This window comes from Nycticebus coucang, chromosome 15, assembly GCF_027406575.1.
Source record: "Nycticebus coucang isolate mNycCou1 chromosome 15, mNycCou1.pri, whole genome shotgun sequence".
NCBI classification, from domain to species: Eukaryota; Metazoa; Chordata; class Mammalia; order Primates; family Lorisidae; genus Nycticebus; species Nycticebus coucang.
The window spans coordinates 80,353,096-80,497,274 of NC_069794.1; the positions used below are offsets into that span (position 1 = coordinate 80,353,096).

The window sequence follows — 144,179 nt, forward strand, 5'->3', positions numbered from 1 at the left end:
GCTCTGTGTATAAGAAAGCATGTGGCTGGGGACAGGCCAGGCAGGTTATCACAGCCAGTCACCTGCTACTCATATTTACCACGAGCTTTGGCCACAGAAACTGTGCCTAGACACAGGCTAGCAGTCTGTAGTCTTGTTTCAACTATAATTATAGGTTCTCTAAAGCCCTTCTCCCACCCCCACTCTATTTGCTAAGACGTGACTGTACTACAAAGAAAGAATGGAAAAAAATTGGAATGCCTGCACCAGTTACCAATAAAGATGGCAGGAAAGCATACTAAAGTTTAATCAATCACTTCTCTTTGATTTTGGTAAAATATACTTGCAGAATAAAGGCTGGCACAATGTTGAATCTTACTAAAGAATATAATGAAATAAGTGAAAAAGAGAAAAATAGTAGAGAGATAAAGAATAAGACATCAAATGTATGAAAGGAAGTTATTTAAAAGAAGAAAAATATAACAGATGAAGAAAGTTTTAATTTCTTTTCACATTAAACATTGTTTACCACAATCAGCTAACAGAAATTATTGTAACATTGCTCAAGATGACTTCATAAAACTAAAAGGATAAATGTTATGAGAAAACCTCATTTAACATGAATGATGTTAGATTCTGTATTTTTCATGGCACGATACAACTTATCTTGAAGAGAAAGCAAATAGTTCAGATGAGGGAGAGACATGCTGCGGCTTTAATAAAGAAGAAAAGCTTTGCCTTGTCCAGAACACACAACAAAGTCTAGGACTTCAGGTGAAAGAGATGAGTTAGACACCAAGTGCTGGGCCAGGTACAGGCTCATAATTCAGGCTTTGTTTACATCACTGGATCTATGGAGCTCTCACCTTCAGGTAAGTGAGCTGGTATTTTTGGCAGAGGAATCTTCAAAAGTAGCCTTGGACGCGATGAATTATATTTTAAGCATCAGGCAGTCCAAGGGATTATTTTTAAAGGGATAGTTGAGTATTTTCATGAATACACTATTAAGGCATCTAAATTTTTGGTGTTTTCAGTATATAATTTTACTTCTATTTTTATTCTTTTTTTACTTTGTACAATTATGACGTTAAGTATGAAGTACTTCTTTCTCTACTAACAAACCAGTCAATCCCACTAAGCAAACTCTAAATTGAGTTTGCCTGATTTACATTTCTTGTGAAAGGGAAATATATGTGAGAATACACAGAAAAATAAATTGAAAACCAATATAAAATTATTTTTAACCATCATAAAAACTCAATCTGAATTAACTGATAGTCTTTAACTTTGGAAAATCAGAAGAGTAATTAGAATTAAAATAGATATTAAATGATTACCAGCAGTTTCTTTTACAAAAGAATAGTCACAAATTGTTTAATTGACCAGTTAGGTAACTACCAGATTCTTCTTTAGTCAACACTAACAGAGCTCAGGTTTTAGCTAGTCAACGAAGCATATAAATACTTAACATCTCTCAAATATAACATTTTAGTGATAGCAAAGACTACATAATTTTATTCATTGTTGAGACTGTGAACAAATTAACCAGGTTAAATATCAAAGATACATTGGGAATACTCCAAACCAACAATAGAATATTAATTTAATGAATTTTAAAAGCTTCAGAAATAAAAGTAGACAATAATTTTAAAATGGATGGGACAGTGCTCAAACAATTATTAACCTAATCAAGACCTTTAACATTATTAACACACAATTTTTTTAATTTAGTTTACAGAAAGAATCTATAAGTACAGATTGCAGAAAGAAAATGTTTAGTGCTATTTACATTCATTTTAAAACTCTGCTCTATACAAATTTGTGATCAGTATGAACAATATTTTTGTAGATCTACTGCATATAAAGCCTTTTCATCAAAGCATTAACAACGAATAAAATAACTTGATTACATTTAAACAATGCTGACTTTTGAAACCATTTACACTTAATGTTTGAAGGGGCGGTGGACATTTAGTAAGTAGAGAACATAATGTCAGCCTGCAACTTCATTTTTATAAAGGCTAAAGTTATTTATATGGAATATTGTTCTATACACTACGCGCCAATCTATATTTAAGATCTATAGTTAGGTATTTTATAAGTCTTTTATTAAATATATTCTACATGTATTTGTAATTTCATCCAGGAAGAATTTCTTCCCAGTGAAAAAAATATAGAATCTTTCATATTTTTACAGATTTAGATGAAACTAGCTCATGCTATAGTGCTGTGCAAATTGTTTTTAGCATATCAATCTTTAAATTGGTATGAAATAAAAGAATGGCATCCTTAATCATGTATGTTGTGAAAAATCAGCTTTTGATTTTAATATAATTGCAAGCACTAATACCAAAAGCAAGCTACATAAAAAAACAAAATCAGTACTATGAAGATTTTTTTTTAACTTTAAGAATTCAGCCTAACTCTCGTAGGAGTAAGCATGACACTGGACGTGGCTACAGATGAGCAATAATTATGAAAAACTTCACTTTGCTGATATTCAAGTACACAAAATTTATTTATCAGTCAATGAGGTTTTCTAATATTTCTGCACAATAATGAAAGCCTATGCGCAACTGGCATTCCCCTCCCACATTAAGGCTAGGAGACGCACTCTCACCCCTTGTTGTGCTGTGTGACCAAGCACTCAGTTACTGTAGGACTCAAGAGTGCATGTCTTACAGGAAAAATAGTTTCATCAGCCCTCTACTGAGTGCTTTAAACAACAGGCACATTTTGTTATGTTTTTTCATGTGTTGCAGTGAAAATAGTCACACTCAGTTTAGTATTCTGTGCCAGTGCAGCCACCATGGCTGACTTTGGTAGAATTCACCCAACATTTTAGTCACTTTTCCATTTTTCTTTCCTCTCAAGTTGGCCCAGTAATTAACTTTATTAAATGCTGAGTGTTTTCTAGTATGGAATTATGTATGTATTTCTAGGTACCATAAACTGTTATAAATTCTGCTGATGAGGAAAATAATGCCAATCTTTTTTAGTGCAAATTGTATTTGGAACACTTGATTTGTTAGTTCTGGTGATGAAGATTTTTGTGGCAGCAAAATGATTTCTGTTATGAAAGATAGCTTGCTAACTTTTCCCCTGGAAATTGACTGCATTGAAAACCCAGTATGTTTTAAAACTGCTCAACATAGGAGAGAATACAAGAAATAAAAAATAATAGTGAAAATGTTCTTGGTTCTTTTTACTTTCATGAGAAAAATGACAGTGTTCGTGTGATAGTTCAGTTCCATGGATTTACAGGCAGACTGTTCTTAAAGGTTTCTGAGCAATGTTGGGTCTCTTCTGTCCCAGCAGCATGAAAGACAAAGACTATATATCACGTCACTCTTAGCAGACAGCAATTACAGGATTACACAACAATTACTCTCTCCAGTCTTTTCACGATTCCTCTGACCTAGGGAAAATGAAGAAAAGCCTTATTTACAAAATGCCAAAATGCAAGGGAAGGGCTATGGTAAGAAACAGTTTTGGGTGTTGTTAATGTTTACATCTGTTAAAATTAGAAGTCTATAATAAATGTTCTTTTAATTTTAGCATGAATCAAAAATGTCTGCTTAATTGCTTGACAACATCTATCCATAAACTATGTAAACTTCCACTCCCTCTGAATGTCCAAGAAAACCCAACCATTTCTGAATGTCTGTCTTTGTGCCTCAGTTGAGATACCTCTCCAGGCACAGCTTACCTTGAGAGTTTGGCTCTGGCAATGTCTCTCTGGCCACCAAATGCATCACTGTTGTTTTGCCAAAAGGAAGTTTTAATGCTATGTGAAAAGTAGAAAACAATCTGTTATATACACATCAACCTACTGAAATCACTAACAACATTTAAAACCTTTTTAAAAATTGATTTGCTGGGGTAGCGCCTGTGGCTTAATGGAGTAGGGCACTGGCACCATATACCGGAGGTGGCAGGTTCAAACCCAGACCTGGCCAAAAAAAAAAAAATGGATTTGCTTTTTTTATAATTTCCTCAATAGATTAACTTCTTACCAAATACACACCTCCTTCACAAAATGAAATTAGATTAATATTATCAGAAATAACTTCACAATTTAAAAATTATTCTTTCTAGCTATGGCCATTAACTTAATGCACATATCCATATTATTTAAGAAAGGAGTATGAAAGAATATAATAATTGGTTATTATCAGAGATCACTTTTAGAGGAGGAAAGAAAAAGATTTTTAAAATATTCTGTTTACTTATTTATTTATTGAGGCAGAGTCTCACTTTGTTGTCCATGATATGTGCTGTGGCATGATAGCTCACAGCAACCTCAAACTCTTGGGTGATTCTCTTGCCTCAGGCTCCCAAGTAGCTAGGACTACAGGCGCCACCACAATGTCTGGCTATTTTTAGAGATGGTGTGTGTCTCTGGCTCAGGCTGGTCTCGAACCTGTGGGCTCAGGCAATTCACCCGCTTTGGCCTTCCAGAGTGCTGGGATTACAGGCATGAGCCACCGCATGTGACCCTTATTTTAAAAAGAATACTTTTTCTAGAGTAGGAAAAAGTTTAGATTAAGAGACATTTGTTTTTATGTCTAATTATTTGTCAGTTACTGAATAAAATTATCATATTGAACAGGCTACTATTAGTATTAACAGAAATAGAAAAAATGGCTCAGCGCCTGTAGCTCAAGTGGCTAAGGCGCCGGCCACATACAGAGCTGGTGGGTTTGAATCTAGCCTGGGCCTGCCAAACAACAATGACAACTATAACCAAAAAAACAAAAAATAGTCGGGCGTGGTGGTGGGCACCTATAGCCCCAGCTACTTGGGAGGCTGAGGCAAGAGAACTGCTTAAGCCCAGGAGTTGGAGGTTGCTGTGAGCTGTGATGCTAAGGCACTCTACCCAGGGCGACAACTTGAGGCTCTGTCTCAAAAAAAAAAAAAAAAAAAATGATGAACTTAATTTTAAACATTTCTAATTATTGTTTTCTAATCAAGTCTGTATAACTTATTTCTCGTTCATAAGCAATAAAACTTATGAAATATTTGGGATATAGAGTATTAACACACACTCATGTATCAAACCGCTATAGCAAATACAAACATCAAGTTTCATGATAAATCTTCATTATTCTGTGTATAAAATTAGAAGCAGCGGGTACAGTTAACTTCTAGAGTTGTTTCCGTAATTGTGAGGTTTTAGTACTGACATCATAAATTACTTTTTCTTCACTCACTACCTGCAAATTTAAGTAAGGCTCAAAATCATTACTTAGCAAGTATGATCCTTGGGTACTTGCTTTTTGAATTTTGCTCTATACTCAGCATGTAGATTAAATAAAGAGTCCTAATTATTTAGTACTATTCCATATAATCAGAGTGGGTTTCCATTATACTTAAAGTTGGCCAGCCATTATTTGGTCTATACTTGTAATCTCTGATGTTCAAACCAAGCACGGCCCATAAATTTACAAGCATGATTAAAAAAAAAAAAGAGTCTTTCTTGGATCCTAGTCTGATTTAACATTAAAATGTGAACAAGCCTTTGTAATATTAAAAAATTTCACTAAGTCGGGGCGGTGCCTGTGGCTCAGTGGGTAGGGCGCCGGCCTCATATACAGAGGGTGGCAGGTTCGAACCTGGCCCTGGCCTAACTGCAACAAAAAAATAGCCAGGCGTTGTGGCAGGCGCCTTTAGTCCCAGCTACTTGGGAAGCTGAGGCCAAGAGAATCGCCCAAACCCAGGAGTTGGGAAGTTGCTGTGAGCTGTGATGCCACAGAATTCTACCGAGGGCAATAAAGTGAGACTCTGTCTCTAAATCTTTTGGGAAAGCCTGATCAACATTTCAAACACGAGTTGGGCGTGGTGGTGGCTCACGCCTGTAATCCTAGCACTCTGGGAGGCTGAGGACGGTGGACTGCTTGAGCTCAGGAGTTCCAGACTAGCCTGAGCAAGAGTGAGACCCCATGTCTACTAAAAATAGAAAAAAAGTTAGCCAGGCATGTGCCAGGCTCCTGGAGTCCCAGCTACTTTGGAGGCTGACACAAGAGGACTGCTTGATTGTGAGCTATGATGACACCTCAGCACTCAACCCTGGGCAAGGGTGAGGCTCTGCCTCAGGAAAAAAAAAAATTCAATCCTTGAACTTAAAACACATACATACTAAGCTACATATCACTTTCATATCCATCCTCTTGACTCTGGTAAGCCACACTTGGGTTAAAAGTTTTCATCTCTGCTACTTACTGTGTAACTCTGAGCAAGTTATTTACCTTCTTTTTAAGCCTCAATTTCCTCAACCTAAACTGGAGATATTAATTCTAATACCTGCCCCTTACAGTTGTGTCCAATAAATCAAACATTCCAAGGGAAGTGCTTTGTCCAGGGATTGGCACAAAGAAAGCATTCAGTGAATATTACCATGATCATCCCCACTGCTTTGTAGTCACCTACTACCACTTGGACATCACCTACAGCAAGGATCTCACTCTTGCCCATGGCAGTCCATTCATTTCTTAGGTAGCACAAGGTGTTCAGATACACTTTCTTATACTGAACAGAAAACCATCTTTGATTTCCAGCTATTGTTTCTAAGTCTAATTCACAGGGCTACACAGAGTAGTTAAGTCTAGGGCCATACAAAACAGGCTTAAGTGTTTTTCCACACCTGCCACTCAAATATTTGAAGATATGAATGATTACCCTGTGTGCTATATCCTTTGTTACTAACATTCAAGAATACAGGGAGAGGGCTGGGTGCGGTGGCTCACGCCTGTAATCCTAGCTCTGGGATGCTGAGGCGGGTGGCTCGCCTGAGCTCACAGGTTCGAGACCAGCCTGAGCAAGAGTGACACTTCGTCTCTAAAAAAAGTAGTGGGCGCTGTGGTGGGTGTCTGTAGTTCCAGCTACTTGGAAGGCTGAGGCAAGAGAATCACTTGAGCAGAAGAGTTTGAGGTTGCTGTGAGCTAAGATGCCATAGCACTCTATCAAGGGCCACATAGTGAGACTCTTGCCTCAAAAAAAAAAAAAAAAGGTAGTCAATCTGTTAATTATTCTAAAACAAATTCCCCTCAGATTCCGGTAAAAATTCATATTTTAATGGGAATGAATCTATAATTTTGATTAACATAAATTTTATAATCTTCAATTTGAAGTTGGAACTTTGAGGTCATGAAAGATAATTAAGGAATGAAGTTGGTGGGAAACTGCTCACATGGATCAACATTCAAAGGAAAATGGATAATTTCAAAATTTACTCATTTAGTCAACAGATTAAATTCAAGCAATATTTACAATTTTTAATCCCAAGATCTTGGGTGAGCCATAAAGAATCAAAAAAAGACCCAAACATGGTCCCATCCTTAATGAATATACAACACTGCCAGAGAGCTAACAGTAAATTCTTACATTAAGGATGGGCTGGTCCTTCTAACTGTACAAAAGGCATTACAAAAAACAAAACAAAAAACAAAAAAAAAACAAACCCTACAAACAAAAAACCTATTTTAAAATAGAAAATACCTTTTAATAGACGCATTTTTTAGACCAGTTGTAACACTGTTACTAAAACTTGGTTATGTGTGAGGTTAAACCTGAAATGTTCTGACTTTGGTATTTTTTTTTTAATTAAATCATAGCTGTGTACATTAATGCGATCACGGGGCACCATACTGGTATTGTTATAAAATCTTTTGCTTTCATCTACTCTAGCCCTTATCACACAGTAGATTTTATCTTTTTGTCCTAAGTAATATTAGAGCATCCTGAAGATAGAGATTTTTTTTCAGGCAACCGTACATCTCCAAGTGTTCAGCACAGTGCTGATACATAAGAAAAATTCAGTAAATGTATGCTAAATGAGTGAATAAAAATATTCTACCTTTAAGAAAAAACAGGTTTAAATGTTTCATTGTTAAGTTTAGAGGGAAAAGGTCAGGCTATTCTGAAATATATTTAAACAGATCACTTTGTTTGCCTATAAATTTCCAATTATTTGGATATATCTGAAATACATGTTCTAAAAAGAAAATAAACCCTGTTGATGGTAGAAAATGTGCCCCATAAGGGGGCACTATTGAGCTACATTTCTCCAATCACATATAAAGAAAATAACAACAAAGTGTTTACTATGTGCCAAGCACTGTTTATATATGCAAGTGCTTGAATATACTAGGGCTGTCTGGAAAATATCCAGCGACGCAGCATGAAAAACAGACATACATGGATGGGTACTTTCTGGACAGTCCCCATCATATAAACAAACTTACTCCTCCCCAAACTCGGAAGTAGGCACTATTGTTATTACATTTTAGTAATGAGGGAACTGAAACACAGTACTTGCCCAAGGTTATACAGCCAGTAAACAATGAAGCTTGTACACAACTTAGCTGGTCTGGTCCTCAAATCTGCTCTTCCAATCCCTGCTGCTCTAGTGTCAGTCATTTACTTTTATTCTCATATGATTGACAATTGTATCAGGTGGAGTCATATTCAAAACATCTTTTCATATAATATTTGAAAACCAATTATAAACTTCTCATTTTTTGTGTTGTTTTAAGTTAGAAATATTACATCTAAATTATATCACCCAGACGTACAATACTGTTACATTTGTAAAATAGTACGTATGGACTTCTGTCTGTATTTGAATAGTTTATTTCACAAGGTAATAAACTCTTATTACAGTGCTAAATTTAACAGAATGCAGAATGTCAAGTAGACATACCAAAAATAGGCAAAAATCTGAGTTAGAATTTCCCTTCTTAGTAAATTTGAAGACATTAGCATTTAAAACAAATAATGCTACATTGACAGAGATACTAAATCACATCATAAAGGTGACTATTACCTCCTAATGTGACATTTCCATGTAGAAATCGTCCTTGATAAATAAGTCGTAGAATATTTGGACTGCTGACCTGCTCTTCTTCCCAATCTGAAAAGAATTCAGTGAATGAGTTAGGTGCATTTCAACAAATAATTAAAGTAATACTGCATTATTTTAAAAATTCAGATCCAAATTAGTGAGTGCTCATCAAAGAAGACCCTTGCAGCTTCCTGCTAATCGAGACAGTCACTACTCACGCATTTACTGCAGCCTTGGTTCTTGCTTATTTTTGATAAACAGCCAGAGCTTTCAAAAGACTAGTTTCTGCTTCTTAAAGAATACTAAAACTTGCCAAATAGTTGTCCTGAAGTTTATACAATTAGAACAAATGAGTTGGGAAAAATCTTTTAGTAAAGAGAAATATTTGAAAATTAATTTCAAATACAATTAATAACATCCGTACCTGTTAATTGTATATCAAGGCTAGAAACAGGCTTAACAGATTTTAAAAGAAAATTAATGTTTATACTGAGAATTAAAAAATTTTACTTTTGTATAATGCTATTTTTTATACTGTCTTTTTGAAGCCAATTGGTAAATATTATAGAAAGCACAACTTTAGTTCACTTTACCCAAAATGAATATTCAGAAGAAATTAAATAATATACATTAGAAGATACTATCCAGATGTGGAGTACTGGAAAGTGCACAAAGAAAACCAAAAGACAAACCTGAAGGCAGAATGAGTAACAGAACATTTGATTTTAATGTGTAACTTACATTATAGTAAAATACGGAACACTATTAAAATAATGGTTTAAGGACAAAGCAGTTTTCACTAGCTTGTACATACAGATATAGCAATTTAGGCTGCAGTTTTGATAAGGATCTGGGGATTCCTTTATTATTTTTGTTAATAATTCTCATGTGATGCGTTTATTTCCTATAGATGTTCCTATTGTCGGGCGGTAATTTGTCAACAGAAAAAATGGTTTAAAATGTTCTGAAAAGAGTGAGAGAAGAGAAAGGAGATAAGAAGAGACTTGGTCTTTTGCCCTTTTTTTGAGTGTTCAAAATGAGAAATGAGTTTGACAAAACCACTGCCTCTCAGTGACTCAGGCACAGCAGAAAGCAGTAGAGAACGGAGCGCAGTCGTCTCCTGCCCCTACCCAGCACCTTCTTCCCTCCTGCCCTCATCTCTGCCTAGCAAGCCTTGCCTTTCTGACTTCCCTGCTCCCAGGTCCCTCTTCTAAGAAAGATCAAATAAGCCTGTTACATTTCTGTATGAATTATTTTGAGCTCATTGCCTCCAAAATTATTGTTTAAAACAGAGTATTTCTGTTGTAGCAACTTAGTATCAGGGAAGTACTTGAACTCTTTTCTTCTGACTCTAGTTCAGGTATGTTTTTGCTACTCTTAGCCTCTGCTGTAATCTCTCAAGAATACTTCAAATTTCTGGGCAACAGAGGAGTCATAACAGGGAATAAAAGATGTTTTGGATTTAAAAAAAAAAATAAAATAAAATAAAATAGAGTATTTCTGGTCAAGATGCAAGTGTTCCACAGATAACAAAGGTAAATGGCAGTAATTGTTTAATTAATAGGAAACAAAGGCTAATATTAGAAAAATTTCTGAAGTATTTTTCTTGAGATGCAGAAACATGAAGCCATATATTTCAGTATTTCTCTATTATCTTGTACAGAGTCTCATGATTTCAATGTACTTCATTGGTTTAATATGCTTCCCCTCTCTGAGGATCTGAAATTTAAAGATCTTAGTATATAGCTTAAAGGAAGAATTTCGGTTATTATTAACATATACTAGATTTCTTTTGACCTCTGACCCAATAACAGCTATGTGTCTGATTATTGCACATATCAGCAGTATTTCTGCTAAACTGTATGAAAGTATCCTAAGGAAAACTAATTCCTTACAAAAGCACAATGCGCAAAGTATTTTCCTCTATTGATTTAATATTTACTATGCCTTTGTTATTAGCACTAACAAACATTTACATTTACTGACCTTTAGAACATTATGTAAGAGAGACCTATGCCTTAATTTGAATATTTTATATAAAATAAAAATTAAATTTCTTTTTATTGTCTGCAGTATTTAGAATTGGCTGAGTATATCTGGCAACTGAGGAAAGACTGGAAATTAAAACCTTTTTTCGTGAACATAATAGTAATAGCTGATTGGCACAATCAATTTTCTATCCTGACAGATGATTTGTTCATTTGGGGTGATATTTATAGCAAAGCCCTGCACTTGATTCTTCTCACTATTTAGCATTAATAAGAAATCAAAACTAATTTTGGCTATCTGGGCCAAATAATAAAAAAGTAAAAGTAGAAGAGTTGACCATAGTTGACCACCTCCCTGAATTGACCACCGTAATTGACCTAATGTGCACAGACTGGACATGCATCACATGTATTCAATCACAGTTCCTTATGCTGACCACCTCCGTATGCTGACCAGTTTGTTACAGCTCTTTGGGTGGTCAACTTACAGAGGTTCTACTGTATTTCTTCTATCTCAAGTTATAATACTGCACAAGTAAGTTTTTGAGATTACCCTTTTTTTTTGTCTTGTTATATTTTCTATAATATCCATGCTCCAAAAGCTCAAACTTCCTTCTCCTAGCTCCAAAAACCTCACAAAATTAATCTTTTGTATCACAGTGTAACATCACTCTTTATTGATAGTGATCTGTTTTGGCTGGCTGCAAAGAACAGTTAATATTCGTAGAGCTCAAATCTAGTTTACTTTAGCTTTCCTGAGATATCTTCTTAGCAATTACCTTTAGCTTCAGTTTCTTCTTGAGAAACTAGCCCTTAGAGAAAGGGCTTCATAGGGCGGCACCTGTGGCTCAGCGGGTAGGGCGCCGGTCCCATATGCCGGAGGTGGCGGGTTCAAACCCAGCCCAGGCCAAAAAAAGAAAGGGCTTCATAGAAAACTAGCCCTTTTGCTTACCAATAAGATGTAGTAGTAGTAGTTCTGTTTTGCCATGTACAAGGCACATTTTTTTGTCCAAATGTTTGAGGGAAAAATAAGGATGTATATTATACACGGGTAGTATTGATTCCACGTATAAATGTTAATTCTTTTATTTATGCTTATGCATTAAAAGTGTAACTCTAGAAAACAATAACAATATCTATATGCAAAATAGTATCTTGGAATAGTAATGTGCCCCTTTGTGCTATACCCCCGACCCTCTGGCTGCCCCTGCTGCTGCCGTCTTGGAAACAGGCACACCACTGACAGCAACTCAATGGCTCGCACTGGCACCTTGGTGAAAGGAGGGTGGAAATGGTCACACAGTGGTGCCTCCTCTTCTCATAAGACGAGTGGAGCTGGCTGCTCTGCTGTGAGGAAGCTGGGAGCTAGCCTAGATGGCAAGTGAGCATGGTCTGGGTAACCTGAGCACCTGACCTCCCATAGCTGGCCCCTCCCAGCCCACTCACTTCCTACATCTTCTCATTTCCTATTCTCTCTCACCCACGTCCATGGGTAGGAACTTGGTCACGGTCACTCTACTAAGAACCCTGGTGGGCTCATATCCTGGGAAGCTTGTGTGAGAAGTGCTGGGGTTGGCCCTGCCGGATGGCAGATCCCTTCCCTTTCCAGGCTGCCTCATCCTTTTGCATAAGTGGTCCATTCTTCCTTCCTGAGGAGGAAGAGCTCTTGGCTGGTGTCTGAGAAACCTGGGTTTTAAGACCGTGTTCTCCTAGTAGCCCGCTATTGTGACCTTGGGCTTCAGTCCCCATGAAGTTTCTGTCTGTGAAGGTAACTAATAGCAAAGCACAAAAGCTTGTACCTGAGTACATACATAGCTTATTTTGAGCCTATGACTTATCTGAATCCCTAAAGTGTTGAGTTGATGCAATTCCCCAAACTTGCCAGTAAGAAGCACCTAGGATACTTTTTAATGGAATGGATACCCAGGTCTTTCTCCTGGAAAGCAGATTCACTGTATCTGGGTATGGTTCAGGAGTCTCATTTTAACCAATATCGTGGGTGACTGACAGGATTTACAAGCTTGGGAAAGGCTGCTATTGTTCATTCTGATGTTACTGAGCGCCCAAGAACGAGATGGCTCAAGGATATCATAGTCTAGTCACTAAACATAAATGTAAAAGCAAAGCACTTCACTGGGGTATCATCAGGGAAGGCGTCCTCTTCACTGCAGTTTCCTAGAGTCCTAAGAATGGGGCCAGTTGCATGAGAGACAGATAGCCCAGAAAAGGCAGGAAGGAACCTACTGGCCAGAAGCCCAGGGCAGACAGGTCAGCCTTGGCACCTCACACCAGTTTCCCAGGAAATAAGCCCACTAGGGTTGTCAACGGAGTAGCCATGGTCATGTTCTCACTGGCGGACACGGGTAGGAATAAGAAATGAAAGGATATGGAGATGAGGGTGGGCAGAGAGGGAACAGTTGTGGGAGGTCAGGTGCTCAGGTCACCCAGATCACTCTTATTGGCTGCCTGGGCTCACTCCCAGCTTCTATGCAGCAGCTGACTCTGCACCTTATGCCTCTTGCAAGAGAAGGAGGCACCGCTGCATGTTCACTTCTACCTTCCTTTAAAAAATAAAACCAAAGATTTTATTTGTCCTGAAAGTCTGGGTCCAAAACATGGGTGCATACTGTACACAGGTACACATTATACATGGCAAAATACAAGTATTGATCTAAATTAGTGTTTCTTGAATTCAGGCCTATATACCCACAAAGACATTCTCAGGGTCTAAAAGAACTCATAAAATTATTTAAATTATATTATTGTTTTAATGATAATCTGTAAGAGATTATCTACATGATTTCCATTAGGCATCGTTAGCTTATAACCAAATGGAGCCTTCCATTTGAAATGGATTTTCACACCCAAGTACATGCCTTAGGTTTATGATTGCTCTAGCACCAAGCAGTCAGTACTTGAACATTTTAACTGCCATATGAGTTGTACTTAACTCAAGCTAGCATTGAGCCTGAGGCTTCGTGAAGCTGTGAAACCGCCTCTGCTCAGTGTCAACTGGTCCATCACCTCCACCTTCTGTCAACCTACTCCCAGCGTGCCACAAGTACTAGACAGTGTTCTCTGATTACCATAATGTCCAATTGCACATTTTGCCTTGAATGTTTGCCTGTTGGCTCTTTTAACAAAAATGTGCTTTTTGCATGAAATTGGATAGGACAATAGGCGGGTATGTGCCGTTGTTGCACATACTTGGGGGTATGATTCAGAGGTCGTCATCCAGGACCACTGAAGGTCCACTCCAGATGCAATTAAGTACTTTTAGAATTACAAAAGACTCAAGTCTCAGAAACAAATTCAGTAAGCATGTTATGAGTCATGTACAACTCACATGGCATGCAGTGTCAAAACTGATTCTAACTCTGTGTGGAGTTGCATATAATTCACACATGGACAATAAAAAAAATAACAAACTTTTCATTGAATTGAAAAGGATCCTTTGGTTTTAAAGTTTTTATTCTACCTTTGTAATAAAACACCGTGGGCCCAAGGAAAAATTTTTTTTCCCAATGTGGCAATCAATGTCTTAATTGTCAAGAGGCTAATGAGATAAGAACAGAGGCTGACCTAAAAGGTAAGTGATGCATTCTTTCTAAGAGAAGACTGAATGACAATCTGTTACACCATACGAATAAAGGTTTTGTGGGGAATCTGCAGATAACTTGGTCATCGGACACCACATAGTAATATAGTCATGCCAAACTCAACAGGATGCATGATGCAAGCAGTGAGTTAGCTTTGGCAAAAATACATCATCTAAGCACATTAATGTTGTTAATTTGTGAACATTACTGGTTTCAGAGTTATTTGCGTTTTTGTCATAGACCTTTTTAGTTTTATGGTTGTATATGAATTAATAAGAATAACGAGGTTTTTTTTTTTTTTGAGAGACTAAGTCTCACTATGTCGCCCTTGGTGGAGTGCTGTCACAGCTCACACAAACCACCAGCTCTTGGGCTTAGGCAATTCTCTTGCCTCAGCCTCCCAAGTAGCTGGAACTATAGGTGCCAGCCACAATGCCTGGCTATTTTTTATTTTTGTTACTGTGTCATTGTTGATTAGCAGGCCCAGTTGTGTTTGAACCCGGCGCCTTAACCACTGAGCTACAGGCACCAAGCCACAATAAAGAGTTTCAATTAGGTTTTATGTTTCTACACATTATAATAAAAATAATTTAAGTCAGCTCTAAGGATCTACAAGAATTTTTTTCCTATAAAAAGTTTCCATATATTATTTAAGTTTGAGAAGCACTAGTTTAATTGATTTATTTTGTATACACTGTGTTCTTTGTTGAAACAAACCTCAACCTTGAAAGTTGCTTCTACTAGTAAAAATTAAGTAAAATCAGCTAAAACAGTCACATCACTATGGTACATCACATAAAAAGAGCCAAGATGATACTTGGGGAAGTTCAAGGAAGAACATAAAGATCCACCTAAGGGAAACAAAACAGAGTCTAATTACGCAGAAAAGAAGGGAAGGAAAGAATACCACAAACGCACTCCCAAACTGTCAGGGATGCTGGCTTGAAAATGCAATGTAGACATGAACTTCACATTCTCTTGACCATATTATAAGTAGTTCAGGGAACACATGGAATAACATGAATTAGAAATTAACTTTTGTTTCAAGCTTAATTTAAAATAGTCTATGTATAAAGTAGACAAGCAGAATATGTCATAATCTGTTAAAGATAGCATTTTTTCTACTTTGTGTTTTTGTTAAATAATTATTAACTGTCCTGTTTTTGTTTTTAAAAACTATTTCTCACTTATATTAAAACGGTTCTAAGGCAAAAGTAGGGATTTTGCAGACTATTCCTTTACCATTTTCAAATTAGACAGCTAAAGAGCAAAATGTTAAACAAAATCTTCAGAAAATTTTTAAAAATTAAAAGGAAATACAGTTTTCCCCTTTAAGTCTGAGCCTTCTACCCTCAGTTTTTGGTTGTCCTTTTAAATTGTGTATATTTATAACTTTTTCAAAATATTTGGGAAACAAGGCAGGGTACAAAGAATCAACATTATTCATCCTCAAGAGAAAACACCACTCACCCATTGGCCAATTGTCATACACATGTTTTGCAATGTCAGAAGCAGAATCGTTAGGAGAAAACAGGAACTCTTTTGTTTTTCCACTTACCAAGATGAGGCGCAAATTTATCTGAAAGAAGACAAAGATTCTTTTAACATGAATCTCAAAATTTTTAAAGAAAAATATAAAAAGATTCAATAGCATTCTAAATTATTAATTCTATGTTGTGTTTTTTATTTATGTAAATTCTATAAAGCATTTTTAAAAACAAGAATGGGAATTTGGTATATAATTTTATTTTTTATTATTTTACATATGTATGTGTAAGATATATTTGCCATAGTAAGTAAACAAAGAAAAAACAAAATTCATTATGCTTTTAAATTTAATTACTCCAACAACGTTCAGAAGTGGACTTGCTGCAAGTTACCACTATTACTACCCAACACACATTTTCTATTCAAAAACTAATAAAAACATTGAATCTGAAGACATTTCCCTAAAGCCTTTGCAGGGATCACAACCCTGCCAACACCTTCATTTGGGACTACCAACCTCCAGAACTGTGTTAGAATAAATTTCTATTGCTGTAAGTCACCTGTTTATTGCAGCCTTAGCAAGCTGACACGTACTTCTAAGTTTTTGCACAAGAAAAACAAAACCATATGCTCACACAAAGCTGTGATCACGAATGTACATAGCAGCTTTATTTGTAATAACCAAAAACTAGAAAGAAGACAAATGTCTACCAAAAGATTAATGAATGAACTAATTTTGGAATTCCATTATACAATGGAATATTAGTCAGAAACATATGAAATGAATGCACTATTGCGATCTGAAACCACATCAGTGAATCTAAAAAAACATGAAGATGTCAGTACTAAATAGAAAAAAATTGTTTATATTCTCTTAAAACAACATAACTAAAACAATAAATTATATACAATTTTTTACCCTATAAAAATTATTCAAACCTAGGCCGGACACGGTGGCTCCTGCCTGTAATCCTAGCACTCTGGGAGGCTAAGGCGAGAGAATCCCTTGAACTCAGGAGCTTAAGACCAGAGTGAGTAAGAGCGAGACCTCATCTCTAACAAAAATAAAACTAGCTAGAAAAACTAGCTGGGCGTGGGCATTGTGTCAGGTGCCTGTAGCCCCAGCTACCCAGGAAGCTGAGGCAAGAGGATCTCTTGAGCCCAAGAGTTTAAGATTGCTCTGAGCTATGATGCCACAGCACTCTACTCAGGGCACAGAGTGAGACTCTGTCTCAAAAAAAAAAAAAAAAAAAACACCAAACAACAAAAAACAAAACATATATATATACACATACACGTGTGTATATATATAATTCAAACCTAAATAAATTAAATACAAATTGTAATTTTAAAGTACTCTATAATGGAGGAATCTGTACTAGTGGCTACCTTTGTTTCAATTGCAAAAGCACATATTTTTGGGGGGATGAAGGTGGGGCATGTGGGACAAAAGATGTAAATTTACTCCCAGTGAAAACCTTAAGGGAGATAATAGAATTAAAGCATTTGAGAGCCACTGGATTCACATTTCCAAGTCTATATATATATACTTGCTTATACCACTGTTTATATCAAAAATCTTTATTTTGGGGCTGGGCGTGGTGGCTCACACCTGTAATCTTAGCACTCCGGGAGGCAGAGGCAGGTAGATAGTGTGAGCTCATGGGTTCAAGACCAGCCTAAGCCAGAATGAGACCCCATCTCTAAAAATAGCCAGGCCTTGGGGTAGGCGCCTGTCTGTACTCATAGCTACTTGGGAGGCTGAGGCAAGAGAATCGCTGGAGCCCAAGAGATGGCAGCTGCTAGGAGCTGTGATACCACCCAGGGCTGAAAAGTAAGACTCTGTCTCAAAAAAAAAAAAATAAATAAATAAAAGGTTATTTTTAAATTTTCATCTATCATTATTGATATTTTTTAAAACCACCGTATCTATTCATTTCCATGTAAGTCACAGAAATAGAAATGCTGTTTCCTATAGTTCCTGGCCTCTGTTAAAATATTTGATTAGATCTTACCAAAAGTTGAGTCCAGTCCAAAGCTGGGCCCTGGATCTCTTGGCAATCTAGCCTAGCTTCTTCATATATTAAAAACAGAGAACATCATTGTACCAGTTTGAATGGTGCTAGGTCCCAGGTTACCCAAGCTCTCCTCTTTAGTTACCACTATGTTTTTTCTTATTAAAAATACCAAAAACTCTTTAGATGCCAGGCTCTATAATGAGTAAACTTATACCCCCTGAGCCATCAATGAATTCATTATCTTAACTGCCACCATGGCCAATGCCACTCCCAGAAACTTATCACTGTTCAGTTATAAAATTTCTCCCCTAGAAAAATACATACATACAAACAATTCTGTATTTAATGGAATCCAAATGAGCTCTATATTCTCCCAACCACCTCGTCTGAGTCACTTCTCAAAATTGTGAGAAATAAATTTCTGTTGTTTAAGCCACCAGTTTGTGGTATTTTGTTACAGCAGCCCAAGGTGACTGATATACTATTCTACCTACGAAAAACATATTAATAAGATTAAGAATGTAATGCTCCCTGTAGGAAGGAAATCAGCTTTTGTAAAATACAACTGGTGAGTAGGTTGACCAAATAACTTCAAAGAAGGAGGGGAAGGGCAGGAGGGGAGTGGAAGGGAAAAAACTATGAACTAAATTACTTGGATTTAAAAACACTTTTTTTTTTAAGTTATTGTGTTATACTCCTCAATCATTTCAGAATATTCCTAATAAACTAGTAATATTAAAAAAATTATTAAAGCTATCAAGTACTATTTAAGGTGGGGCTTTCAAAGCAGCTTAAACGATATTCTTAAGTAGACATTCCCCTTGAGATTATAAAAAATAAAAAGCTAAGCATACTATCAATTGTAACAAATGTACCGTTCTGGTGGGGGATGTTGAGGGGGGGGCAGACTGTGCACATGTGGGGCACAAGGGGCATATGGAAAATCTGTGTACCTTCCTCTCAGTTTTGCTGTGAAACTAAAACTGCTCTAAAAAGTAACCTACATTAAAAAGAAAAGTTAGGCATAGGAATACATAAACACAATACTTTAGAAAATGAAGTTATAAGACATTCATGGATCCTCTGACCACCTGTAAATTTTACTAAATGTCCATCTACGGACATTCTGTTTCTTTTTTTTCTCTCACAAAGAGAAAACTTCAAAACAAAACAAAACAAAACAAAACACACACTCCACTCCATGCATGTAACTGTGTGGATTTATGCTACAAACTCTTCATTCAGCATTTCCTGTTTTAAAACAATTACTGTCATAAATAAACTGGTTCTATACGTTCATATTTCAAAAAGCAATGGTTTAAAAACTGTTTATCTAGACATTCAGACTTTTGGAACCTCTGGCCTCTAGATGTGTCTGATACAGGTTACAATTTTTTTTTTTACAATACAAGAGAAAAACAATTATATTCAAGAAGTGGGGTGAAAGGGGGCACTCAGTAAGCTCCCACCTAATGGGTACAATGTAGGGGTATATGGTCCTGTGTGAAGCTCTCAAATACAACCTGGACTTTACCTAACAAGCACAAATAATAATTTTATGTTTCCTTACATTAATCTGGAATTGAAGAATTATTTTTTAATGTTTCTGGGTGGGCATGAATTTTTAGTTTGGTTCAGACACTACCACTTGCTCTTTACTCGCTCTGGCCTGCTTCAAATACTTAGGAAACCTGCTTAGCTCCAGACAACATCTGAGTTTACAGCTTATGGTAGAATCTGAACAGGGTTAAAGTAAGTACACAAAACAGGGTAAGATTTCAAAATTTACTAAGAGGGAAACTACCTCTCTGGGAAGAATATGACAACTGTAAAAGTAAGTCGTAAATACATACATCTAAGAATCTATCAAGTTTTACAGTTAAACTATCTAAAACTAACAATGACTGCTTCAAAAAGAAGTTACATCCAAAATTTAAAATAGCAGCAATCACCACACAACATTGAGTTTTTGAATAACCACTTGCCTGATACACTTTCAGGGCCTGGAATAGTGCCTGGCACATAGTAGGTGCTCAGCTAATTATGTGTTGACTCATATTTCAGTTTCTTCAGTTTCAGGATGCAAGTGGAAGTGTAGATTGGAAAAGGCTAGAGCTAAGATTCTAATCTAGGCTTCAGCATTCTGGGCATGGTATCAAATGGTTAGTACATGTAGAATGGAAATGGATAACAATTCCTTGATAATGCTGTGGACATGTGGATAGCTCAAAGGAGTAAATACCTCAATATTTAACACGTTAGGCTTTAGATCTTTATAGTCAGTAACCTGCCACAGTTAAAATAGTAAGGTATTTTCAAGAGTAAAATTCATTCTGTGCTACCGTATTAAGATATGTATTAGGCCTAGTTTTCAAATGAAGATAAAGACTGGGTTACTGACGTAGAAGATTAACAGACTGGTCTTAACTTGGTCCCATGTTATATATATGAGATAACTTTGCTTGTAGCCTAGAGGCATGTAGTCAAGGATATCTGAGGACTGTAACACCAATGGAGGGAAACAATGAATTCCCATAATTTCCTTTAGAAGAAATCTTGAAGGCAATCACCTAGATAAACACCTGGATGTATAGGTTAGTCAGCAGCAAACTACTCCTCTATTATATAGTAAGAACTTTCTTGGGCTTATTCAGATAAATGATGTCAACTATAGCTACTCTTAGTAAATGTATGACAATTTCATCAAAATTATATACTTATTTCCTTATTTATTTATTAACAAAAATAACTTTTTACTTATTTGAAACCAAGGTAGTCAATCTATAAAATATCTTTATCTGTTAGAGGGGAGTGGGATCATCAACACATCAACATGGGTTAAAAATAAGACTCTTAGTTACAGCTTAAAATACGATATACTTTGTGTATACGTCTAAAAGAAAACTTTAAAAAAAAGACAATGACTTGTTATGAGATGGAGCTCCTTTTATGTAATAAAATTTTCAGGGAGTGGTATTTATGTTACCCAAATGAGGTATATATACCTTATAATTACTTTTGAGGCAAAATAAATCAAAACAAGACTATTAGTAAGGCAGAACTACCATGATCATTTCCTGTAAGGCCAATGAAAACAAGAACGATTCAATGCATGTAATTTCAAGTTTAACGTAGTTTTCAGTTATACTGCCATTTCTATTTGTTAAATTACATTGATTTGGAGAAATCTTTCTAGAACTTAATTTACACAATAATTTGTTTTGAATTGTTCACGATGGAAAAACTGAAGGGAAGGAAAGATTCCAGAGTAAAGTATGGAAGAATGAACTAAATTTGCCCTTTACTAAATAGTGGTGGAAGGTACTAAGTTACTCCACCTAGCCCATCTCTGAAAAAGGTATCACCACCCCCACTTAAAGTTGTAGAGAAGACTTTAGAGATTTTAGTTAGTAAGTAAGTTGACATTTGAATCCAGTGGATTAGCAACACAGTACCGACCTACTATACCACTGGACCCGCTGCACCACCCAACCTGCTGTGCCAGTAGGCTAAAGGCAGACCCAACCCATTCCTCAGTTATAGTCTCTGTTGCCTTGTTTCTTTTCCACATCATCCCCACCATTCTTACCCTCACTGAGCTACAACCATAGGGATCTTTTAGTTCCTCAAAACTGGCAAGTTCTTTAGTTCTTCAAGGCCTTTATGCAGCTTGTTTCTTCTGTTTGGAATGCTCTGCACCCTACACCCTTCACAACTCAGCTTACATACTCTAGCTTATAAATGGGAGGGAATGGCATAAATGAATCCCTCCAAATCTAATCATCATGGATGAAATAATAAGACTAATTCTTTTAAAAGAGTAGGAAAAGAATTTCAAATTAGAATTAGAGAAGCCAAGAGGGCACCCCTGTTTCTTGCTGGAATGAGGAAGCAATTATATTTGTGAAGAAGTTGCACACTATTTTTAAATTGCACATGAACTTTATGGCCACCTACTGTATGAGGCATCCATGCACATAGATTTTTAACCTATAAGAAGGAGCCTTTACCTCTTTTATGTTTACACGGAGGGACCTGGAACATTCTCCTGAGTAAAGTATCTCAAGAATGGAGGAAAAAGTATCCAATGTACTCGGTAATTCTATGAAACCTACTTATATCTACTCACACTTTCTTATGAAAGATAGAACACAACTATAGCCCAGGATGAAGGAGAGAAATGGAGAAGGAAGAGAGGTTTGATAGAGGGAGGGTAAAAGGCGGGATCACACCTATGGAGCATACTGCAAGGGTACAAGTCAAATCTGTCAAGTGTAGAACATAAATGTCTTAAAACAATAATCAAGTAAATGAGGTGAAAGCTATCTTGATTGGTTTGATGTAACCACGTCAGTTTGTATTTAAAAAATCAACACACTGTACCCCACATACATATAAATGTATTCACGATCTATGTGTATTTGACTTAATAAAAAGAAAATACATCTGAATTCCTGTCTAAGAATTTATTCATATTCAAGGGACACAGGCATGGAGTTGTAAACTGGAGATTTGCTAAATGGATTGAAGCTAAAGATTTTTTTCTACATTCTTTTTAGCGCTTAGCATGATATAGATTCCAATATATATTAAATATGAATAGGTGGAAAACTCAGTGAGATTATTATTTTTTTCATTGAGACAGTCTCACTTTGTCACCCTTGGTAGAATACCATTGCGTCATAGCTCACAACCTCACGCTCTTGGGCTCAAGTGATTCTCTTGCCTCCTCTCTAGTAGCTGGTGCTACTAATCCACTGGATTCATTGTGGGTGCAACCTCACGCTCTTGGGCTCAAGTGATTCTCTTGCCTCCTCTCTAGTAGCTGGTGCTACTAATCCACTGGATTCATTGTGGGTGCCCACCACAATGCCCAGCTATTTTTTTGTTTGTTTAGCAGACCTGGGCTGGGTTCGAACACACCAGTCCTGAAGCATGTGGCCGGTGCTCTAATCACTGAGCTACAAGGCGCCCAACAGAGATTCCTTATTTTTAATTGTGGAAACATTTACCTACTCTATGAGGAAGATAAAAAAGAGAAATCAAAGAGTATTCTAGCTTAAGTTTCCAAGTAAAACTTTTATAACATTGTCTCATTTACTTGGAATGTGAATGTCCCATTTAGTTGGAATGTGAATTTCCAGAACATTTTAACTCACTTTAAAATGTAGGTGGAGAACTACATTCCAAAACATTTAATATTCTGAAATTATATAAATCTTTCAATTATTTATTAAGTAACATACGTATTTTTAAACACTGAACATGAACAAGAAGCTGTTGGGCTATAAAGATGAATGAACGATAATATATTCTTGGGAATTCTTTTTTTTTTTTTTAATTTGAGACAGTCTTACTTTGTCACCCTTGGTAGAGTGCCGTGGCATCACAGCCCACAGCAACCTCAAACTCTTGGGCTTAAGCGATTCCCTTGCCTCAGCCTCCCAAGTAGCTGGGACTACAGGCACCCCTGTAGTCAAATAGCTACACCTACCTATTTTTAGAGACAAGGGTCTCACTCTGGCTCAGGCTGGTCTTGAACCGGTGAGCTCAGGCTATCTACCCACCTTTGCCTCCCAGAGTGCTAGGTTTACCGGCGTCAGGCACTGTGCCCAGCCATATTTCTATTTTAAGGCATTTATTATAAGGCATTCAATCACCTTAAGAGACAGTGAAGTTAACATGAATAGGTCACTGAAATTCAAGTTTGTTTAGTGCTGGGCATGATGTATGAATGCATAAACAAATTTTACTCGTAATGGAAAGTCAGCCCTTAGTCCTATGGCATAATATTGTATCTTTAAAAATGTTGAAAGATAACCTATTTATGTCTATTGCTAAGAGAATGTCAAAGTGACTTGTCCCCTTTTATAGTGTATGAAATAAGTATGAAATAAATGTTTTTATCATTGTTGTGGCTAAAAAAGAAAATAATTTTAATGTGTGAGATTACCTTGTAAGAAAGAAACTAATGGTTCTTGGAGGGATTGTTCTATGTGACTGTTAAAGGTCCCTTGCAGCACTAATATCATATCAAACAAAAAGGGCATATTATTTAGATATACAACATTAAAATGATTTTAATATGTGTAATAAAATATTCATAGGACACATAAACATTCAGTAATAACCAAGTCATTCCTATCGGTCCCACAGTATACCTGAATGAGAAGAGATAGGATTATGCCTTCATTCTCTCATCACTAATTCTTTAACTCTCTATAAACACCTGTGTCAACTGAAGTCTTGCTACTGAGCTATGCACTTAAGTCACTTATGACCATCTATTAATAATAAAAACATCAAAAAGCTTCTTCTCACTTCTCATCTTATTAGTCTCTCTGCAATATTCCACACAGTTTTTAACTCCTTCCTTCTTGAACGTCTTTCCTCAATAGGTTTCTATAATTCCTACTGTGTGTTTTCTGGAATACTAGTCCCCATGAGGTATTCTGAGGGAGAAAAGGTTCTGTGATAAGATAAATCTATGAAACACTACTTCATATATTCCTCTCTTGGAGATTTGCAATTGATTGTTAACATACTAAAAACCCTACATACTTGTCAGAAACAAGTATTTAACATAGAACCAATTTTCTTTCCCACATTACCTGCTACCACACTACAGATTTCGTGTTTGGTAAAATAGTCTTTGAGGAAGATTATTCTTGTTCATTTGATCCTCTGAACCTCTCTTTTAGTTGGTTTTTCTACCTTTTATAATCCAACGGGCTTTACCAAAGTTCTCTCACCAATCCTCTAACCCACCATCCCACAGACTTCATCTAGAGAAATCTCATTCATTCCCAGGCTTCAACTACCAACATTTGGAATTTTCCCAAACTAATTCTCCATGGAGCACCACTTTTATTTCTCCAACTGTCAGCTGACCATTTTTAATAGGATAGCCTCTAGTCCATTCAAACTTGATATGCTGGGCGGCGCCTGTGGCTCAGTCGGTGGGGCGCTGGCTCCATGTACCCAGGGTGGCAGGTTCGAACCCAGCCCCAGCCAAACTGCAACAACAACAACAAATTGATATGCTTATAACTGAGCTTATTTATTCCTAAATAACAGGTATCTTTTCTGACTTATTTATTTCCGTTGAATTCTCCTGGTTTTCCAGTAATTTAGGCTTCAAAGTTCGGTCACCATTTATTCCCATCTTTTTTCTCATCTCTCCTTATCCAATTATCAGTTCTTTCAAATTCTCTCTGCTGCCAATCTCTCAGCCCAATCCATTCTGGACATGGCCAACTATTCTCAGCAGTTTAAAATTCTGACAGCTGACATTTAATGATTACTTGTAAGTGTTGCCCAGTACTTAGCACAAGGTGCACACAACCCTATGAAACAGGTACTATAATCTCCATCTTACAGACAGTAAATGGGGATTCTGAGGTTAAGTAACTCTTAAGATCATGTAGTTTATAACATAAACTACTATTCAGTCCACTAAAATTTCCCTACCCAATTTTTTTTTCAGCCAAATTGACACAATCATTATAAATCTCATCCTGGCTAAAATCACCAGAATAACTTCCTAATTGTTCTTGTTCAATTCTAAGGCCACCTTTGAAGCCTATGTGACCATTCAAACCTATATTACTTTTTCCTTCCTCTGAGTTCTCATCCAATAATTAGTGTATACAATCGTGGGTAACCTGAGGTCCATGCCAGCCTAGGATAATTTTGATTATGTTTATTTTCTCACTATTATTTTGATTTATGTTTATTTTCTCACTTTTATATACAGTACCCCCCTTTACTCCCAAAATTATTTCTTTAGATAATAAATAAAAGGTCTTCCTATACATATTACTTCCGTAATTTTAACTAGACATAGTTTATGTACATGTCCAGCTTTCCAATTAAATCATGGTCCTTGAAGGTGGAAAAGCAATCTTAAAACTTATTTCTCTCAATATCAGGTACAATTTATTGTATATGTGGCTGCAGAACAATTTTGGAGATGAGGTGCTGTGTTTTATTTGTGTGACTGTGTTTTGTTTCTCAGTTAAAAACTGCTTTAGGGTGCCAGCTCGGGTGGCTCAACCCTAGCACTCTGGGAGGTCAAGCACGGAAAGAGGATCCCTGAGTTCAGGAATTTGAGAGCAGTCTGAACAAGAGAAAGACCCTGTCTTTATTAAAAATAGAAAACCATGATGGAAGCCTTAAGTCCCAGCTACTTGGGAGGCTGAAGCAGGATGACTGCTTGAGTCCAGGACTCTTGAGGTTGCTGTGAGCTAGGCTGACACTAGAGCGCTCTACTGGGCAACAGAGTGAGACTGTCTCTAAAAAAAACCCCAACAAAACAAAACAAATAAAACAAACCAACAACAACAGCCCCAAAAGGCTTTTGGATTAAAAAAAAAAAAGAATGCATTTTAAATTAATTCATAGTTAACCCCAATAATAGTGCCTGAAAAAGTAGATATTTGATATATTAAAGGGATGAATAAATAATGTACCAGAGTATGCCTAACTACAGCCAACATTCCTAAAATCTTTCAATAATATACTCATAACCAGACACATTATAGCTATAACAAGAAAGTGGTTGTAACAATAATTGCCAACGAAAAATGTTTTCTAATTTTTTTTTACTGTTATACGTATAGTTAGGTGATAGTAGATGTGCTCTTTTTCACACAGAGCTATCTTAAAATACAAGCTCTGAAATCTAGGTCACAGTGATAATAAAAAAGTTGTTCTGAAGAGGGAAAAAAAAAACCAGTTTAAAAAAGCATCCTATTCTTTATGCAGCAGTTCTCAACCTGTGGGTTGCAACCCACAGGAACTGTATTAAAGGGCCGTGGCATTAGGAAGGTTGAGAACCACTGTTCTAAGGTTTCTACCAAATCAAAACTTCTAATTTTATAAAGACTTTTTGTATAATATTAATATCTAGGGCCATTTAAAAAAATGTTTTAGTGACAAAAGTAGTAGGAGGTATTTTGTTTTGTTTTGAGATAGATCTCACTGCCCTTTGAGCACTGCCTAGAGTAACTGTATGAAGTGGTGTCATCAGACCTTATTAGCTGACACTACTGAGGCACACCAAAAAATCCAGGTAACTTCTATTTTTTATAGAGACAGGGTCTTGCTATGTTGCTTAGGCTGGCCTCGAACTCCTGGCCTCAAAGCAGTCATGCCACCTTGGCCTCCCAAAGTGCTAGGATAACAGCCATGAGCCAGCATATCCGGCCTTAATGGCATTTAAAAAAAATTTCAGTTCTATTGTTCAGTTCTTATGATAGGAAGCTAGAACAGAAGATGAAGCTTAAAAAATCCATTGCAAAGACAAGGCATGTTAGAACAAGCCTAATAAAAATAATTAGATCATAAAAATTAAGTCATTTGCTAAAATGCTGAAGATGTGATCTCTGCTTTTGGAGCCCCTGGAAATAGCTTCTGTGCAAGGCATAGTTTTTGTGCACAGAAAATACTATTTAGAAGTTTGCTTTGATTTTGGTTAATATCTGATTTATGAAAGTTACAAATTCAAAAACAGTCCTAATTTTTAAAGTTAGCTTTAAGTTTTTATGCAATGTAAAAATTTGTCAAAATGTGCCACATCAGTAGCCTTCAATTAATTATCTAGTTTTAAATAGCAATTATAACTGGATAGATTTTCTTTTTTAGAAATTTCAATTTATATATTTTAGTTGGCAAACTTCTCAACTGCCTAATAATTCTCATAACTCTCAAAAACTAAACTTAACAAAAAAGGAGAAACTTAAATTCTAATAAAATGTTATAGCACTATATATAAACTTATAAGCTTTTATCCTAAAAATCTCAAGCAAAATCAATACCCAATTATGTATTTTTTTTTTCGTAGAGACAGAGTCTCACTTTACCACCCTTGGTAGAGTGCCATGATGTCACAGGACTCACAGCTATCTCCAGCTCTTGGGCTTTTGCGATACTCCTGCCTCAGCCTCCCAAGCAGCTGGGACTGCAGGTGCCTGCCACAACGCCCGGCTATCCAATTATGTATTTTCAGCTGGAAGAACTTTGCCAGTAAGCACATAAAGAGATGCTTATCATCATTTAGTCATTAGGAAAATAAAAATCAAAACCGCAGTGAAACACCACCTCAAACCCACTAGGATGACTATAATCAATAATACTGACAATAATAAGTGTTGGCAAAGATAGGGTTAAAGTGAAATCCTCACACATTGCTGACAGACATGTAGGTGGTGGTGGTTACTCTGGAAAAAAATTTATAGGTTCCCAAAATGTTAAACATAGAATTACCAGCAATTTCAATCCTATCTTCTTACTGTGATAAAGTAGTGATTATATATCCTTCTCTGTTAGTGATTCGTACCTAAAGAAAGTGAAATGACAAGAAAGCTAGGATTTATCTTAAAATACTCCTATAAAAACAATTAATGGGGGAGGGTAGTGGTGAACACATATAACAAGAATGGGATACAGTATGTTGTTAACTACTGCGGCACAGTGACAGGTACACAAGGGTTCATGAAAATATCTTTTCTACTTTTATGAATGTTTAAAACCTTCTATGATGATAAGTTTTTTAAAAATTGGATTAGAAGGCAGTCTAAAAGTCAGAGTAAAAGATATTTACCTAATAATTATATCATCACAAGTTGGGAACAACTTTCTCATTAAAGTTTTAGGGTTACTTTTAGTTTCTAAGGTTTTTTCAGGATCAGAAAAACCTTGATGGGACAAGGATGGATTCTTGCCTATAATCACAACTGTTTATAAAACTGCTGAGCCTGTTTTATAGCATTATATCAATGACTCCATTAACTTTAAGGAGACAGGTCCCTTAGCAACATACCATGAACCTAAATGATGTTTTACTAACCCCAGACAAGACACTTGTCATTCATCAAAAAGTTGTTAAAAAAAAAAAATTACAAAATCATCCATCTTTGTGGTTAATAATTAAAATAAAAATACAAAACTACTTTTGAAATAAGATCCCTTTGATATGAATGCTGTCCCCACCTTGGGACACTTAGGCACTACTTGAACAAAGGTAGAAACTGACCCTTAGATTGAAGTTATTTATTATTAATGGATATATTACCTAACTTTTATACTAACTCAAGGTAATCTGTAACCCTTACTCTGGTACCTACAACACTGATTAGATCTGGTATTTATCTGAATCTCAAATAAAGGAAATAGGCTTAGTTTCTGAATAAAATGTGATTTTAAGAGTACAGACAGAAGCTTAGAATTAAAGGAATTTAATGTCTGCAGAATATTCTCATCAAGTTGTGGTTACCTGGTAAATCCCTCTAATCCTCTTTAAGGTCTCCTGACACATTTATTTCTGCTGGCCAAGATAAGTGTTGAAGACGGAACATTTCTAATTCCACACTGACATTACCTAATATATTTCCGCAATCTCAACATTTTCAAATCCATAATTTAATTCACATTACATACATTATCTATATACATTTAGGAGCCACATTAACATTACTTTTAATTTACCCTCTATGACTATCACAAACATGAAATATAATAAATACAATCATTTAGTGTAAGTTTTTAAAACTGTTGTGTTATATTTATATAGAAGAGGTACTTTAGATTCCATCAAAGAAAAATGGCTTTCCTTAATTTGTCTTTTTCCTAAACTTACTCAATTACTTAAATATGTAAGTTATATCCCCTCAACTAGACTGTAAACTTCTCAAGGGCAGGAATCACGATGGCTTCTATTCCTTCTCTTCTTTGCTTCCTTCTACTTTTCTTCTCTGTCATTAGCCAGTTTTATACAAAGTGAATATTTGTGGTAGCATATTAAATATCCTTAATGAAGCCATGGTACAAGTACTAAACTAGTTGATCATCCTCCCTAAAGTGCGTCAATAAAATCATCAGGGGGCCATTACAGAGAAAGAGAAAAACACCATAACCACAGACAAGATCTCCAACAAGCCACAGCAACTACTGAAAATGTAGCAGACTACAATCCATCTGCTTACTGATGGTCCTCACTCCCAAGACTCAAGGTCCTCTAAATTATTCTGCAATCATTCTACACATTTTTCACATTATTTAAACCATTATTATTTTTTGAGACTTAATAACTGTGAGTAGGATAGTCTAAAGCACATATAATTAGAAACCGTATGGAAAACAAAGTCCAAGTGGTTGTATTTGCAACAGCACAACTTTTATACAAAGGACATATGAAATCTTTCTTGAATGACAAAAATTAGCAAAGAAACCTCAAAACTTTAAGATGCTTATAAACACTCATCAAACTTTATCATTCTAGTCATTTTTGATGCTTGATATTATTGGTGGTAGTAACAATAACAAAATTTATGGACTGTTTACCATGTGTCAGAAACTGTGCTAAATACAGTCATACAAGGATTACAGATATTACTATCTTTATTTTCAGCTGAGGAAACAGTGGCTGACTGAGGTTAAATATGTTCAAGGTAAGTAGAAAGCCTTGTGCAGTGGCTCACACCCATAAGCCTGGCACTCTGTGAGACCTAGCACTCTAAGCTCAAGAATTGCTTGAGCTCAGGAGTTGAAGGGTGCAATGAGCTATGATGGCACCACTGCACTCTAGCTAGGCCAACAGTCTCTCAAAGGTAAAGCCTAGAATATTATGCAGTTTATAAACTATTTTTAGACTTTGTTTTGAATAATTTTGCTTGTTTTCAAAATAAGCGTGAATCTCATAGAGCAAAGACTGCCACAATTGTGGCAAACTTTAAGGAGACACAATTAAAGTTTGTCTCCTTAAACTTTAGGAGCAACCTACCATGAACCTAAATGATGTCTTACTAACCTCAGACAAGACACTTGTTATTCATCACAAAGTTGTCAAAAAAACAAAACATACAAATCACCCATCTTTTCAGTCAATAATTGAAATAAAAATACAAAACTATTTCAAAATAATCAAAAATCCCATTGATATGAATAGTGTTTCCACTTTGGATGGTACTTTTTGGACTTTCTCCCAAAGTGCAGAAAGTAAAAGTATTTAACGTCAAGGCAGAATCAATAGATTGAGGATAAAATTTCCTACGATGACTAGGGTACAGTGGGAATGAATGAATATACAAATGGTTCCAGGAATTTGGAACCATCCAATGGTTCCAGGAATTTCTTTCAAAATCCAACTGCTAAAAGACAGTCCTTTTCATATTTATGATTATATTTATATTATATTTGTGATTCATATTTGTGATTATTTATTACTTCTACAAACACCCTACAGTAAATTTCAATCAACACACATCACTGAATTTCATATTTACTTTCTAAGTCTCTTTTGAAATGTTAGTGTTGCTCCTCCACTGAATGTGACCTGGGACATCAGTAAAGTAATCAGACTGATAGGGTTTAAATGTCTAATTTCTCCTTCTAACCATGATTGAATGAATGAATGAATGAGTTCTGATGGCCGATGAGGGGACAGACAGAGGGGAACTCACACAGTATAAACCCTTTTGGAAAGTCACCTGGCAATTATTATCATTAGCTATAAAAATGTTCCATTTCTTTACCTGGTAGGTCCCATGCCTAAAAATTGATTTGATGTAAATAACTCAAAAAAAGGTAGAAGATAAAAAGCTATAACACGGCTTGGTGCCTGTAGCACAGTGGTTATGGTGCCAGCCACATGCACCAAGGCAGGCGAGTTCAAACCCATGAAGAAAATGGCAGTGTACAAATGAATTAGTTTTTCTGAAGAGAAAGTGTCACTGATGAAGAGATGTCAGGGTGGCCAACAAACGAGCAGAACTGATGGAAACACTGCAAAAACTTATTGAATTGTGCATTGAAATCATCAGTTGACTCTGAGAAGCATAGCAGACAAGTAAACATAGAGAAACAGTAAAATCTGAACTGAAAATCTTGGCCAACAACTCATGGCTTTTGCATCATAACAATGCACCAGCTCACGTGGAACTGTGAGGGAGTATTTAGCCAATAAACAAATAACTGTATTGGAACACCCTCTCTACTCACCTGATCTGGCCCCCAATTACATTCTTCTTTACCTAAACATAAAGGAAATTTTGAAAGGAAGATACTTTGATGACATTAAGGACCTCAGGGTACTATGACAATAGCTCTGATGGCCATTCCAGAAAAGGAGTTCCAAAATTGCTTTGAAGAGGGGGACCAGGTGTGCTGGTGTAGGTACACAGCTTCTTCCCAAGGAAAAGTACTTTGAAAGTGACTGTAAATAAATTCAGAGATGAGATAGGCAGCACTTTTTCTAAGATGAGTTTGCAAATTGAACTGTCAGACCCTCACATAACAAATAAAAGTTAAGGGGGGAATGCTCAAAGAAAAAACACGGGAAAGCAGACACGGGAACTACCTTCTAGAGCTAAAAAGCTGTCACACTGAACAACGTGTATATCCTGGTCGTTCTTAAGGCATGTGTGAAACCAACAGGAAGCAACTGCAGAAAAGCAAATCATTAAAGTTGGAAAAAGAAACAGGCTAGTTTATGAAGAAATGAATTTCTTATCTCTAATAAGTAGGTTTAAAAAGCCAAATAACTAATTTAATTTATTGGGTGGAAGACAGAACCAGACTCAGGATAGCCTGCAAGATCTTTGACTCTGAGGGAATTTTAATTTGTTGAAAGCTTATTAATGTGTCAGGCACTCTGCTAGACATTTTATAAATATTTTTTATGATAAGTCTAAATAATTGCATTTTTAAAGAATATCCTGAGAAAATTATCATTCCACACTACTAGTTTTAAAAAGCAAAATATAAAACTACTTATAGCATGTCAGAAAAATAAAGAAACATGTGAAATATTAATAGCTGTTCATTTTAGGTGATAGCATAAGTGATTTCCAATTTCTACTTTATCATTTTATTTTCCCAAATTTCTACAATAAGCATGATTTACTTTCATATCTATAAACAGGTATTATAAAAACACAGAACTTATAATGGTTTCCATTACCCCACATAATAATGATCTCATCATACAAAACACATGTACACATATTACAACTCGGTAGCACACAATCCTGTATTTCAGGTATAAGAACAAACTTTAAGCTACCTCACTCAGAAACATGGGACCACTTAATTAAGCTAAGCCAATGATCTATATAAAAAACAATTCTGTAAAGAGGCTCAATGATTAAAATGTGGGTTTTTTTTGTTTTTTTTTACTTTTTTTTTTTTTTTTTATTGTTGGGGATTCATTGAGGGTACAATAAGCCATGTTACACTGATTGCAATTGTTAGGTAAAGTCCCTCTTGCAATCATGTCTTGCCCCCATAAAGTGTGACAATCTTTGAAATATGAATATTTATGTAAACATATAGCTATATCAAACTACATACGGCTGCCATTTTAAAACAATGGATGAGTTAAATGATCTAGTGGCTTTCCACAGTAATTCTCTCTTTATACTTCTTCCTGGAAAGCAAAATCAATCTTAATTTTCCACCTAAATTCTTTTATCTATTTATTTTTTTTTTTTGAGGCAGAGTCTCACTTTGTCACCTTCAGTACAGTGCTGTAGCATCACAGCTCACAGCAACCTCAAACTCTTGGGCTCAAGCTATTCAGTGCCCAGCTATTTTTAGAGATGAGGTCTCACTCTGGCTCAGGCTGGTCTTGAACTCATGAGCTCAGGCAATCCACCCTCCTCAGCCTCCCAGAGTGCTAGGATTACAGGCGTGAGCCACCAAGCCCGGCTACTCCACCTAAATTCTTAAAAGTTCCCAGATCTCAGTAGTCCTTGGGATTCAAAATCACAGGGGGAGTGTTTTCAAATTATTTATAGGCCTAGGCCCTCTCTTCCAGGACACTCCCAGGGCTGTCGTCTGGGATGAAACCACAGGCATCTTAGAAAAAGGCTCTTATGTCAACAATACCACTTTATCTTTGAGAAATATGGCTACATATTTTCACATCTTTTCTACAATAGTCTCCTCTAACTTGAGGGGGGCGGAAATCACTTTCTAATACAACAGGAATAACTATTACGAACTTCATTGCTCTTATATTTTCAGATAATTTGTCCTCTCATATTTTTTATTGAACGGTTGAAATATCACAATATTTAAGAAGTTGAGATGATACAGCACAATTTCTAATACTCATTCTGTGTAATTTCCATGCAATTACCCAACATTAAATTATATACCGACTAGATTTAAAAGTAAATTATTTACAAGCAATTCTACCATTTTCTAAAACTATTAAGGATATCTAAAAAAGCTGGGGCATTACAAATGTCATTCAAGAGTAAACTGGGGGGCATCCAAAGTAGCATCTTGTAGTCTGTATCAACAAAATTACACACAAGTCATCCAATTAGATACAATTGTGTTACAGAGAAAAAAACTTTTTATTCAGCAAGTAGATATTTATATCTCCTCAGATGGTTACTGACTGGCTTATTAACCTTTACCTTAGTCTACTTTAGAAAGGAAAATAACCAGAAAACATCTAATGCCAAGCTGGAAAACAGGGTTTATCATTTTTGCCAGTTCCCATTGGTTTGTAGGAATTGGCTGACAAAAATATGTTCCATTAAGTATTCTTAAGCCACGTCTGGGCTCAGTGTAAAATAAGTTGTTTATCCAGTCTGTCACAATAAAACAGGAGGGCTGGGAGGCTGGGTGTGAGTGTGGCTGCCATTTACTTACTGACCCTGGTCTACTGTCTTTTTTATAATAGTTGGACCTTGGCTGGGCACCTGTAGCTCAGTGAGTAGGGCACTGGCCACATACACCAAAGCTAGTGGTTTCGAGCCTGGCCCGGGCCTGCTAAACAATAACAACTGCAACCAAAAAATAACCGGGTGCTGTGGCAGGTGCCTGTAGTCCCAGCTACTTGGGAAGCTGAGGCAAGAAAATTGCTTAAGCCCAAGAGTTTGAGGTTGCTGTGAGCTGTGATACCATAGCACTCTACCGAAGGTGACATAGTGAGACTCTATCTCAAAAAGAAAAAAATAGTAATAATAATTGGACCAAGACCTTTACCTCATTATAAATACTAAATGAGGAGTTCTTTGTTTTAAATATAGACTGTATTAAAAAGCACTTTCTTTACTCCAGAATGTGCTCTACATGGCCATTGCCTGAAGGGATATACTGGCCCTGCCTTTGTCATCTCTCCTGACCTAGTGATACATGTGCATACTTCTAAGTCACTTTACTGTCTTTTTAAATCTGTAATGCTTTATTCAGTAGCTTTTTTGTGAATGGTGCAGTTTTTAGGCCTTGTAATAATAATCTCTATCTTGTTTTGTCCTATGGTGGAGTTGTATTTCCAAACTAATATTCAATATATACCATATTATTTTAATTATATTTATCAATGATTCTAGTATGTAGTGTTTACAAAGAAAGAACAACAATACCAAAAAGGAAATGGGCAGGATTTGGATTTGAATATGAAAGTTTATGGTATTTTCGTTCGTTTTTCATAAGAGATCAAACTATTGTCAGAGAATATGGGTACCACAAAGTTCATATAATGTTAGCATTTGTAGAATTCATTTTCTATAAAGTCAGGCCCACTTTTGCCACATCCTGTATAAAAGACAGAAGATTAAACTGTTAAGTCTGGAGCCTCGGATTCTTAGTCCTGCCTTTTATACTAGCTGGCTATAATCTTGGATGAGCCAATTCCCTAGCAAATAAAATGCGGAGCTACCCAAGAATCTAGATTGCCCATCAGCCCCCTTATTGCTCCTGAGTGCTGTGATTTTAATATCTCAAACTCTTTCAATTCGCATTGCCTTTATCACTTTATTTCCTAATTTCCACCACATTCCTGACTTCAACCACAATTCTATATCCAATTTGTCCTATTAATTCTATGAATTTTTAAAGCTCTTTTTTATCCCGTAGTTGTATTTAATCTAGTAACTATATTACTGTTCAATGAAGTATGAATTAGTCTAATAATTGTAAACACGGTACATAGTGTAGAGTCTTAAAGCATCATTGCTTCCTTGAGGGTAGTTTTTGATCCAACAATTATCAGCTATGTTTGCTGTTCTGGAAAAAAAGAGAAAGTCTAAAGAAGAAGAGGGAAAGATTGTTTCAGGACTTTAACAGTTATTTGTAAGATTGGCAAGAAATAAATCAAAATATTTACATTGGTTATCTTTGGGTGGTTAACAATATAGGCGATTTTTCTGCCACTTTTTAATATTTTCTACCTTTTCCAAATTTTAAAAGGATTATCTATTGCTATTTAATAGTTAAATAAATTATTATGCAACAATTGATTTTATAAATTTTCTATAGTGGGTAAAAATGATCTTTAACAAACATACATTAAACACCTGTTTAATACTTCTAGGAGGGATCAGGTGTATATAATGAAATTTTCAAAGCCTCTGTTTACTAAGGGAAAAATGACAGGAAAAGTCACTATTTAAGTAGCTTTCTTTTTTTGGCAGTTTTTGGCCGGGGCTGGGTTTGAACCCACCACCTCCGGTATATGGAGTTGGCACCCTACTCCTTTGAGCTACAGGCACCACCCACTTTCTTTTTTTTTGGGGGGGGGGGTCGAGTGCTGGAGCGTCACAGTTCACAGCAACCTCAAACTCTTGGGCTTAAGCAATTCTCTTGCCTCAGCCTCCCAAGTAGCTGGGACTACAGGCGCCCGCCACAATGCCCGTCTATTTTTTTGTTGTGGTTATTATTGCTGTTTTAGCTGGCCCAGGCCAGGTTCAAACCCGCCAGCCTTGGTGTATGTGGCCAGCACCCTACTGACTGAGCACGGGCGCTGCCTAAGTAGCTTTCATTATAATCTATTCTAGACCATGACAATCATCTTCCAAAAGCCCTTAAGACTTTTTTTTTTTTTTTTGTAGAGACAGAGTCTCACTATACTGCCCTCGGGTAGAGTGCCGTGGCGTCACATGGCTCACAGCAACCTCTAATTCTTGGGCTTACGCGATTCTCTTGCCTCAGCCTCCCAAGCAGCTGGGACTACAGGCGCCCGCCACAACGCCCGGCTATTTTTTGTTGCAGTTTGGCCGGGGCTGGGTTTGAACCCACCACCCTCGGCATATGGGGCTGGCGCCCTACTCACTGAGCCACAGACGCCGCCCAGCCCTTAAGACTTTTAAGACGCAAAACAATATTTAATGTATAGTCAGTGAGTGAATTTTGTATCAAATATATGAAAAGGTGCCAGTGTTCCTATTTGTTCTATGCATACTCAATGCATATAATACGTATTATGTCAATATAATAAACTTAAAGCATGACTTTATTATTTTAAATACAGAATTTGAATTACAATACATCTACTTTAGGACACACTGTTGGCCATATTTTTATTTACTCAATGCTAAGTCCTTCTTGGGAGTGTAACTCTAAATGACATCACTATCACAGAAAAAATAACTTCTGATTTTTTGAATGCTGTCTAGAAAAGTACATGGTAAAAAAAATAGAGAATACCTATCCAAACACACACACAATTTATAAAGATATCCTAATATGTTAGTACTCAGAACTCTTGATTTTCCACTTTACTATACAGCCTTAGTTTTCTTATCAACCACAGCCCTTAACAGCTGTTGACATCCTGGACATGCCACCAAAACGTTCTGACGGCTAGGCATCTCAGTCGTAATACCACTACTATGGACATCTGTTTTGTATTGTACAGTTTACAAAATATTTTCATATATTTTAATTCAATGGATGACCCACCCCACCCTCATTGACTCATATTATAGATGGCTTAACAAAGGTCACTTACCTAAGACGAGGCCAGGGCTATTACATCCTATGTGCAGTTAAGAAGAATATTTGGAAGCTCAAACGAGATACCATGTATATTAAAGTATTTTGTAAACTTAAAACTTTTTGTAAAAATGTTAAGTAGCATATTATTATCTACATTTCCTTACTAGAGAAGTACTGCCTGCATTCAATGATCTCTCAAGTTTTTCAGTTTTCTTTTTCTGGCGGTGCCCGTAGCTCAGTGGGTAGGGCGCCAGCCACATATAACAAGGCTAGCAGGTTCAAACCAGGCCTGGACCAGCTAAACAGCAATGACAACTACAACAATAAAAAAAATAGCCAGGTGTTGTGGTGGGCGCCTATAGTCCTAGCCACTTGGGAAGCTGAGGCAAGAGAATCGCTTAAGCCCATGAGTTTGAAGTTGCTGTGAGGTATGATGCCACAGCACTCTACTGAGGGTGACATAGTGAGACTGTCTCAAAAAAAAAAAAAAAAGTTTTCTTTTTCTATTAGAAAAGTTAATTGAAAAAAATTCAAATTCCTATTACCTAAAGACTGTTAACATTGTAATACAGGATGATCATGCTCAATTAGAATATAAAATTTTCCTTCTTTTCTTCAAAATAATATAATCATCTCTCCAAGGTATCAGCCATGCATTCAAGAAAAAAAAAATATTTTTGAGCACCTACTATGGATACACTGGGTACATAACATAAAAAACACAGATAAGTCTGTAACAACATGAAGCTATCAGTACAGAAACACAATCAGGTAAGCAAGCAAATAAACAAAAAGATACCCTGTGGGAAAATCCTATGAAGAAAAACAGGGCTCGAGATTAGGCAACTGGGACACAGGGAACTTGATGAAGGCCTTTACTGAAGGCCTCTCTAAACAGGTGATACCTGCATTGAGACCCGAAGTAGGTGCCAAAAATGAAAAAAGTAGGTGGTAGAATGTTCTAGGCAGTGGATGCTGCATGTATAAAGACTGCGAGGTAGAAAGGAAAACACCTTGGTACATTTGAGGAAAGAAAAGACAGATAATAAGGTCAGAACAGTACCTGAAAAAAGAACAGTACCAATGAGGTTAGAGAGCAAACAGGGGTCATCTCACACAGCCTGGGAAGGACTCCAGATAATACTCAAAGTGCACTATAAAACCACTGAAGATTTTTAGCAGAAGAACACGATCCAATTTACATTTAAGACCACCTTGACTGTTGTATGCATAAAGTATTCTTTCTTTATAGAGAAGAGAAGCAGAGAGACCAGTTGGGAGACTTTGCATTAGTTCAGTTGAAATGATAAAAGTGTGGACGACGGGGGTGGAGGCAGTGAAGAAGATACACTTAGATGAAACATACAGTCATCAGCATGTATCAGTGGGAGATTGGTTCCAGGAACCCGGATACCAAAATCTGAGGATGCTCAGGTCCCTGACATGAAATGGCATAGTGTTTACACATAACCCATGCCCATCACTGGCTGTGCACTTTAAATCATCTCTAGATTACTTTTAGTACTTAATACAATGCCTACACATTATTTCATTGGTGCGGAGTCAGCATAGCACAGCAAATTCATGCTTTGCTTTTTAGAGCCTTATGGAGTTTTTTCAATCCAAATACTTTTCATTTGCAGTTGTTTGAATCTACAGATGCAGAATCCACAGACACAGAGGGCCAACTGTCATACTTTGGAGCAGTGATTTTCAATTGGTATGCCATGAGAGGATCTTAGGTGTGCCATGAAAAATTTTAAAGATTAATTATTTTTGAAAGAAGTTTGAAGCATAGTAAGTATATTCTTTTTTATACTTTTTAAAATCAATATAGGGTGGCATGGAAGTTTAACTATAGGTTCAAGTGTGCCATAAGTTAAAAATGGTTGAAAAACACTTTTAGAGGTAAAAAACACAACTTATTAGGGTACTGACGGGAATGATTGAGAAACTGAGGAATTAAGGTTACTCCACCTGAGTAAGCTGGGGTAATGATGGCATCAATCTCCAGGTTTAATCCTAAATTCCAGATGTTTATGGGTTTTAAAAAGTGGAAATTTAAAATGAATTAATTAGCTATATGATTAAGGAATGTCAAGGAGAAAGTTTGGGCACCATCAGCATTTAAGTGATATTAAAAGCCTGGGAATTGATCCTATTCTAGAAAAGAGAACAGAGAAAGAGAAGAGATGAGAGCTCATACTGAACCCTGAACAAAGCTGATACTTAAAATGCAAAAAAGTTGGCTAAGGAAACTGAGAGACAGTAGCTAATGAAACAGCAAGAAAACCACATATCTGGGATCATGAAAACCGAGAGAAGAAAGTTTAAAGGAAAGCCAGATGCTCTACAAGGGCGTACAACGACCTCTAGGCCCACCAGCCATGTGCTTATTTTGGGAAGGTTTCTTTTGCTTATCTGTGGTGTTGAATATCGTGAAAAGTATGCACAGACCTTGTTTATTTGCTGTCACTAGTGTTTGTGTATTTAATGTGTGACCTAAGACAACTCTTACTCTTCAATATCAACCAGAGGGGGAAAAGGTTGGACACGCCTGCCCACTATTTTAAGTGGTAGTAAGAGAGGCCAAGTACGAAGAAGCATCTTTTGGATTTATAACTGAAGATCCCTAGGTTATCTAAAATAGTTCTAATAGTATACAGTACAAGGTATCCATAAAGTTCGTGCACAATTTGAAATAGAAAGTGAATGCACAAAAAAGACAGCTAAGTATTTAATGACTACTTCATATTCTACTCAGTAAAAAAAAAAAAAATACACATTTTTTGTATAATAGTTGAGTTTTCTATACATAAACTGGGTATTTTAAATCAAGGAACATAATTTGTCTTATCGGAACCAATACTGCTTCTGCTTGTTTTTATAGTCAATGAAACTTCATTCACAAAAATCAGGCAGTTGGGCTGGATTTAACCCTCAGGTCATAGTTTCATAATCTAAACTCCCCTCCTTAAAAGCTTCCCCCTCCCCCAATAACCTGTTCTTTATTTTTTATTTATTTTTTACTGTTTCAGGTTAACTTGAAGGTACAAAGAGAATGAGGTTAGAATGTTTGTTTGCATTTGTTAGGTAGTCCCTCTTACATGTTTGTTTGTTTTAGATAGTCTCACTGTGCTGCCCAGGCTGGAGTATAGTGGGGGGTCATAATTCAATGCAGCCTTGAATTCCTGAGATCAAACAATTCTCTTGCCTCAGCCTCCCAAGTAAATGGGACTACCGATGCATGCTAGCATGCCCATCTATTTTTTCTTATTTTGTATAGAGATGAAGTCTCACTATGCTGTCCAAGTTGGTCTCAAACTCCTAGGGTCAAGCGATGCTCTTGCCTCAGTCTCCAAAGTACTAGCATTATAGGCATGACTCACCAGGCTGGCTGAACCAATATTGCTTATAATGCAAGCTATGACTGGAAATCAGCAGTCTGCTTAGGAAAAAGTAGCTGCATATAGAACAGAGGGACATAAAACGACTCCCTGCGTTTGAAGGGTTGGCTATTATGTGCTATGTTCTTTCATTCACTGGTAACAGTTAGGAATCTGGAACTTCCTATAAACCTCCAAGTCAATGGGTAGTGTGTGTGGGTGGAACGAAGGGTCCATTCTCAAATAAATAAAGGGAAAAGACTTTTGCCCTTCCACTATTTCACTACCTGGAACACAATCTTTGGTATTACAATCACCTTTGGACCATGGGGAGGAAATTAATAAACTAAGGAGAGGAAGGAAGAAACAGGAGGATCATGGTCCCTTGAGGGAATTCCCAGGCCACTGCACTAGCCAAGGACTGCTACCTCCACATTTCTTGTTGCAGGAAGCACGTAAACCCTTTACTTGTTTTAAGCTACCAAAGTACGACTTTGCAGTTGCTAACAGCTAAACATAACATTAACTGACACAGGTCATGTTTGTTTCATTCCCCCCCTAAGTAAGAGTATTTTGAAATGAAGCAATGTTTAGCACAAGAAAGAGGGCATTACAGCTATAGCAAAGTCCACTGCAATTAGCAGTGGCCATATGACCTTGTCTGGACAAAGAGGTATACAGAAGACTGATGGGGCTTCTAGGAAATTTAATCCTTTGGTGATACAAGGAGAGAGCTGAAGGAATTTGGTAGTTGGGACTGTCCTTGCCATGCCTTCTACCCCATCCATGGCCTGTTGTCCTTCCTATCTTTGAATTGATTGTGATTCCCAGAGCTACACATCCATCTTAAAACCATAAACACAACAAGCACAAACACCAAAAGCCCACCTCCAATAATGAAAAAAACCTAGCTTCCTGGTAACATCATCAAGCTGCTATACTAGCTGGAGTGCCTTTCCCCAGATTTCTTATTATGGAAGATAATAAAACGTCTTTAGTGATAAAGTCACTATTAGTTAGGATTGGGTTTTTTTTCTTTTGGTTTTTAGTTTTGTAGCAAAAAGCATGCCTAACTGATAAAATTCCTACCTTTTCTCAAATATCAAAGTGTCTTCATGCTGCCCTCTTAATAAATAAAATTTCCTCCCCTACTGTGGCTTTCCATCTAACTTCAAAATTTCTTCTCTAATATAAACTGAAACTGTACTAATGTTCCCATGTGTGGCACGCTCTCCCATCTAAACCTTATCAATTTTTAAAAGGCCTAGCTTAAATCCTGTATCCCACAAGAAGTCACTCCTAAGGGGCATAGAGATTTTCTTGGAAGTCCACAATTCTATTCATTAATTAGCAATCCCACCATTATTTATTCCCCATGTAAATCTTGCCTTTCAAATCAGCACAGTATATAGCCAATTCAAAATTCAATTCTAAGAATTTTCAAGCTGGGAATGTTGAATTTTGGGCTCCTGTTGCTGAACTCTTACCAAAATCTTAGTTATGAGAGCCACTACTCTTGTTTTTAAATATACGCAGTTCATTTTCTCTTCTGAAGCAATGATTCTTAGCCAAGAATATAAATGAGCATATATTTGGGAAACTTTCCCAGAATACATATGCCAAGGTACTACCCCAGATGTACTGAATCATTTTCAAGATCATACATGTCAAAGATATAATGTGATTCTGATGTGTACTCCTAGATAAGGTTTTTCTAACTCTAGATATTCCAGAACTACACTCTTCAACATAGTAGCTATAGCTACTCTCCATATGTGGTTATTAAACACTTGAAATTAAATTTAAAAGGTGATACATGAGATTCAGTTACTAGAAAATTTATATATATTTGAAACTTAGGCATATACATTTACTTTCTCAACTGTAAATTTTATTTAATATAAATACAGCTGGGCATGATGGCACCTGTAATTCTAGCATCTAAGGAGGCAGAGGCAGAAGGATCACTTAAGGCCCAGAGTTTGACACCAGCCTGGGCAACACAGGGAGACCCCGTCTCCACAAACAAAAGAAACATAAATAAGATTACAGACTACTTCTGACGAAAAGTTAATATCTGAACTGAGATGTGCTATAGGTATAAAATAATACACACTAGATTTTAAAGACTTAGTATGAAGAAAGGTAAAATGCCATTAATAATTATATTAATTACATATTGCGATAATATTTTGGATATACTGGTTGTAGATATATTATCCAATTTCGCCTATTTTAACTTTTTCTAATAGATAGAAAAATTTTAATTACATATGTTCTTTGTATTGGACAGTGGTGTTCTCTAAACAATCACTTTCACACAATTGTGACTAAGAATTAATGTCATTCAAAATCCCTAATTACTTGGAAAGAACAAGTCAAGTTCTTTCAATGCTTTTTTTACAAAAGCCCATGTAAGAAATAGCTCTCCAATTTCAATTGAGCAGGAAAAAACAAATTTTCCTAAGCAGCTAGCATAGTTTTATTTTATCAATACTGTTAATCTATTATCAGTCATCAGGTATTTCCTCTTGCCTTGCTAGAAGTCAAATTATAACCCAATTTTAGTAATTATATAGTTTCAAAGAACAGGTGCTACAGCAAGTCTAATCATACTTTCTATCTTATTTTCTTTTTGTTCAGATTTTTTTTTCTTTTTCAAAGTCATTAATCTTTTTTTGCAACAAGGAAGAAAATCATCTTCAATAAAAAACAAAGCCTGGCTAAACACTAAAACAATGGATAGCAAAGGCTAACTTACTTAAATAGAAAAAGTTGTACTGTGGGTGCTCAGTATCTGTGACTTCTACCTCCATAGATTCAACCAACCATGGGTTGAAAATATTCACACAAAAACCCCAACAATACAATAAAAAATAATACAAATAAAAATAACAGTATAACTATATAGCATTTACATTGTATTAGGTATTGTAAGTAATCTAGACATGAATTAGAGTATACAAAAGGATATGCATAGATTTATGCAAATGTTGCATCATTTTTTATCAGGGATTTCCGCATCCATGAATTGTAATGTGGAGGGGTGTCCTGGAACCAATTCCACCCCCATACCAAGGAACAAATGCATTCAATTCCTCAAATTGCCATTTGCTGATTCACTTTGCATAATTCATCCTTTTCAACAAAAATAAAACAACCTCTAAACACTACCATAATACTCTGCAATGCTCTGGGGGAGAAGTGCTAGAGCCATTTGTGAAATAAGATAAAAATCCTCAGAAGAAAAAGATGTTATCAGTGAATATTATTGACAGTGTTGTTCTAATTTATACAAAAGAAGGAATGCAAATCAGGCTTCTTGAATTTATTTAAGAAGAGTTAATTTCTATTCTTAGTTATTAAGTCTAACCTAAGAAGAAACAATTACTTTAAGTTCAATTTAGAATCTTTTTTTAAAGAGTAATGTTATTTTGCTGTAGGTTTAGTGAAATTATCTCTTCGCCAATATGAGTAAATAAGATGTTTTAATTATCTTAAATACCAAAAGCAACAAAATCTTATAGAAGTTACATTTTCTACTTATCAGTCCTTAACTAAAACAGAACGTGCTTGTTGGTTTACAGATGTTATTAAGGAAAACAAATTTATATTCTACTCAACAGGAAATTTAATCTAGAAATCTAGAAAAGGTAACAACCTGAAAGCCTGCTAGAACTTTTATTGTAACACAAATAACCATTTAATACAAAGAGAGATACACCAACTATGTAATAAAAAACAGTGATAAAATTTTTATTTCTGAGATGCCAAGGCAGATTTGCACTTGGGTAAAGAGGAGAAAAACTATAATACTCTTTCAACAATTCATCAAATATATATGAACACTCGCTTTTTTTTTTTTTTTTTTGTAGAGACACAGTTTCACTTTATGGCCCTCGGTAGAGTGCCATGGCATCACACAGCTCACAGCAACCTCCAACTCCTGGGCTTAAGCGATTCTCTTGCCTCAGCCTCCCGAGTAGCTGGGACTACAGGTGCCCGCCACAACGCCCGGCTATTTTTTTTTTTTTTGCAGTTCGGCCAGGGCAGGGTTTGAACCCGCCACCCTCGGGTATATGGGGCCGGCGCCCTACCGACTGAGCCACAGGTGCCGCCCAACTCAAGCACTATAATGGGGCTAAAAGGCTGACTAAGATGCAACGTTCCAGGCTCTCCTAGCATATGGGCTAGTGGGATAGACAACAGTTTGACTGGAGTATGACCAAGGTAGGCTGCTGTCTAGAAAAACACATTTATAAAGGTCCAACAAAGCACACTGGAATGTGTTGGCCGTGTGTGGTGACAGTCAGCTCAAGCACCAAAACTGAACAGTTTATTTTCATCAGAATTAGTAAATTTTATTATCTAATTTTAAACACTCTAGAAAACTGGTTCAGAAAAATCATGATATAAAACAGGAATTAGAATTACTAAAACTTATGAAATGTTTTATCTAATTAGTTTTAGAAAATTGACCCTGTAATAGATAAAAAAATGAAATAGCAAGACACTTGTTTCTATATAGAAATGTTATGAAAAGAAAATCAGTTTATTCCTCTTCCATACAATACATCTTGAGCAAATATTTAAAGAATATTATTACTGTATTAGTTCCCAACCCACATGAATTGGCCTAACACTGGGCAAAACGCAACTGAAATGTCAATCCACTGTGACCAAGTATAACAGAAATCCTGTGTCACTGGAGCACACAAGGTCTGGGAAAGTATCCCAGAGAAAGAAGACTCCCAAGCTGAAATTTCAAATAGAAGATAGTCAAGCGCAAAGTGAATGGGGGGAAATAGCTAATAATAAATCTGCTTCAAACTTTTGAGATCCTCTAGTCTAGATCCTATAAATAAAAATACATACTTTGGAAAATAACCGTAAATTACCAACCCAGTATGATCAAAGATATTAACATTAAAATTACTTTATCCAAGTTAGAAATCTGTTGATTAACTTCGTGAAAAAATAAATTTGTGAGAGCTAGACACTAAGAAATAGTTTACCCACAGCTAAACTAAAAAACCCAACCAAACAAAAATCTTCTCATTGTATTCCTTCTGTTCTGAATGCACTTTATTCCCACATGTGTATTATCTTCCCAGCCTAGAAATACAAAATCCAACTTCCGGCAATGTCACTGACATTTTATGGAAATTCTCAGTGTGCTTCCCAAATTGTCTAGAAATCTATGTTACGAGATGAGTTTCCATATCTAGGGAAACAACTGGCTATGTCATTCACAGGAATTAAACAGATTCCAATCAAAACAGAAAACTCTCTTTTTAGGGGCTAAGATAATCAGTTTTAAACTGTTTAAATTAAGAGCAAATGTATCTAAAGCAAAAGTAAATACACCCTCAACATTGAACTCTGGCAATCTTCCTGGAGTAAAATTTATAAATTTGGTTACAGGAATTGCACATGGGCAAAAGGGAGAAAAACTGTAATATTCTTTTCAACAATACATCAAACATAAATGGAACACTCCCTTTTTTCAAGCACTATAATAATAAGATGTAAAGTTAAATAAGACACAATATTCCATGCTCCTGTAGCTGTTTAGAGACCTTTGTTATTTCCTTGGCCTTAGACAAACTCTCGAAAGCAGAAACCACTGCACTGATAACTGCTGGGTAAATTTATAGGTTACCTACCACATCTTGATTCAAGATGTGGAGCACAAGTTAAATTGGCTGCATGCAACAATCCCTAAAGCAGTGGTTCTCAACCTTCCTAATGCCGCGGCCCTTTAATACAGTTCCTGTGGGTCGCAACCCACAGGTTGAGAACGGCTCCTCTAAAGACAAAAACCATGAGAGTGCTACTACACCCTTTCTTCTTTATCATTAGACATTTTGTATGGAGAACCGTTCAACTCCAAGTTCCAGAGCTAAATACGAAGCCATCTCAATATTTAAATTCATGTGCAGGCCGGGTGCATGGCTTATGTAATCCTGGTATTCTGGGAGGCTGAGGCAGGAGGACCACTTGAGCTCAAGAGTTTGAGACCAGACTAGTGAGCATCTTTTTCTACTGAAAATACAAAAAATTAGCCAGGCATGGTGGTGCACTCTTGTAGTACCAGTTACTCAGGAGGCTGAGGGAGGAGCATCGATTGCTTGAGCCCAGGAGTTTGAGGATGGAGTTAACACAGCAAGACTCTGTCTCAAAATAAATAAGTCACGTTTAGTGGGTAAATACTGTATATTAATTTCTTGTCTGCTACATTTTATTCTGGAATGAATAAACAAAAACATGTTCTAGTTTAGAATGTGAATGTTGTTGCAAGGAAAGGCTACTGGTTAACATAGCTCCATATGCTACAGGTTTAACATGACCTCTTACTTGACAGATAAATAGGCAGCAGAAACCGTAAATTTTTAAAAAGATGATTTAAACATCTTGTTTTGATCACGGCATAGTCCCCTTTAAATTTGGCAAGGGAAGGGGTTCAGGGTTAGGACGACAAAGCTGGTTGAGGCAGTGGGAATGAGAAAATGGGTCGGGGAGGAATAGGAAAAAGACCGTAAACAAAATAACTTAAATGTATAAGAAAGGATAAGCTTTCTAAAGGTTTTTTAATTTTTTTGAATGCAATCTGTAATCCAGCTCCTAAAACCAGAAAGTAATTCTAGATAATAAAAAAATTTTCAAAAAAAAAATTCCAATTAGCATAAGATCAGTGCCAAAATCAAGTTTGTTAATTGAAATACCTAAGTATAAATTCGCATGCATGTAAAAACTTGTGGATGTGGCCAATCCCAAATTGGGTCAGGATTGTGATATTTAGGAGAGCAGGGAGCTGGATAAATGGAAATCGGACATAAATGCTTCCTCTGTACAGAAAGCAAAGATTCTTTACTCAGTACAATGGAAAGAGGAAAAAATAAAAAACGAAGCAAAGAAAGCAAGTATTCAAAATTTGATCCAGAGAATGTGTTAAACTCTTCCTTTATTTAGCTGAGTTATAGAATATAACTTGTTCTATCTGAAACTGACAGCAAAAGTTTACTTTTGAAATTTGAAGCAGCTGCTAGTTTAGCAAACTGATGTGGTTCATTCAGAAATTTTATTTTAGTCCTCATGTCAAGTGCCTCGTATAGAACATATTATGTGCAAATACTCTGGTTTATATCAGCATTTGGCTCTGCGCTTACCCTTAACTCCAGCAAAAGCAGCTAAAAATAAGAACACAGTCATACTTATTCTACCTCTTGTTCACTTACTCTCTCAGGCTTTCTAATTCATGATCAAGAAGTCTAAATTTAGACTAAGAAAAAAAGTACTATCACACACATCCTTTTTAGTGAGGAAGAGAAAGTTAATATCTACAAAGTCTGCAAAGCACAGGAACTCAGAGATACTTAACATCAATTATTTAAATAACTACTAATCTCTTTTACAGCGCAAAGGAAAAAGAAAACTGTTTAGGTCACTTGACCAGAGGTTTACAAAGAACTTATTTTCTTCCTTTTCCTTCCAATAAAAAAGGAAGACAGAAACAGAAACCTGATGATTTCTCAAATTAAAGTCAATCAATCACCTGAAGGATATTTCTCTGTTTAAGAACTATTTTTAAAGGCTGAGGCAGTGTTTCTTTCAAAAAAGGTTATTAAAATAGCCTTGTTAACCTTATTTCAAGTTCTTACTTCACTTATGCCATTTCACAAGTGTGCTTGTGCTCATCATGAATGCCAATGTCTAATAGTTCATATATTCTGAAAGCAAAGTGAGACTTTTTTTACTTCTTTTAGCATAAGAGTGAAAAACCAAGAAATTTAAGAATTTTGTCTCAAACAAGATTAAAAAAGAATTTTCCTATGCCTTCTCCCCTGGTCAATGTTTATAAGACAAAAACCACTTTAATGCTAACCACATTTTGATGAAGTGTTAATTTTTTCAATGCTCTCATTTAAAATTGCTAAAAGATAGCATAATATAATGTCTTTATATCTATGTATATGTTTAATAATATTAGAGAACTGCTAACTTTTTAAGGTGAGATAAGAGTAATTATGGTTATCTATGTATATACACATACACACATCTGGAAATATTTAATGAATGACATATGTGAGATTTATTTTAAAATAATCCAGGAAGGGCTCGGCGCCTATGGCTCAAGCGGCTAAGGCGCCAGCATACACCTGAGCTGGTGGGTTCAAATCCAGCCCGGGCCCGCCTAACAACAATGATGGCTACAACCAAAAAATAGCTGGGCGTTGTGGCAGGCGCCTGTAGTCCCAGCTACTTGGGAGGCGGAGGCAGGAGAATCGCCTGAGCCCAGGAGTTTGAGGTTGCTGTGAGCTGTGATGTCATGACACTCTACCCAGAGTGACAGACAGATTGAGGCTCTGTCTCATAAAACAAAAATCCTCCTCCTCCTCCAGGAAGAACAAGCACAGCAGGGAGGAATACAGATGAAACATTATTGGCCATAAATTGATAACTGTCGAAAATAAGAGACATAGCCAGGCGTTGTGGCAGGGGCCTGTAGTCCCAGCTACTCAGGAGGCTTGCTTAAGAGAATTGCCTAAGCCCAAGAGCTGGTGGTTGCAGTGACCTGTGACGCCACAGCACTCTACTGAGGGCGACAAAGGGAGACTCTATCTCTAAAAAAAATAAAAAAATAAAAAATAGAAGAAAATGAGATACAAATACATGGGTGTTTTATTATAATATTCCCTCTACTTCTGCATATGTTTGAAATTTTTCACAAAAGATGAAAGTATTTACAAAATCCCACTTAAATGTTATAATATGAAAAAGTTGAGTTAAATACCATGTAAAAACTGTCATTTAGCTTTGGGATAGAAAATGAGAAGCATATAGTGTAAGGTGAAAGGGAAACACCAAGAAGGTTGTTTTGTTGCATCAGGTATCAATACCAGGAGTCCTAGAATAAAGAAACATGGTCAGAGTTCGCAAGAATACAAGGTTTGGCCAAGCCCATACAGTAAAGATGTTATACTTCTACAAACTGTGGAAGAAATTAACGTACCAATTTATGGGATTAGAAGACTTGATATAATAAAGCAGAATGTTTTCTATAATCCAGGATAATTACTGCTTCCTTATAAAAGTAAATTAAAATACTAAGACACTGCAAATTTTGTAGATTTACCTTTGATAAGCATTTTTCAAACATTAAATGTGTTCTTTTTTCTACCAGAAAGGACACCATTTTTTTAAAAAAGGAAAAATTAGAAGAGAACCATATTAGCAAGTTGGAGAGAAACAAGAACCATCCTCACCAAGAGTTAATGAGCAACAGTCATTAATGTCAAGGGCTAATTAAAAGACCTGAGACCTCCATCACAGGGGATAACTCAAGAACAATAATCTTTTCTACATCCTTTTCCATAGACATCAGCGAGGATAAAATGCAAACAACTTTAGAAATGTAAAAGCTTTACAGGATGATTTATGATGTTTGGATAAACCTGACAATCTTAACTTACAGTACTTCTGACGCATGGTATTTTATTTCATTTCTGGGAAAAAGCTCATTTAATGAAGTTCCTAGTGATAAGGGCATGCTAAAGACTTTGAAACAAGGAGATGCAGAATCTCACTGAAAAGTCCTATTTTATAATAACATATAGAATGATCTCTGGGTTTAGGGTACTCCCCAGATTCCTGTGATTCTGGAGTTTATTTTTCACTTATAGTTCCTATATTTGAAAAGATATTAAATATTTAAAAATACTATATCAAGCTTTCTTCCCTCAGGAGTTATCTTCTACTATACTTTTGTTCTTTCATTCAGAACAACTATGGACATTGCTCAAATCAGCGTATTAGGTTAAGACCATGATACTTGTTACTTGACCCTTCAGCTTATTTGCTATCATTTGTTAAATGAATGCTGACTTTTGCTGTATAATCTTAACAAATGCATATATAAAATGAATTCTTTAATTTCTAATGTATGTAGTATCTAAATAGCGCAATCAACCTTCCCAGAATTCTAGAGAATTCTGTCACATGATAGGCTCTGGAAACAGGATGCCTATATCTGAATACTAGCTCTGCCGGTTACCAGCAAATAGCTTAAAAATCTCCAGGTTTCAGCTTCTTTATCTGTAATACCTAGCTCAAAGCATTGAAGGAAAATTGTGAGTATGTGTAAGGCACTTATGGATAGTACCTACCTTGGCACTCTGTACATGTAGCTAAATTCACATCTAATTATTGAAAACAACACAAGATAAGAAAGCTTACTAAGAAAAGAACTTGCTTAGAAATAATTATGAAATGTGATCAATGTTTCAATATATTTACAATTTTTTTTTTTTTGTAGAGACAGAGTCTCACTTTATGGCCCTTGGTAGAGTGCCGTGGCCTCACACAGCTCACAGCAACTTCCAACTCCTGGGCTTAAGCGATTCTCCTGCCTCAGCCTCCCGAGCAGCTGGGACTACAGGCGCCCGCGACAACACCCGGCTATTTTTTGGTTGCAGTTTGGCCGGGGCCGGGTTTGAACCCGCCACCCTCAGTATATGGGGCCGGCGCCCTACCGACTGAGCCACAGGCGCCGCCCTATTTACAATTTTTTATCCTATTTGTAGATTATATATCTATTTATTACACTAAATTCACAACAGAGAAAAATAAAATACCTTCCTTGTAACATAGCAAAGCTATACACATACGAGGACTAAACTTGTGTTTATTGTTTATAGCTATACTATATCATTTCATAGTAATCTTGGGTTTTGAGTAACTAATCAAATTGCTGAGGAATACAGATGTTTGCAGCCATTTTGCCAAAGTTTATGGGTAGATTTAACTTTAAAGCCTTTAAAGTAAAAGATTAAGCTACTATTGCTATGCAGTTATTAAATTTCACCTGGAACATGAAGACCCTGTTCTTCCAAAAGAAAGGTTTCTTCCAAAACCTCTTCAGTTGAGTTTTCTAACTTTCTCTATCTGTATCATTATTCATTGAATATGTATTCCACAGGGAGCAAAACTTAGTATGCTAACAAGAACATTTAACTTGCTTTATCATTTCTCTCGGACAACGCCATATAAAAATTTTTACTATCTTCCTTTAAACGTACTTTTGGTTTACAGTGTTCTGATTTTGTAAAGAAATACATAATCTAGAGCCAGATGCAGTGCCTCACACCTGTAATCCTAGCACTGGGAGGCTGAGGTGGGAAGCTTGCTTGAGGTCAGGAGTTCAAGACCAGCCTGAGCAAGAGCAACACCCCATCTCCATTAAAAAATAGAAAAATGAGTTGGGCATGGCAGCATGAGCCTGTACTCCCAGCTATCCTGAAGACTAAAGCACGAGAAATGCTTGAGCCCAGGAATTTGAGGTTGCAGTAAGTTATGATGATTGAGGCCACTGCACTCTAGCCTGGTCAACAAAGTGAGACTCTGACTGGAAAAAAAAAAAAAAAGAAAGAAAGAAAAGAAAAAACAATCCGAATTATTTGAGCATAAATCCCCCAAATAGAAATATCAATAAACAGGGGCTTTCAATAAACTTAAATGAACTTAAGAACATACAAGTAGTTGCCAGGTGACTGCAACTGGTTTTTTTACGGCTTCTGTTAAATTACTTAAATTAGAAGATGTAGAAACCCTGTTCTCATTCAGAACTTTTTGAAAAGGTGTGGTATGTTCTTAATTCTGATATAATTAACAATACTATCACTGTAATATGCTGCTTTGGCTGGCAGGCTATCTGGCAAAGTACCTTACAAACAGATACTGAACAACTCAGTTGATGGAACTTTATACAAATCTGATTTCTCTCTCTTTTTTTTTTTTTTTTTTTCAGACAGAGTCTTACACTGTTGCCCTAAGTAGAGTGCAGTAGTGTCATAGCTCACAGCAACCTCAAACTCTGGGGCTCAATGGATTCTCTTGCCTTAGCCTCTTGAGTAGCTGGGACTGCAGGCACCCACCACAATGTGTGGCTAGTTTTTCTATTTTTAGTAGAAATAGGGTCTTGCTTTTTGCTCAGGCTGGTCTGTAATTCCTGAGCTCAGGCAATCCACCTGACTCAGCCTCTCAGAATGCAAGGATTACAGATGTGAGCCACTCTGCCCACTCACACATCTGATTTCAAGTACACTGTATATAGTGAATTTTATAAATCATACATTTAAAGATTTGCTTTTACTTTATCTACTTTTGACAGGTGAAAGGGGAAGTAGATGGTATTTAAATTATAAGATTCTTTTAAAAAATCTTCTGTCCTAGAGACATGTATATACATACCATATGTGTCTTTTCAAACCTAGAAATAGGATAATGCAAAGTAGTGACTAGAGGAGAGAAAGGTTAAAAACAAGAGTCCCTTGGTGAAATCAAAAAGATTTTATAATAAGCACCTCCACAAATCTCAAATATGAATAAACTCAAACCCCTCCTCCTTTTGTTTCTACTGAAACTGGTTCAGGTGAGTTTTTATTTTACTTTGATTTTTGGTGGAATTATTGAATTAAAAATTTTTTTAAATGTTTCTGATCACTGGCAAAACGATATTAGACTCTATAGAATCCCCAGAAGGACTACATTTAAAAAAGAAAAAATGTACAGATATGTATGATATGTTACAAAGAAGCCTATTTTATCCTTCAGGAAATATCAAAGGCCTAAAATTTTTCTTGGGAGTGAATGTAAACTACCTACAAAAGAACACATAATTAAATTTGACCTTTAAGAAAGACCTCCCCAAATTAGAACATTTTAAAATGAAGCAACTGTATATACACACACACTCTTACATATATCACACACAGAAAAAGTCTAAAGCAGGGATTTTCAACCAATGTGCCACAGCACAAGAATCAACATGCCATGTGAAGATCTTTAATTAATTTTCAAAAGAAGTTCATAGGGCGGCGCCTGTTGCTCAAAGGGGTAGGGCGCCGGCCCCATATGCCAGAGCTGGCGGGTTCAAACCCAGCCCGGGCCAGAAACTGCAAATAAATAAATAAATAAAATAGACGTTCAAAGCACAGTAGGTATATTCTTTTTTTGTTTTTTACTCTTTTTTTTTTTTTTATAAACGTAAGTATGCCACAAAAATTTAACTACTGGTTCTAGTGTGCTATGAGATAAAAAAGGTTGAAAAATACTGCTCTAGAGGGTAGAAAGCAAAAATATTAAGAGTATTTATATCTAAGAAATGGAATTTAATAAATGGTATTATTTTCCTTAAAATGTTTTCTATTGTTATATGTTTTGCAATAATCCTTATTGCTTTTCTAATTAGTTACAAAATTAAAAAAAAAAATAAACCAAACAGTAAGTTCAGATTTTTTTTATTAAGTCATTTGTACAGAGATCATAAATACATTTATGCCATTATGGGATTCGATGTGTTGATTATTTGCACAAATTGGAGTGCTCACATTCTAGATTTTTAAAATGCAACAAATAAAATAACTAGAGTATATACAGCCAAGAAAGAGCAAGATAGGACAACCCACACAAACACCTCTTTTTAGGAACCACTGGTCAAGTACACAGAGAGCACAGAAAGGATAAATGCCATTCATTTTACTAAGGAGGGCAAGTTCATCTCTGAGTTCATCTATGGCTGAGTGGCAATCACATTAACCTACCTGATACTGCATAAATATGATTACCTTTCTTTCTACAAAGTTGATTTTAAAAAATATTGTTATTTTAAATATAGTTTATTATTTTACATTTATATAAATTATTGCATGTAAGAAGTTACTTATTTTTAAATTATTTACAAAATATTAAGGATTAAGACAAGGATGGTTAAATTACCTAGCTAACATGAGTAATATATGAACACATATATACTATATTTTCAAACAGAATGGAAGCGGGTACAACCGTTCCTGTCTTTATAATACCTAATATCTGAGATATCTCACACCTGGGAAACAAGAAAAAGAGTTTACAATTACAGGATAGACTGCTATCCCATTTGTCCACCCTGGGATAGACACTTGAACTATTCCACGAAGATTTTAGCTGTCTATCTAGTGGTTCTAGTTGATAAATGAGACACGTAAGTATTTCTTCCAAAAATGACTTATGTTGGCATAATCTAAAAAACAAAAATATGATAAGCTATGTCTGCACTCTGCAGAACTCAAGAATGAACTCAGAATAAAGATACACTTGTTTAGGAAAAATGACTTCCCAATTTTTGATTTTTCTTGGCTGCCTGTCCTAAGTCCCAAAGGGATAAAGCAGACAGTTCTTTGGGGAATGAAAGAGCCATTTGCTTCTTTCCCATGGCAGCTGGGAATCTGAGACCATCTCTGAAAGGCAAGATATCCCAATTTTTTAACTATCTTTCTCTGGCTATGGAGAACAAGAATCAACATTTTCGTAAACCCTGCATCAAAACATGAACTGAAGGGTTGCTACCGAACCACCAGTACTGAACTAATATTAGCTAACAGAGAAATTCACCTGTATTCAAAAAGGATCAATTTCAGAGCAAAAAGCAAGTACTATTAATGCTTTTCGAGATTGTATACAGTAGCAAAGCAAAATATTTTGACAGAAAGGATTGGGAAAAGGGAGATGTAGGCACAACAATGGAAAAATTATGACTTCAAAAAAAGTGAACATACTGAGTCCTTTTTGCCTGACACGTCAATATGGAAGAAAATTACAAGAATTACATTAAAACACTGTGCAGACCACATCAAAACATTTAACGTGTTAAGAACCATACAGTCTTTACCAAATTATACAAAATAGATTTTAGTCTTCCCTACAATGTCCACTGCTGCTGACTACTCTTCCTCCCTACACAGCTTCCATGACAACCCAGCTTTTTTTCTTTTTAATTTTTCTACAATGTTGTTTCTTTTCTCACCTTTTTATTCCCTTGGTCCCAAATAGAAGCACTGTACCTTTAGGTTATCCTCTGCCTTTGGTGAACTCATCTAAACCCATGTTGATATTTTTCCTTCAACTGAAATGCCCAAACTAATTTTCACTTTTTAGCCCTCTCTTCTTTTTAGAAGGCTAATTTCCTATTCTTACAGAAGTTAAGGAGAAGTGAAAGATGACTTCCAGGTTCCTATACTACTTGCTCTTTTTAAAAAGATAATTTTACAATTTTGATTGTATCTTTCTATACCATAGTAGACTAAAGTAAGAAAGTTAAAAAAGAATGGCTGATGATAGTTTACACATGATAGAAGAAAAAAAATGGATGCTGACATTAAGAGAAAAAAACAGAAAAAAAAAATCACAAAAGGTAAAACAAAAAGCTTAGCAATCTGAGATCACTTGGAATACATGTATAAGCCTACAAATATAAACAAAAGAAAAGTCAGAGATTTACCCTATTGAAAGAATTATGTAAACCACATATTACACTATCCATGACACTTGCCACTAGTCACATGTAGCTATTTTCATTTAAATTGATTAAAATTAAATAAAATTATTCCTCAGGCATGCTAGGGCCACACTGCAAGTGCTCAACAGCCACATGCAGCTAGTGGCTACCTTAGTGGATAACATGATTAATCTCCATCATGCACAAAGTTTTACGGGACAGAGGTACAGTAATAACTCACCATTCAGTGAGTATTTATTCTTTATGTGTTAGGCACTATGCTAGCACAAAGGTTCAGAACAATAAGACCTCTCTTTGCTCTCAAAGAGTATACAGTCTGTCTAGTGGGGGGAACAGAAACAAATATTTACAAGTGCTAACGTAGAGGTAATTAATATTTATGAGAGCAACAGATCCTGTAGCCCACCTCTGAACTCCAGACCAGTTAAGCAAGGATTCCAAACCTTTTATCTCACTACTAATAATTTGCGCTCTCGGCAGATTTGGCCTTGTTTCATCAGACACTATGATGATGCAGCAAGTAATGGGGAGACTGACCACAACCTAGAAATCCTTGGCTCGTCAGAAACGCTCTACCCTTCCACAGTTGATGCTTTATACTGCTGGCAACTCCTAATGGAAAAAGCTATCCTGCTGCTCTGGATCCCCTCCCTAATACATTCCTTGATCCCTTCCAGGAGACAGGAGCAACCGTCACTTTTGGTTTAGAGCTCCCAACGTGTGTTATACTTACAGGGACTGGCAAAGTTACAGGACAAAACAAGGAATTAACACTGAAGGTGAAGACGAGTCTAAGTGCAAATACATGGAGCAAGAAAAAGAGAAGAGGTGTATTTTAAGCAGAAAGGGAAGTTGTGCAAGGATGAAAGATGCATAAGCTAACAGAAAGATCTGTAGACAAGTAAGGACTCATTACAACTCAGTCACAGGGAACATACAAGGAAGCAACAGCAGATGAGGGGGACTGCAGCCCAACTAGCCAGAACCCAAATGCTGCCATAGCAAGGAGGTTAGCCTCAATTAAGCCAACAGACTAACGGCTGGTGACACCCAGCCATTATTAAGTATAAAAGGCTCAAAAATGTTTTCATCAAATATGTATTTATATGTATACATATATATATGATAGTCTTTCTACTTTATAGTCAAAAAGTAATAAGACTTTAGAGCTTGAAAAAAAATCACTCACAATACCTGATAACCACAAGCAAATCCACCAATTCAAGCATTTAAATCCTATGAAAGACACCAAACCTCAGTTAACACTTTTTCAACTCCCATTACAAATTTTAAATTGCTTTTCTGACATTTTGGCTTAATGTTAAGCAAATGTTAAAATTAACATTGAAAATATTAAATTACATTAAATCTTAAAATGAAAATGTTAAAAATTAAATGTTAAGCAAAGGCAAGAAACACAAGTTGAAATATCTGAATATTAGTATATCCATAACCACTGGCTTCAAGATAAAGAGGACATGACATAAAGAAGGTGAAAACTGGTCAAAAGGTTGGAAAAGTAAAAAAAAATCCAAGAACTAACCCAGCTAGCTGGCTTTAGGAAAATTATCAAACATTGCTAAGCTTCACTTTCCTCATCAGTAAAATGCAGTTAGCATTAGCCTCTACCTACCTGATAGGTTTGATCTGAGAATTTTTGATGAATTAAATCTCTTCAAGTAATGAGCTTGGCACAGTGCCTACAATAGTTATTTACTCCTGTAATCCATAAACATCATGAAAAATCTGGCTGGGCACAGTGGCTATTGCCTATAATCCTAGCACTCTGGGAGGCTGAGGTGGGTGGATTGCTTGAGCTCATGGGTTGCAGACCCCACCAGCCTGAGCCAGAGTAAGACCACATCTCTCCTAAAAATACAAAAAACTGAGGCAAGAGGACTGCTTGAGCCCAGAGTTGGAGGTTGCTGTGAGCTATGATGTCGCCATGGCACTCTACCCAGGACGACAGCTTGAGTCTCTGTCTCAAATAAATAAATAATGAAAAATCTACTATACAGCAGGCACCAGACTAAGCATTGGTGATAGTGTCAATTAAACATATACTGTAGCTGGCGCAGTGGCTCAAACCTGAGCTCACAGGTTCAAGACCAATCTGAGCAAGAGTGAGACCCCACTCTAAAAAATAATAGCTGGGTGTTGTGGCTGGCAGCTGTAGTCCTACCTACTTGGAAGGAATCACTTAAGCCAAGCCAAGCCAAGCCAAGCCCAGGTTGCTGTGAGTGTGACACCACAGCACTCTACTGAAGGTGACAAAGTGAAACTCTGTCTCCAAAAACATGAAATAAAATAAAATAAAAATAAACATGTACTGTATATATCTACCCTCTTAGAATCTCTGCCTACAGCAGAATGAATTACAAAGTGTGATTAAGGCTCCAGAGGTCAACGGGATCCTAAGACTGAAACAAAGGGAGTGAGTAGTATTAATTTTCCATGTGGTCAGGAAAGGTACCTTTGAGGAATGAGTAAAGCTAAGAGGCACAACCCATGCATAGAGGATACATAAGTACACTGAGAAGCACCCTAAACAGAGAGATTGGTGTGTGCAAAGGCTCAAGCCAAGTGGGAGTAAGAGCTTGCAGCAGGTGTGAGGAACTGAGAGGAAGTCTGTATAACTGAGACACAGTCAATCAAATGAGATGAGACCATCGAGTTAGGTAGGAGCCAGATCCTGTAGGACTCTGAAGAGCCATGGAAATAAGGATTAGAGATTTTATTCTATGGAAATTTACTCTTCAATGGAAACACTCAAACTGTTTTTAGAAAAAGTATTACAGAGTCATGTGACTGAAATGTGGAAGGATTGGTTCCTAGATTAATGCAAGAATCCAGGAAAGAGATGGTCCTTGAACTAGGGTGGTAGTATGGAGATGAAAAATGGATGGATTTTAGATATATTGTGAAACAGATTGGATATGGAAGATGAGGAAAAAAAGGAATTAGGGATGGCTCCTAGGAATTAAGCCACTGCTTGGCTGATCATGGTATGCTAAGTAACACAGTTAAATATTTAATTAATTTTAGCGATTCTTAGCTATTAGAAAGTTAGGAGGCCAAAGGGGAGAGAGAAAACTGGTGATTTTAAAGCACAAACAGCAAAAAAATGAAACCAAGACATAAAAAGAAAAGGCCAGGTCCAGATATGAAGGAACAGCAATATCAAACCAAAGTTCTCAATGAAAACAACTAACTATAAAAGTGATATAAAATACCTCAAGTCCCCAGCTACTTGAAGGCACAGGAAGAACAACCAAGAGCAAAGACATGAGGGACTAAGATCCCTTACAGAAAGGAAACAGAGAAGCTCGCCTTACTAGTGCCCCTTGAGGTATTTGCCAATTACCAGCACACGGCAAAAGGCCAAGCAGAAAGCAGCATCCTAGAGCTTCTCTCAGTCTCACTGGGCTGGGAAGACAAAAATTGGAATTCAGTACTACAAAAGCAACCAGGAACTAAGAACTCCCCCCAAAAAATTAAACTCAAAGAAAGGACCCCAACATTCTGTACAACTTTTCCCAGAAACATGCTCAATCATCAGCACGGACTGAAATTCAGGCAACCTCAGCAAAAAGATGCTGCGAAGAGGCTAAAAAGCTGAGCAGAGTTTTCATCAGCCTCAGAATACTTGAAATTCAGGACTTTCCACAGACAAGGCATCCTGGTAAACATTCTGAACTTTTGACGCCAATCTTAGAGTAGGGCTTTTCACCAGGAGTGAAGCTGCTAGAATTTCCTGACTGCCCTCTATTCAGCCTCCTGCCATATCAATTCACTGATGAATCAAAGTGACCAATGTGTTTTCTAACTGCTTGCCAGAGAATATTAAATCCTATATGAAAAAATATAACTATCATTTAGATCCCCTGGCACAGTGGCTCTTGCTTATTATAATCCTAGCACTTTGGAAGGCCAAGGTGGGGTTAATCGCTTGAGCCCAGGAGTTTGAACCAGTCTGAGCAAGAGTGAGACCCGTCTCTGCTAAAAATAGAAAATGTAGCCAGGTGTGGTAGCACACACCTGCAGTCTCAGCTACTTGGAAGGCTGAGGCAAGAGGATCACTTGAGCTCAAGAGTTTGAGGTTGTTGTGAGCTATGATGATGCCTCGGCACTCTACCTAGGGCAACAGTCTCAAAAAATAAATAAATAAAAATAATTTTAAAATTAATAAAAAATGATGTTAATAAAACATTACCAGACATCCAAGTAAAAAAAAGATCAAATGACCCAAAACCAGACAACAAAAATAGGACATATAGATATGTGTCAAAATTAGACAGTAATTTTGTAATAATAATTAACACACTTAAGAAAACAGATGAAAACACCATAAGAACTTGAATCTACATAAATTTTAGTACTAAAAATAAAAAAAAAACAGAATTAAAAACTTAATAATTGGGTATAATTAAATACTACTGAACAGAGAAGATACAAGTGAACTTGAAGATGGTTTAGTAGAAAATCTCCAAATTGACAGAAAACGAAAAAAGAATGCAAAAGTAAAATGACCTAACGTACACATAACTGTAGTCCCATAAGGAAAGGAGAAACTGAACAGAAACAACATTAGCTGAGAAAATGCCCAAAGTGACCAAGAGAGCAAGCCAAACATAGACTGAAGACACTATGAACTCTAAGCAGGATAATTACCTCCTCCCCCTCAAAAAAAGCCATACACAAGCACATCATAGTAAAATTGCTAAAAACCAAATACAAGTTAAAATCTTGAAAACATCCAAAGGAAAACACATGAACATCAAAGCTTTGAGCAATAATGAGACCAAAAGCTGACTTAACATAAACAATGGAAGCTAGAAGATGATAAAATAACACGTTGAAATCAGAGACCCTTTTAAAATGAAGGTAAAATAAATAAATTTTCAGGCAAACAGAAACAAAGAATTCATTACCTGAATTCTTTGCACCAAAAGTAATACTAAAAGGAGTTCCTTGGATAAAAGGAAAATTACTCGGATGCAAATACAATCAAACAGAAAGAGGTATGCAAATAAAGACCTCAAATAGAAAGAAACAAAAACTCTAGAAGGGTAAATGTGAGGGCAAATTGAAACAATTCTTACCCACTATTACTTCAACAACAATGCTCTCTTTGGAGTTTAAAATAAAACAAATGCTGGAAGAGGGGTTAAATGGTATCAAAGTGTTGTATGGCCCTTCTGTTTCTCTGGAAATGATAAAGACAGATTCAAAAAAGTCAGAGATGTATATTGTAATCTCTAGGTTAACCAGGAAAGATAATAATTTATAACAACAAACAAGCTAAGGGGCAGGGTTATGGCATAAACGTTTGATTAATCTGAGAAAGCAAGAAAAGGAAGGGAACGTGATGAAGCACTGATTAGAAGTAGAAAACAAACAGCAAATTAGTAAATTTAAACCCAGATTATGTAGTACAGTGATTACATTAAATGTAAAACAACAAAGATTACCATATTTAATAAGAAACAAAACTCAAGTGTATGATTCTCAAAGAGATTCATCTGAAGTATAAGAACAAAAAGCTAAAGGAGAAGAAAGGAAAGAGAAGCCAAAAGAAAGCTACACTAACATGCAAAACATGCTTTAAAGCAGTGGTTCTCAACCTGTGAGTCACAATCCCTTTGTAACAATGAAAATACATCCTGCATATCAGATGTTTACATTCATTCATAACAGTAGCAAAATTAGTTATGAAGTAACAATGAAAATAATTTTATGGTTGGGGGGTCATCACAACGTGAGGAACTGTATTAAAGGGTCGCAGCATTAGGAGGCATTAGGAAGGTTGAGAACCACTGCTTTAAAGCAAAGAATATTACTGGAGACTAAAGATGATAAAAGGATCAATCTAATAGGAAGATACAATAATCAAATTTATTTGCAGCTAATAATTTAGCCTCAGAATATTAATACTGTATGAGAAGGGACACTAAGAAAGAGGCTTGCAGGAGAATGGGAAGGAAACCTGGCCTGCTGACTAGGAAAATTAGAGGTCCCTAAGAATATGAGGACAAGGTCACCTAGGTAACCAATGACCAATAGAAAGAGACAATCAATGGCCAACAGAAAAGGGCAATAGTGCCTGTAGGTGCAGATAAGACAATGAAAGACTTGCAATTAATTTCAAACACAGAGGGTACTTAATAAAGACCCCTATGGGCCTTTCCATCTCCCTCTTTCACCTTCTCTCCACCATGAGAGGGACCCACTTCCAGCTATCTTTGGAAGTGCTCTAAACTTTCTCTGTTTTTCCTAAATAAAATTTCTCTTTATTATGCTGAACCTTGTGCAAGTTACTCTGCGCTCTATTCACCCTGCCTGTGCTGCTCCAGCATTCTTTCCAGTTTCCATTCATCATTACTTTCAATTACTGTTGTGCCTTTCTAGCTGAGCTGAGTAATCGAACCAGGTTAAACGGGTTTGAAGAACTGGGACCCCTGACCTCCAACAATGTATATAAGGTAAAATTTGAGAGAGCTAAAAACATAGACAAATTCTTACACACTTAGAGATTTTAACACACTTTTTCTCAACTCAATGATTTAAAAAAAGACAAAAAGTCCATAGTGTTATGGTAGATTGAATATGATTAATAAACTTGACTTAATTGCCATACATAGCACTGTGTTCAACTTTCTAAAAATGACCAATAAAGCAAGTATCAATAAATTACCTACAACTGAAATCATAGAAAGAATGGTCCCAGACCACAATAGTATTAAACTAGATATCAATACTAAACACATAACTAGATAATGTCCAAATACTCAGATATTAAGCAATATACTACTTCTAAATAACCCATGGGTCAATGAAGACATCACAATGGAAATTTTTAAAGGCTGACAATTAATGACTAAAGTATCCATCCCAAGAAATTTTAGAACAGCAAATCAGGCCAGGCATGGTGGCTCACACCTTTAACCCTAGCACTTTTGGAGGATCTCCAGCTTGAGCAAGAACGAGACCCTGTCTCCATGGAAAATTAGCCAGGTGTGGTGGTGCCTGCCTGTAGCCTCAGCTATGTGGGAGGCTGAGGCAGGAAGAATCTGGAAGTTCAGGAGTCTGAGGCTGCAGTTAACTATGATGATGCCACTACACTCTAAGACTGACAGATAAGAACCTGTTTCAAAAAACAAAACAAAAACTAGTAAATTAAAAATTGTTTAAACAGAAGGAAAGAAATAAAGCTGAAAGCAGAAATCAATAGACAGTACAGAACTATTTAAATTGAAAAATTGTATCTCTGAAAAGACTAAGAGGCACAAATTACCAACACGTAGATTTATAAAGCAGATATAATTATAGATATTATAAATAACATACATGAATAGAAGAATATGCAAAAATCTTTAAGCCAAACTGGAAAAGTTAGATGAAATGGACAAATCCCTTAAAAAGCAAAACCTGTAAAAATTGATAAAAAATGTTTATAGTTTTACATGTATTAAAGCAACAAATCAACCTCCACAAGGAAACTCCAAATGGCTTGACCAGTGAATTCTTCAAGATGTTTATGAATAAAATAAAATCAATCTTCACAAACTCTTCCAAAGAATAAAAAAAAAACCATCATAATCCCTAATACCTAAATCTGTCAAAGACTTTACAAGAAATTAAAATTGAAAGCCTCTTTCATGAACAAAAATACAAACATTCTAAATAAAGTGTTATCTATCACATTAAAAGAATAATGTACAATTACCCAAAATACAAGAAAGCTTTAAAATGAGGAAATATTTATCCTTCTCCTCCCGACCTCCCAAAATAAACATATTATCTTTTGACACAGCAACTGTATTCCTAAGAGTTTTATCCTAAGGAAATAATGAGACACAGAGTCAGGTTTAAGAATACCTATTACATTCAAAATTACAATATGGTTTTGTACTTATTTTTATAGACAAATGTTCATAACATATGATTAAATGAAAAAAAGGAAGACAGAAGAGCAGGAATATTTCTATGAAATATTTATATGAAAGTAAAGAAAAACATATATCAAGAGAACACTTTGTCCAGGCCTGCAAGGTGGCTCATGCCTGTAATCCTAGCACTCTGGGAGGCTGAGGCAGGTGGATTGCCTGAGCTCAGGAATTTGAGACCAGCCTGAGCAAGAGCAAGAATCTATCTCTACTAAAACTAGAAAAACTACTTGGGCGTTGTGGCAGGCGCCTGTAGTCCCAGCTACTTGGGAGGCTGAGGCAAGAGGAATGCTCAAGCCCAAGAGTTTGAGGTTGCTGAGAGCTATGACATCTCAGCACTCCACCCAGGGCAACAGGGTGAGACTCAGTCTCAAACAAAAAAAAAAAGAACATTTTGTCTAGACAGTGAATTGCTGTCTTAATTTAACTACATAAACAAAAAATACAATGCCAAACTTTGACAATTTTCTTCAGTAGAAAGAACATTTTCTTCTCAAAATCCAATAAGAAAATTGCTCACATACATATTTTACACAGATTTGAAACAATCAATAGAGAATCTGTATCATACACAAACAGTTAAAGTATGAAGACAAAAACAAAATGCTCTGAAAACACGGATTTGTAAATCCTCTACAAATCAATCTATTTATTACACATAAGAAGCATTTAAAGTGGTATTTTTATAGGAAAATTCTATCTTATAACAAACATCACACAAGAGGACTCAAAATCCTAACTAGTTTGAAGAACATTCTCTTTAATTTTACTGATTACTAAAACAAGCTTCATTAACATCAGTCAAATCCCCAAGTTACACAGTATATCACAAAGATGTTTCAGATAAGCTTCATCTCTACCTACCATGCTAGCTCAGGCCAAATCAGCAGTGACTGCCTGGAGCACAATGTTGGGAAGGAATCTGAGGTGCACATTTAGGAAAATGTGCCTGAGGGTTCTGGCAGTGTTTGTTCAGGTATGGTAGGGGGAAGGGTGAGGGATGTGTACCACTAGTATCACCTGACTCAGATTCCTATGCTGGCTCAACTTTTCCCCAGCTACATGTCCTCAAACAAGTTGGTTATCCTCTCTAACCCTGGGTTGTGAGAAAGTAAAAATGAGCTCTGTTGCTAATTAGGCAGTGACGTCTGAAAGACTCTGGGAGGCTGAGGTGGGTGGACTGCTTGAGCTCATGAGTTTCAGACCAGCCTGAGCAAGAGTGAGACCCCCCCATCTCTACTAAAAATGAAAAACTGAGGCAACAGAATCTCTTGAGCCCAAGAATTTGCGGTTGCTGTGAGCTGTGGTGCCACAGCACTCGACCCAGGGCGATAAAGTGAAGACTGTCTCAAAAAAAAGGAAAAAAAAGTTAAAATATTCAGAAATCTTAAGTTATTTACTGCAGTGGCTTCTAAATTTTTTTGATGGAACATCCCAACTATAAAATACTTAAGCAGAAACCTCTAATGTATGTGTATTCATTTATAAATTATGCATATTAATATAAATTAATTATATATAAATTAATATAAAATATATACTAAAAACAGAAATTAAAAGATAAAATTATTTTCATTTATTTTAAATATTAACTATTTAAAATACTAATTTGTTTTAATCTTGCAATCACTAAAGATACTATTAACATATTAAGTGAGAACAATGTTATTGAATATGCCTCTACGTTTTAAAGTCTTTTTTTCGAGACTCACTATGTCACCCTTGGTAGAGGGCTGTGGTGTCACAGCTCACAGCAACCTCAATTCTCTTGCCTTAGTCTCCCAAGTAGCTGGGACTACAGGCACCGGCCACAAGGCCTGGCTATTTTTTGTTGCAGTTGTCATTGTTTTAGCTGGCCTGGGCTGGGTTCGAACCTGCCACCCTCAGTGCATGTGGCTGGGGCAGTAACCACTGTGCTATGGGGGTGCTGAGCCTATGTTTTAAAATCTTGTTTTCCCAGTTTGTGAAGTACAATATAATTTTGGCACTTGGTTTTAAGAGCTGTCATAGGTCAAAACTGAAAAATCTAGCTCACAAAGATGCACAGATCTATAAAGAAGAATATATCACTAACTTCCTAAATATTATTTCTCCATTCTATCACCACATATGCAAAAGTTTTGTCAAAAGTTAGCCACCTGATGTCAATGTTATTAAAATTATATTTTTCCTGACATCAAATACTTTTGCAAACTAAATAAAATGTTTGGATTTCTGTTTCCACTGAATGGGTCCAAAGTTCATAGAAACTCTTTATAAGGAAGATAGTTCAACAGACTGGAATGACCTAAACATGCTTGCAAAATGTTCTCTCCTTAAGTTTCTTCTGAAAAACAGGTACTTTCTCACTTACTGTTTAAAGTCAATTTTGCTTCGCAGTGACAACTTAATAGGGGATTTCTTTTCTCAAAAATATCTGCTAGGTAGCATACTATTAAGATTAATAGCCACTTTTCATCATGGAAAAGATAAGCATATAGAATTCTCATCTTTTGTAAAAAAATTTGTAATTCATCTTTGAGTTCTACAACGCTTGTAAAGATGTTGATAGCAAAAGTTTATTTCCCATCTCAATATAAAGTATCACAGACTTCTTTTAAAAAGTATTTTTACAAGTAACTACACTACAACAGAAAAACTTGAAAAACTGGGAAATTCATCTGCTGTTGCTGATATGTATTACACATTACACAATTTCAACAACTCCCCTCAGCAAATTGCACTCATTGTAAACCACTGAATGTGAACCTAGGAAAACCTCAAAGCCAATCCATAATATTAATACAAAAAGCTCAATTCCACCCCCTTTGGAAGCACAAAATAAACATTCTCCTATCTTAATTCTCACATCTCAAAACTGACTCACCTCGCCTCACTTTGAAAATTACAGATCTAGTGAAGGGGCACAAAGCCTCATGATCTATATTAGGTACTAATAAGGGTGTTACAGTTGTGGCTAATAAAATAATAATACTATATTAGACAGGTACCGAATAAACATTGACTAGAATCAATATTAAAATTGTGACTCTAAGTCACCAAAAATAAGTTAAATTATACATAGTATATGCCAATTATGGAAAAGAACAGTAATCCAAAATTGTACTCAGAAAATTGACTAGTTTAGAATGACTTATTACCAAAAAGTTCCAAGTTACCAAGAATTCTATAGTCACATTCAATTTTTTTCCCCAGAATGAGGGTACTTTGAAAATAAAAGGGCAAATGTAGAAATATACGCTTCAGACTCCTAAAACACATTTACTGTTCCATATGATGAAAACTAGTAAAGCCATTAGTATTTTGTTCAATAATTTAAAATAAATTGAAGCTTTAATATTACAAATACATTCCTCATATTCAAAGTGACAACCTAATGAGACATCATAGTCTTCATATTTAATTCCACTATTAGTGGTATGGAATAATGTTTACTTTTGCCATAAGTAACAAAGACAGCAAAGCTTTTTGAGTCAAGTCAGTCACTCAGCAGTGTTTAAATGTGTATTCTGCTTTAAGAACTATGGGAAATAGAATAAATATAAGATTCATATATCCATATAAATTTGGTATCTAAGAAGAATGGCAAAAGCACTAAGAAAAATAGTTCACAGGAAGGAGAGATCACTGTGGGCTACAACGATAAAAGACCGCTTCAGACATAAGCAGCAGCGGGATTCAGAGCTAGAAAAGAGAAAGCATTCAAAACTAAGGAACCATTTGTCATCTGTTTTCTTTACAAAAATGTCTAATTCAAAACATCAAATATAAGGCACATTCAAATAAAGCAATATAGAGAAACATTCAATTAGATGTGTGTGTGTGTGTGTGTATATATATATATATATTTTTTTTTTTTTTTTGAGACAGAGTCTCAAGCTGCAGCTCTATGTAGAGTGCTATGGCATCATAGTTCACAGCAACCTCCAACTCTTGGACTCAAGCGATCCTCTTGCCTCAGGTTTTCTATTTTTAGTAGAGACGGAGTCTCGCTTTTTTTTTTTTTTTTTTGCAGTTTCTGGCCACGGCTGGATTTGAACCCGCTTTTTGCTCAGGCTGGTCTCAAACCCATTGAGCTCAAGCTATCCACCCGCCTCAGCCTCCCTGAGTGCTAGGATTTCAGGCATGAGCCACTGCACCCAGCCCTAGAGATATATTATTTATTAAATTATTCATAAAGTCACGAACACACATATGTAAACAGTAGTTACCTATCTACCCTTTAACTTCACAAAACTTTCCAACTCAGACTTGAAATCTAACTCTAGCAAGAGTAAGAAACCTGAGTCCAGAAACAGAAAGAACATCAAAAAGAAGTTGCAAGAGAGAAAATTCTTTGGCATTAAATCTCAGTATACTTTGCTCAATGCTAAAAATTGTCTGTTCTCTGGACCTTCTTCTAGCACAGTATTTTCCCCCGGTAAATTCTACATCTGTCATTTTACTTTAAGTTGGAAAAGTGATAAAAGTTCAATTTGAAACGAAATTCGTTTTTGTAATTTCCTGTCCACAAGAGGGCTCCAATAATTCTTCCATGAATGGAAGTGATAACAAAAGTTATCATAAGAATACCAAGCACATAAAACGTACTGAAAAAATTTGAATTGTTATTACCTCGTTTAAGTCTGACTAAATATTGTTAAATCTATTATAATGTCTACATTAATAGTTTTTAAAGATACAGGGCTTTTCTTTAACAGTTTTCTCAACTAAAATGTTTCAAATACCAAAATTGCTTTGCCATTATTCTCACATTATCAATTTTTCTCTGAGGTATAATTTTCAATTTAATAGATTTCATAAAGTATAATTTCAGTCCAGAGCTCTTAAATAGTAGCACAAATGCTGCATATAACACTTTTAGTATATACAAGAATGTGTAACTTTCCCAATCCAGAAAGCAAAATTACTATTACTATGTAGTCTTTATTACTAACAGACAGTAAATGTTCTCTTGCAGAAAACCTACAGTCTTTAATATAAGTCATGCTGCGATTATACACAATAAATATTGCCTCATCATGAACTATTATGATCTTGGCTGAAAATAAAGAAAATGAAATCATTTAAACACAAAGTCTTATAATGATATTCTATTAATTCCATTCTATTCTATTCTATTAATTCTGTTCACTATTTTTAACAAATAAGTGACCATACCGAGATGTGAGTAAATCTAGTTCACTCTTGGCAAAAGAAAAATATTTCATGTAAACACATTTATATTTATAGGACATATATATTACAAAATGTAATAAAAGGACCAACTGCAAATTATTTTAAAGCAAACAGCAAATCCATTCACTAGGGGTGCCTCTCCCCCTCTCCAAAAAACTGACTAAGTTTGGATTATAAAGAGATCCTTTAAAGGTAAACACAAATATTCATTGAATATTTAAAAATAAATTTTACATGTGAGTTCTATTTACAAAACAAAAAAAAATGCTAAAAAATTGATTTTAAAAGTGAGTCATATTCATAGCCATAAGACTTTACCAAAACATGGATTGATTCAGCAATTACCATAGCTGAAGAATAAATTATCTCTAATGAAAACATGACAGGGGTTATAACTTCACTGCCCCACCCCATTTCCCAAATAGGATTTTCTTACACAACTGACAAGCACTTCAAAAATGTAAGAGCATAGTATTTTTTTCTAAATAGCACATACTGTCAACACTTAGAAAGCTTAACATTTTGCTGAGCCTAGCAAAAACATATGTATTCATACTTCCGAGTTTAGAAGATTGAACAGTAGAAATCCCGGTCAATTTAGAGTTATACTGCAAGGGAAATGTTAGTTTGTGGAAAGATGTGGGAGTGGTGAGATGGGCTTTGCAAGATTCAAAGAGTGGTAAATTGTTCTCACTTTAAGTCATGAATGTAAGCTAATATCAACTGTCAATTATTGGCATGAACAGTTTAACAAATATGATGTATTTAATCAACAACTTCTAACCAGTATTTATCATGCTCTATTTCAAAAAGTGGAGAATTTTAGGCACACATTAAATGAAGGCACTTTTTAAGCAAAAATGCAATAGTAAGTAACAGCAGGCAAAGGTTTAAAAGACTTTAACAAAGAAAAATATCTTAACCTCTAAACCAGCTGAACAGCTAAAAAATGTGACCAAAAAAAAAAAAAAATACTCCGAACAATCCAACCCATGCTGTACTTGAGTACACACACTCCCAAATAGCATCATCAGGGCATTATATGTTTATTACATAATACTGCTTTGCCCTTGCATATCACCTTTAATCAAGCGATCTCAAAGCACCACAGAATCATCAAGGCCTTTAACATAAGAGTCTAAAACAGATAGTTATATTTTATTATTGCAGCTATTAATAAAGCCTGCCCCTACTTCCCAGTCCATTGATCCTAACATCAGTTTCCAAACCCTCTCTCTCTGACTTGGAAACAGTATTCTCCAAATCATCTCAATTTGTGACTGATGCTTATGCACATAACAGCTTTTCTTCTTCATTGGACCTAAAGAAAACAGTGGCTCCGTTTTAATGACACAAATCTATTTCTTTACAACTTCTGTTACAGAAAATGGTACTTAGGATGAACATTATCTTGCACTTTGCTTGATGTTATAAAATGGAGGCTTTGGAAAGAGCAAATCTTTGCTGGAGGCAAAGAGCCCACAGATCGCTCATCAAGCAGGGGAAACAGCATTTCCCAGATCAGTCTAGAAGAGCCCTCTCCCTGCAACTTCAACAGCAGTGTAGGGGGAACCAGCCAGGCAGGAGACTATTCTCCAGTGTGCACAGCAGGAGGGAAGGGAAAACTAAAAGAACAATGCACTGAGTTTTAAGTCTCAGGAAGGAGAGTGTAAGGTTGCAGTGGCCACCCAAGAGACAGAACACAGGGGTTCCTTTGCATTTAAATAGCACATTAAATGAGAAATTAAACATAAGTAAAACATCTTTAAATCAAGGTCAAAATAAGCCTCTTAAAAGTCATTTAATTTTTCTTGTTTTAAAATCTGTTAAGTGAGGTTTGCTCCTATAGAAATATCTTGACATTTTACAATTTAACCATCAGCAAAGTTCAATTGTTTTTCTACTAGATGAATACAGAAACACTCAAATGTTAATGTAAGTGAGCATAACCATATTAACTACCATTATTTCATAAACAAGATTATTCACCTTCCTGTTAGTTGCATTATGTTTGTCCCTAGGATTGAAAAATGTAATTTCACATCACACAAACCCACCCCCGCCCCGCACAGTAAGACGACATAGTAACTGTTAAGTCAATTGACTCACAAAACAAAAAGCGTCAGTAAACAAGAGTACTTTTTGTTTCAAGTTGTCAACACTCAGTGATAAAGGCTCAATAATGTTTATTACCTTTTAAAAGTCTAAAATGTAATCTACGAAATTCATCCAGTAGAGATAGACAAGCCAGTCTAGATTAGTGAAAATTCCAAAACATTTGAATGCTTGTTGCTATCCGTGTACATGCAGACATTTCAAAAAACTCGTGGCAAATTCTAATATACTTCTTAAAGGGATGTTTATCCCTGTTCTTGAAAAATACGTGTATCAAGTTTGTCCCTACTGCATCAGTGTTTCCGTCTGTGTTAAAAGAGCAAGATTCCCGTTTCTCTACCTCTGTATCACCCCTCCTCAGCTCTGCCCAGTGTCACTGACGCTTTCAGAAGCATAAAAAACACAAATGTTCAGAGATTTCTAGCAAAGGACTTATTTTCTCCACTTTAAGCTACCTTGTTACATTTACCCACTTCTCCACTGTCTTCAATGGTTTTAGAAAACCACCAAATAAGAAAACCTGTATTAAAAGCAGTTCTAAAAGGAGAAAACCAGAAGCTCCAACTTCTCCAAATCTACTAGCATAGTGGCTTTTCGACAGTCTCCAACAAACCTTCGCCCCACGCCTGCGTCCCTTCTGATTAAATAAGATTGGAGACCACAATTAAATCAGTGTGTCATAAGAGCCTTCACTTACCATATCCGCCGGGACATTACTGGACATCTTGCCGTTTGATATATACCCAAATGTTTACGAGAAAAAAATATATAACAAACAAAAAAGAGAAGTCTTCAAGCTACAGAAATAAACCTTCACGATTTTGATTGGTTCGCGATGTGCTTTTGCGCCCCTCAAAATAAGTTATTTCGGAGCCAAAGTGCAGGCCTGGCCGAGGTTCTGATGCGAAGAGGAACAATCCCCAGGAGCTGTGTGGCCGGAGTGAAGAAACTCCCGGGACGGCAGAGGCAGCCCCCGTTGTCGTCGTCAGCAGCAGCAGCAATAGCAGCCCCAGGACCGGCCGCGCCAGGTGGACCCAGCCGAGTGACACACGGACATGGAGCGGAGTGGGAGGGGGTTAAATCCGCCTTCCTTCTTTCCCAGCCCCGGCAGTGATTCACACTCGCTCCCGAGTCAAGTCCTCATTAAGCAGGAGAAAAATGCCCCAGCGTGCATGTACATAGATAACTATGTAGCTACACATCCACGCGTGAGCGCTGAGGGGCGGCCGAACTGCAGCCGGGCGATCCCGCCGAGGAGCCGCACGCGAGAAGCCCGCGCGGACGGCCCACGGAAACGGCTCAACTCGCGCCGCCGGGGCTGAGAGCCGAACCGCGGAACCCCGCGCTCAAGGGCATTTAACTAGTTGGGAGCCAAAGCGAAAGCCCCGGGCGGAGAGACGGGGCCGGGGGCGGCGAGCGCGGCTCGGCTCGAGGCCGGCCAGGACACTCCACTGCGGGTCGGGACTCAGGCCGCGGGTGCCTCTGGGCAGCGAAGGGGCTCGGGGCGCATCGTCTCCAGCTCCTCTGCGCTTCTCTTCTGCCTCCGCCTCCCTCGTCTCCGCCTTCCCCACCCCTCCCCGGCCTCGCGATCTCCGGGCGACGCCGACTTCGGCTGGCCCCCGGAAGAGGCCGGGTTCTCCCTCTCTTCAGTTCGGGAATGGTTTCCTCTAGAGCTTTGTTTCTCTTCCTCCTCCACTTTTTCAGTCCCACACGCCACGACCGCCTCCTGTCATCGTCTCTCAAAGCAACATGGCGGCAGCAGCCCGATCGCGAGTAGGGGACACGGGGAGAGCACCCCCGCCCCCAAGAGCCACCGCCCCCGTCCTCCCTCCGCGGACACCAAGTGCGTCACTACGGAGACCACCCTGGAGCATCACGGGAAGTGTAGTCTACGCGGGTGGGGGAGGGGGCGCCTAACGCGTCCTTTCCTGACTCTGAAGCCACGCCCACCATAGCAACAGTTACTAGGAAAGGAAAGGGCTTTAGCCAGACTGCTGCCCAGGAGTTAGGTGATGCCTTCCATGAGTAGTAAGTAGCTGTGATCACGAGAATTGTTGAGGGGAAATAATTCGACACAGAGAGATTCCCTCATGCACAATATGCCCACAGAGCTAAAATATGGTATCCCTCCAAGAAGAATCATTCATTTTAATAACAGCACGCTCTCCACATCCTGCAATCTCAAAGCATTTTGTAGAGTGATTTCATCTAGGTCTTCTTAACATTACGTTTTGAAGATCCGAAGCAATTATTGATTTCCAATAAGGTCACATAAGTTCAACAGGAACAAGGATCTCATTAAGCAGTGAAAACATTTGAACATGTTTTTCTTGAAGCCCCAGAGCCAGAAAGCTACAATGTACTTAATTGAAATTACCAAACACTGTATTAGATACAATTGTGTTATCATATCAAATCTATATCAGGAAATAGCTACTACAGACTAGGTGGTGATTCACCAGTTTACCCTTCTAGCGCCTAAGTTTTATTTAACTCAAATAATGTAATTGAAAACCTATTTACCTGTAGTAATTAGCAAATAGCAGAAAATAATGCCATACAATAATGTATCTGGAATAGACATCTGAATCCCTGTTCACATTTCTCTTAGTCGGTTGACAGAATACTTTATTTAGGAAGGATATTCTCAATATGACACCTATATCTAAATCCCCCTGAATTTAGAGTCTGAAAGCTACCTCTCCAACTTACAGCCATGTGACCTCATCTGTAAAACAGTCTTGCCTTCTTTCCAGGGTTAAAGTAGGAGCACTTGTGAGTATGAGTTCATGCAAGGGAAATAAATCACTTTGTAAACAATAATGCATGATTTAACTACTCATTCTCCTACAGAAAACAAACTGTGCTAGGCACTCTGCTAGGCACTAGGACTTTAAAAATGAATAATCTAGTCACTGTCCTCAGGGAGCTCATTGTCTGGGAGCCCCTGTCATTCTTCACAGCAATCTCTCCAGGCCAGATTGTCTCATCAGATGGAAACACGTAAGGCATTTAGAGTACCTGTCTCCTGAGTAGCCTGCCTAGAGAAATTCCAAACACCCCTAGGAGGCTACATCACCCTTAGGAGGATAGATCAAATTCCCAAAGAAACCAAAGGGCAAAGGAGAAAAGGGCTCCCAATCTCACCATGATTAGGCTTCAGGATTTTGTCTAGGTCTTTCTGTGTCTGTAGTTACGTGATTTTTGTGGTCTGTTATCTGGTTGCCCACTCTTCATGTTTAGCAGCCACAGAGTCCCCTCCCCCTCCACCAGCTCCTCCAGGAAATAAGAACACCCATGAGTTCAGGAGGAACATTCGAGCCTATTTTGAAGGTTCTCACTCACAAATAGTCTCCCACATTACCCCAACCCCAACTTTTATCTAATGACTAACCTGCCTATGACTCTGCCAGGCCTGAGTACTATCTATGTAAGTATAAAGGCAAAAAGCGCACCATAGCAGGACATATCAAATCACCCATTCACACTTCCTCTGCTGCTTTTCAACAGCCCCATGGCCAGGGATGTAATGACCCCCTTCCCCCGTGCCCCGCCAGCCTAAGACCTTGGCATTTCTGCCACATGATGTTGCTGTTTGCTACCAGTTACTACTGCCACTTCTAGAAAAGGCCACAGCTTTCAACAGTAGCTGTGTTTCCAATTACTCTTCTAAGAGAGGCTGAGACATTATTCTCAATAAAACTCATTATAACTCTTCTCTAACACAGGGCATGAGAGAGCATTACTGAACGAGTCCCAGATTTTTCCACTCTCCTCTCTTTTCTCTCTGCTTCCCAGCTCAGAAGAGGGAGATGGGAGGCTGCAGAGAGGAGCCCAGCTGTCCCCAGCAGGGGAGGGTAACATCTTCTTGATACCATGAATCTATTGTTGGCATCAATTGGAAGGAAGTGAATGACACAGCATTTTTTTAATGGGAAAAGTAACTTCACAGGAACTCAAAAGATCTGGCTCTGCCACAAATTAGTTATGTGACCTTTTGCCAAGATACTTTGCCTTTCTGAACCTCAATTTCTTCATCTGAGGAGCTTGAACTAAATCTCTAAGGTCCCTTCTAAGAGTCTTTGAGCGTTAAGTCCTAGAAAAATAGGACATGACAACCATGGCCTATTAAAAATGTCTCTGCTAAGACACTGCTCATGGGTATGAAGGATTTGGAAATGGAAGGAAGGCAGAATGATGAAAAATGTTCCAAAATTTGATTATGGCAATGGTTGCATAACCCTGTAAATATACTAGAAATCACCAAATTGCACATTTTAAAATAAGAGATATTTTCTACGTTTTAAATAGTTGTAAAATACACATATCATAAAATTTCCTTACCTTTTTTTAGATGTACCATTGAGAGACATTAAGTACATTTGCATTGCTGCGCAATCATCAATACTATCTATTCACAGAACTCTTTTCATCTAGCAAAACTAAAACTCTGTACCCATTAAACACTGATTCCTCTTTTCCCCTCCCCCAGCCCCTGACAATCACCATTCTACTTTCTGTTTCTATGACTTTTGTCTCCTCTGAGTACCTCGTATGAGTGGAATGACGCAGGGTTGGTCTTTTTGTGACTGGCTTGCTTCACTGAGCATGTCTTCAAGTTTCATCCATATTGTAGAATATGTCAGAATGTCCTTACTTTCTAAGGCTGAATAATATTCCACTGTATGTATATTCCACATTTTGTGTGTCCATTCATCAGTGGATAGGCATCTGAGTTACACTAGCTATTGAGAAATGGGTGGATTTTATGATGTGTAAATTCTATCTCCATAAAGCTGTTTAAAAATGTCTTTCCATCTGCCATGTAAGGAGTCTGAAATGATTCCTATCTTACAATCATTCCTTAAGGTCTTCTCCAGGAAACTCATGAATTTAATCTAGATGAAAGTATTACCTTCTTCTATCAGGTAAAGGCAGAGTTATAAACATCTGACTTATATACAACTTGCACTTATGAATGGAGGCAATTATAGTAAGTCCCCAATTTACAAACATCTGATTGACATACAACTCACACTTATGAATGCAGGGTATTACAGGTAGTTGTTACATATACCTGTTCCAACTTACATACAAATTCAATTTAAGAACAAACCTGCAGGTTATATTCATAACCTGGGGACTGCCTGCATTCCCAAGTTGCTTGTCTCATTATTCCATCCATTGACATTTATAAAAGTTCATGGAGTAGGAAAATACCACAAGAAGCAGAGATGGCCCTATTCGGCTTTTCCCAAGGCTGGCCTGGTCTGCAGGGACCAAGAACCCCAGGCACAATCTGGACTTTCCCATCAAAGAGCAGCTGAGACCCTACAAGTCCAGTCATGGCCCAGGGTCAGGGCCCCATCCTGAAGATTATCACAACTCTAGCCACATCTAACATTCTTAAACTAAATGTTCTTTTTGGTTCCAGCCACGGTAAGAGTCACGTCAGAGATGTACTTTGTAAAATTATGCTGTAGTTCTCATGAGAAAACGTATGTGAAGCCCCCTAATATAGAAGGGGGTCTTAAGAAATGTCAACTCCTTACCACAATTGGCCAAAACATTTTCTCTGCAACTAGAGACAATTTGTTTACAGGTTTGTAATGGACTTTCCTCCCTTAGCTATTACCCTCGCCAAGGCAGAGGTAATAAATGTGTGTGTCTGTCGACTTGGAAATCTGCTCTGAGGGAGTCTGGGATATGAACAATAGAATTAAATTGTGTAAGGCAAGGGAACAGATAGGACAGGCTGAGCAGCCCACCCTGCACACACACTGCAGATGCCTTCAGCTCTTTAAGTCTACACTTCTAAGTAGAGATTCTTTTTTTTTTTTTCTAAGTAGAGATTCTTAACCTGCTTCCCATAGAAATTACTGGGATTCCACATATATTGAGAGCACGTGCAAGCCAAATTCCTTCAGCCCAATTCCCTTCCTCCAAAGCTCACCTGAAGGTGCTGTGACTCAGGTGGTTTAAGGAACAATCATATCACAAGGCTCTCTTCTCCTCCCACACGACTGTATTCAGTCACCAAGAAATTGACCTCTTCAGACGCAGCCCAAGTCTCTTTGTCTCAAGATGTTTCCCCCTCTGCTCAGAGTCTAGCAAGAGATAAGGACAGGAAAGGGGAATATTGAAATACCTGTGTGTCGAGTTGATAAATGCCACTATAGGGATAAGCACCAGGCACCTTGAAAACACACAGGAAACAGAGCAAACAGCCTTGAGGAGATTTGTGGAGAAGGCTGGTGAGCAGGTGGGGTGGTCAGGAAGAGAATGAGGGCGGGCAAGGAAGGGAAGTGGCTGACTTCAGAAGGTTGCTGGGAGGTGAGGCAGAACTGGGTCAGAAATGGGGAGGGGAGAGAGAGAAAAAGAGAGGGAGAAAGAAACTGGAGGCAAATCACTGAAGGCTTTGTCATTTGGGCTGAGAAGTTTGGATTCATTCGGATGGCAAACGGCAGTCATTGTAAGGTTTTAAGGTGGAGAGTGTTGTAATATGATTGGTTTTTTAATAAAGGACAAAAGAAAAGGCCTCAACTCTCATAGCACCTACTTTTTTTGTATGTATTGGGTCAGTTGCCATGTTTCATGACTTCTTGGATTCATGCAATGTTAAAACTCTTGAGAGGTCTTAGAGATGATTAAATCCGACCTCTTCAGTTTTTACAGACCAGAAAGGTTAACAGTTTAACGGGCTACCAGGGCTGTCTCCCAGTGCCGTGCTTTTTGAGCTACCCTCGCCTGCCAACAAAATTCTACAAAAACAAGGAGGACTTTTAACCATTCTACTACATAATACATATTAGACAGAGTAAAAATGTTTCTTCTCTTTTCTTTTTAAAATAAGAATAATATTAATATCACAGGAATTTTAGAAATCAGAGAACCTATTTTTGGATTTGGGTGTATATGTGTGCATACATGATTTTACGTATTTATGGTATGCATACATTTTTCTTTTAAATATTAAAAAAATTTCTGTTTCTTTTATTAAAAATATTCATTTTTACAAATGACTGATAAAGTATGTATAATCTTTCTGCTCATTTTCATAGGGCTACATACTTTTCCATTGCATATACATCCACGGACAATGATTTCCTATTTGGAGAACATAAAGATTTCTTGCTATTGTTCACTATGTGTGCACATTAATATGCGGTTTGAATTACTTGTTTTGGTAAGAGTTCAGAAGCTGTTATCTCTAGGTCAAAGTCTGTGGAATTCTCTTCACACTTGAACTGCACAGCCAAATTACTTTCCAAAAGCGTTTTTGTCTGCTAAGAATGCTACCTGTGTAGGGGAATATCAACTCTCTTATTTATTTATTTATTTATTTTTTGAGACAGGGTCTCACTTTGTCACCCCGGATAGAGTGCTATGGCGTCACAGCTCACAGCAACCTCAAACTTTGGGCTCAAGCGATTCTCTTGCCTCAGCCTCCCAAGTGGCTGGGACTACAGGTGCCTGGCTGTTTTTAGAGACAGGGTCTTGCTCTGTGGTTCAAGCTGGTCTTGAACTTGTGAGTTCAGGCAATGCACCCACCTTGGCCTCCCAGAGTGCTAGGGGAATATCAACTTTCCCCACTGCCACCCCTAACCCCCATATGTGTCTGTATCTGTATCTGCGTGTGTAGCTATATATACATGAACTTGATGTGGTGTCCAAGCACAGTAGGGAGTGGGGGAGGTCTTAGTCTATCTGGGTAATATAACATCAATTCTTCTCCTCTGTTCCCAGTAAAAATGAATGTTTCAACAACACAATTACCTCCTCCCCCCACCACATATATACATTCCAACAAGATAGGAAACCTCTCACATCTAGAAAATTTGGAGTTGTCCCAGCTTGTGTATGGTAATTCATTAGATTTTTTAAAATGTACTTCATGGGTGGTTATTTTGCATTTCAATGACTTCTATCGGATTGAGCCTTTTTCTGTGCATAGGAAACAAACATTTTTTTTTTTTTTTTTTTTTATTGTTGGGGATTCATTGAGGGTACAATAAGCCAGTTACACTGATTGCAATTGTTAGGTAAAGTCCCTCTTGCAATCATGTCTTGCCCCCATAAAGTGTGACACACACTAAGGCCCCACCCTCCTCCCTCCATCCCTCTTTCTGCTTCCCCCCCCCATAAACTTAATTGTCATTAATTGTCCTCATATCAAGATTGAGTACATAGGATTCATGCTTCTCCATTTTTGTGATGCTTTACTAAGAATAATGTCTTCCACTTCCATCCAGGTTAATACGAAGGATGTAAAGTCTCCATTTTTTTTAATAGCTGAATAGTATTCCATGGTATACATATACCACAGCTTGTTAATCCATTCCTGGGTTGGTGGGCATTTAGGCTGGGAAACAAACATTTTTGAAGCACAATGAAGAGCAAGCAAAAAGAGGGCAGCAGGCAGTTAGGCCCAGGGCTTGTAGGAGACCAAGCCCAGGAAGCCCACCTTGTAGCCAGGGCTTTTCTCCCTCGTGGGCTGGGTGGGTGCGTGGTGGTACCCTCCAAGCTGGGGATGAGCAGTGGTAACCCTTCCTTATTCTCTGGCCTATTCCCTCTGGAAGACATTCATTTGAGAGATTGCTAGAAAATTCTAGACTTGTGTCTTGGCTTTGGAGTAAATCCTTGGTTTTAGGATCACTTTAATACAAATTAAAGTTAAAGTTTCGAAATCCTATTCTTATTTACAGATAATTAACCAACACAATCCAGCTCCTAGGCCATCCATCATGAATGCAGAAAGAGACAACACACAGTTTTGCTACAGATTGGCAGCTTAGCTAATTGTCTCTCTCACAGTCATTCACCTTTCCGTCTGTTCGGACCTTGGGTCTCCAACTACATGTGAACTCCTCAAGGGCCAGAATCCTTTCACTCATCTTTGTATCCCCAGAGCTTATCATAGGGAATTGCACCCCCAAAATTTTGTCAGTAAGTTCACTGGAGAGATGAGCATGTGACCTTTAACAAACCTTTTTCAGGCTGTGATTCTGTAAAGTCAGGAGTCTTCAGGCAGACAGCTGTGTTAGGTTTACACCAAAATGATATCTGAGGCTTAGCGCAATTATCTTCCTGTGACTAGAGGACTATGCCAATAGAAACAAGCACCATTTTCATATTACAATTGGAGACATATAACTTTGGAAGAAACAAGAGTTATGTTTTTTAATGGTAAGATGTTTTTGACTTTTTCGCAAATGTACAACAATGTGAGTTGGGCAGTCTAAGAGTTCATAGGACACCAGCAAAGTAATATATGTACTTGCATTTAGAAAAATTGTTTTATTTCCAATTAATATGAAGGTATATACAAGAAAGGTACATTGTTTGCATTTGTAAGGTAAAGTCTAGGTCTTAGTATTGACCTTCACCCAGGAAGTGTGCAAGACACACTTTGTCTAGCATTTTGTCTCCTACTGATGTTCCCCAATGCCTTTTTTCTTGCCCTAACCCCACTTTGCCCACACAGTACTGGAGCTAGAAGGAATCTTAGAGACCATATCATCACCATATTTTTTTTCACAAATGAGGAAATAGAAACTTCTTGAGAAACAGCCTCATTTTCTTTGTAATTTTCAAGTGTACGTGAGAATGAGTTTCCTCTAAGATGTTCCAAGAAAGAAAAAGACCAAATGATTCCTAGTGGCATTATGTAATTTTTGAATTATTGCATAATTTTATGTTAAATCATGATAAATATGCCAAATAAGTATAGAATTTATTATCAAATTGGTAATTGTAAGACACAATCATTATTCCTGGTTTTCATTGTCATAGAAATCAGCCCACAATCATAGGGTTATTCAATGAAAAAAATTTTTTTTAATGCCAAAAGTGATAAAATTCCATCCAAAAAAAATTTTTTTAATCCTGTGTAAGCATTGTATTCCTCTCAGCACAGGCAGGTAAACTCTCCTTAACACTAATCTTGTGTCATGAACTATAAATTCTCCAATAACCCCTAGTATACTCATACCATATAGTTTATTCAATCTAGTTTTTTGATTGATTGATTGATTGGTTGATCCATAGTTATTCCACATGTTCAAAACTGTGTTTTTCTGTATCCACTAAGGGAGATGGTGGCACTGCTTATCAATAGGGGTATTGTATATTATATTAATATTTAACAGAGCAGAGTAAAGAATCAAGGAGAGGTTTATCCAAAGCCTCAAGTTTGCTCTTGAAGGCTTCCACATTGGCAGGGTAGCCACTCCTCCAGGAGACTGCTGCAGCCAGAGCATTGCTGCAGCAATGACTGCTGTCATTGCTGATTCAAGTCTTGAGTCGGGCCTTATTGGGCAACTGTCCACATGGTTGAACTTCATGACTGTGTTTCCCAAATTGATTAATCCAGGTAGCATGCACCTTCTCCAGAGTGCCCATTAGAGACTTCATGGAAGAGCTGAGAGCCTAACGCTCTTACAAGGGCAGCAACAACATGAAGAATGGATGACCCTATTTTGCTGGGCATCTGGTCTAGCATGCCAGGAGCCTTGATATCACATTACCAGCTCATCTCTTTCAGAGGATTCAGACATGATTAATTTATCACAATGACAACCTTTGACTCAATGCCACAGATAAAAGAGAAGGCCTGTAATGAACTTAAATAGATGAGAGAGAGAGAAATAAAATACTGGTTAAGAGCATGGGCCCTGGATTCAGATTCTGACTGTGTCATGTGCTAGTTGTTTCTAGTCCTTTTCTTAAACATTGTTATTGTTATTAAATTTGAAGCTTCTTTAATTTTATGAAGGCAAAAAATGGAAACCTAATAAACACATGAATATATAAAAATAAAAAAAATTTTTTAAAGGAACAATAAAATTAAAAGTAGCAATATACATACATTCAGAATACTACATCCAAATACAAATTGAAAACTTAGAAAACTTAGAAACTAAACTCTCAATAATAAGCTACTATTATAATTATCATAATGAAAAGGGATATTACTAGTCATGTGTGCTAGAAACACTACCAAACCAGCTTCTCCTGAAGCCTGTTTTCAGTTATTTGCTTCTTGCTCAGCACAGATGCACTTACTCTGTCTGCCTTTTCTTATAGAGACCAGTGGGATCACATTTACAGAAAGACTGGCCTCCTAGCTAACAGAGTAAAGCAAATTGAGCCTGGAGATTTGAACCTCAAACTGTGACCTCATGGCCATCTCCTTCACAAAGAAAAGGGGTCAAATAGGAAATCTCACAAATTTGCATCCATCCCCTTACCTACTAGTGTCCACTCTTCCTTTGACCATCACTTTCCTACTTCGGGGGAGGGTCTAGCCTTCCTCCGTCTCAGAGCCAGTCCTCTACCGGCCCCCACATACCTGCTTGTCTCTGAGCCTTGTTCTAGCAAACAATCCCGTTTCTTATGGCTTCTGCTGCTTCCTCTCCTATAGTTCTTCTGCCTCTGGGGGCCACATATTGTCCAAACCAGGCCATATTAGAGGAAAGGAGACGCTATTAACAATTTCAAGGGATAGCAGGTAAGTGGGGCTATCTCAGGCAAACCAATTTACTTCTCCTTAGAATGGAAATATACTCAAATCTCACCTATTGAAACTAGGCTGTCTCATTTCTCAGTGCTGTTCTCTAATTCTGACACATTCTTTCCCTAATATCAAGTTTCTTCAAAGTACCTGGGAGTGTATTGCAAGTACTACACTTACCCCAATGCGGGCTGTATACCATAGAACTCCAGACAGAGCAATTCATATTTTAGTGATGTGCGAGGCACCCCCTGGACTTGTGCAATGCACATTTATCAAGGCCAAACGTGGTAGCTCTACCCACTTTTACATGGTATTCCTCCTTCTTGCCTTCCTTTACATCTCACCCAGACTCTCAAACTAAGACTTTTAACTTCAAAATACCACTGACACATTTCAGGCCTGGTCACCTTTGACCAACGCCCTGATTCCTTGACACTATAGGCCACTCCCTTGCTCTAGGATGAGCTCTGGACTCAGACTACACAGGACAGGATTCCAACTCTACCACTCACTAGCATTGTGGGCACATTTACTTGATCTGGGTAAAACACGAGCATCTCTACTATAAAATATGGTTAATAACAGTATCTACTTCATAGGGCTGTTGTGAGGGCCAGAAAATGAGTTTTTAAGGCACTTAGCATAGTGCCTGATAGATACAAGGCACCCTAGGAATGCTAACATTATCTTTTCAAAAATGGCATGTAGTTTAATCCGATACCACCCTTTCTGGGTTTGCTTCTACCTCTTTGCTCCCTCCCCATCTCTTTCAGCAATTTCTCTACTGCTATCATTAAATGTTGATATTCTCCAGGGTGCCAGTTTGGACCTCTTTTCTCTCCTCTCCTCTCCGTCTATCCCCTTCCCTCTGGTCATTCCTAGCACCATTCATGGCAGTGACTTTCCAGCCCTCCCTGAAGTCGATGATGTCCAATTGTGCATCTCAGGCACCAGCTGCTCCCCTAGTCCCCAGACCCATCCCTCCCCACTCCTCATTAGACCTCTCTACTAGGATGACCCACTGGGACTCCAAAGTCAACACATTACAAACTAAAACATGGCATACTTGCCCACCAAGCTTCTTCCTCCTCCTGAGTTCTACCAGCTTCTTCCCATTGTCCATCTTTGACTTTTGACTTTTTCCCATCATTCGCCCCAAGCATCCAAGTCCTACTGATGCTACCTTCTTAACATTTCTTGAGTCTATCACCCAGATTTACATACCCATTTCCACAAACCCAATCATTTGTTCATAAATTCTTCCTGAGACCAATTGCCATTCATGTTGTCTCCCAGAGTCCAAGTTCGTACCTCTAATAAAGTCCAAATATTGGAAGTTCCAAATACCAATCCAGGGTAGAATTTTCATTAATCTGTAGGAAAATTTTGAAAATGCAGTGGGTTTGTCATAAAGCAAATTTTTTTTTTCGATTTAAACATTATCCTTTGGAAAAATATTTTTTGGTGTTAAAATAATTTCGGTGACAATGGGTTATCTTTATATTATATGTGTGTGTGTGTGTGTGTGTGTGTGTGTGTGTTTGTAAGGCACTTAGAACAGTGCCTGATAGATATAAGGCACCCTCGGAATATATATACATATATATAAATTGTGTTGCCATAAACATTCAAGTGCAATTGTCTTTTTGACAAAATGATTTCTTTTCTATTAGGTAGATACCCAGTACTGGGTTGATGGATCAAATGGTAGGTCGCCTTTTAGTTCTTAAAGAAATCTCCATACTTTTTTTCGGTACAGATCAGTATACTAATTTGCAGTCTCACCAACAGTGTATAAGTGTTCCTTTCTGTATTCACACCAGTATCTATTTTTTTGCATTGTTTTGTGTTTCCCTGATGATTAGTGATGTTGGGCATTTTTTCATGTTTCTTGGCCTTTTGTCTATCTTCTTTTGAAAAACTTCTACTTATGTTTTTTTTTCCTACTTTTTCATGGGATTGTTTTTTCCTTGCTGATTTGTTTGAGTTTTTGTAGATTTTGGATATTAGCCCTTCATCAGATGTGTAGATTATGAATATTTTCTCCCTTTCTGTACATTGTCTATTTGCTCTTTTGATTATCTTCTTAGCTGATGAGAATAATTTTTTTCTTTTTTTTGCAGTTTTGGCTGGGGCCGGGTTTGAACCTACCAGCTCCAGCATATGGGGCAGGCACCCTACTCCTTTGAGCCACAGGCGCCGCCCCTCAGAATCATTTTTAACTTAATCAAAACCTCACTAATTTTTAAATGTTATTTTTGTAGAGATGAAGTCTCACCATGTTGTGCAGGAACGCACACAACTTGAACTTCTGGCCTCTAGCAATCCTCTGCCTTAGCCTTTCAAAATGCTGGGATTACTGGCATAAGCCACTATACCCAGACTGTTACATATTTTTTAAAGTTAAGTTTCCTACATTCGTCCCCAAAACTTCTTAGAAACATTTTTCTCCAGTTTTATACTTAAAAATGGATAGTTTATTGTGGATCAACTATACTTCGATGAAGTTTATTTTAAACTCTGAACGTCTATCACTATCTTCTGTGCATCTGTGCTAATGGGGATCTTTCTAAAACTTAAAATTATTATGCTATTCCAGTAATAATCATCAAAGCTAAAATCAATTGCTCACTTTTGTATGTCTATCACAGGGCCAAATAACTTTGCCTATGTTAATCTTCACGACGAACACATGAGGTGGGTTCTATTACTATTCCCATTTTACGGATGAAAAAAACAAGACTGACAGTAGTTCACAAAGCTTGTTAATAGTGGAGCTGGACTTGGACCCAGGTTGGACTCACTTACATCCACTGATTGATCTTTACCATTGTATTTTTATTGCCTTTTTGTTTAAAAATCTTTTAATCACATCCCAAATACTTTAGTTTTTCTCTCTTAGTATTTGGCTTCTTCTCTCTCTCTCCTCTTTCCCACCCCCACCATCTCTCTTCCTGACTTAATTTTTATTTTTTTAACCTCTCCTCATCCTTCCATCCTTCAATGCTACTGCAGTTACACCAAACAACTTACAAATCTGGGAATATGATAAGTTCTTCTAGGCAACTGTGTCTTTGCATGAGCTGCCTGACATATCTTTGTCCTGCTTCAGCACCTGGCTAACTCCTACTCATCCTCTGAAACTCAATGACCTCCAGAGAGTAATCCGTAGCCTCCCCACCTCTGACCAATCATAGTTTCAGCACCCCAAGGGCAAAGAGGAAGACTTTGAGTTCAGCTGTGGCCTTGAGGCATCCCTTGTATGACACCACTTTGGCAGGTGTTCCCTCTGCTTTGGCATCCACCTGTCTACTGTGTGCCAGGCACCTCACAGGAACACAGGACAGGTGAAGCCTAGCTCTCATGCAGCCTGTATTTTAGTGGGGAGACAGTTAATAAACCCAACAAATAAACAAATTAATATACAAGATAATTTTACGTGCCATGAAGCTATAAAGAAAATAAAATGGGGTAAGGAAATGAAGAGTGACAAGTAGAGAGGGCAGCTCAAGGGTGGATGGTCAGAGATGGTAAAGGAAAAGGTGACACTTGAGCAGAGGCCTGAAGGAAAAGAGTCAGCCAGCCAAGTGAAGAGTTAGAGGAACAAGGTTCCGGGTAGTCCTCATCTGAAGGAAGTTTACCTAAATGAAGACTCTATATCTTGTATACGGTCAGAGTGCAGAACCCAGTGGTTACTCAATAAATGCTCAATAAGTGGTTGGACTGTAAAGCTGAAGAAACTAGAAAGGCTTAGTAGCTGAGCTCTTTATCTCTTAGGGCTGTCCTAACATTCCCCTGGTTGGAAAATACTACTCTACAAGATTCTTTGGATTGTCTTGGGTAATCAGGAAAAATAGAGTCAGTGAAGAATTGCTATGTTTCTGACTTATAAACAAAACTTGCCTCTGGCCCATGGGTTTTCCCAGTCTTGACACTCTGGAAGTTCTATAGGGATCTGGAGAGGAATGTACTATTTTCTCTTTGTGGGTATGGTCTTCATGAAATATCCCTCTGTACATTTTCTACTGTATTTCTCTGTTGTCACTTCTCCATCCCTAATCCTAACTCAAATGACATTAAAGAGGGACTGGAAGTAACTTCAGTGAGATCAGGATCTCATGGAAGAGACAGTGACACAGAGATGTTGTTCATTCTTTTTAAAACCCCAGAAGGACATTTCACAATTTTACTTAGTAAAATGTGTGTCCTGCCATCTTTAAACAGAACTGAGATAATAAACACTTTGATTTAGCTGGAAAATTAAAACTGGCTTCAATATTGAGACAAACGTTATTTCCTACTCCAAGAAAATCTGCTATGGGGCATTTCCCTAACATACTTTATTTTGTAGCTACTTTGGTATGCGGCAGGAATTTGAACAAAGATGTTCTGGGCGATGCTCATGATGTCCCTGATGCTCATCTGAAGATTTGAATAGTTAACTTCAGCAATTTCCATTATTGATTGGAATCTCCGTTATTAGTTATTTTTAATAAAGTTGACTTTTTCTTACATCCTAGGGAGCTCAGAGCATACTTCATTCCAAAATCTTCTGGGCACAGGTTGAACGTTAACAGAAAGGAAATGGAAGAGAGAGAAATGGCACGGCCTCAAAGAAAGTGTGCAAAAGAGTAAGCTAACTGGAAAACAGCAGCAGCGCACACAGAGGCCAAGCCCTGGGTAGGAGGCAGAGGAGGACGCCACTCCTTTCAGCTCTGCTTCTTCTCCGAAGAGCCCAGGGCTGGTGTTGTTAGGCTTTCCCAGCCCTCAGAGCCTCAGCTCTTGCATTCGTTTATCAGGCCTGAGTAACCTTGCCTGTTTAGTTACTGTGTCTAAGGGGAATCATACCAATTACAAAGGCCTGGAAATGAATGAATTGATCAAGCCCTGTTCTCAGCAATTTTCATGCTGCATGGGGCTTTAATTAGGCAGCAGAGGGGGAAACGACATGGAACGCCGCCCTCCCCCCATCTTCCTGGACTCTATCACACATCTGTCATTTTGAGGATGTGAAGACAAGGCAAGGAGAAGACAAGAAAGAAGAGAATAGAAAGAAAAAGAAGATGGGTCGGATGGCGCTGACTGTGCCCAGGTGACTTCCATGTGTCAGTGGCTTACAACTCTGTGAAGGCACCAGTTTGCCCAATTTTACAGATGAAGAAAAGAGATTCAGAAGTCAAATAACTTTCTCACAGTCACTGGGTCTGGTTAACTCTGAGAAGGATTAAAAAGAAGGGGAGGGGACAATCAGAAAAAGTACCAGTTGGCCACGTATACTAACTTACTAATGCAGAGTTGAGTTAAGACCTCTGAAAAATGTTATGTTCCACTCTCCTTAATTCATGCTACAAAAAAAAAAAACAGGTAAGTAGCTTCAGGGTCCCAGAAATAAACTATTTGCTTAATAAAATAATGGCCTTTGGGTTTCCTTTCTTCTAAGGTGCAACTTATCCACCAAATCTACTCTTGGTTTAGTTTCATTCCTAGAAGGGTGCTCCTGCCGTCCCTACAAATGTGACTACCAGAAGCTCTGCATCGTGAAGTAATTAAAAGAAAAAAAAATCACATTTTACCATTTATTTAAAAAAATTTTTTCATATGTAACAATGGCAAGTTTAAGTACCTCTCCTGACACTCTAAAATGCTGGAGGCCTGAACAGATGTAGTGACTTTTTACCCTTCTATTTCTTGCCAGCTCCAACCCGTTAGGATGCAAGCAAGCAGCCCAAAGCTCTTTTTTCTCTTTTTAAATTGTTCTAAAGAAGCGCTTGGCAAATTTCAAACTCACATGTTCTTCCAGGCTGCCCATTGATGAAAATGAAGGATGATTCTGTTGGAAGCCTGAGTGTGCTTCAGTCCCCACCCCCAACCTGGGGACTCTTCTGGGCTTCTATTTTACTGTACAGTAATTAAATTAACATGATTTACTCTCAATAAGGCTATTCCTTTGGAATATGCCAAATAACAGTTATAAAATCCTCTGGGGAGGATTTCATTGCTGTTGTTGAGGTGTTCTTCTTTTCAAAAATTTAAACTCCCGTTACATTCAAGCGTGTGTATGTTCTTCCCATGGACATGTGGCATTTTTTTTTGTAGGACCTGGGATAAATCAAATGTGTGAAGGCTCAAGTTTACAAACAAATCATTGTAGTGATGAGTCTTATGAGGCTAAGTAGAAAATTAAAATTTTTAATTATAAACTGTTAGTATGTCCCTTGTCGGGGTGTGGGTTGAGTCTCTGACCAGCTGCCCGTTGATCCTCTGTGCTCTAGTGGCCTTGCTGTGCCTCTGAACTGGCTCCATAGTCACCTTTTTAAAGTTTATAGCACCAAGGGTATGTTTATTTTCATTCTTGTAAAAAAAATTTTGCTGACTGTAAGAGAAGACAAAGCTTTCATGTCAAAGACAGGGATCTGCCATTTCGGGGACAGATCATTTCTTAATGGGACAATTCACCATGAATTCTTTAGTTAAAGCAAATGGTCTCCTTTGCTTTAGCTTTTTTGTTGTTTTAGGGGGTGTTGGGGGTGGGGTGGGGTAAAGGGAGAATTGGTTTTTCTTTAGCCTTTTTTTTTTTTTTTTAGCTCAACTAATTGTGCTGGCTGTGGATCTTGAACTTACTTTACCCACACAGATAAGTGAAAAAACTATGCTCTTGGATGTGGGTGACACTTTTAGTCTGTGATCAGCCTTCATATTCAAGTCCCCATAGAATTAGAGGGACCGAGAGTGGCAAATCCCTTAAGGGTCAATCTACTATACTTCCTACTTGGGTTTCTCAATACCAGGGATCTGAAAAGATGGTGACGGAGAAGAGAGGAGGGAGGAATCCCTGAGATACTTTCCACACTTTAGAAAAGGTAACAGAGGGCAGTGCCCGTAGCTCAGCTGGCAAGGGTGCCGCCGGCCACATACACCTAGGGTGGTGAGTTCAAACCTGGCCTGGGTCTGCTAAGCAATAAGACAACCGCAACCAAAAAATGGCTGGGTGTTGTGGCAGACGCCTGTAGTCCCAGCTACTTGGGAGGCTGAGGCAAGAGAATCGCCTAAGCCCAAGAGTTGGAGGTTGCTGTGAGCTGTGATGCCACGGCACTCTATCCAGGGTGATAGCTTGAGACTCTGTCTCAAAAACAACAACAAAAAAGATAATAGAATTTGTATAGTTACAACTGATAAGGCTGCCCAGGGGACTTAAATGTAGGATTTCTTGGATTTGGGCTGGAACATAGTAGCATTGATTATCTCAGAAGAAAATCTATTAGTAAAAACATAATAAATGCAGTTCAGGAATAAAAATCCTTTGGAAAAATGGGGTACATTGGGAAAAGGTCATAAAAATTACACAAAGCCACTCACGATGGTATAAACCCTTAGCACCAACGATGGAAAGCCTCAGGGTTGAGCAATCTGAGATGCAGCAGAGGACAACAGAGATAGCAGCCCTGCTCTTACGAAGCTGGCATCCTAGTATGGAGAGGCAAGAAATAAACAGGTAAGCAAACAAGCAGATAAATTACTGGAATGGGCCACTTCAGATTGTACCAAGTGCTCTGAGTAAAATACCATAGAAAGACCAAGAGACCAGACAGGATTAGATTGGGGGATTAGAAAGGTTTCTCTGAAGAGGGACATTGGTGCTGAGTCGTACTGGCAAGAAGAAAAGCTACAAAAGAGTAGGGGGGACACTGAGGTCCAGAACCTGGATTTTTCTATGTGTAGGAGAGAGTGGCGTGGGATGACGTCAGAGAGGTCAGAGTTCACGCAGGTCTCCAGAGGCCGGGCACAGAGCTTAAGCTGATGTCAGTGCACAGGGAAGGTGTGCAGGGCTTAAGCAGGGCAGTACCAACATTAGGTTTACCTTTTATATAAATCACTCTGGCTGCTATGTGGAGAGTGGATTATAGAGGCATATAAAACAAAGCAGGGAGATCATCCGAAGATTTTTATCATCATCTAAGTAAGAAATAATAATGACTTGTATTGTCTGAGTGCAAGGGAGCAGAGGAGAATAAGTGGTTGGATTTTGGATATGTTTAAGGTAGCCAGGACCAGCCAAATCGTCCCTCTGCAGCAGCCATGGCAGGTGGTCACATAAGGGAAAGGGTTTCAGAAGAGACAGTGACGATATTATAGAGACAAGCTTATATGTTGTACTGCAGTGGTGATAAGGAATACCAATTTAATTAGCATCGCTGCTTGTGGCAGGTGGATCCAGGCGCAGGCTGCAGCAGCACAGAGCTCCCTGCCTTTGCTTTTATCTCCTGAAGAGCTTGAAATTCTTCCTGCTCCCCTTGGCCAAAAGTCTATCATCCTGCCTGTACTTTCCTCCCCGGGAGGCCATCCTCATGACAGCAGCACACACGCAGGCCAGTCTTTGTGAGTGTGGTGATGAAAACAACTTTCCTCCTGATGGTAACTGATGAGGGTGCAATCTGTCTGTGGCAGGTGGGTATAAGTAGTAAAATAGAGTCTCACTTGGTTCCAGTGACTTAGATCCCACGGTGTGGATGGCTCCGTGCAGCCACACAAATCAGGTCTGTTTTGACTGGCTGATTTCTGCTGAAGTCCTGTGAAGTCTGCATTGTGAGTCCTACTCCTCTCCCCATTCCAGGCTAAGCAATTCTTCCTGAATACCAGAGCAGTGTTTCTGTGGGGCCCTGATTCTAGGCCCAGCTCTGGCAAGGCTCCCAGTTCAATGTCTCTGACCCAAAAAAGAGGTCTCTTCTGATGCTCAGCTTCTATGGAAATAGAAATTAAGTCTCTTTTTTGGAACTGTCCTCTATTTTCTGCCTGTATTCCCTGGTCAGCTGTTGTTCAGTAGGCCATCTGGTTTTTCCTGGAAGAATAAAAAGAGTATCTTTTGTTTACTCATTAAAATGTAACCCTTAATAATCAGTGACAGTCATTTAACAGACACAATGTACGAAGTACTGCAGCTAGACAGAAACCTGCCCAACGTAGTCACTTGACCCATGCTTTCTGTGAAACTGGATTGTGACCACAATAGTCCTTGGGAATCTCTATTTGTTAAAACACTACCTAAAGGCCTTCTTTAACTCTAACCTTTGCAAAACTAGCAAAAAGACTAAGAATCATTGAGTCCAGAGAAAGCACTGATATACATGTGTCTTTTAAAACTTTGTTAAAAATCACAAGGACAGAGCCAAGCACGGCGGCTCACGCCTATAATCCCAGCACTCTGGGAGACTGAGGCAGGTGGATTGCCTGAGCTCTGGAGTTTGAGACCAGCCTGAGCAAGAGCGAGGCCTCTAAAAAATAGCTGGGTGTTGTGGTGGGCACCTGAAGTCCCAGCTACGTGGGAGGCTGAGGCAAGAGAATGGCTTGAGCCTGAGAGTTTGAGGTTGCTGTGAGCTATAACACTACAGCGTGCTACTGAAGGCAACAGAATGAAATTCTCTCTCTCAAAAAAAGAAAAAAAATCACAAAGACAACAGTAATACATCCTCATTAGAAAAATATCTAAGGACATAAAGCCAGAGAAACAAATCCCACCCCTAACCCTAACCCCTACCACCAACCTGACCTGTTAGTCTTGTTTTCCACATTGTTTTTAAATATTGGAAGGCATACTGGATCTAACATTTGGAGTCTTGCCTTTTTAAAAAAAACTAGCATAAACACTTCGTCAGCATCACAACTCCTTGCAACAATCATAGTGAAGGCTGCAAACTGTTCCATTGTAAGTCTGTATCACAACATGTATCTTTTTTTCAAAATTTCTCCCTCACCCTCATTTAACATTTTTATGCAAGCTGAAACAGGTACTTGGATACGACTTTGAAATCCTCTCTGTTACTAAACTCTGCGTCTTGGGAAGTTCTTAAGGAATAATTGTCCAAAGTCCAGATATAATCAGAAAGAAAAAGAAAAAGCCCACATATTGTGCAAATAACTCTTAAAAAATCAGAGTTGTATGTATTTTAGATGTTTACTTTCTTACTTTTGATAATTACAGCTCAATCTAACATCATTTAGACCCCAGGCCTTAGGACTTTGGACAGTTGGCAAGAATTTATATTTTGAGTATGTACATAGTAGAACAAATATATTTATATAATTGGTAATTTATGTTTCTACCTCTAAAAATCCTTCATATCATGTATCTTTTTTATTTTTTAGCTGAAGTGTATTAAATTTTCTTTAGGTATTTTTGTTTGTTTGTTTCAGGGATTTCACAGTATCTTTGAAGCAATTGGAGTTGCCCTGGAATATTACATGACTTGGGTCTTAAAACTATCATGAAAGTTGTGTTTATCTTATGTCTTACATGTTAGGGAAAATATTCCTTTTCTGTTTTGATGGAGCCAACAGTTTTGAGAAACCAAAAGGGGGAAAAATGCCGTTGTTTGCCTGTCTGACTTAGAAGTCTCATGTTCATGGAATGAAATTCATTTAAATGTCATTAGAAGATAGTTTTTAGTTATTACATTCTAGTGATGGAGGAGTTTGTAATGTATTCATAGAAATAATTAAATGTTCATAATAGTGCTCTTGTTTGCAGTTTCTGAAAACAGCATTCTTTTAAACTATACAAGCTCAGAACCCTCCTATTATCTTTGGTTGATCCCCTGAAATCTCCTCTCGCTTAGTTTCAAGCCATACAGCACACCAAACATTTAGAGGACCCGAGAGAAAAATTCAAAGAGGTTGACTGAGCTGAGCAGTTAGAAGCTGAGGTTTCCTTTTGAAAATGCATCACTTTGAAGAGCATTCAGCTAAAAATCTTGAAAAAATTTAGACAGCTAGAGGGCCAGTACATTTGGATGGGACAGATTTTTTTTCCCCCAAATTTCTACACTAGTTGGCATAAAGTCCCAAAAAGGATCGCTTAAAAGCATAGGGTTGACCGGGCATGGTGGCTCATGCCTGTAAACCCAGCACTGTGGGAGGACAAGGTGGGTGAATAGCTTGAGCTCAGGAGTTGGAGACAGCTTGAGCAAAGCAGACTCTCTACTAAAAATAGAAAAAACTGGGTGTTGTGGCAGCCACCTGCAGTCCCAGTTACCTGGGAGACTGAGGCAGGAGAACTGCTTGAGCCCAGGAGTTTGAGGTTGCTGTGAGCTCAGCTGACATCAGGGCTCGGTAGCTCTGGCAATAGAGTGAGACTCTGTCCCACAAAAAAAATAAATAAAAGAAAAGTACATAGGTTTAGGCCATCAACTTAGCATAGTCCTTATCTACGGGGGGAGATAACGTTAGATTAAGGAAAATTCTTTTTCCTCAAAAGCTGCCCCCACTTCCACCATCAGATAGCCTCAATTTGTAGAAACTGTATCAGCATTTTGTGAAGGAGAAAGAGCCCTGAAACAAAGGGCTACGTTTGCTTTGAAGGTCTGGCAGGGACAAAGCAAGATTCTGTTCCTCCCTGGAGGTTAGGACGGCAGTGATACAAGACGGAAGCCTGGGAGCGAGGGGTACAAGAATAAACTTAAAGGATACAGTCCTGCCTTTCTGCAGAGGAACGAGATCTTATTTTTAGTTTTATGTTCTCCAGGTTAGAAAAACATGCTCCTCCTCCTAATTTTGCCCTTTTCCATCTGATGGTTTTGATTTACACATCAACTTGGGTATCTCCTTGCTGTACCTACCTACCTCTTTTGCACTTGGTTCACGTACACTTGTTGCTACCACTGTAAACAGAAGCAGTGGTAAGTTTATTCTTCCTTTTTCAGTGGTGTGGAATATTGGAGTTTTAATTACTCTCCCTGGTAAATGTAAAGAGAAAATCAAAGCTATTCAGACTCATGTCGTTGTGAGGCACAGTCCTGCTCAGCCCACCTCCATATCTTACATTCCCTTCCATTGACGCCAAATTACTCTTCACACGTTCATCATCCACTCTGCCAAAACAGCAGTGCAATTCCAGCAATCTTGCCTTGATTCTTTTACTCTTTAAATTAAAATTCAGCCAAAAGACCAACCCTCAGATTGTCAAATAAAGGTCTACCTGCTTTAAGCAAACTTAATAGATTAAATTCCAGATTCGCAAAACCCATCCATTAGGAAGTAATTATTGGCTTTGTAAGAGGATTTTTCACTTCGCAAAGGAGCAACTAGAGGATTTGTTTGAAAGCCTTATTGCATTTAAAACAATTTGGTGCACCTACATTTAATTTATACCAAGAATCCTTCTATTGGCAAAGCTAGCTGTGTCCTGCAAATGGCCAAAGATGCTAACCAGCCACTTATCAAAGAAAGTCTGAAACGTATAGGCTGTTGTAACTTTTGCAGAGATCAACTGGGTCAATAGCAGTTCCTTTTAAAATGAAGGAAAAAGACATCCACTACATGCATACTAAAACGATGGACCTGGCTAAATGATTATAAATGGCAAATCTGCTATCTTGGCTGAGGTAATATGGTTACTAAAGTACTTAAAGGAGAATTAGTTGTAATTCAGAATCCTGAGATAAGTAAGAGTTGTAGGGAGAGCCCAGTAGAATTTAAAAACAGAACATTTTAAGATAGTTCATGTTATGCATTTTAAACTCATTTAAATGGAAAAACATGGAATAAGGGAATTAATGAAAAAATTGGAAAGCATAATAAACCCATATCACTGAAAATTACAGCTTAATTACATGGTCTCTTTAAAAAAAATAATAAATTAGCATTTTTGAGCACCACACACTATGGCCAGCTAGTATGTGGGGCGTTTTCGATCTTATTTAACACGAAGTCATAAATTAATGGACCCAACAATGTAAACCACGTTTAAAGGCAACGTTTATTTAAATATAGAATTAGAAGCAAAATCTTCGTCCTTTTAGAATGGATTTTTCTTTCTAGTGGCAAGAATTTTACGTTTGCAAAGGGACAAATTATTCTCAACTCATGAGTAATTAAATATTGACTTTAGTGAATCTGAAATATTGCTCATTTTACAAAAAGATTAGAATTAGACATTGTATATGGATCGTTAGGCTTGCGAGTAAGAGGAAAGCCTCACTTCATTTTCACCTGTTCCCCTCAAACAGTTTTCTAGTGGAAGTGCCCCTCTTTCCTCCTATCCTTGCACCCCAAAGGATTTTGCTAAAGAACACTCTGGGCCTCTTTGCAGGTGAGGGTTAAGGGTCACTCTGGGGCCATATTTCCCACTCATAGAGAAGTAAGAAGGGGCACCCACACACACAGTCCTTTTCCTTTTAACCAGTGCTGAATACCTCAAAACTGAAAATTCACAAAAGACCTACAATGGGATTAAGTTCTGACTCAAATATCTGTCTTTAGCAGTTTTGAAAACTCTCTGAAGCTGGCATGGCCCACATCTCCTTCACTGCACCTTTCCTGCTCTTAAACTTCTCCGACCACGTAGTGCCTGACTCACCTGAGTTCTATTTTCAGGCATGTAGGTCATTATTTCAAGAGCTGATTCATAGCATGGCGTCATTGCTAGTTACCCGCAATTGACATTGTTCTCTAATTGTTTCATACCCTCTGTGTTGTCTCCCACAAGACTGCCAGTTCACTGTGGCAGCCACGGCACAAATGCCTTATCCTCCCCAACAAGGCCTAGGAGAGGGCTGAGAGCCAGCAAGTGCGCTTACCATTCTACACTGTGTGTGTCTGGGATGTGGAGCTCAGGAAACAGTCATTCTAACTTGGTCAGCTTAGGATGTAAGGGCTTCGAACAACAATTATATAGTAAGGGACATTTCTTAAGGTGAAAATAAGAAGAGGAGAAATTAGCTTAAGACATATATAAATATCCATAGGTATTAAGCTCATACGTGTGTGTGTGTGTACGATGTCTAACAGTTAAGTTCACAAACTCATCCTAGAAAAAGTGCTGCATACCTCATTGCGGAATAGCACGATGGTCACCTTTGAAGTACTCCCTTAGGAAGTTATGCACAGATGCAGCACCTAGTCCACCCTTCAAAGCAATTTTGGAATGCCTTTTCTGGAATGACCATCAGAGCTGTCATTGAATGAGCTTTGACAGTGATGTTTGCGAACTTGCTGCCGTGTGCTTACGTTGGCAGCACTGTAACACAACGTGATGAGGTTTCCTAACCTTGCTATATCAGCGTCTCACAGCTGCGTCTGTGTCGATGTGTGATGGTGCCTTGCTGAGCGCCGTTCATTATTGTTCTTGTGTATATTGAGGTACTTTATAATGACAGCTTGGAGGTAACTATAGTGATATTCAGCAATGGGGTATGTGATACATTTTCTAGAGTGAGTTTACAAATGTAATTGTCAGAACTTTATATATGTGTAGGGTAACAACTTTTGTTTTTTAAAGGCATCTCTTGGTAGGAGTTCATTGTGGTCAATATTGGTGGCATGAAAGAAAGAGGGAAAAGGAAGGGGATGATAAGATAAGGGGTGCTGAAAGGGAAGATAAAAGGTTTATCATGAGGTTACTTGCTTCCCCAATTTCCAAGACCAGCCCAGCATTTCAAGGCACTGGTATCTTTAAGGAAGTTGGTTTACAATTACACATCTTCCATAAGCTGTTTTCTTGGAGTGCAGAACACAGACTCAAATTACTGTAGTTCTACTGGAAGCCAGGTCAGTGGAGGCTAAGAAAAAGCGGATGTTTATTCAGGCACTAATTGATGACCCAGGCAGTCTCCTGAGCTTCCTTACACACAGAGCTTCCCTGCCTGTTAGTTAGCTATAAATTATAAGATGTCAGAGAAAAGTCTATGAGGGTAAGCGACTGATATAACAACAAACCATTACCAGTTCACCAATAATTATTGATTTGGCTTTGATGATGAACAAGTAAGAAATATGATATTGTATCAATCAGAGTTAGCCTCATAATTTCCAGATATAAGATATGGGGTGTTAGTCACAATTTTCTTAGAAGGACCAGGAGTCGGGGGTATGTCTACAAGTGGTGTTCTCATATACAGTGTACCATTTTTTACTGCGATTGCATGATTATTTAGAGTGGTTGAGAGCTACCTAATGGACATTACTGCGGGAGCCTAGGACTTCTCAACACTCATGTTTATGTTGGACATGAGGGTCTTTTTCAAATACTGTTTCTGATCTCTATGGTAAGAAAATAAAAAATATATATTGTTTCTAGAAACCTGGAAAGTTTGCAAACTGTCAACTTCCATCCTTCCTCTTACCACTCCATGCATTTTATTTTGAACAGCATTGGTAAGGTTTGGCCCTAGTCAGCAATAGAAGGAGAAAGTTGAGATAAGTATCTGGAAATTCTAATTGAATCTGACATGCTGCGTATGTAAACTCGGGCTGCCTGACACTCTGCAGAACTGTATTTGTTATATCAAATGTCAAAAAGCCTCCTGTTTGAAAATCCCTGGCGTAATTACCTGCCAGGGTACCCATGTTAGTCATTCCTTGGGTCTAGTCACCCAAGCCACTGTTATACAACACTATATTGCAATAAGAACTCCATTGTTTCCCAGTTATAACGTCTTATACATTTTATTATCATATTACCTAGTCATCTGGCAGATCCTAAAGGAGCAGGATATAGGGCATGTAAATCTGGACAGAGTCAAGTGATTAAAAAATTGCAAAGCATGGGAGTACAATGGAGGACATTGAGGGCGAAGGGCTCTGGGAGGACTATAAAAGAAGGCCAACAAGATGAAAAACTAATTCATCCAGTCACTATTTGGACTATGGCTAGCTCTGCTTTTAGCATATGTTATTATTAAACTTGGCTATAACTAAGCTGCAACATCTCTTGTTCAAGCAAGAAAGAAAATGGTTTTTCTTTTATGTTTTATAAATTCAGCAGCAGGTACTTCTAAACTAGATTATACCCCATAGCCTGACGACAATGCAAACTCGGTCAACTCTTTTTGTTTTGCTCTCTGCCTCCTGCATAATTTCCATTCTCTAGGGCATCTCCTAGCTCAAAATAGCTGCTGGAGCTCGAGTCATTGCATTTAAATTCTCACCAAAAGAAACATGGAAGTGGAAACAAGGGGCATAACACCTTGTCTTTCTTATATCTTATTGGCCAGAACTTAGACATATGCTCTCACATGTAACTGCAGGAGAAGCTGGCAAGTGTGATTTTTATTTTGGGTAGCCATGTGCACAGCTAAAGTTATGGATTCTATTACCATGGAAAAGGAGGAGAAAGTCCTTTGGGAGACATAAGTCTGCCACATGATTGCGGTTTCCATACAAGCTGGTTTCACTGTTGTAGTGCTGTCATGCTTCAGCATCTCCACCAATTCTGTAGTGAGCGTTAGCCACGAGGAGTCTATGACTTGTGTCACCGAGGCACGAGACTGGGGAGCCTGAGAGTTAACAGCAAGGTAGCAGGTTAGCACAAGAGGCAGGGCATACATGGAGCTAGCAATCCAGGGCAGAGGAGAAATATGGGACTTGGATGAGCCTCGGAAAAGAAACAACACTGTAGCCACCTCCTGAACTTTGACTAGGCTTTTTCACGAGCACATGGAGGTCCTGTGGGAACTCAGAAACATTTGGGACAGGAGGAGGGACTTCACTTCGGATCTAGATCTGACATTAGTCATCAGGGAGAAAGCAGATGAAACGCTGGCTATAAACAATTAACTTCAATAAGTCACAATTTAAAGAGAAGTTCTTTACGTGTGTTTGGGTATTATTTGGACAAAATACAAAGAAGTGTTTTCTTCTCAGGAAAAACTGTGTCTGTTCTTCGCTTGGGAAACCTGATGGGGGTTTAATTATCCCCAGTTGAATATTAGCAGCAGGTGAGGTTTGAACTGGTCCTCTTTTAACTCTGCCAGGTATTAACATCAAAGCCTCTTCAGACTTTGTTACTGTGTAACACATTCTCGTGTTTCTACTCCACATTCTTTCTTCCTTTTATGCATAAAAGCTAAAGACATGGAGTTATTTCAAAGTTATGGTCTACAAAATTAGTGTTCTCATGGTAGCATTAATTTATTTCCCCATTTTCCATGCCCTAGTCTAAGATTTTACAATTAGTAGGATAATTGGAAATTTAAAATACCCTGGTCAATATGATCAATTTAATGTTTTTTTAAAATGTAAAACCTTAGATGCTCAAATTCCATAGCTTTAGTGCTTTATGGCTTTGTTATTGCCTTTGCAAGGGTTTTGTCTTAATATACATGAAAGTTTATAACAGTCATGCCTACTGACATCAAATGTACTCCTATTTTATGGTAACGAGCAGACATTCAAAAACTGAGATTAGCTCTTTGCAATATATATGATTGGTGATGTGAATAATATCATTTGAGCTTAATGGCTTTTGTTTCCATTATCCGAGGGCATGGATTATTCCCTTTGCATGAGTAGGTGGTATATTCAGAGTGGACAGTGTCTCAAGCCCAGCATGTGGTAGGTGGCAGAGATGGCCAGATCTACTGTCCATTCCAGACTTTACTTTTGTATCCCAGCCTGAGGACAAAAAGGATGCAATTGCTCAACTTCTTTTGTAGCTAGGTACAGCCGTGGGACTAAGTTCTGCCCGTTAAGATTAGGAGGAAGCTTTCTAAAACAGTAAGGGCATGCTATTATTTTCTGACGTCTAGAACAGCAGTACCCCCGTCATTTAGCATCAGGGACTTGTTTCATGAAAGACAATTTTTCCACCGATGGAGGTGTCGGGGGTGTGGTGGGGCCTGAGAGGAAGCAGAGCTCAGACAGGGATCCAATAGCAAAGAGGACTGGGTGTCAATACAGATGAAGCTTCCTTCTCCTTCTTACTAGCTTGCCCACCTGCTCACCTCCTGCTGGGCAGCCATTTAAATATTTATCTCCATACCCTAACAAGCCCCTGACCGGCACCAGTCTGGGACCACAGATCCAGAACGCAAATCTTAGATTAGGAAGTGAGAGACCAAGGTTGGTGACACAACAAAGCAGAAGCCTGGATTCTAGAAGACCAGGAGCCACCATATTAGTCCTGGAGGACAACTCTGGTTTTGTACCTGAGAGAGAAATGAAGTTCTATCTTATGAGGACCACTATTATTTAGGCATTAGGCAGTCCAAGATGGATTCTAACAGGTAGACTGGAAGTCAGGAACTTGGGATAGAGGATGGAAATCAGAGATATCAAGGGCCAGGAATCTTTCATTCTAGAAGTTGCAGGTCCACATTAGAATTACGTAGTGTTAAATTAAACTAAATTTGGGCTTGAGAAGCCTCCATATAAGTCCTACCTAAGAACTGTAACCTAACTTAATACATAAAAAAAAAATGATAACCTAATTTAGGAGTTTACTTTTGTAACAAGTAGCTGAATCTCAGCCAATCACAGCAGCTAAACTTCAGTCTCCACAGTTGGAAGCAGCCAGCTGTTCAGGCCAAGTTCCAATAAGGCAATGGAACCTGTCTTGAACAGTTCCAATGCCAAGCTGGAACCAATAATGTTTTCTCTGTACCTCACTTTCGTTGTCTGTACATCACTTCCCTTTTTCTGTCTATAAATGTTATCCAGCTACTTGGCAGTCCCAGAATCTCACTGAACCGGGCTGCCCAATTCTCTAATTGTTTCTCGCTCAATTGAACTTTATTAAATTTAATTTGTCTAAAGTTTTTCTTTTAGTAATAGTTACCTTCCAAGCTTCTAGACTAAAAGGTATTATTCAACTTTGTATCCTCTGCAGAGGCTACACAATCCCGGAGTGGGTACACTAAAATTGTTATTGAATAAATAAACAGATGAGTGAATAAAATGAAGACGTTTTGTTTGGGGGGGTACGTGTGGAAGGAATGATTTTTTGCTAATTTAGCCAAAGACGTGAGAAAACTTGCTTTGGGTACTTAAAATTTTAACTTCATTTTTTTTTTTTTTATTAAATCATAGCTGTGTACATTGATATAATCATGGGGCATCATTCACTAGCTTCACAGACCGTTTACCAAGTTTCACATATACCCTTGTAAGATGCACCGCTGGTGTAATCCCACCAATCCCCTTCCCTCTACCCACCTCCCCCCCTCCCTCCTGTCCCTTTCCCCCTCCCCACTATTCTTAGGTTGTAACTGGGTTATAGCTTTCATGTGAAAACCCTAAATTAGTTTCATAGTAGGGCTGAGTACATTGGGTACTTTTTCTTCCATTCTTGAGATACTTTACTAAGAAGAATATGTTCCAGCTCCATCCATGTAAACATGAAAAAATTTTAACTTCATAATGGATGAACACACTTCAGCATGATTCAAATGTATTAAATTCTATCTAGCATATTAAAATATTCTTAAAACTATCTCTAAAACTACTTATAGTTTGTTTGCTCATCAGGTATGTAATGAGCAGCTATGGGCCAAGTGTTATATTGGGTATATATTAGATAACATTTAAAAACTAGCTTCTCATGATATGATATATGATATAGGACAATAGACTGTAGAACCTTATTCTTGCTCTCTCACTCATAGGATTATTTTTTTGGTGGAGGGACGAAGTAAGTCAAGTGACAGTATTGACAATGTACATCTCCTATATAACTCTCTCTCTGCCCTAACCAGCATAGTCCATCTACTCTGTGTGTGGAGAACAAAGAAGATACCTGTAAAACCCAAAGGAATAAATCTCTAATGGTGAAATGTTAGGCACCTTGACCAACAAAGAGGCACATAAGCAGCAAACTAATATAGTCTGTTTCTGCCCAAATGTACTGTAACGAATGTAGTATTTTACTGTTCCTAGAATGTCTTTTCCATGCTGCTGTGAGTTCCTAAACCTAAATGTTCTCCACTAATGATCCAAGCTGCCAGATAGCCAGAGTGGTGGTAAAGGCTTTCTAGAGTCATCTGAAGGAATACTGACCCACTTTTGGAAGTATCCAAAGAGAATGTTGGCAAGAGTATTTCAGACTTCAGGATTTTCAGTTTCATACATAGTATTGGGGGAATTTAGGGACAATGCTGATGCCAACTTTGTCAGCTCTTTACGCTTGGGGTAAGAGCTAGGAGCGGCTGTAAGTCAGCACTAGTCACTAGAACTTTCTGCAGTGAAGGGGCTGTTCTGTATGCTATCCATTGCATGTGGCTGTTGAGCACTTGATAAGTGGCTAGCACAGCTGAGGAACTAGATATTTGCATTTTATTTCATTTTAAGGTATATAAACAGCCACATATGGCTAGTGACTACCAAATTGGATAGCACAGCTCCAGAATTTTTTATTCCTAGTTACCATAATTGTATCTGGAGAGCAAGCACTTAAAATCATATTCAGAGGAGGACACCGAGGTCAGCCAGGGAAAAATGCTGCCAAACTGAGTGGTCATGCACAAGAACTAATGGCAGGGAATCTGAGCCGAGGGCAGAGGGCCACTTGGGGTGGACAGTGACAAGGCAGGCTGAGGAGCTGAGGGCAGAGTCCCCAGGGGGAGGCTGTTCCCCCTGGACAGAGCTGGGAGCCCTTTATTTACAGCCGTATTTTCAAGCGTTGGTAACTTATACTTGATTGCCTTGGGCATTTTAGAAGGTCCAGATCTAATGTCCAGAGCAAAGTGAATTAGTCTGGGGATAGAAAGAGATTTTAAGACCACATGTCACAATGCTCAGCAGATTACTATGTTGCTAATTGATGTGCTGATTTTTAAATGCTAAAACAGATATTTAAATAAAATTCAGTTTTTCAGCTAATCTGCTGCTTTTGGGTTTTCCATGGGGTCTTTTATCTCCTGCTATGAGAAATTTTATTTTGCTATAGGAATCAGCAAAAACCAAAATGGAAAATTTGCAATTAAATCAAATATATTTTCAGTTCAGAGTATTTGTAATTGTACCCAAGTACTTACGAGTTAACTTTCCCATCTTTAAAATAGCAAAGTATGTGCAACTCTATTTTTAAAAAATTCATCAGAAAATCCACCTGACTGTGACTGGCATGTTCTGTTGCCCTGGAGACAGGCTCAGGACTTTGCTCCATTGTTTCAACTTAATGGGACAATACAATAGTCTAGTGTCTTGGGGATCCCGCTGTTTCCTGTGTCTTTAAATTTATCACTATAGATACTGGGTACAATTAACAAAGACTTTGGAAGGAGGAATCCTGAGAGCATTTGACATCATTGAATCATGCCTTTCTAGTTTTTCTCAATGTGAAGCTTTCTTTGGAATTGTAGAAAAAATTCAGGGGGAAAAAACGTAACCACATAGGGAGCTGGTTTTTGAAAAATCCTTAAAGTGAAAGGAATCTTCTAGAAGAATTCCTATTTTTCAGGCAAAGTTCAGAATGGCTAGACTGCTGGGGCTGAGGATTTAGGGAAAAGAAAAAACATCTATGCTACTTCAGTCTTATACTTGTTAGATCAGAAGTGGTTTTGATCCTCCCCCAGAAAGGCTGATATTTACGCATATTAGTTACACCTACACTCGGTGCAAGAAAGCCTGGGATTAAGAAATTGTGTTACCGGGAGGGGCAGCGAGAGAGCCAATCCTGCGCGCTCACACTGTGATTGGCAGAGATGCCGACCTATCCAAGGTGAGTATTCACCATTCAGAACTCTGATTTTGCTGGCCCATTTTCAGGGTCTTGTTAGGCAGATTACCTGGGTAATTAAATTAAAAGTGAATGAAAAGGATGGCTTGATTTGTACTGGAAAGGTTCAGGACTCACACTGTGCTATTCCCAGTCCCACTCCCAGTACTGTAAACTGAATCAGAATTTCCACAACTGCGGCAACGTTGTTTTTGTGTTGAAAGAGCTCCCCAAATGATTATTATATTAATTCCTGGTAAAAGCCTATTGTCCTAATGGATGCAACCACAGGAGAGGTACGTTTAAGAGTCGGGAGGATACCATTGTGCATAGTGGTGGGGAGCAAGGGATTTTGGCAGTGGGAGATAACAACAAAACTATCTATAGTTTAGAACATCATTACTCACAGAGACATCTGGGAGCAGACCCGTAGGCCAGTATCTAAGACCTGTGGGGCCAGAATCTGTGTTACAACAATGTGAACTAATGTAAAATCTTAAGGTTTCCCCCCTCAACGGCTGCCTGACTGGACCCCCTCTTGGCCAAGAGGATCCCTAAAACTGCTAGCCAAGAGAAGGGAGATCAGACTTCCTCCTCATGCCCCCTCCTCTGTGGCTCCTGAATGGGCCTAAGGCTATTCAAGACCTACCTGCTGGTCCCAATATACATTAGAACCAGTACTTTGTCTCTAATTAACAGACTCTTTATTGTAAGCATTCCTGTTCACTGACTCCTGGTCTTTTAGGCAAAGCCTAACTCTTTCAGCCAATTGTCAGTTAAAGAATCTTTAATCCCACCTATAACCGGTAAGCTCCCTGCTTCCAGATGTCCCACCTTTTGGGGCCAAACCAATGCATGTTTTCCAAGCATTGATTTATGACCTCACCTGTAATTTCTGTCTCCCTAAAATGTATCAAACCAAACTGTAACCCACGACCTCGAGCCCACTTGCTCAGGCTTCTTTGGTGTGATTCTGGGTCATGGTTCTCAAATTTAGGTCAGAATTATTTGACTCCTTATTTTACTGAGTATGGCTTCTTTTCTTTCCCTCAACAACCAGGTCCTCAAAGATAAATGTGCAATGTGCAATGTGCATATTCAAATTTCAGAAGCACCGGCCTAGTGAAAAAGGTAGTCTGGGACCTTCAGAAACTTCTACCTTTATTAGTTCCTAGCCGTGGCAAAGGGCTGTGAAATTAGATTGCCTTCTCCACACACTCCTGGCCTGCCGCACAGGCTGATGCGTGGGCAAGATGCACACATGCCCTCAGCTTCCTCTTCTGTACCCTGTGGACAATAATACGCCTGCAGCACTGGGTTGCTATGAGGATGAAATAATAAATCCAAATAGAGCTCTTGTCTGGAAGGTAGTAAGTGCTCAGTAAATACTAGATACTACTGATGTTCAGTCAAGTCTCTTAAGCTTTCTCTGGACCTCAGGTTCCACGGAAGGAATATGAGGATGATATTAAGACATTCCCTAGACTGTGGTAAGGTTTGTTAAGCTTCTACAGTTGGGAAGATGCTGTTATCAGCAGCCTGTCAGAGGAAGAAGGGTACGTGTGAAGATGAGCCTTGCAAGCCTCCCTGGAGGTGTGTTTGGACCAAGGAGGTTTTTCGGAAGCCCACTGAGCATCAGACCACCCTTAAATGTGTGAGAAGGTGAAAGGTCAGAGGCCTCATGTCACCCTGTCCTTTGTCTTACTTTTTTCACTTCCATCCACCTAGGGACTGGACTAGACCACCCATGAAGGGATATTTGCGTAGTGGCTGGTGAGTAAACAATTTTGTTAGGATTCTGGCTGGTGTGAAGCAAGGAGCAGCAAGGAGGGTGTTGCCATGATGGAGCTTGTCCGAGAGCCCCCACGACCTTCCATTTTGTCTCCTCTCTTCTTCTGACACCTTCAGTCCCTTTGTAATCGTGACTTTCCTCTGAGTGTACAGCCTAGGATGTAGTTCATTATTTGGGGAGCATCAGGTGCTCCCTTCCCATGGCATGCTTGGTGCCTAAGGGCAGAAAATCTGACCTTGGATTTACTGCCACAGCTGGGAAGACTTTGTAGGTTTCTGCAGCAAACCTCACATTTTTTGTCTGCCACAGATTTGCTGGACAGAAGCACAGTGAGTCTCAGCCTAAGGTGCTGTTTCAGGGCCAAAGTGTTAATGCAGCCCGTGTCATGAGAGCTCATGTGATGAAAATAAGATGGAGTCAGTCTGGCTAGGGCCAAGAGGACATAGCTGGTCTGGTCAGTGTAGGTCTTAAGTGACCTTTACCTCCTGGCCCCCATTCTTATTGTTTTGTAAATGTAGCTCCCACCCTTAAAGATGCCTTTTTTTTTTTTTTATTAAATCATAGCTGTGTACATTAATGCGATCATGGGGCACCATACACTGGTTTTATAGACCGTTTGACACATTTTCATCACACTGATTAACATAGCCTTCCTGGCATTTTCTTAGTTATTGTGTTAAGACATTTACATTCTACATTTACTAAGTTTCACAAAAATACGGAACGCTTCACGAATTTGCGTGTCATCCTTGTGCAGGGGCCATGCTAATCTCTGTATCATTCCAATTTTAGTATATGTGCTGCCGAAGGGAGCACAAAGATGCCTTTTTGAGTAGTTTAGGAGGATTGATTTAGGAGATTAACTTTGAAGTGGAATGTTGTTTGGGTTATGCTGATTATTGTTGTTTAAGATAAAGATTAACATGGTTTTTACATTGAACTTTCATGTATAAAACTGTGATTTTGGAAATGGAAGAACAGAACAGTCTTGGAGAGGCTACTCTCACTGTTCTCCAGAATCCCGGCCTTCTAACAAAGTTTGGTGGACCTATCCCAGTCTCTGCATATTGGCTGACAGTGACAGGCAGCCAGACTCTCTTTGTCCAGTAACAGTTGCGGGCCCCTAGTGACCTTCAAAAAAGCCTGTTTGAGGATGTGCCCCAGTTAGGGAGGAAAATGATCCGTGCTGGTTCCCGCCCCTCTAACTGCTGCATTCCTGTGTTCTGCTCCACCTTCCCAGTGCTCCCCTGCTACTTGCCTGCAGCTGTGAGGACTGAGTGCCCAGCACCTCTTCCTTTGTCCTCCTCCTCCTCCAAAGCAGCCTCTGTGTGTGTCCCTCTGAAATTACAGTTGCAAAATCTAAAACCCAGGTCAACACTTGACACCTGCAAGTTCTGCCAAGTAATTCTTTTTCCTTTTCCCTTTAATAAATGTTACCATATCTGGAACCATCTGTAAAACGTTTTACAGCACCTTGCCCACCTTATAGAGACGCATGTAAAATTTGAGTTTTAGCCAGAGCAGAGATGTCAGCCCTGCCCCCAAACTCTTATCAGAGCCCTCCCATCTCCTGAAGGAGATTCTAACCCTGTTCTATTGTCCTTCGAGTTGGGTGACGAACTCTTTCTGTCTCAGGAACAATATTAGTTACTGTTCAGAATAATTGCACATTTGTGGTGCTCCGAGATATTAAATAATAATGCCCTGTTTTTCCTGATGCTCTCTGGGAAGACAGAGTTCTGAAACTGATTTCATGAGGCAAGGACTAGATTGTCTGGTGGTGAGAAGCAGTGCACTGGTCTCAAGGACCACGTGTCAGTCCTTTGCTCCCTGCTGGGCAGCTGCGGGTACTCTTACTTTGCAGAAAGCAGACTGATAATGGGATTTGGGGAGAGTTGGTTTTGCAGTGGGACCCCCATTTGTGATATATGGTTGTCATCTTCTACAGGGATTCCATGTCAGGAGGTAAACTCTTGGAAGGAAGGAAGGCACTTGTGACTTTGCACCCAAGTTCATGACCCCAAGCAGCTGATTGGCGAGGTTGGCTTCTAGACCATTGTTGAGGTGTTGATGACATGGGCCCTGGTCAGTCTCATGAGCTCTCTGCCATCCTGATCAGCGGGGAGGAGGTGGCTCAGGCTCTATCCCTGTGGGGCAGCTCAGGCTGCTCTGAGATAGTTTTTTCCTTCAGAACAAAAGTGTCCCTTGATTTAAAAGAAAATGCTGGTCCCAACTTCTTAGTTTACTCTTTGTGGGTAACAAGTCTCCCATTCACTGTCCAGAGGGTCTCTTTCTCTGGGGTCTCAGAGAAGGGCTCATTGTTAGAAGGCTGGAAAATGGTGATGCAGGGCTGGGGCCCCCGTGCTGCAAGCTTTGGTTTGCTGTGCTTAAGTACTTAGAAATAAGCCCCTCCCTCTGTTTTCAGACACAGACTTTTTCAGATCTGAGATTCAGTTTTTTGTCTTTTGATGGAGACTCTTTTGATTGACTGCCTGTGCATTAGTGCTTTCTCAGAGTTGGTAAAAAAATGCCTGCAGTAAAATCAAGGCTTGGTGGGCAGCGCCTATGGCTCCGTGGGTAGGGCACCAGCTCCATATACCAAGGGTGGCAGGTTTGAACCCGGCCCTGGCCAAACTGTAAAAAAAAATAGCCGGGCGTTGTGCCGGGCACCTGTAGTCCCAGCTCCTGGGGAGGCTGATGCAAGAGAATTATCTAAGCCCAAGAGTTGGAGGTGGCTGTGAGCTGTGACGTCACAGCACTCTACTGAGGGGGATAAAGTGAGACTCTGTCTAAAAAACAAACAAACAAAACAAAACAAAAAAAAAACAAGTCTTTGTTTTTGGTATTTATGATAACTTCCTTCACTGGGCACGAATAGTTAAGTCTTAAACCCCTAAGACAATTACATAAAGAATAGGGAAATCTTTTGAAAATAGGTGATAAAGTTCTCGAAACAAAAGAATGTGTTATTTGGATAAGAGTAGAACTTCAACTGGCCCATTGTTCTGGGGAAAAATAAGGCTTTGGGTTAAGATCTTCTTAAATCATTATAGCAGATGACTGGAACAAGACACAAAAAGAAACTAACTCTGAAGAGAAGTGAAAATGCCATCTTTGAAATACACCCTCATGGTTCAGTTCTTTCAACTGTCATTTTTCTGTAGATGCCTCTAAAGTCTGTGTCTCTAGATTCTTATCACTGGAGATCCAGATCTTCTTCCTGGTGGTGTGCTAGATTTGTCTATCTGGGTATCCTGCTGGCCCCCCAAATTGAATGTGGTCCAGAATGGATTCAGCCCCATCCACCCCGCAGGAGAGATCCTTTTCCTGATTGCCTTGTTTCTGCTAATGGTATCAACTATATGCTTGCAAAATGTTGCCAATTCTATTTCTTCACTAATTCCAGAATCTCCTCCTTCCCTTATGTTCCCACTACACAAGGTGAGACCTTATTACTGCTTTCTTTGACCATTATGAAAGGCCCATAACCTGTCTTCTCACATCCGGGCTTGTTTACTCCAATCCTTTCTACATAAATTATGGCAAATTACTTTTCCTGAAGCTCAGCTACAGTCATATTAACATAGTGAACATATGCCATTTGTGACTGCCCAAGATCTTTGGATATCCTCTCTTATTTCAGGTCATGCCTTTCTAAAGCATAAGCCTCATATTTCCAAACTCCCTTGCAGCTAAGGCTCAGATGTATCATTTCCGTTCTATAAATCACAGCTGTCCCAGGTTCCTATAGGAGATGTGGAACCAATGGTGAGTAACACCAGGAGGTTGCTGTATACAGGGTCTTCTGTTAAATGCCGTGTGGGAAGTTTCTGGAGCCTCAGTAGTATTAGTGCGATATGACTTCACTATAGCAGCTCCTGTTACCTAGCTTCAAGCTCAACTGTTTACCTCACTGGAACATTGTACAGGCTACTTAATATTGTTTGATAACTTCTCTTTCAGCTAGACTAAGCTGTTGTTGCTGGCAACTAATAAACAAAAAATTAAAAAATAAATATTGAATGGCTCCTTAGTGCCTAGTGAAATAAACACATTCTCCCAAGCCTAGCATCCAAATTTCTCCAAAAGAAGATCTCTCCTATAGTTTGGATATTTGACCCTCTAGATACCATGTTAAAGTTTGAACCCAGTGTTGGAAGTGGGGCTTAGTGGGAAGTGTTTGGCTCACAGGGGCAGATCCCCATGAATGACTTGGTGCTGTCCTCACAGTGCGTTCTTGCTCTGTAGGTTTTGCAAGACCTGCTTTTTTAAGAGAGCCTGGAACCTTGTGACTCTCTTTCTTGCTTTCATGATCACCATGTGATCTCTGCATGGTGGCTTCCCTTCCCTTCACTTTCTCCCATGAATGGAAGCAGCCTGAGGCCCTCACTAGAGGCAGATGCTGACCCCTCAGAACTGTGAACCAAATAAACCTCTTTTCCTTGTAAATTGCCCAGTTTCAGATATTCCTTAACAGTAACACGAAAAATACACTAAGGCAGTCTCAAACCTACAGACCTTTCAAGGCTATCATGTTTGCTTTTCTGTCTTTCAAGCAAATGCTTTTGGCAGCTGCATTTTCTCTGGCTTCATGATTCTCCCCCTCCCCCCTTTAATCTTAGCTTTTGTGCATTAGTTTATATTTTTGTTTAACTACTTATTTCCTAAAACAACCACCAGGAACAAGCTTTTTATGATGGGAGGACATTTGAAACTTCAGTCTGCATTTTTCTCTTCTTTGATTTTTAAACATTGAGATCAGCAGCTTCTAAAGGTCAAAAACATGCTAATGTATGCCCTATATAAATATGAAACCCATCAAATCTTGCTTGGGAGAAAAGTCTAAAATCTTAAAGGGAAACTTTATTATCATCAAAAAGCATTTTTTGATGATGTATTTTTGCACACCTTTCATTTTCGTCTAATCTCATATCTGTGACTTTGTCTATAATATCAAACATGTGAATGAAAAGTGAAAAATTCAATCAAAGAAGTTTTTCATGTTATGCAGATAAAACATCTGGAAGACAATTTTTTCTTTTCCGCCATATGGTTGGTCTTGCACAGATAGTCTGTGTCATTTGCCAAGACGATAAGAACTTCCTTATCTCAGTACATCCTTCACCTTCACATGAATTTTTAAAAACCTTTAATTTTTGAGAAGCTCACCCTTGAAAGACTGAGGCTTCATGGAACCTTTTAGAACACCTGTGGAAAGAAATGCAATATTAATTGCAAACTCATCTCTTCCTAATGTTGCTTTAATAATGTTGGTAATCATGAGACAGAAGTTTCCCATCTGAATTAAAGGAAGGGTATTTGGATCAGAGCAGGATGCTCCTGATTTGCTAACCCTTGCAAATATGGAAGGAATTGTTCCCAATCAATCCTTGACCCTCTGCTGAATGTGGTTTATGCAAGGCCTTGATAGGCACCATAGTCCATGACCTGTCTATAGGGCCCAATGCTGCCTGTGACTGTGGTCGTGGCCTTGGCTGATGGAGTATTGCTCACCCTGACTCTGAACTGCACTATTCTCATTAGTAGCAAGAGGAGTCCCTCGCAACTGCCACCGTTTCCCAAGTGATTGTAGCAGTACCACCCCATTTCATGTTGATTTTCAACACTCTGTATGAGATCTATTCACAGTTTAATAGCTTCCTTTCTCTTGGCAAAGAAAACATTTTTCTAAGATTTGAAATAATCATTGATGCCAAGTTCATTTAAACTCATTGGTCTCATTCTTCCCTCATTCTTAATCCCCACATAGACCACAAATATCACTACAAATGGCAATAAATACAATGCAATTGAAAACCCAAGAGTACCAATGATGAAAACCAAGAACTTTTACACTACCAGATGATGGTTTTTTGGATGACATTTAAAAAAATTTTTAACCAGGGCGGCGCCTGTGGCTCAGTGAGTAGGGCACCAGCCCCATATACGGAGGGTGACGGGTTCAAACCCAGCCCCGGCTGAACGGCAACAAAAAAAATAGCCGGGAGTTGTGGCGGGCACCTGTAGTCCCAGCTACTCGGGAGGCTGAGGCAAGAGAATCGCCTAAGCCCAGGAGTTGGAGTTTGCTGTGAGCAGTGACGCCACAGTACTCTACTGAGGGCGATAAAAGTGAGACTCTGTCTCTACAAAAAAAAAAAAATTTTTTTTAAATCATACCAGCCTTGTTATATAAATGGAAAATACCATGAAAATATACTGCCAACATTTTCTATGTCTTTATTGACTGAATTTTAGAGAGAAAATACAAAGATGTCTTTTGTTTGTTCTACATAGATTAATTGCCATTGCCATATGTAGACCACACTGGCTTTGCCTTGGTGAATCTAATGGAGGTTCCCATAATAAATCACTGTGTATATTAAGAGGCTGGTATTTTGTATTTTATATACATATACACATATATATATACATGCACATATATAATGTGTAACATGATAAAAAGCATTTATATATTTAAATATTTATACATATATTTATAAATTAAATATAAATTAAATTAATATATTCAGTTATAAATTAAATATATAAAATACATGTAAATAGAAAAGCCACTAAAGGCTCCCCCTCTAGTGTGATGAATGAGATGTTCATCATTGAGCTTTATGGAACAATTATTTGTTGGTTAGGAGAGGCTAACATTCACATTTACTCCAATATTTGTTAACCGTTCTATCTCTCGATCACCAATGAGCTGGATGTGATGACTCAGGGCATCAGTGAGATTGTACGAAAGAGGCAGTCACCATCCTCCAACTTGTTTCAGGAATGGTCAAGCTTGGCCATACAACTTAGACAACAGTGTTGCCAGGGCAGATTAAATTTAACTGGTTAATAATCTACCTCATTTAGACTTGAACAAAAGTGGAAAATCTTGTCATGTGGTTGCCAGATGCTCTCTAGAGAAAACTGAGATCAAAACACTGAAGTTCAGTTAATACCGTAATAATTCAGGTTTTATTATTTAACAAAACTTTGTAGGAATAAAGGATCCACACACACACGTGCACGTATATATATTGTCGGACACCCTATTTAAAAACTTATTAAAGTATAACTTCATTCAATTTAAGAGACTCAAATATTACTCAAGATGCCATTTCTTGAAGTTCTTTGATGATTGGCAGGAATGAAGTGATTAAAAACATAACCCTTTAATATTATAGATTATGTTGGGCTGATCTTGAAGGTATCATAAATACGAAAAGATAGAGAAGTAACTTGGGGTGAAATTTATGTATATAACTGTTGTATCTTTATCATAAAGCTGAACTATATTACAGATTTGGTGTTTGGGCTGAGACCACGTACAGAATGGGAGCTCATTGATTACACGCTGGTGGCACTTCTAAGTCGTATTTATGCTTTAACTCTGTGTGAAATGAGTGTATCTGATTGGGCCATCATAAGCTTTTTAGTGCTATAAGATTGGGGCCATGATGAGTGCCATGAAGTCCCCTCAATCAATCACCACTCACACAGAGCTGAGCAATATGACAGAATGGGCTCAGAACATACAGCCAGATGCCCTGGACTTGAATGTCAGTTCGGCCACTTATGAGTGATTTGACATTGGACAGTTATCTTGGCTTTTCTTATTTCTCATGCAAAATGAGGACTATCACATGCTCTTTCAGGTTTATTGTAAAGATGAAATGAAATAATATAATATGAATACATAAGGCACCTAGTACGTCTTAAAAAGCATTAGACGAATCTGAATCTGGACCCCAAATTACCAAGTACTAGACCAATGTTGCTGCTGCCATTATTGGACCAAAAGAGTGTGCCTGGGGAGTCCAGGAAAATGCAAAGGTCCCCTTGATTCCTGGTTTACCTTGGAAACATCAGTGAAAGGGATGAGGCCTCAAGGCACCAAGTTATAGAAAGACATGGTTTGGTTTGAAAGTCTGGCAAATCATGGAAGAGGAACTTACTGTGCGTTTTGGGATAGCCTTCAGAATGGACCAGGAACGCCTCAATTCACCTTTCCAGATTTAACAGGACCCCCAGGAGTTGTGAACCAGAATCCTTTGGGACATCCTGGTACTGAAAGGAATTTCCAGGGGTCAAGAAATCCTCTTTGGCCTGAAATTGCTAAAGTAACATGCATTTGATTATCCTGACCAATATGAGATCAGCTCTTGTTTGCCCAAATATCAGGGAACTGGCTCTTTATTCTTTAGTAAGTCACCATTTCCTTAGTCCAGAGGAACATCTATCAGTAAAAAGTGGAGCTGTAAGTAGAGGGTTCAGGGTGGAGATTGTTAATTTTTTGGAGGACAGAGTCACTCACCTAATAGAGTGGAAGGAGCATGGACTTCATAATTAGACAGGAACACTGGGCCAAGGTCTTCCACATGAATGTCTCGGTCAGTTCCGGCAGCTGTAACAAACTACCACAGACTGGATGGCTTATAAACAACAGGAATTTATTTCTCACAGTTCTAGAGGCTGGAAGTCCAAGATCAAGTCATGGCAGATTCAGGGTCTGTCTTCTAGCTGTGTCCTTACCTGGTGGAAGAGGTATGGGAGCTCTCTGGGGCCTCCTCGGTGAGGCCATTAATCCCCTCATGAGTGCTTTGCGCTTATGACCTGATGGCCTCGCAAAGGATCCATCTTCTAAAACACTACCTTGGGGGTAGTGATTCTGGTTCACAGCCAGTTCCCTGATATTTGGGCAAACAAGAGTTGATCTCATGTTGGTCAGGATGATCAAATGCATGTTTTTTAGCAATTTCAGGCCAAAGAGGATTTCTTTCTTTCTTTTTTTATTAAATCATAGCTGTGTACATTAATGCGATCATAGGGAACCATACACTGGTTTTATATACCATTTGACATATTTTTTTTTTTTTTTGTAGAGACAGAGTCTCACTGTACCGCCCTCAGGTAGAGTGCCATGGCGTCACACGGCTCACAGCAACCTCCAGCTCCTGGGCTTACACGATTCTCTTGCCTCAGCCTCCTGAGCAGCTGGGACTACAGGCGCCCGCCACAACGCCCAGCTATTTTTTTGTTGCAGTTTGGCCGGGGCTGGGTTTGAACCCGCCACCCTCAGCATATGGGGCTGGCGCCCTGCTCACTGAGCCACAGGCGCCGCCCCCATTTGACATATTTTTGTCACACTGGTTAACATAGCCTTCCTGGCATTTTCTTAGTTATTGCGTTAAGACATTTATATTCTACATTTACTAAGTTTCACATGTACCCAAAGAGGATTTCTTAACCCCTGGAAATTCCTTTTTGTACCAGGACGTCCCAAAGGATTCTGATTTCAACATATGAATGCTGTGGGGGGCACATTGAGTCTCCTCAATTCCTCCTCTTCCTCATCGGTAAAGTGGGTAGAATGCCACCCATCTCACAGGGTTATTGTGAGGACTGAAGGAGATGGAGAGTGTTGAAGAATCTACACATGCAATAATTCCCCCTTATCTGTGGTTTCACTTTCCATGATTTCAGTTACCCATGAGCAATCTCAGAATGCATTAAGTGGAAAATTCCAGAAAGACACAATAAGTTTTAAAATAACTTTTATTGCAGTATATTGTTATAATTGTTCTATTTTGTTGTTAGTTTGGGGGAGTCTTTTTGGTTTTTGTTTTTCAGAGGCGAGTCTTGCTCTGTCACCACAGCCTTGGACTCCTGACTAAACTCAAGCCATCCTCCTGCCCCAGCCTCCTGAGTAGCTGGGGTTACAGGCGTGTGGCATCATGCCCGACATCGTTATTAGTTATTGTTGTTAATCTCTTACTATGCCTAGTTTATAAAGTAAGCTTTGTCATAGGTTTGGCAAAAAGAAAAAAAAAAACATAGCATATATAGGGTTCAGTACCATACACAGGTACAGGCCTCCATGGAATGTGTTGGAACGCATCTTCCACAGAGAGGGGGCACTAGTGAAATAGACATGCATTGAATCTCAGTTCTCCTCACTGCCCCCTAAGCGGTGGTCTCTCCCTGTGTGCACATGGCCACACTCCTACCTACTCCCATTCCCTTCCATTCTCCTTGGGCCCCTGCCACCATGTCAAGCCTTTCCCATCTAGTTTCCCCATTCCTGCTTCTCTTCCCTTTGGTCTTTGACAGGCTTCTCTGCTGGTTGCCTTTTCTCCCCTGGCATTTTCCATCCCAATGCTTTCATGGGCAGATGTTTTGTGGCCTCTCTTCCCTGGCTTCCTTCAGAAGGCCTGTGCACCCCTTGTAGTGCTAGCATATCTGGCCTTGTGGTCCTCACTGAGCAAGGGCGCCATGCCAGGTAGAGTGTCAGCTGTCAGGTGAGTGAGGGGCAGACCCACTGCCTTTCTGGCCAGGCAGGAGGATAGCACTTCCTGCCACTAGGCTGCTCTGTGCCTGTAGGAAGTGCGGTTCGGTCTGGCCTCTTTCTGCATGTAAGTGGTCTTCTTACACAGAAGTGGCATCTAAGTCCAGGGCCTCTGGCCGTGTGTTCAGGAAAAGGTAAAATAAAGTGCCAGCTCCTGACTACAAGGTGTCTTTCTTCTTGCTGCGCTTACTCATTCATTCTACCTTGTCAAATGGGACCAGGCAAAGCAGGTAAAGGCGGGGGAACCCCAACACAGAGACCCATAATAAAATAAAGAAGAGACCTGGGGGTAATGGGTCCGCTGATCTGATTTCATATACATTTATATCAGCTCTTCTACCCAAAGGCAGAACAAAATCAGAATGCAGAAGCAATGACAGGGAGCAAATTTAAAGAAATCCAGACTGGAATAAAAGAACACCTTTTAATACTCCCTGGCCTTGCTTTCCACAAGAGAATCATGCCCTTGGGTGAAATGTCTTTTTCAGCACTGTTCTTCAAATTGAGTCTCTACCCAGTAGAGGATTGTGTAATCACATTAGGGGCCGATAACTAACTTTTAAAAAATATTTTTAACTGAAATATAATTGTGATATTGTGATTTATAATAAGAAATATATATGTGGTTTTCATCCTGTTTCCTGGCCCAAAGCTTCTGAAACCCTTGGAATCTCTGCAGTAGTAAGTGTCTTGTTGAATGTCAGTAAGTGACGGATGGCAGGGGGCTCCCAGATCGCTCAGCATGGGAGCTGGTTGCTGGGGAGCTAACCTTGTGGTTTAGGGGTTGGAACTTTCAGCCTGATCCCCTGACCTCTGGGGAAGGAAGAGGGGGCTGGAGATTGAGTTGATCGCTGATGGCCAGTGGTTTAATCAATCATGCCCACATAATAAAACCACCCTAAACACCCCAAAGGACAGGGTTTGGGGAGTTTCCAGGTTGCTGAGTTCACAGAGATGCCACTTTGGGATCAAATGGAAGTTCTGTGCCCTTTCCTATGTGCCTTCCATCTGGCTGTCCATCTGTCCTTTGTAATATCCTTTATGATAAATGGGTCAACATAAGTAAAGTGTTTCACTGAGTTCTCTGAGAGTTCCTGGAACATTAAGGAAAACAAGAGGTTATGGAAATCCTGGATTATAGTTGGTCCATCTGAAGCACAGGACACAGACTGAGGCTTGTGATTAGCTCCTAAGTAGGAACAGTTTTGTGGGACTGAGCCCTGAGCCTGGGGGAGCTGACTTTATCTCCAGGTAAATAGTATCAGAATTGGATTTGAATTATAAGACACTCAGTTGGTGGCCACTGGAAAATTTCTTGTCATAAGGGGAAAAATTCCCACACATCTGGTATCAGAAGTGAAGTGTTCTGTGTTATGTTAAGAATATATTAGGAGAAAACAGTTTGTTTTTTCCTATTATACAATAATGTATACAATCAAGAACATAAATCTCAAACATATAGCTCAATGATTTTTAAAATATATGTATATACCAATGCAATCAACATCAAATGATGACACAGAACATTTCCAACCCCACAGAAATGTCCCTGTATGACTGCTCACTTAATATTCACTTGCCTCTAGAGACAACTTCTATCACCATCGATTAGTCTTGCCTTTCCCAATTATATAAGTGAGATCTTTCAGTATGCTCTTTTGTCTGTCTCCTTTTGCCCAAACATTATGTCTATATGGTAGTAGTTTGTTCTTTTCTAAAATGTAGTTGTGTAGTATTTTATTGTATGAATGTACCATAATTAAGAAAAATTAATTCTGGGCGGCACCTGTGGCTCAGTGAGTAGGGTGCCGGCCCCATATGCCGAGGGTGGCGGGTTCAAACCCAGCCCCAGCCAAATTGCAACAAAAAAATAGCTGGGCGTTGTGGCGGGCGCCTGTAGTCCCAGCTGCTCGGGAGGCTGAGGCAAGAGAATCACGTAAGCCCAAGAGTTAGAGGTTGCTGTGAGCCATGTGACGCCACAGCACTCTACCCGAGGGCGGTACAGTGAGACTCTGTCTCTACAAAAAAAAAAAAAAGAAAAAGAAAAATTAATTCTGCTATTGATTAACATTGGGTTATTTCCGGTTTTGTGCTATTATTTTGCATACCCTTCAGTGGACACATTCATTCATTTTCCTTGAGTATTGTTGAAGTCAAAACAGTAATGTAAAGATAAATCTTTAAATTTACTTTTTTGGGGAAGGCAGAATTGTAAGACTAGGTGTGGTGGCTCATGCCTATAATCCCAGCAACTTTGGGAGGCTTAAGGCAGGAGGATCACTTGAGGCCAGGAGTTTAAGACAAGCCTGGGCAACATAGCAAGATCCTGTCTTTACAAAAAATAAAAAGGGGGTGGTGCCTGTGGCTCAGTGAGTAGGGCGCCGGCCCCATATGCCGAGGGTGGTGGGTTCAAACCCAGCCCTGGCCAAACTGCAACAAAAAAAAAATAGCCGGGCGTTGTGGCGGGTGCCTGTAGTCCCAGCTGCTCAGGAGGCTGAGGCAAGAGAATCATGTAAGCCCAAGAGTTAGAGGTTGCTGTGAGCCGTGTGATGCCACGGCACTCTACTGGAGGGCGGTACAGTGAGACTGTCTCTACAAAAAAAAAAAAAGAGAGAGAATTGCCTAAGCCCAAGAGTTTGAGGTTGCTGTGAGCTGTGACACCACAGCACTCTACCAAGGGTAACAGTGAGACTCTGTCTCAAAATAAATAAATAAATAAATAAAAATTAAAAAGGAATTAGCTGAGTGTGGTAGACTCAGGAGGCTGAGACAGGAGGATTGGTTGAGCCCAGTGGTTTGAGTCTGCTGTGAGCTATGATTGTGTCACTATACTCCAGCCTGGGCAACAGAGTGAGACCCTGTCTCCAAAATATAATCCTTATATTATATTAGAAGAACATAAGTCTTCTGTTTCAGTAACATATACGTGGATGTGTGCACTTAGTTTTAGTGTAAACTATATTGCTCTTCATGTGGCATAGTAAAGCCACAGTTCCAGGGACAGACTCTTGTTATCTTTGGCTTGATATGTGGAGCACAAGAGAGGAGGGCCCATTAGGAACAAGGATGACTAAGGACTTTTGCGGATCAAATAAGATTTTTGTAAACCTAATGCTTCTTAATATTTTGTGCAGGACTTCCTAGAGTATGAGTTCGTTTCTGTAAGTATACATAGCCTCCTGTAAGCTTATTCTTCCAAATGAGTAGGGGAGACTGGCGCTGTACAGCTATAGAAGTTATTCTTGCTTTTTCCACACCCATTCTAGCCCATCACATCCACTTCCTCTGTGAGAGTTTACTGGCTTGCTTCAGTGACCACTGGGTACATCCAGGATGTTGTAAAGTACCACATTACCCCAAAGAGAACTGCCTCTGAAGTCAATATCAAAGATAAGTGAAATGTCAAATTCATTCTGCGTGCTTTAAAACTCTGTGTGCCATATGGTCACCTCTTCTTCTGGTAATAAAGTACATTGCGGATGTACTTTGAAAGCTCATTAAATATAAACAGTACCCCAAATTATTTTCAACCTACAAGATGTTCTCAATATGAAATTATTGCTTTATCCAGTGAACAGTGATTCTTGCATAGTTTTAACAGCTGAAAATATTCAATAACCAGAAACACATAGAAAATTAAGCAATTTTTCACAGTACCCTGAGCAAAGTTACAGAAAGCTTTCATTAATTTCATCACACTTGTATAGTTAGCATTAAATTCCAAATTTAGTCTCGAGAGCCGGTCTTAGGTAATGGCCCCAGATGGGTCATGGATATCACAGTGGTCTTGGGAAACCTTCTGTTCTTGTTCACCATGGCCTGAGGGCCTTAGGATGATGATTTGATTCCAGTAGCAGGTTTGATCCAAAGTGTGATGAACCTTGCTGGAGATGTCAGACTACACAGAGGATGCAGGATCATCCAGGTCCAAGGGCATGTTGCAAAAATCAGCCCAATCGAATGGATTTATAAGACTTGATATAAAGACTTTTCCTCATCAACTGACATTTTCTTTCTCTTCAAGCCTATCAGAAGCTAAGCCTTTCCTTGATAGATGTATTCTTAAAAGGTCATGAACCTTAAATTTGTTATTATTTTTTAAGAGACACAATCTATGTTGCTTGCCCTGAAGTGCAGTGAGCTATTCATAGGCATAATTATAAGACACTGCAGCCTCGAACTCCTGAACTCAAGTCATGATCCTGTCTTCACTTCCCAAGTAGCTAGGACTACAAGTGAGTGCCACTGTGCCAACTCTGATGCATTGAATCTGGGTTCTTCTTGTCTAAACTCCAGTTTTACAAATGCTCATTACTGATTGCTCCTTGATAAGCAAATGTCTCCCAAAAACTTGGCTTATTTATTTATTTATAAGTTGACAGATAAAAATTGTATGTATTTATCTTGTACAAAATGTTCTTTTAAAATACGTATACATTCATTTGTGGAACAGATAAATTGAGCTAATTTACATATGCATTAACTCATATACTTTCTATTTCTTTGTGGTAAGAACACTTAAAATACACTCTCTTAGTAATTTTTGAGAATATAATACATTGTTATTAACAAGAGTCAGCATGTTGTCCATTACACCCCCTGAACTTATTCCTCCTAAGTGAATTTTGTATTCTGTGACCAACATCTCTTCAACTGCCCTTACCCCTGTCCCCCAGCCTTGTACAAAATGTACAAAATGTACAAGCCTTGTAACCACCATTCTACTCTCTACTACTGTATTCAACTTTTTAAAGTTCCACTTATAAGTGAGATCTTGTGACACTTGTCTTCTTGTGCCTAGCTTACATCACTAATGTCCTCTAGGCCCATCGATGTGCCATAAATGATTCCCTTCTTTTTGATGGCTGAATAGTATTCCACTGTGTATGCAAGCCACATTTTCTTTGTCCCTTTATCCACAAATGGACATGCAGGTTGATTCCGAATTTTGGCTGTTGCAAATAATGCTGCAATGAGCATGGGAACATGGGTATCTTTTCAAAATACTGATTTCATTTGGGGGGGACTTTACAGGGTGGTCATAAAGTTCATGTGCAATTTAAAAGAGTTACAACTACATTTAAATTGCACATGAACTTTACGGCCACCCTGTATATGTGGTAGTGGGATCACTGGGTCGTATGGTAGTTCTAGTTTGAATATTTTTAGGAACCTCCATGTTGTTTTTCATGACCGTATGATTTACATCCCCATCAATAGTGTACAAGTGTTTCTTTTGCCCACATTCTTGCTGACTTGTTATCTTTCATCCTTTTGATAATGGTCATTCTGACAGGTGTGAGGTGAGCTCTCATTTGTGGTTTTAATTTGCATTTCTCTATTGATTAGTGATTTCATATTCATTTTTCATATACTTGTTTGTTTTCTGTATATCTTATTTCACAAAACAGCTTGCAGATCCTTTGCCCATTTTTTACTCCAGTCATTTGTTTTCCTACTATTGAGTTCTTTGAGTTTTGTATGTATTTCGGATATTAACTCCTTATTGGATGTATAGCTTGCAAACATTTTTCTCCCATTCCATAGGTTGTCTCTTCATTCTATTGATTAATTTCTTCACTGTGAAGAAGCCTTTTCATTTGATGCAATCCCATTTGGCTATTTTTTTTCTTGTATTGCCTGTGCTTTTGGTGTCATATTCAAAAATCATTGCCCAGATCAGTGCTTTTCTTCTCTATTTTCTTCTTACAGATCCTACGTTTAAGTCTTTAGTCCATTTTGAGTGGATTTTTATATATGATATGAGATAAAAATTTCATTCTTCTTCCTTTTTCTCAACACCATTTATTGAAGAGATTATCTTTTCCCCTTTGTGTGATCTTGGCATTTTTGTTGAAAATCAATTGACTGTAAATGCATAGATTTATTTATGAACTTTCTATTCTGTTCCATTGGTCTATGTGTCTGTCTGTTTGTTTTTGTTTTTTTATGTGTCTGTTTTTATGCCAGTACCATGTTGTTTTGATTCTATAGCTTTGTATTGTATTTTGAAATAAGGTAGTGTGTTGCCTTCGGCTTTTTTCCTTCCTTCCTCCCTTCTCCTCTCCCCTCCCCTCCCCTCCCCTTCCCTCTCCTCTCCTTCCTTCCTTCCTTTTCAAAATTGCTTTGGCTATTTGGGATCCTTTGTGGTTCCATATGAATTTTAGTATTGCTTATTCTATTTCTGTTAAAAATGTCATTGGAATTTTGACAAATTGCATGGAATCTGTAGGTCACTTTCAATGGAATTTTAACAGTATGCCTACAGTTTAGCATCTTATTCTGCCTCTTCTTTCCATCTTAGTGGGGATTGTAAAAGACTTTTTGTATGTGTTTGGGGTAGTGCAGAAGTGATGTTTCTATTTAAAACCATGCCAGCAACGCTTTTTTTTTTTTTTTTTTGAGACAGAGTCTCACTATGTCACCCTCAGTAGAGTGCCGTGGCATCACAACTCACAGCAACCTCAAACTCTCGGGCTTAAGTGATTCTCCTGCCTCTGCCTCCCACGTAGCTGGGACTACAGGCGCCTGCCACAATTCTCAGCTATTTTTTGGTTGTTGTTGCAATTGTCATTGTTCGGGCCAGGCTCGAACCTGCCAGCCTCAATGTATGTGGCCGGCACCCTACTCACTGAGCTACAGGTGCCGAGCCAGCAGCAACCCTTCTGTAAGGTTGTGAATCTCACTCATAATTTATAATTTTATCAATTTAGGTTGCCTTAGACTGAGGCATGCCTGTGCTATAGTTTGTTTTGTTTGATCCCTCATGTCAAAATTTGATGCCCAATGTAGGAGGAAGAGCCTAATGGGAGATGTTTGGGTTATGGGGGTGACTCCCTCAGGAATGGTGCCATCCTGGTGGTAACAAGTGAGTTCTCTCTGTGTTAGCTCCCATGAGAGCTCCCTTGGAGCTGGTTGTTAAAGAGTCTGGCACCTCCTCCTCCAACTCCTGGTTCTTCTCTTACCGTGTGATCTCTGCATACTCCAAGTCCCCTTTGCCTTGTGCCATGAGTAGAAGATTCCTGAGGTTGTCATCAGAAGTGGATGCTGGTTCCATGCTTCGTGTATAACCTGCAGAACTATGAGCCAAATATACTTTTTTCTTTATAAACTACCTAGTCTCAGGTATTCCTTTATTGCAACACAAAAGGACTAAGATAGCCTGTATCAATTACTGTGGTGTTCCATCATCCCCCACGTCACACAGACCTGATGCAGTAACATGACATTTTATTAAGCCCATCTTCATGATACTTAATTTTCTGTGGTAATTATTATGGTCTGAATTCAAGGGCTGAGTCTAAATGTTTAAGACTCTTGGCACCCAACATGATACATCAAAAATAGAAAATATTTGTCATAGTCATTGTAGTTCCCTCTCCTAAGGCCAGGCCAGATGTCTGTCGTCCATCAGGGTACTCCTTGCCTTTGGGCTCACACATGGCCTTGGAATCTTTCTCAACACAATGCCCCAGGTACCTACTAACAAATAATTAGGATGAGTGTGATGAAACTTACTCGGCAGCTCTGGAATCTAGCACTTATTGGTAAGTTCGCCTTCAAAAAATTGTATAAGCTTTAGGCTGGTAAGAAATCTGTCACTGGTCTAGAGTGCTTTGTCCAAGCCTGGCCAGAGCACATTTATAGATGGCAGAATTGTGTTCTTTAGCTAAATGGATTGTCATCATTTTATGCCTTCACTACAGGCATTTCAGAGAAGTACCATAACATGGTGAAGTCAGACAGACCTGAATTCAAATTCCAGTCTTGCAGCTTACTTGCTATATAACCATGCACAAATTCCTTAAGCTTTCTGACCTTCAGTTTCCACAGCTGCAAAAGGGAAACTGCAAAACCTCAGAGAGTTGATATGATTAGGGCAAGAAATTTAACATAACGTCTAGCACGTTTTTTCCACACAGCACCATGTTTACCTGATAAATGGTACTATGTAGTTGTATTATTTTCAGTTGCCGTGACTAGCCATTATTAGGTTCTTCTGTGATGGAGTTTAAATAAGGACATACATTAGTAATGAGAAACATAACCTTAGTCCTATAGTTGGAACCTATGAGGGGCATATTCACTGTACAGGCAATTAAAGCAAACTCAACCGGACTGTTTTCACACTTTCTATTCAAAACATGGCTATTTGGACAGGATCCAAAATTAAGTCCTCATGAAACAATGAAGTAAGCAGCCAGCTGTTGTCTGCATAACTGTGGTTAACCTCTCTGCCACACCCTTTTGGACATTCCTCTCCAGAGAAGCAGAAAAACACATGAGGCATAATAGATTCTGCTGCAGAATAAGTCTCTTTGACCCAGGAGACCCTGGAGGTGGCTCCCATCGCAGGCAGCCTGGCTTCCCACACAGCTGTGTCCAGGCCTATTAAATTTGATAGGAGGGCTAGTTTGCAGAATTACTACTTTCTCAGCTAAAGATGGTGCCATGAGGAAAAAAAAAAGAAGGGAAAAGGAAAAGAAAATAAGTGGATGTCCTTGAAAGTAGGAAATGGTTTTGTTTTATTTTTTTGAGACTGAGTCTCAAGCTGTTGCCCTTGGTAGAGTGCCGTGGCGACACAGTTCACAGCAACCTCCAACTCTTGGGCTTAAGTGATTCTCTTGCCTCAGCCTCCCAAGTAGCTGGGACTACAGGCGCCTACCAGAACACCCAGATATTTTTTGGTTGTAGTTGTTGCTATTGTTTGGCAGGCCCGGGCTGGATTCGAATGAGCCGGCTCTGGTGTATATGGCTGGCGCCCTAGCCACTGTGCTACAGGTGCTGAGCCGGAAATGCTTTTTTTTTCTAAGCACATCAGTCTGGCTACCTCTCTAATGATGTTTTGATAACGACTTTGGGTTCCCAGAGTATCTTCTGGGAAACTTATACTGCGCTACAAGGACTGGGCTGTAGCCATTTTATAATAGCATCAATAAAGACATTCTGATCTGAGAACATGAACAAGAAAGAGTGGGGATACTTAATTTGGGTCTTTTTACTTCTTTCTGGAAGCCAATTAAAAAGGGAAAACTTCAAATTAATAGAATATTGGATCAAGAAGACCACATCCTAATAAATACTATGTGACATCCTAATAAATACTGCAGTTGCACATAAGTCAGGGCAAAGTAATAGCATCTGGAGAGCCCTCCCCATGGGAAAGGGGTTGCTTTGTACTCTGTACTCCCCCAGAACAATGAGCTTCTCCTATACACCATTATCTTTTTTAGTTGAAGTGCTTATTAGTAATTCCTCCCCACTCCCACTGCAACACACCCAAGCACAAGACCAGCGGTTCTCAAACTCTAGTGGGGTGGTAAGCATCTGAAAAGCTCATTAAAACACAGATTGCTGAGCCTCACTCCTGGAGACTTCAATGCAATATGCTGGGGTTGAATCTGAGAGTTTGCTTTTCTAAGAAGTTCTCAGGTCATGCCTATGCTTCTAGTCTGGACCCACACTTTGAGAACCACCGTGTTAACTGGTGCACATACTGGAACCCAGCTGGTATTAATTGATTAGTTACATGAATGAATGAGTGAGTGATGAATGAACAAATGAATGAATGGGTGGCAGTCTTCCTTAGCAGTCTTTTTTTTTTTATTGTTGGGGATTCATTGAGGGTACAATAAGCCAGGTTACACTGATTGCAATTGTTAGGTAAAGTCCCTCTTGCAATCATGTCTGCCCCCATAAAGTGTGACACACACCAAGGCCCCACCCCCCTCCCTCTGTCCCTCTTTCTCTTAGCAGTCTTTTTGATATCCTCAGGTTAACATTTTTGTCCTATAAATAATATCCTTTGCAAAAACATAGTTTCTACAGTAAGGGAAGCCTATTTTTTCAACGTAAAGATAATCTTTTTCATCCCACCAGGCCAAATATCCTGTGATAAGTAGTTTAGTCTCCCTTGCTGATTCCAGGGCACATAAAGTTCTCAACTGTGAAGGTGCCAGAAGTTCTCTGGATTCAAAGTGCATCTATCCAGATGGACAGATTGGGGAGCCAGACTCTTCATTGCTTTCTCTGCTCTAAAAATTCTCAGCATTTGATTTGAACACATCAAAGCAGGCTCAGATTAAAGACAAAATGAGCTTGATAAAACAGAAATGGTGCCAGCTTGGCCTCCATGACACATAAGCCTTGCGAAGGCTGGTCTTGGGCCATTGGTCAGCTGGGACTTCACCTGGAGAGCCTGCTGCTGGCCTGTCTTTTGGCCTTGGTGTGAGAATTTTTCACACAAATTGGGCCACTCTTCATCCTTGATAACAGAGTAACAGCAGGTTCTGTCAACCATGGTTGTTTCCCAGCTGTCTGTAGACATGTTTCATAGCATCAGGTTTGCTCTTAGATCATTTTAACAATTAATTATGTTCTCCCACTATAATAGAGCTACAAATTGCTATTGAAAATACAGAAGAGTAGAAAAAAGGGAGAAATCATTCATAGTCAAACAACCCTAAAGATACCCTGTGGACATTGACATTCTGTGTATTTCTTTTCAGTTTAGATTCTATGCTCAGGGTTATTTGTTTAGAACAGATATGTGATGAATATATACATCTATATCTTCTGAAAAACACTTTCTACAGAAAAGAATGAATAATTATATTTCAATTTAAAGATTCTCTTCTTCATTCTACCCAGCCAACTGACCAGCAACGAGTAGTTTTGTTTCTCTTGTTAATTCGAGGACACATAAAATTCCCAACTGCAAAGGGGCCAGAAATTCTAGTTTAAAAAAATGATTTTGAGATATATTTGAAAATTTCCCATTTAAAAAAGCCGGTTTTAGGAAATGTGATTACTTAGAATCATAGGCTGATTTAGTATTTCACTTTTTTCATTTAGAGAAATAGTACATACCTTCTCGAGTAATAATATGGACTCTTAGAATTATTTTAAAAGCTCCCCTTGACTCTTCTTATGTAGAGCAGTTGCGTTTTTTTGGAAAACAAAAACAAAACGAAGGTACCTCAGGTTTTGAAGGTCAGCACTGAACGGTGTGTGGTATGACTCCAAGACTGTTCGGATGAGCTGATGAGCAAACAAGGCTGTGAAAATCAGACTGATCAGTTTTTGAAAAATCTTAACACAGATTATTTTGTAAGTCTAAAATAAAACCAATTCTGAGGTTCAACTTATCAAGTTTGGTTAGACTTCATTTTTGCCAATCACCAAAGTTGTCAGATATCTACTTCTTTTTGTGAAGTATAAACCAGGTTGGATGTGTCCCTTAGTTGGTGCAGAGATGTGTTATTTCCAGTGTATCTGAATATGTCTTAACTCGGCCTTTCCCACACAGGAGGTATCTCTCTTCCTCAAATTGCCTTTAAATAGAGTAGCGCCTCATCAGCATTGCCAGAAGGCAATTTACTTCTCCACCAAGAGCCGGCAAGCAGACCTTTCGAAAGCATGGGGTACTGGCTTGGAGTGGTAGCACCTACAGAATTCAGTAACACTGCACCATCACTGTTAAAATGTATTACATCAGTTGCCTTTTTGTGGAAAATATATGAAGTATGTAATTAATTTCTTTCTTTCTTTTTTTTTTTTTATTGAGACAGAATTTTACTATGTTACCTTGGTAGACTGCCACGGAGTCACAGCTCACAGCAACCTCAAACTCTTGGGCTTAAGTGATTCTCCCCAAGGGTCCTCAAACTTTTTAAACAGGGGGCCAGTTCACTGTCCCTCAGACTGTTGGAGGGCTGGACTATAGTTTAAAAAAAAACAAACTATGAACAAATTCCTGTGCACACTGCACACATCTTATTTTGAAGTAAAAAAACAAAACAGGAACAAATACAATCACACCACCGCATGTGGCCCGTGGGTCGTAGTTTGAGGACCCCTGGTTGTCTCAGCCTCCCAAGTAGCTGGGACTACAGGCACCTGCCACAACGCCCGGCTATTTGTTGTTGTTGCTGCAGTTGTCATTGTTGGTTAGCTGGCCCGGGCTGGGTTCAAACCCGCCAGCCTTGGTGTATGTGGTTGGCACTGTAAGTGTGCTATGGGTGCCAAACCTAATTCATTTCTTAAGACTACAAAAACATATCTTTAAAAAAATTGAAATGCAACTTGGTATGCAGGCAAGCCTAATCTTTTGACAAGCGTGAAATGAATATGCATTCATAAAACTCCTGGTAAAGAATTACAAGAGTGGCCAGGCATGATGGCTGACTGCCTATAATCCCAGAACTCTGGGAGGCCAAGGTGGCAGATCGCCTGAGCTCACAGGTTCAAGACCAGCCTGAGCTCGAGAGCGACCTCATCTCTAAAAATAGCTGGGTGTTGTGGGGGGTGCCTATAGTACTTGGGAGGCTGAGGCAAGACAATTGGTTGAGCCTAAGGGTCTGAGGTTGCTTGAGCTATGACGCCATGGCACTCTACCAGGGGAGACAAAGTGAGACTCTATGAAGAAGAAGAAGAAAGAGAAGGAGAGGGAGAGGGAGAGGAGGAGGGAGAGGAGGAGGGAGAAGAAGAAAGAAGAAGAAGAATTGCAAGAGCAATAGTTGTATCAAAATAAAGTTTCTATCATTGAGACCAAAAAGTATTTCCCACATATGTTACAGATCTAATAAACCTTGTTCTAGTTCCGTTCATTTGTGTGCAAGGTGCCTACTCTTTCAGTCACTCTTTCCTAGGGCTGCTGTAACAAAGTACAACGACCCGAGTAGCTTAAAATAACAGAAATTTATTCTCTCACAGTTCTGGAGACCAGAAGTCCAGGGTCAAGGACAGTAGTGTTCCCTTTAACAAGGATGGCAGGGTTGGCTTTTCCTGGGTGCTCTCTCTCTGAGGTTCTGGCGGTTGCCTGACAAGGGTAGTGTTCCTTGGCTTATAGACCTGTCGTTCTCATTTCCACCTCCCCTGCCTCCTTTGTCACGCAGCATTCTTTCTGTTTCTGTGTCCTAATTTCCCTCTTCTTTGTAAAGACACCAGTTATTGAATTAGGGTTCACCCTGATCCAGAATGACCTCATCTTACCTCGATGACATCTGCAAAGATCCTGTTTCCACCAAAGGTCGAATTTATATGTACTCCTATCTTTATGGGGGACACACCTCAACCCAAAACAACTACAGACAGTTCCTGAGTTATGATTGTTCAACTTAATGATGATGAGAAAGTGATAAGCATTTGGTAGAGACCACGTTTCAAGTATCCCTTCAACCAGTCTGTCTCTCACTTTCAGTATTCAGTAAATCACGTGAGATATTCAGCACTCTGTTCTAACATTAGCTTTGTGTTAGGTGATGTTGCCCAACTGTAGGCTAATGTAAGTGTTCTAACACAATTAAGGTAGACCAGGCTATGCTCTGATGTTCAGTGGGTGAGGCGTATTAAATGCAGTTTTGACTTCTGTCAGAACACGACCCCATTGTAAGCCAAGGAGCACCTGCACTCATTAAAACCTGCCAACAGACAGTTGGAGAGAGCTAATCTGCAAAGGTGAATCTTAAACATGTGATGATTACTTAGAATTGTAAACCAGCAGACCCTTGCAGAGGAGCCAGAGGCATTAGTGCCTTCTCGATAGCCGCCCAGCTTGGGCAGCAGATGGGGACAACCACCTGTATTTGACCCCTGAGCCGGAGCTTCCCCTTGGCCCGCTGTTGCCTCTTCCTTTCTTTACACTACGCTGAAGCCAGGCTGTTAGAACGTGAGAGGGAAGAAGAAAGCTAAAAGCACCCCTGTCGGAAACCGTTCCCACCCCACCATCTTCATTTGGATTTCTCTCTGCCTAGGACTGGTAGCTCCCTCAAACCCACACTGTAATCCCCCATTGGACTGATTTTTTGCACCTAAACAAATTTCACACATACTCTACCTTCCCTGGGCAATGGCACCACCCAAATCAGACTTCGTGAGAAATATGAGGGGAGAGTCCCAGAGCAGCCTGTGTGAAACACATTCATATCAATCCCTCAGTCTTTTTTTTTTTGAGACAGAGTCTCACTTTGTTGCCCTTGGTAGAGTGCCGTGGCGTCACAGCTCACAGCAACCTCAAATTCTTGGGCTTAAGTGATTCTCTTGCCTCAGCCTCCCAAGTAGCTGGGACTACAGGCACCCACCACAACACCTGGCTATTTTTAGAGATGGGGTCTCGCTCTAGTTCAGACTGGTCTCAAACCTGGGAGTTCAGGTGATCCGTCTGCCTCGATCTCCTAAGTGCTGGGATTACAGGCGTGAGCCACCACGCCTGGACCCCTCACTATGACTGCTCCAGCCAATAGCTAACAGGTACTAGAGGCTAGTGTTGACCTTGTATACTTTTACAAGTGGATTTCTTAATATTTTTTAGACTTTAAGGATACTTCACTGATTTACTGTAGATGTGTAGAACGGAGACTGTCTCTGCCTGACTCCCATCTCTCTAGCTATATGCTCTCTAACGTTAAGTACGCCTTGGGCGTGACAGTGAGTAGTTGGTAATTAGCTTCTGACTATGATTTATCTGGAGAATAATCATTATCCTTTAAAAATGCCCCTGAAAAGAAAAGCCCTTCTGTGGGCAGTGCTAAGTGACACAGAATTGCCCAAATTTCATACTAACCAATGAAAGTATCTTCGCACATCTGGGGCCGGGATCTCTGCGAGCTGCTGTCTCTCCCTTCCAGAGGCACGGTCAGAGGCAGCTGGGATGTCACAGCCTGTCTTATGTCAAATGACTGAGGACATACAGTATAGAAAGTGGAAGGAAATTTTCTCAAGCTGATACAATAAACTCTATGAACTGTAAATAAAACAAAACAAAAAAAATGGCTTCAGGTGAAAGAAATAAATTTTCAGAATCTGCATATGCCTAAAGGCTTCAAACTCAATATGCATGTTGAGAACATTTTCCCCAGGGAAATGAATCTCTTATTGGTATTACCTCTGAGCCAGTCAGGGTTGGTGAATAAGGAAAAACTGGCAGCCTGCTGCCAGGACACATGTGATTGAATTACATAGAAAGACTATCAATCATGTACTTATTTGGCTTAATCATGGTCAAGTCTTGAGTCTGGGGTAAATCAAAGTGGCATCATGCCTCCCAGGGTTCTTTGATTGAAGTAATAGAGTCACCCCAATCCTTGGAGGTTTTCTGAGTGTCAGCACGAGACAGTCTCCTAGTTTACATTCAGTACAATAAATGCTCCCATGAGCAGTGCTGAGAATATATATAGGTCTAAAGGGGTTGTGGCCCAGCATGCAAAAGTTAAAAAGCACAAAGCAAAGAATTAGCAGGAGTGCAATAAAAGTGTTCACTGGGCCTGGCCTTGAGAAACGAGGCTCCAAGTGCAGAGGAGGAGCCATAGTGATTGTGAGCACAAAGTCATCCCCTCACCACATGTCCTTCAGAGTCCCCCTCCCGCCAGGCCAGCAGATGGCTGGCTTCTCTCATCCAGTGAGGAGAGGCGCTCACGAAGGTGATTCCTTGCTTCAGTGCAGAATCCCGATGGAAGACAGAGGCAGATGGCTTTTCACATTTGGTTCCAGGACCTGATGAATGACTACCTCGACAGACTTCCAATCCTGTGTCGTTACAGCCCCTTCTTTCTGCCTGTCACATATTTGAACCCCTCGGGACGTTTAGCGGGGGGCATTTCAGAGCTGACGGTTTCAAAGGTGAGCAAGGAGAGAAGTCAAAGCCCTGTGTCTGGCTGGTGCAGGACTTAACAAGCACGGCTAACGTCAGGGGCAGATGCTAGACTATAAGCGTAGGGCTAGCCGTAGGTCAAGTGTAACGTGAGGCTAGGTTTGTGTTGAATGCCTCCCTTTCTTTTCGGGTCCCCCCTCCTCTGTCCTAGTGAGCCTGATAAGTACATTTGTCACCCATGGGCCACCCTCTGTTTATCTCTAAACTGCAGCATAAATCCCTGCAGCAGTCCACACTCCAGACCTCTCCTGGTCTGGCCCTAATAGAATGTGCTTGCTCTGCTGCTTGACAGTGGCCTTCTGCGCCGCCCTCCCTGATGACGTGGGCATGCCTGTGGAGGCAGGCAGGGAAAAGGGTTGTTTGTTCCATGCATTCTGCAAGATCATTCTCTATAATCTCTCACTGGATGCTTTCAGACGTCCTAGGAGGCAGCACATGGATTATTCCATATTCCAGACAAGCAAAGGCTGAGGGAGGCCAAGTACTTTGATGGGCATCTCACAGCCAGTCCAGAGAGACCCTATGATTCCAGCTTCCTTTGCTCAGAAGCTCTAGTTCTTTCCACAACTTTCGGTGTACTGGTGGTGGGAGCCTCAGGCTAGTGGGTCATGGTTGGCCTAGAAGGTCCTTTGCAGCAAATTGTGTCACACCACGGAGTGTGTGCCGATTGATGTGATGGTCCCAGGCCTCTGGAGCTCTGAGTCTGGGAGCTCACACTTGATCCTTCAGTTTGAGTCACCGCTGTAGGTTCCTTTTCTCCTGCTAAGAAGCCTTCAGTAAAATGACTGGGATTTATGTCCTTGGTGTCAGGCACATGGGTGTAGAATCAATAAAGTAAATCTGATGAGTATATACAATGCATTGCTGTGAAATGCACCTAAAAGCAGTGTGGTTCTGAGATGGGGACCTGAATCAGTGGCTCATCACCAGAAGAAGACTGGACTCCATTGGCCCCTGAGATGCTTATTGTGAGAGGACCTGTCTGAACAGCAGACCCAAAATAATACCCAGGGACTCCCTGGGGACTCCTCTTTTCCTTTATTTCTGTGGGTTAAACAGTGTTGAGAGTTAAAAGAGAAAGTAAAATCACATCTGTTAGGTTGATAAGGTAAAGGATACAAATTTAAAAAGAAATGTCACTTTAAATGTGAGAAGTATTCTTGGTCTTCTGACCCAGGATAGAAATTTTTTTTTTTTTTTTGTAGAGACAGGGTCTTACTTTATAGCCCTCGGTAGAGTGCCGTGGCGTCACACGGCTCACAGCAACCTCCAGCTCCTGGGCTTAAGCGATTCTCTTGCCTCAGCCTCCCGAGTAGCTGGGACTACAGGCACCCGCCACAACGCCCGGCTATTTTTTGGTTGCAGTTTGGCCGGGGCCGGGTTTGAACCTGCCACCCTCGGTATATGGGGCTGGTGCCTTACCGACTGAGCCACAGGCGCCACCCCAGGATAGAAATTTTTTTTAAAAAAAGTTTCACTTCCACAGAAAAACAAATTAATCAAATTATTCTCAAACCCAATTCTCAATTGCAATAATAAGAAATAGGATTAGTGTCCATGCCATAGTCTCCAAAAGTCGGGCTTTTTATTTTTAAGCTTTTAAATTTTTTTTTTTCCTGTGATGAGGTTGCCCAGGCTGGTCAAGAAGTCCTGGCCTCAAGTAATCTTGACACTTCAGCCTTAGCAATAATTTGAAATTTCAGGTACACACTACTGTGCCTGGTAATGTTCTCTAAATGTTGTTAAAACAATGTAGGTTTCTACCCTTTTGCTGGTTAATTACTGAACCAAAGTTACCACCACCATCAGGAATGAATGGTTTCTTCTTGCTTCTGCGCCAGAATATAATCTGGAGGTATGATGATTCCCAATTAATGGCTGAGAAAGATGTAGTAGGTAGAGTTCATAATCTATGTTTTTTTGCCCATAAATAATTGAATCAGCTTATTTAACAGATATTTACTATACCACCCTTATTTTGTTAGGGTTTCTCTTTAATAATAATAAGTGACACTTACAAAACAATCTGAGGACCTGGTGATGACCCTGGCTTTCAAAGAACTCCCACTGTGGGGCTAATAAAAGATTTAATAAAGCACAGAAGGGAGGGAAATAAGAACGCAGGACTTGGGCTGCTATGAAGATCATAACCATAAGGTGGGAATGTGGGGATGAGGACTTCCCCAGGGTTCCCTGAGAAGGCTACAACAGAAAACTGTTGCGGAAAATAGCAGCTCAGATGGCTCCACGGCATGGCGAAGTTCCTGGAATTCAGGTTGGTATGAGAACAGCAAAAGGTGCTCTGAATATGCATGACTGCGTGTGGGTGGGGGCGATGGGACAGCGTAGAAGGGGGCTCGGCTAGGTGATTCTGAGGACCTCACTCCTCCCCAAATCCTGGTGCTCTCTGCCCCCACTAAGCTAATGTTCATTGCTGCCCATGGTGGGGCTTGGGGGAACCTCTGCACTGCCCCTGAGCTGGCTGGCTAGGGATCCCAGATGTGTCCTACAACAGGAAGGGACACCTGTGGGGTCCCTGTGGAGACCAGATTGCCCAGCTGAGAGGCAGTGCTGATGGGTGTGGTCTTGTGGGGCTGGCCCAGGGTGACCACTGCTGGCAGGGAGGAGGGCTCCAGCTCCAGGCAGCCAGGTGCCCGCCTGTCAGTCACCTGAAAGGACAGGCTGGGGACACTGCCCTGCTCTCTGCTGTGCCTGGGCCTGACAGCCTTGCTGCCTACTCGCTGCCTCTGCTCCCAGCTGGAACCTCTCACTGAACCTCACACCAAGGACCCCATGCTGGGATTGTTTCTATCAGAAACAGGGTCCACCAGCAGGCTTTCACTCCATCATTCCCCCGACAGGCACACACTATGTCGGGGCACACAGCAGTCCTAGTGCTGGGAAGGATGAATAAGGCAATCTCTGATATTCGGAGCTCAAGTCTAGAACAAGAGACTGCTGTACCAATCAAACCTCCTGACAGTAGAGTGTGATGTATACTGCATGATCTCATTGACGTGACACTCTGGAAAAGGCCAGACTACAGAGACCAAAAACAGACCAGCAGTTGTCCGGGGCTGGGGGAGGAAATGACTACGGAGAGGTGGGAGGAATTTTGGGGTGGCGTGGGGATGAAACTATGATGTTGGTGGTGGTTAAACTACTAAGTGTATTTGTCAAAACTTGCAGAAATGCATGCTGAAAAGAGTGAATTTTACTGTATGTATTCTAAGTTAATATTTTAAAAAGGGAAGTAAAGCACATGGAATGTAAGTGCTGGAATGGCCCAATGCACAGAAACACACAGAGGATGAAGAGACCAGCTCTTCTTGAAAGATTACAGGGAAGGGGTCAGGAACACCTGCAGAGAAGGGAACATTTGATTTGTGGTTCTCAAGAGGACAGGAGTTTGCCAGAGAAAGGAGAAGAGGCAGCGCATGCAAACGTTCAAGGCCAGGTGGCAGGCACTGTGTGTGCGGGGACACCTGGCGCATCTGCAGGAGTCGGAGCGTGGGTAGTCCTAGGACGCCAAAGAGTGAGGGAGACTATTTTTTTTTTTTTTTTTTTTTGCCATCCAAGATTTTTAAAAATTGTGCTAAAATATATGTAACATAAAATTGGTCACTTAACCACTTTTAAGTGTACAATTCAGTGGCACTCACTGCACTTACATTGTCGTACTCCCATCATTGCTGTGTTTTGTTTTTTTTTAAGACAGAGTCTCAGTTGCCCTGGGTACAGTGCCATGGGGTCATAGCTCGCAGCAACCTCAAACTCTTTGGGCTTTAGCAATCCTCTTGCCTCAACCTCCTGAGTAGCTGGGACTACAGGTGCCTGCCATGATGCCTGGCTGATTTTTCTATTTTTGGTAGAGATGGGGGTCTCACTCTTGCTCAGTTAGATCTCGAACTCTTGAGTTCAAGGGATCCATCCGCCTTGGCTTCCCAAATGCTGGGATTACAGGTATGAGCCACTGTGCCTGGCCACTGCTATGTATTTCTAAAACCCTTTCATCCTATCCCCCAGACGGCAACTCCGTACCCATTAAGAAATAGCTCCCCCGTCTTCCCTCCCTTTAGCCTCTAGTAATCCACTTGCTGTCTCCATGAATTTGCCTGTTCTAGATAGTTCACATAAATGGAATCATATATATTCTTGTGTGACTGGCTTATTTCGTTTAGCATATTTTTGTTTTGTTTCTAGTGAGGGTTTTGGATACAAAAAAAGGTGACCCCTGAGAAAATTCTCTCATTGGAAATAGGAGGGGGGGAAAAAAGGAAGCCTCTTCTAAAGTGGAGGAACTCAGAACTGAGTACTGGCTGGTAGACTTTCTTCTGCACAAGCTAAAGCTCCCCTCTGCATTTCAACACCAGGCTGGGGACAGGGACATCCCTGAACACCTGCACCTCCCCTGCACCTCCGTTGGGCTCCATGGTCCCGCTGAGGCATCCCGTCTCCACTGCATACAGCCTTCTCACTTCTACAAACTGCAAAATGAATTTTCAAAAAGACTTAAGAAAATAAGTGACCAAGAATTGCAAATGAGGCACCCAAGAAGCATGATTTGGAGTTAATTAGCCCTTGAACTGTCAAGCCCAATTGCATCCAGTGAGTTCTGACATTTCTGAGAATAATTAGGGACTTGGCTGTCACATTTCTCAAAGGCCCAAGGACTACGTGAACAAGTTCTACCTGCTTTTTCCTTCTGCAGGAAGTCTGGAAACGCATTCGTAAAGAAGAATTATCCCCAGTGCTAATTGTAGATCCTTGGGAAGAAGTGTCATGTTTCTGAAGAACTTTTCATATTTTTTCCAGTGAAAGGTAATGACCCCATTTAAGGAGCAGAAGTGAATGGCAAAGGGATGGTGCACTTAAAAATCCTCGGAAATCACTGGTGAGAATAATGGCCAAAGTGTGCGGTGCGCTCACAGTGCCAGGCACTGTGCTAAGTGCTACAAGAGACTACAATGCAGATATAGTGTCTCAATTAAAGGTGAGAAAACTGAGGCACAGAAAGGTTATACAAGCTTTTCAGGGTCACACAGTATCTTAATCTGTTTTGCGTTGTTGCAACAGAATACCTGAGAGTGGGTGATTTATAAAGAAAAGAGGTTTGGTTAGCTCACTGTTCTGAAGGCTGAGACATCCAACGTGGGGTGGCCACGTCTGGCAGCTTCTGCTGAGGTCCTTGTGCTGCATCAAAACTTGTTGGAGAAATGGAACTGTGTACCTATGAAAAGTTCAAAACACGAGAGACAGCCTCTCTTTCTAACAACCAACTCTTCTGGAAGCTAAGTGTTTCCAAAGAGAACTAACCCACTCTTTGCAGTAAGACATTCATTTTCCTTGGTGACCTAATCACCTCTTAAAAGTACCCACTCCTAAAACTGCTAAATGGGCAATAAATTTTTAATATGAGCTTTGGTGGAGGGGACCCACATCTGTACCATAGAGCGCAGTCAAGATCAGATCCAACCAGTCCAGCTCCAGAGCTGGTACTGTCAACAATGGTGCTTGCATCGCTCATCTTACAGCCACACCAGTGGATTTATGCTACATGGGACCAGCTAGCTTTTCTGGTACATGTCCCGAGTCTCGTCAGAAAGCATTTATTAACCACAAACTTACACACAATTCTCATTCCTTGCCCTCTAAGAATTGCTTTTTAAGCAAGAAATAAATGTATCTATACTATATTTAACTCATCTCATACTCAAGTGACTAATTCCCAGTTACTGTCCATCATCCTCATTCATTCATCAGATACTTACTGAGATCTACTATGTTCCAGGCACTGTATTAAGCTACGTGAGAGAGACAGAGATTAGAGACAGAGTCTGCCCAGGAGGAGGTTACTTTCTAGTTGTGGAAGTAACACATACAATACACACAAATATACATTATAAGACAAGGAACACAATACAAGGTACAGAATAATACAAGATCATATGATGCAAGGTAAAAAGCGGTGAGTTATCACAAGAGAAATATTTAGTGCCATAGTTATTCAGAAGACAAAAATAACTTGTAGGATATGTGTGAATGTGTGCATTTGTGGCACAAAATGGCAAAAAACTGGCAGAGAGAAAATAGGAAGGAGAAAGATAAGAGGAGGAATTAGAGAAGATTTTAGAAAGAAAGTAGTGAGATGGGCCTTCGTTATGAGCCGAATTGTGTTCTCACAAAATCAATACATTGGGGTACTCATTCCCAGTACTTGAAATGTGGCTATATTTGAAAATAGGGTTTTCAAAGATGTAATTAAGTTAAAATGGGGTCATGGGCTGGGCCCTAATCCAATGTGAGTGATGTCCTTAGTAGAAGAGAATTTGGACACAGACCATCTGGCTGCCATTGGCAGAGGCCTCAGAAGGAACCAACCTTGCTGGTACCTTGATTTCCAGCTTGCAGTTTCCAGACAATAAATTTCTTTTAATCTATCCGGTGGGTACTTCATCATGGCAGCTCAGGTGAACTATAATATAGTCTTGAAAAAGAAAGCATTTGATCTGGGGAGATTTGAGCTACTGGAAATGAACAAGAGGTTCACATTTGAACAACCAGACTTGATGTGGTGGAAAGTGGGGCCCATGGCAGGTTCCTGAGCAGAGGTGACATGAGCAGTGGCCATTCAATTCATTCCATTCACTCAGCAAACACTTTACTGAGCAGCTGCCCTGTGCCAGGCGTTGCCAATTCCAGCTCTGGAGCTACTGTGAATGAGACATTCCAGCAAAGGGCTTTTCAAAGGAACTTATGCCTGGGTGGGAAGAAATGAAAGATGGGTTAGAGTGGGGAGAGTGTGGGGAAGACTAGTTAAAAGCCTTTTATCCTGACCCAACTTGGTGCTTTTCCATCTTCTTTTGAAAGAGTCTGATATAACCCCCAGGGAGGCGTCCTCTTTAACCCCCGCCCCCACCCCTTGGCCCTGCTCCTGATTCTAGATAACAGAAGCATTACATTTCCTCTGCTTGGCTCTGCTGGCCAAGAACATTGGGTGGGGCTTTGCCTTCTGTACTTTGCATTATGCAACATGACTTTGTTATTTCTTTCAAACATGAATATGAAATTGAGTTGTCTTTCCCAAACTCCATAGTCCACCAGGAGATTTTGAAACAACCATCTTCCTCCCCCAGCTCTGCCCAACATATCCCTGCACCCAGCACCATAGACAATGGTCTTTGGATATCAAACAGCATCTCCAAGGGGTAATGATTGGGAAAACAAAAACAAAAGAGCAAGAGAAATATGTATGTTATCTATAATGACAAGTCTTTCCTTGGTGGGGCAGGCAGAATAATGATCCCCAGAGATGTCCACATCCTAATCCCTAGAACTAGTGACTGTTTTACTGTACTTGCAGAGGTGATTAAAGTCAGAGTCCTGAGATGGTGAGATTAGCTTGGATTATCTTGGTGGGCTCAATCTAATCAAATGGGTTCTTAAAAGGAGATAATCTTTGTAGCCAAAGAGAGGCATGACGGGTAAGAATGGTCAGAGGGGTGCGATGCTGCTGGCTTTGAAAATGGAGGAAGGGGCTCTGAGCCAGTGAATATAAGCAGCCTGGAGTAGCTGGGAAGGGTAATGAATGGGAGTGCTCCCTGCTGCCCCCTAAAAAGGAACACAAGTCTGCCGATACCTTGATTTTAGTCTATTGAGACCCATGTCAGAGTTCTAACCTGGAGAGTTGTAGGATAATAAATATGTGGTTTTAAGCCACTAATGTTGTGATAATTTATTATAAGAGCAACAGGAAACTAATGCACTCTGTTTGCTACGACTCAAACCAGCCAGACCTGCCAATCTGAAGAGGGTGCCCTTTCCGGGTTGGGCCTTGCAGTGTCTACTGTTCTCGATGCCCTAACCCTGGATGGTAGACTTGGTCTAATTTCTCCTTTAGACTCTAAGCTCCTTAAGGGCAGAGACTGTGTTATTCATTTCAGTATCTTTGGTGCCAGCATGTTGCCTGCCTTGTAGTGGATTTCAGTAACTATGAATTAAATAGATCTGTGGAAACCCCAAGCTGCACAGGACTTTGTAAAGCCCTAACAGGACCTCCAAAGAGAGGCATCAGTGTTTCTATTCACACATAAAAAGGTCAAATCTGATGTCACCATTGATGTATATATATGTCATTATGTTGAACTGAATTTCTGTTAAACTGTAACCATGACAACAAGAAATCCCATTCACATGTGAGAATGGCCAGTTGTTTGGACCTGGCTGCCCAGGAAAAAAATCTTTGTAAAATGTGACTCCAGGCACATGTAGTGTGTTCATCAACAGAGCTGGTTCTAAATGGCTCTCCCTATGCAATACATTTAAATGGCCCACTTGGCAAAGGCACAGAACCCAAAAACAAAGGTTGGTTGATACACTCCTCATGAAATTACATTTATTTCTGGAAAGAAATGACCATTTACAATTTTTCATTGTTGGGTAGAAAGCATTAAAGTTGCTTTCTAGAAAAGCTGATGGTGGGCAGTTGGACTATAAATAATGCAGCCTCCTCCCCAGTGTATCTTTGGTAATTATTTGCGATTATGAGCAGAAATTCTGGGAACCGGGGAGAATGCAGTGGAGAGAAAGCCCTCCCAGCCAGGTAGGGCTTGCCCTGGCAGCTCTGGGCCGTGCTGAGATCTTGCCCTGGAGCAGCTTCATCCCTCCACCAGGGACTGAAGGGCTTCACCAGGGTACAAGGCCAGGTTAGGGCAGGATGGTGACAGCTCAAGGTAGTTGCCGAAATAACTTTAAGAGAGCAAAAGCAAGTAAGGTTTTAGCAAGAAACGAACAGTTTATTTCAAAGACTTGGATAGCCAGCCGGCCCCATCCTAGCGACTGAAGACACTTTGGAGAATGTAGTCCTTGGACTTCATACAGAACTTTTGAGAGGTATCGGTTGCATCTTAGAAGTTTCCCAAGGTCCAAATTGGGCTGTTCTGGAAACAACCCAAGTCAGTGTGATGTGTGATGACATCTGTCTGTCCCTGTCACAAAGTCCCCGGGACATTGATTGGCCTCTATCTCAAGGTGACCCACTTATAAAGTCTCGATTAGGCCCATTGCCATGCCAACTCAGGCCAGTTCCACTCAAGCCAGTCCAAAACAGCCAAAAGAGCCTAACTATACCAGCCACTCTCCCCTGTTCAAGTCTAACTAACTGCCTGACCTGACAGTCAGACCTCAAGCCACCCAACACTCAGGCCTTGAGGTAGTTGTTCTCCTTTGATTAGACCCAGAGAATTTCTTTCTCCTTCTCTTCTTGTGTCCTGAGTCCCTCATGAAACCAGTCTCTTCCCTTCTGCTTCCAAGCCTTCTCCCCAAACATTTGCCTATATCCAACACCGACTTCAGGTAACAGATTCACCTATAGCTCTGATGATGGCCAACTGTCCTGAATGTGTCTTTTTCAGGATAGTTCATTATGTTCAGGCAATCCCAGTGGATGACAGCCTCTTCAGTGATATTCCTGTGAACTTGCCAGTGTTGAAAGGCTGTGGGTGTGTCTTATTTCCAAGATTGCCTGAGTGTACTTTCCCTTTTGGCTTCCTCTCAGTTGCTTCAAGTCGTTGGGGCAGGACATAACCATGACAAGCAATGGTCCTCAATTTTTTCCCAAAGAGCTAGAGCAGCAATCCTTTCCCCTCCATATCAAAATAGTCAACCAGCAGGGATTTTGGTGGCTCTGACGTGCCCTGGGCAGTGGCAGACACAGGTTCATCAGGTCTTAGGTGTACACAGGAAGTAGATGGTAGGCAGTTACCACATGATTTTTTTTTCTTGGCTCACGTGTATGTATCTGTGACTGCAGGTCTCTGACAGAGCCATATCCAAATGAAGAGATAGTTAATGAGTGACTAAAATATTTTATCTGCTGTAACTTAGCTTGATCAGGAAAGAAAATGGATGAGTTAGCATTTGGAACATTCAGGTAGCTGGTCATTGGGAGAGCTGTACTGAGGCCACAGCAGGAGCCCCAGAGCAGGTTTCAAGGCAGGGAAAGATGGGGAGGCTCCCTCCTGTGGGGAGGAGCCTCGTCATTCCCCAGGTAAGGGCAAGGCCCCCCGGTACACAACACAACCTTGCCCTGGGGAGAGAAACCAGATGCCAAGAACCAGGGAGACGAAGAAAAGAGAGGCAGGGTTTAGGGCAGTGGTTCTCAACCTTCCTAAAGCTGCAATGTATTTTAATTGTTAAAAAGGGGTTGAGACCCACATGTTGAGAACTGCTGGTTAGGGGAACCCTGACCTTCGTACTATGTTAAAAAGAAAACATCTTCAGAGAAAATGGAGAGTGGCAGACGGAGTAGGGAGATACTCTTAGCTCCTCCATCAAGATGGAATAAAGGAAGAAAATAACAGAGAAGCTGAGCTGTAAAGAATGTGTTAGGGGGCTCGGCGCCTGTGGCTCAAGCACCAGCCACATACACCAGAGATGGTGGGTTGGAATCTGGCCCAGGACTGCCAAATAATGACAACTACAACCAAAAAAAAAAAAAAAATACCTGGACCTTGTGGTGAGTGCCTGTAGTTCCAGCTACTCCAGAGGTTGAGGCAAGAGAATAGCTTAAACCCAGGAGCTGGAGGTTGTTGTGAGCTGTGATGCCACAGCACTCTACCCAGGGCAATATCTTGAGGCTCTGTCTCAAAAAAAGAATGTGTTAGGGGTCAGAGGCTGATGATTTGAGAGGAAGCCAGGGCCTTGGGAAGGGGAGAAGGAACTGAAGGTGTACCCGGGAGGTCACGGAGTTTTGGAACAAGGAGTGTTACTGTATGTGAGGAGGAGCTATAAAGAGGGCACCAGTTTTACACAAAGATTATCAATCAAGGATAATTTCCTGCTGCCAACCTGCAACAGTCAAGTGACCAAGCCCCCCACTTCCAAAACTCCTCTTCCTGCTTCACCCTCCCTTGCCCAGTAGGTTTCACACTGTGGAGACAGCGACTGGACGTTAAATAGCAATCTATCTCTATGGACCAAGGAATCTTTTATTGAAGAGTGTTTTCCCACCAAGTGGTCATGAAAACATAAATGCTGACACCTACCAATTGTTAACTTATACAGTAAAAAACAACCAAGTAAGGTTCACTGGATTTCTTTGATCAGCGTGAAATAGAGAGCTTAAAAGTATCTTTAAGTGACTTATATCCAAATCAATAATCCTGTCCTAAACAGAAATCATCAGGATGGTCTCTTGTTAAAGATAGGTCCATGGTGATGAGCCAGAGGTCACCACCAAAGCCACAAGATAAACTTAGTATATCATGACAGGAAGAGTTGGGTATATTGTGGGAATACAGAATTTACATGGAATTTTAAGATAAAACCCCAAATTGCAAAGAAATGTACACTCTTATCAGGCCATAATTGGCCACCCCTCAGAATCCCAGTAGAGGTTCTCCAGTGGAAGGTTTGAAATGCTCTACCTATGGAAATACAAGGAAGTCACACCTAGCTCAGCATCCGGAATTCTCATTTTCTTCACTTCCTCCTTGATGAAACATCAAATATCATGGGTCATCATAGACACAGAGAAAAAGAACAATGTCTAAATTAATACACGAGCAGCAGGAGTCCAGACTACATAGAGAAGATAGCTGTACATCCTCTTGCACATTAGAAAAGTCTAACAGCAGCCACAGCTAACAAAGGCACATTGAGATAGTTCAGGGGTCAGACTGGGCCGGGGATGTGGTTGCTGACAATAAGGTCGGTTTTGTGGGAGGGTTTTGAGAAGCTCAATGCTGGCAAGATCAAATTTTAGGGCTGTATGTTAAATGCATCCCCAGATGCCTTTGACTTTCTTCCCTTGTTCTGGGGACCACTGAGAGCCCATTGGGCTGGGCCTGC

At 39.2% G+C, this 144,179-nt stretch overlaps 1 protein-coding gene and 1 non-coding gene across 2 annotated transcripts; both read right to left on the reverse strand.

Moving 5' to 3' along the window:
* Positions 1–460: 460 nt before the first annotated feature.
* Positions 461–73,407, reverse strand: UBL3 (ubiquitin like 3). The gene is made up of 5 exons (XM_053563624.1): positions 72,305–73,407; positions 15,879–15,987; positions 8,804–8,890; positions 3,689–3,766; positions 461–3,397 (listed from the first exon to the last, which is right to left on the reverse strand). Exons 1-5 carry the CDS (start codon positions 72,329–72,331, stop codon positions 3,345–3,347), a joined length of 354 nt encoding a protein of 117 aa, XP_053419599.1. The 5' UTR covers positions 72,332–73,407; the 3' UTR covers positions 461–3,344.
* Positions 73,408–107,047: 33,640 nt separating this feature from the next.
* On the reverse strand, positions 107,048–107,151 carry LOC128567048 (U6 spliceosomal RNA). The gene has a single exon (XR_008374723.1). It is a non-coding gene; the product is annotated as a U6 spliceosomal RNA (small nuclear RNA).
* Between the last annotated feature and the right edge of the window lie 37,028 nt (positions 107,152–144,179).

Coding starts and splice junctions, on each gene's coding strand:
- UBL3 (XM_053563624.1), bottom strand. CDS start 72,331: ATGTCCAGTAATGTCCCGGCGGATATG. Junction 15,988..72,304: donor GTAATGTCCCGGCGGATATG/GTAAGTGAAGGC, acceptor GTCTTCTTTCAG/ATAAATTTGCGCCTCATCTT. Junction 8,891..15,878: donor GTATGACAATTGGCCAATGG/GTGAGTGGTGTT, acceptor AATTCTTTTCAG/ATTGGGAAGAAGAGCAGGTC.